This window comes from Dromaius novaehollandiae, chromosome 6 (assembly GCF_036370855.1).
Source record: "Dromaius novaehollandiae isolate bDroNov1 chromosome 6, bDroNov1.hap1, whole genome shotgun sequence".
NCBI classification, from domain to species: Eukaryota; Metazoa; Chordata; class Aves; order Casuariiformes; family Dromaiidae; genus Dromaius; species Dromaius novaehollandiae.
Window position 1 is genome coordinate 30,336,238 of NC_088103.1, and position 117,002 is coordinate 30,453,239.

At 37.6% G+C, this 117,002-nt stretch overlaps 2 protein-coding genes across 7 annotated transcripts; one reads left to right on the top strand and one right to left on the bottom strand.

The window, feature by feature from the left end:
• Window positions 1-9,490: 9,490 nt before the first annotated feature.
• On the bottom strand, window positions 9,491-35,268 carry KIF11 (kinesin family member 11). 4 transcript variants are annotated; one of them, XM_064514055.1, is made up of 25 exons: window positions 35,148-35,268; window positions 32,366-32,474; window positions 30,660-30,737; window positions 27,719-27,828; window positions 23,429-23,561; window positions 23,212-23,309; window positions 23,051-23,129; window positions 22,529-22,714; window positions 22,322-22,446; window positions 21,146-21,236; window positions 20,594-20,836; window positions 20,384-20,479; window positions 19,605-19,693; window positions 19,029-19,116; window positions 17,874-18,062; window positions 16,484-16,691; window positions 16,058-16,230; window positions 15,618-15,740; window positions 14,463-14,621; window positions 13,926-14,065; window positions 12,915-13,194; window positions 11,637-11,859; window positions 11,244-11,398; window positions 10,818-10,934; window positions 9,491-10,105 (listed from the first exon to the last, which is right to left on the bottom strand). In XM_064514055.1, exons 5-25 carry the CDS (start codon window positions 23,429-23,431, stop codon window positions 9,980-9,982), a joined length of 2,991 nt encoding a protein of 996 aa, XP_064370125.1. In that variant the 5' UTR covers window positions 23,432-23,561; window positions 27,719-27,828; window positions 30,660-30,737; window positions 32,366-32,474; window positions 35,148-35,268; the 3' UTR covers window positions 9,491-9,979. The 4 variants fall into 4 exon arrangements, with proteins under 4 accessions (XP_064370125.1, XP_025949940.2, XP_064370123.1 ...); XM_026094155.2 differs by lacking the exons at window positions 27,719-27,828; window positions 30,660-30,737; window positions 32,366-32,474; window positions 35,148-35,268 and adding an exon at window positions 26,760-27,191; XM_064514053.1 differs by lacking the exons at window positions 27,719-27,828; window positions 30,660-30,737; window positions 32,366-32,474; window positions 35,148-35,268 and adding an exon at window positions 25,162-25,199.
• Window positions 35,269-35,538: 270 nt separating this feature from the next.
• Window positions 35,539-110,043, top strand: IDE (insulin degrading enzyme). 3 transcript variants are annotated; one of them, XM_064514059.1, is made up of 26 exons: window positions 35,563-35,665; window positions 36,331-36,424; window positions 45,919-46,103; window positions 47,480-47,687; window positions 48,614-48,783; window positions 51,519-51,641; window positions 56,106-56,218; window positions 56,689-56,851; window positions 57,502-57,594; window positions 58,143-58,234; window positions 60,041-60,121; window positions 62,004-62,107; window positions 72,827-72,929; window positions 73,933-74,055; window positions 76,509-76,591; window positions 81,156-81,300; window positions 83,997-84,107; window positions 86,175-86,295; window positions 88,685-88,776; window positions 95,176-95,287; window positions 96,383-96,550; window positions 99,417-99,689; window positions 102,507-102,568; window positions 104,217-104,289; window positions 106,244-106,311; window positions 107,364-110,043. In XM_064514059.1, the coding sequence occupies exons 3-26, from the start codon at window positions 45,944-45,946 to the stop codon at window positions 107,457-107,459; spliced, it is 2,937 nt and encodes a 978-aa protein (XP_064370129.1). In that variant the 5' UTR covers window positions 35,563-35,665; window positions 36,331-36,424; window positions 45,919-45,943; the 3' UTR covers window positions 107,460-110,043. The 3 variants fall into 3 exon arrangements, with proteins under 3 accessions (XP_064370128.1, XP_064370129.1, XP_064370127.1); XM_064514058.1 differs by lacking the exon at window positions 36,331-36,424 and having other exon boundaries at window positions 35,539-35,665; XM_064514057.1 differs by lacking the exons at window positions 35,563-35,665; window positions 36,331-36,424 and adding an exon at window positions 35,727-35,949.
• The last annotated feature ends 6,959 nt before the right edge of the window (window positions 110,044-117,002 follow it).

The following is a 117,002-nucleotide window of genomic DNA, read 5'->3' on the forward strand; positions in this document are numbered from 1 at the left end:
CCCTGCAGCCGCTGCTCTCGCCGGCTGCGCCGATGCTCCAGCCGGGGAGGGAAAACTGGCCCTTGGTTCTGATGTCAGCATTAGCTGCTCCTATTTCTTGTTCTTGGCCGCAAAATACAGTCTGATTTTATCGCTATTGCTTTGTCATTGAGGTTTCTTTGTGCATCATGCAGAATGACACAATTTCATTTTGGTCACAGCTTTGTTTCCCTACTTTTCCTGCGTTAGCTCAGACCATATGACAACTGCCTTGTTTACGGCAGATTAATTCGCTCAGGAAATGTAATGAATAAGAACCAAGTGATTTATTTCTAGTATGGAGAATGCTTATGTGTTTATCTACGCTATGTTTGTTACAATGCATGCAGTTAAAGGCCAGAAAACGATCTGTTTGTTGGCTAGGAGCCCACCTCACTAGAAAGTTAATGGAAATACAAGAGGATGAAACACAGAGGCTTAATTTTTCCTTTGCAGCCAGAAGCCCCAAAGTACTGGGCATTTCCTTGGATTTTCAAGAATTTTTCAAATCCTTTGCTTGCAGGAGGGAGAAGGCCAGATTATCTGCATAACCTGACTTTGTCAGTTAGCCATCTGCTACTCTAGCTCCATCATGCAGTACCCTTAACATTAGCATCATCAGGGTTATTAACACAGTTTTCCTAAATGTTGAGATAGTTCCTTGCCTTCTATGATGGTAGAGTATGGAAGGAAAACTTGCATTCAGGTCAAGCATTAGGAGCAGCACTGCTTCTCTCTTTTTTCCCTGAGCACGGGCCCTGTTAGAGGGGAGAACGGGCCCTTTTGACAAGGGCCACAGCTGTGAGCACGCAGGACCCTGTTGCCAGACAAAGAGGGGAGAAGAGCATGGTCTGGCCACACTGCACGGGAAGCTGCGACCTGGATTGCAGCCTAACCTCTGCCACAGCGCGCTGCTGGAGCTCGTCGCCTCATCCCTCTGTGCCTGCCACCGGCTGCTGACCGCTCCTTCACGCTAAATTCCTCTATAGGCATGATCCGTGCAGCACCCTGGCTGCTCGGTGGAGACCCCTAGAAATTTTCATAATTTAAAGGACAATAATGATACAAAAGCAGTGATCCAAATGTTCAAGGCATAGTCCTGAAAGGAGCTATCAAAGACCATTTCCTCAGTCCTCTTTCAAGTTAAGATGCCACTGTGAAAAGCAGATCAATCTTCTTTCTATTGATCAGTTATTAGTCTACCGGTCCTCATTTTTTCCAGTGCCAAGCATTCTTGCGTCTCTACAGACTGAAGTGCACTGTTCATGATTTGGGATATTCCCTAGAAATAATAGGCTAAAATAAACAGCCAACTCAAGCCTGAAGGCAAAAGAGTTGGTTGCGGACAGTGGGCAAGATAATCGGGGAATAACTAACACAGATAATCAGCAAATCATTCAAATGAATTGATTTGGCTCTGGCTGGCGTCCCCATTTCTGCCTGAAAGCTTCAGTGAAATCCAAATAAGTGCCAGTTATCTAACTGCCTCTTCCTGTTATCTGACTCTAATGACAGCAGGGGAGAGAGGGGGAAATCGTGTCTTTGAACAGGATCATGGCCTTTCCTTTAAAGTAAATACTACATCGAATTGGAAACTGTCTGAAGAATGAGTCTGCCTTGGCTTAGTCCTGAGCAGATTAAGTAATGTATTAAAACCAGACATATCAGATTCTTGCAATAGCTTCAGCGCTTCTAGTACAAATACCCACAGGGAGAATCAAAAGGTGCTATTTTCAATTATCTGAGGGTGGATAACAATACAGTGTGAGGTAGCTGTGAAGAGTCAGAACTCAGCCAAGGCATCTGTATTTTATGTTTCAATAAATATCCTTTACATTAAAAAAATAATAGGAATATTCAAAGTGAAGGATGCTTATCCATCACTAGAATTAAACTAATTGCAAGGAAGACACCGCATGTCCCAGATTCATCTACCCCCCTGTAACATCCAAGTTATGATCACAATGTTCTTAGGTTCCCTATGTAGCTGATGGAGAGAAACAAGCAAGGCACCTGGCGCTGAATCACCCTCCAAGGTTCCCATCTTTGACTCTAGAGGGAGCAGAGCATGGCTGGGTTCTCACTTGGGTACTTGTGTTTTGGTGCCTAGACAGAGGTAGGGTGAATCCAGGCTACGCTTTGCTTTTGGAGCAGAGCCTGAGCTCAGGCATAGGCCTGAGCATGAGATGACAGCCTCCACTTGAGGCTGCAGGAAGACTGACCATGACCTCTGTCAAAATCACCTGACGCCAATGAAGAGGGGGCGAAGGTGGAAACCCCTTCTTCTGCTGCACCAAGCCTGGCTGAGTTTGTTACCCTCAGCACCACAGTTCCAGCGTAGCGCACACAATGTAAGCCAAAGCAACGGCAAGATACCAACAGCGGTGGCTTAGGAGGAGATATCTGGGCTGTGATCTGAACAGCAGCTTCTGTCCGAGGGGCAGGAAGGCAGCAGTGGTTAGTCAGCCCTCAAAGCATGGCAGTGCAAAGTGCCAGCATCCGTGTTAGCACCCTTCTGCCCACTTGCACTCAGTTCTGACAGGACTTTTGTGGCTGTTCACAGAGGAGCTATGCCATAGAGAAGAGGAATTTATTTGTGATATTTGGATCCTGGAAGGACGAGGTGCACATCTACCTTTAGAGCAAGCAGCAGAGTACTCCGGAATAAGATCATCAGGAATGTCCACGGAAGAACAAGCCTCAAAAACAAAATGGAAACGAAGTGGTCTGTAGCCTTTTTGTTAGAGAAAGCTGCCCTAGGAACGATGCCAAAAGGCAACTGGCCATCCATGGAAGTTACAAGGAATGTCAGTGCTTTTCGCACTGTGCACCAAACTGATTTGTTGCATAAAGAACTGAAGAGAAACGCTAGACTCATCTATGTAGCAGCCCAGCAACTGGCAACATGACATCCTTGGTAAACTGTATTTCTTGAGATGTGTTGGTCACCTCCTCTGTACAAGCCTTCTTGCTAAACCTTCTTTCTACGCAAACTGCAAAACCATGAAAGAACTAATCATAATTAGTTCTCATAATACAGATTACCAGCAGCCAAATGCACTTCATTTTCACAAAATAACTCGTCAAATGTTCATTCTCACTCCACAGGTAAAAGCATTCTTCCTAAAATGCCCCCCACCGCCTTCCTTTAAGGACTGGTCCAAAATGGCAGAGACGGTGACAGGTTTCAAGTCTGTAACGTTATGGCAAATTAGTACTAGAAACCAAAGAGTAATATTATATACTGTTAGTGTTCTGGTAGAATTTACTTTCATATTGGGTAGTTCCCATGCTGTCAAAGCTTGGGACTGTACCATCACTAGGCTTAGAAATACTATTTGAGGTGCTTTTCCAAGGTTTCTAACATTTGTTGTATTCCTCAAGTTCATGCACAGATAGACAGATGGTATTGAGAGGTAGAGATTTATATACCATAAAAACAATTCAATTAAAAAATACTAAATAATTTCTGTGCACTCTGATTTTCGCATGGTCCAAATTCACTTTCCTTAATAACTAAGCTTTTTTAATACTTAAAAAACCTGAAAGTCAGATTCTGTTGTATTCAACATTTTTTTCAACACACTTCTGAAAAACTAAATGACAATTCTGAGAAATCAAAGGACAAAATTCTGTTGCATAATACATTTATAGCTAGTGCTTTATTTTGTTTTTATTTCTGTAACTTTAAAAATAGTTTGATTTTGTTTTATGGGAAAAAAAAATAAATTGAAAGTAAGGCTTCAACACGAACATTTTTTTCACAGCAGTAGATGTAAACCCTGGAAAATGAAATGGAGGCTAGAAGTGTTCGGAGACTATTAAATGTAATGAAAAGGAAGCACCTATCACTTAGTTGAATTTTCGCTGCTAAAGCAGTTTTATGTTTGCTATTCACAGGTACTACTAACATTTATGATAGTAACCTTTATAAAGTCAATTTAATTATCTTTATCTCATTACAAATAACAAATTTAGTTGTCCTACAATGAAAATCAATTGTCAACATAAGCTATGGTTAACATCTAATAAAACAGCCCTCTGTAAATCCATGATTAATAAGATTGGCTTCTGTATTAACTAACAGACATCATAAAATTTCCTTCCTTGCATTAATCCATATATTCAAGGTCCATCATGTTGGACTGAGTTTCCTTAAATAAACTGTTAGAGCATATGAGCAAAATTTTGGCGCCTATCATTATTATAGTATAACCATTCAAATATATGTCTATAGCTGAATGATTGGTTTTGAAATTAATGTGTCTTGTTTTAATTAAGTCATAGAAGATGCTGGCTATAACAAGAGATAAATGATTCACCTCGCTTTTGTTTCCTGTAGTTTCCAAACATAATGATAATACTGCTTATATTTTGTGTTGTATTATTTTGAGGGCTAGCAGAAATTAACTGAAAGATGGAAAAACAATTTCCCCGAACAGTCTTTACATGTGACAGTGGTTACATAAACTATTCTGTGCCAGCAGAAGGAGTAGCGTTTACTACCTGAGAAAGATGTTAAGAAGTTTGCAGTGCTCAAATTCAGCATGAAGTTATAATCCCAAGATAGGGGAAATCTAGTACGTGGACTACTGTGCCATCTTTTGTAGGTTTAATAGGTTACTCTTTCTCTGATACTCACTATGCCAAAGGACTCTGTGGCATGATCCAGTGGCCACCGCAATTAGTACTACTTTCAATAGACATTGGATCGAGTATTTTAACAGCAGAACAATAAAAATCATACCTGTCCTGAAAGATCCCAAAGGCATTTTAGAAGCTAGTGGAAATAGAAATGCTTGAAGTACCTGTGAAATAGCATATACAATTAGGAATGAAAGTAACTCTTCGGATTGCCAAGACAAATCCTCCTAAATGCCATGAAATGGCATTTAATGGCCATAGAGAGCAAACAGGGACCTGGATTTTTTGTGTTCCTTAAATTATTGATATCAAGTTAGTCTGTACTTTGGAAAAGGGATGACCTGATCCTGCACCTTATTATTTTAATATAAATCAAGTGACTGCAGGTGAATTATCCCCAAATATAACTGGACTTCTGCAGTGAGGAAACCAGTTCTCCGAAAAACAGTATTCATCGCTAGGGTTAGAATGGCTACAGGGAAGTAAAAGATAAGTATCTTACCACATATTTCAGACTTTTTCTTTAATATTTGCCAAACAATAAGAGAGATTAGCATATACTATTTCTTGCCAATTTTGTTATGTTTTGCTTTGCAAAATTGCTCTGTAAATTAGGCTAAAGAAGAGAGGTTTTTTTCTTTTAAATGACTTCTCCTAATGAAAATACTTATCGTATGAGAAAAAACCTTCAGGTAGTAGTATTAGTGCTTTGGACATTGTCAGAATAAAATTATAGTCAAAATTATATGTTATCAACAACTGTAGATGATTGCATCTAAAAAGATTTGAAAAAATTGAATGTACTGGTATGTCATATTTCTATTTGTTTAGTTCTTTTTTTTGTCATTTTTAATAAAAAAAGGCACTAGTCAAGTTCAAAGTTTAGTCTTTGTGCCTTATTCTTTGAATTACAGTGTTCAGGTTTTGAACAGACCAAGAGAGTCACAAAAGTGTTTTAGGGGTAACTAAGGAAATCAAGGAAACATTTCTATCAGTTTAATATTTTGGAGAAAAAGGAAACAATCCTCGTTATTTCACAAACCTAATCTCGGGCCATCTGAAAGCTTTGGAAATCATATCTTTGACAGTTTCTGCAACAGAGCAAGCATGCAAAATATAGAATTCTGTTTAGACCTCAGATAAAATAGCAGCTGGTTTCTAACTTTCTCCCTGAAGAGAGAACATGCGACCAAGCATTTCCTCCATTTCATCTGCCTGGAGAGCACTTGTGTATTTAGGATGTGCACTCCTTTGGGTAGTTAGCCCCTTACTAGTAGCTAAGATGATTTTAGAAGTAGTATTCCTGCCGACACCCAGATTTAAACATTGTCAGCTGCACTGTGTTCATACTTACTCGTGGACTTCTGGCATTTTCAAATGGTAAAGCCATTTTTCAGATGGTAAAGCTGCTGTGGACTGAGTTTGCATTAACCTATAGGAACAGCCTACTTTGCTAGGTGGTCCGCACCTCACCTACAATACTATGTCACATAAAGCCTACTAATACAAAGCCTGGCATGATTTAACGTTATTTAACTCTATAAAATAACTGCGTGGGTGGGCAGGCAGTTTATAGAGCATAGCCCTCTAGCATAAAAAGTAGTTTCGAACAGAGAAGGAAAAAATAGAAGTCAAATAGTTGTGAACACTTGATTAAAACTATGTATTTACCAATTATATATTTTAAAATACATATTTTTTTTCCTCTCTCTGTAATGCTCTGGAACGTTAGAATCCCTTTTTTTCCTCTTCAATCTTTTTGGGATGGAAAAAGAATTTTAATCTTTCATTTTATCTTTCCAACTCCTATCTTTAGTCTTTCTTTTATCACCCCAAAGACAGAACGCTTCCTTGTTTCCTCTGCCCATTTAATAGATGCTTGCAACAGTGTCCGATACCTCACAGAAAAGGAGAGGCTGAGTCTAGCAACTACACACCTTCTCTCCTCTTCTCTCCAGCCCCACACAATTACTTCCGATACCTGAAATAAAATCGGCCAACAATAGCAGCCAGCCAGCTACACCTTCGTTCCTCTCCCCAGGTAAACACTGCATCCGCAACAACTTCTCTGACGCAGTGAGCGCCTCAGCTCCCCTATTTCCCAAAGGAAGCAGGAGGTTTCCTTTCCTGTTTCCTAACTGCTCCTTTCTCACTTGAAAAGAAATCTGGTGACTCTGATTATCATGCTTCCTGCGGCCCTTTTATCACTCTCTCTCCATTCCCCCTTTACATGCTCTTAAGCTCTTATTTTCCCTCATTTCGTTATGTCATATTTGACTTACCTCTTTTTTTTTTTGTTAAACCAAGAGCTGTCCAGCTCAGCTGCTAACCTAGAATTAGGAAAAATTCATCTGTTTCATTAGAACATGGTGTAAACCACAGCCCCTGCCACACCACAACTCTCCCTCACACTCAGCAGACTAATTCGGTCAGGGCATGACCTTTCCTGTTATTCTGTTGAAATAGGAGATTATCCTTTATAAAAAGGATAGGAAACAAGACAAATTCGGAGAATCACCTAAAGTGGCCTGGACCATAAGTCATCTTCTCTCTAGGTTAAATGAGACCCATGGGTTAAATTAACCCATGAGTACAGTAGCTGCCTACAGGAAACTACTTTTCCTTTATTTTCTTTACCCTCCTTTTCCCCCAGTTCTATCACACATTGTACAATATACCTAAACAAATGGGCTTTGCTTTCTACTTTGAGGAATGCCCATAGAGTGGGGAACCCAGAGAGGAGGTCAGGACAAGAATTTAGTTACCATGAGCTTCTCTCAGCCCTGTAGCACAGCTCAAGACATAGGTCTGACTATCTTTGCTCAAATACAGCTCTTCATAAAATAATTCCTTGCCCAAGCTTGAATATAGGATTGTCCTCGCTGAAGCATAAGTGTTCATTTGAAAGCTGTTCTTTTAACAGATGCTTGACAAAAAAACTTAGCAAAATTCCTACTTCAAAGTCCTGGTTAGCAGCCGGTACTTGAGCTTTGGGGGAATGGTAAGAAGCATTGGAGCCACCTAGCGGGAGAAGATACACTGATGGGAAAGGCAAGACTGGTTCGGCATCCAAATTTTTCATTCAGCTCAGCTTTATAATGTGACCTGATGAAATGATGAACTGCTACACCATTACCACACACACAACACACCATACACACATCCAGAGAGAGACAGAAAGAGCAGTCTATGAAACTCATACATCTGTTAAGGCTTTCAATTATTGGGAAAGCAGCCTGTGCCTGTACCAGGGCAAACAAAACAGCTGAGGTCAAGGGGAGTTTCAAAGCAGGTAAAACTAGGAAGTGTGGATTCTGGCAGGATTTAATGGATGTGGCCCTTCTCAGGTACTGGCTGTTCCAGTTTGTTTGTTCATACTAATCCTGTGACCTCCGTAGGGAAAAAGTGAGCAGTGGGACAAGAGACAGGCACAAGCCTCTCTGATTTGGCTCAGGTCAAATCTAGAAAGTGGCTGTTCCAACCAGGTCTGCAATCAGATCTTCTGGAGGAAGTTTTAATAATTCCTTGAACAGTTTGGGAAGATTATGCTAAACTCTCGTCAATGTTAAAAGACATCTGGTCAAGGAAAATGGATCCTAAGCTCTAAGGAATACTTAGGTCCATGAAGCTTCTGGTGCCAAAATTTGACAATATGCCAACCATTCTCTGAAGGAGACATTCCTGCAGTGAGAGTTAAAAACCCTTACGGTGCTTGAAGGCCTATACAACAATATAAACATTTGGTATATAAGCCAGGTGCCAGGATATATAGGGAAAAAAAAAAAGAACACCCCCCCCCCCCAAACACACACACAAAGCCCCCACTCTATTTGTGTGGAATGAGGGAGTTAATTCCCTTTCAAATGAATGGGACGTAATTCCTTCCCTTCTCCCAGGCTAAAAACCAAGAAGAAAAAAAAGCAGCTATACACACAGAATTAGTTTTGCCCAGAAAGGCAAAAGAAATATACAAAAGGTAGTGGTCTAACTCATGCAAGAGATGAGAGAACGGGAGTGCAAAGGAATAATTCAAATGATGTCTTTTTGGATCAGCAGGACTGGAATATGCTGTCTAAATGATGTTTAAAGTAGAGTATACCTGAGCACTGTGGCACACTTGCTCAAAGATGAGTAGACATACGGACCATCACCCTGAAGAGAAAGATCAACTTAAGTCTTCAAGCTGTATACAGAAAAGAGAAAAATCACCTAAGCCTTACCTTGGCAATCAGCTAAGAATAGTGCTTCAGTATAAATTGAAATACTTTAGAGCATGTAAGCCACAGGAAGGCAGACCCCTTCATAATCTTACTTATTCACTCCCTATCTCATTCCTTTCTTAATACGTCCTAGCATAAGGTTTTCTTCAAATTCTCAGGTAAGAAGTGTGAAAATAGCGGTAGATCAAATACTACTCTCAAGGACTGAAAATTTACTATTATGCCATATAGGAGCTGCATTCATAATCCAGTTTAAGTTTTAATACCAAGTATCCACATCTTACAAGAAATGCAGCTGGTTTACAACTGGTAAGCTGTGCTTGACAGGATAGCATCCAAACCACCACATCAGAGCTGCACATTAAGATGAGAGCAGAGCACTTCAAAGCCAAAAAAACCAAAAAAACCCAGCATAATGAGACTCACTCATATACTGAAGAGGCACTGAAATAAGCCATTGTCTATTTTGAAACAAGGGAGGGAGCATGAGTCAGCCATCCTTTTCTGTCAGCGCAAGACATAGCTGCTAATGTTACCAAGTTTAATTTTAAGATGGAATTCATGTAAGCTTGTTTTACTCGGAAGAAGGAGGTGCTTATACATTTGCGTTCCAGGTATGAATTGATTTATTTGAAGTATCCCAGTTACAGAAAGACAGCACTTCAACAACTATCTATTTCATAGCAACAGGAGACAGACTAAAGCAGGTATGGAAACAGAACACTTATTTACAGTTAATTAAAATACAAAATGGTAGCTGGCAATGCTGACAAAGCATTTTTCCACATCCATTTCTGCTCTGTTTTATATCTAGTGAAAAGCAGAAAAGGATAGCTTACTTGAAAATCTAAAACTCTTTATTTAACACGTTGAACCATAATCTGATCTTTTTTTAAAAAAAGAAGCCTGATAATACTTTGCAAGCTATAGCGTATAAAAATAGGACAAAGGCAGGACATGTGGCAGGCCAAACTTCTGATCCAACCTTGCATCAATATATCACTATATACAGAGACCGAGAATAACCAAGAAAAGTTATGGCTCAGTAAACAATTAGACATAAGTATTTCAAAACAGTGATCTGCCCTGGATTTATCTTAGTTCAGTGATCTTAAAGGAAGCTTAGATTTTGGAAGAAACTGCTCCATCATATCCTCTGTTTTGGTCTTCTCCCATGCAGCTGTAGATTTGTTCTCTTTATCTTTTTTGTGACTCCTTTTGTGCTGGGGAGTTAAAGAAAAGGTCTAATTACTTCCTTGTATTCTCTTAACATGTAAGAGTAAAGGTTTCTTGCTCCTGTACACAGTATACAGTGTTTTGAGGGGGAAAAAAAAGTTAGCAGAACTCCTGAAAAGTTTCCTAATATTGCATTTACTAAAGAGATTTATTGCAGACAACTGGCCAGCCACCAACTACTTCTAACTGAACCATGAAAAGCAAGTATAAAAAAAGAAAAAGAAAAAAAAAAGATGCCGACACAGGCCTAATATACCAGGGATGGTACCATCTATGGATACCATCTATGTTGGGGAAAGCAGGAGGAAAGGAAGAAAGTACAGTTCAGCCTTGCAAATTTACCAATTACTAGAGAAGAATCAAGAATACTAACATTTTCATCAGGCCTCTGAGAAATTATTTCACACCTAATTTCAGCTTTTTCATTAAAGCAAACGTACCTTTGTGCCTAGTAAATCATGAGAATTTTTTTTTTCCATGGAGCATTATTTGTTCCCAGTCCAGACAGTTGAACATCTGAACTAGAATGCTGTTACTTACCTCAAGGTTAATAAAGCTTATTCTACAGGATTAAAAGTCAGTACACAATAGCACTGAATGCTATTAACAGGTGACTTTAAGACACACAGCACTATTATCGAAAGATAATTTCCTTTCACTCTTAAATACATAGCTGTTTGGAATATCTCTGGAAGTTACCTGGAAAAAGGGAATGCCACCATTTGTGTTGCAGCATATGTTTGTATCCAGCAAGGATTTGTCACTGACAAGACTTTCATTGGATTCCTGCACCACCTCCTCCTCTTCCAGTAAGTCCTAAAACAGAAGTTTTCAGGAAAGTGTATTTATGTCTGAATGCCCAGGCGAATGTACAACTTATGATTAAATCTATGAAAGACACAGCACTTCCACTTTTGTAAAACAGGAAGAAATGCAAGTCTCTAAACAACTATCAGTGACCTCTCATTTTTCAAGGTACTGTTTTCCTCACAAGCTTGGCACACACAGAACACAAAAAGCTGCAACAATTCTGAGGTTCTAGTCAACTTTCTGAAATGTGAGAAGAAAAATCCCAAAGATGTGAAATCAACGTTAAAGAGTGTTATTTACCATGCATATACATACCTGATCTGCATTCTCTCCCACTTCCTTTGGGAAACCATTTAGCATAGCATCAAGCTTCGGTTGCTTTTGCCTTAATTGCTCCAGCAACAGTTCCCGAGGTTCTGTTCTCACAAGTGTGACTGGATAGAAGTAGTCTCTTCTCTGTGGAGTTGTACCTTTAATGAAGATGGTACACTAATGAAGGGAGGTATTTAACACTCCCAGTAATTGCTTTAATTACAGACCCTGTAATGCAGAAATCATCCTTTGTTCAATCGTTATTCTTAGCATGCATTTTAAAAAAGGAGCAAGACTGCCAGCTGCATTTTGTTCCTGTTAATCCTCACTTACAAACTCTGCAGCTTATAAATTGCTTTCTATAAAAACATTCTACCCCTGCCCTATTTTAAATACCTGTTGGAATATCCACTTTAAGATCCTCTTGCAAGAAGCCATTAACCTGAGTCAGTCCATGGTGTGCTTCCTCATCAAGTGCCAGCTTCTGCTCCAGAAGTATCTCCCAATCAACCTTTATCTGATCAAGGAGGCCATTTGCTGCCTTCTCTCCCGCAGCCTTTTGTCTACCAATATGGTCAGCAATTTCAGCAACTGCTCCATCACAGCTCTCTTTGGTTTTCTGAAAAAAAAACAAAAACACCAAGTTAACAGGAAAGGTAAGGTTATGGCCCCTTTTCTAAGATGTGGTGCATGATTAGTGACGTGACCTGAAACGAAACAACTGAGAGACCTCAAACTGAGAGGTTTCAGTGCCAGTTTTACATTCTCATTTTGAGAACTATCTTTAGAAGAGAGTCAGTTTCTTAGAAAGTATGATCATTTCAGAAAGCTACTCATAGGAATAAAGATGATGTCGTCTCATTCAAATCAGACTCCCCAGGCTTCTATGCACAATCTTGTATGGAATTAGGATTTTAAAGTGAAAGCAGAAATAATCCTACTAGGACTAGAAGCTTTATGAATTTCTAGGGAATGAGGAAGAAAGCTTGAATTTTTCATTCTTCCCATCCCAAAGAAACTTTCTAAGCATTCAGCATGCATTACAGATATAGGGCTGTCTTCAGACTACAAATGCTTGGAATACTAAAGTTTTTAATTTCTTCCTGAAAGTTAGTGAAATGTTAGTTTTGCCTATTTCATTACATATTATTACTATAGAACAAGAAGGGTGGGGAGTGAAGTTTATGATGGAAATTAAAGAAAAGGAGAAAGACAGAAATTCTCAGACAAGAAGCCAGAAGTAGTATATACTCAAAAGAAATACTTTCTGCACTAATGCTAAACCAATAAAGTAATTTGAATCCTGCAGAATCTGATCATTCTGCAAATCTCTCAGGGATACAACTGGTAGTTATGGCTTCGGAATAAGAAATACATGATATCAGAAACGATGCAAAAGCCCAAATTACAAATGGAAGTTAGCTACACAGGATTTAATCAAGTCACAATTTCCTTGAGGTTATTTGCACTTAAATTAAGAGCAAGATTTTGAACTTAAAGCTTTTAATTTCCTGTAATTGCATCTATTTAAGTTGCATAACCCGAGTCTGCTCTGATTCAAGAGAACATCATTTTGTTCCAATTATAAGTGATAATAAATTTGTTTCCCAACAAGTTATACTGTAAAAGTTTGCGTCAGAATATTGGCATTAGACTACAAGTAGCTATAGATACCTTTTGTAAACATTGAAGGTGTTGTTTCTCATTGCCAAATGACAATAGCTGCTGATCAGTAAAGCTGACTACTTGAGCAGTTGTAAATTCACACCATTTATCAGTATCCTGAGACATGTTTGTGAGATTGCTGAGAAGCTGCTGGCAGTGGTCAGTGGATTCCTCCAGCATCTTCCTATTTTCACAATTTATATCCCTGAGCTCTTGAGAGAAATTATTCAGAGATGCAGTAAATTTGTTGTGGTTAGAAGTTGTACTGCTGACTAGGTCTGTAGTTTTCCTGCAACAACAGATTCATAACAGTTAAGAGACTTCAAAAGATGGGTTTTAACATGTTCTATATTTAGAAACATTTGTGACCAGCACTAGTGAGGTAGTGCAATTCAATATAGTTCTATTCAAACAGAACATTACAATGCTTTTGCTCTATTTAGTAAACATACTAATTGCAGTATAGCATACTAATTGCACTCTGACTAGCAAGATCGTTCAATCCCCTAAAAATTTTGGCAAGACCTTAGTTTTCTAGGGACAAACTTTTCACAATTAAAAAAAAGATCCTATTAAAAGTATCTCAAATAGGACTTCAGCTAATCCTTTGAAAAAATCTTGACTTCAGAAGTTTAATTCAGTTTGTTTTTCCAGTATTATGCTCCTTAGGATCACAAGTATTTTGCAGTAACTGCAACTGAATAAAAATACGCTGCAATAGTTAGGGGGTTTATACTTCAAGCTAAACCTTCACTATAGGAAACTCTGAAGTCCAGCCACACTGAGGGCTGTTCACCAGCATATTGCTCCTGAAAATAGAGCCTCTTATCTGCAATATCCTTTTACGCTGGGGAAAGCTGAACTAGGATTTATGTTCCGTGGCAGGACTCAGTTTTAATATGCAGTTCTTGTCCAGAAGAATTTGTAAATACATAGAAATACAAAGAGCTTATAGTTTTGTGGCCCTTTTCATATACAGTTTTATCTTGCATCAGTATACACAAACAATCTGTTCCTTACAGGTGAACATTTTCTTGCACAGCAGTGATGGTGGTCTTCAAACTCCCATTTTTTGCCAGTACACCAGTTAAATTCTTCTGAGTCTCCTGAGCAAACAGGTCAAGCTGGCTTTGCAGTGAGGATATTAATTCAGCTGTGCTCTATTAAGAGAAATGTCATAATACATCTTACTGGTATTCTGCACTTTAACATTAATAAAAGTATTCAAAACATACTCTTTAAGAAAGGTATAACCAACGTTAAAGTTCTGTTATTCTAAGGCTAAATTTTGGGCGTAGAGAAGATATTGACGCTTTGCTTTTGGAAGTACGGGTAAAGACCTATCTTTAAGACATGCTAGAAATGAGCGTAATTTTGTTTGTTTCCTTCCCACACAAGCTTCCTAAAGCAGCACAAAGGCTGATAAAAGGAATTGGCATCATCAAGCTACTATCCTAACATTGTTTCTCAAGCAAGTATAACAGTTTACTGCTATAAAAAGTTTAAAACAAAGCAGGCAATCACACTTGTGAGAATTTCTTCTTACTCTAAGGATACCTTTGTATGCGCAATCCTCGTCATTTCCACTTCTTCTTTTAAATTCTCACAATCATTCTGAAGCTGAGAAAAAACACTGGCTGTTTCTTCCTGTAATTTTTTCAGAGCGAGACAGAGATCTCCAAAGAAGGTATTCATTTCCTTTTTATGGCCCTCCATCTTCAGAGAAAGAAGTTTTATTTAAAATTAGATATTTGTGATTAGATAAGAACTGGATACTTTTCTCTGACATGATTTATACAAATACAGACTCTGCCCCATGGAAATTATGAACTAAAGCCACTAGTGAAGTATTGTGGATAAAAGGTGGCAAATAATTCAAAATTACAGAATGGTACCTGGCACAGGCTTTTCCAAACACAAAATTCGGCATGTGAGGAAGGCAAAGTAGGAAGACACAAACAAGATGCTTGGTTAAGACAAGAGCAAGAAGCAAGAGTTGATAAACCATCCACTATTCACAGCAGAAGCTTGAAAACCAGTGAAAAAGCTTCTAGATGAGGAAAGAGAGCCATAAAGAAGGAAAATTCTAACATCATCTTGGGCAAGTTGCAACAAAAGCAGGGAAGTTTAGCAGTCACAGCAGCAAGTCTTCAAGGAACAAAGATTTGTTTTTGACAAAAGGGAGAGAAAGGAATAAAAGGGTGAGGCCACAGTTTTACAAAGGCATACAGCATGAAGGAGACTAAAATTAAGAATTTAAGCAAAGGATTTTTTATTGTTTTCTGCACTTATGGCTATCATTAACAAGACACAGGATTGCATTCCCCAGGAATCAAGATAACTAGTGAAAAAGTTTGGTATGACAGTAGGAAAAATTTAATTTTAATTTCTATAATCCAGGAGAGAAAAATATTAAGGATATCATGTATTTTGATTCTGATTCACAAATAGCTTTGAGCATCTATGCTTTATCATTCTTCTGTGGCATTTAGGCAAGTAGTTGTGCCTATGTAAGTAGCAAATAAATTCACTAAGCTCAGAAACGAAAGAAGTCTGAAAGAGCTAGAAGGCAGAACTCATGGGATAGAATAGGGACAAGAGGCCAGACCAGAAGTGGAAACACTATGACACACAGCAGAAAAGCCACTGAAAGATTATCTGCAAGTCAAATAAAATAGAAGAGCACAAGATAATAGGCAAGATAAACATTACCTCGACAGCCATAGCAGAATATTTTTTCATGTTATTCTGAAACTGACAGTTTAGCCCCAGGACAAATTCTACCATTGGTGTCAAACTATTTAATGCACTTCTTAATCCAGATGTATGCTCCTCCTGGAAAGACCAGAGGTGAAAAAATAAGGAAAAGCAAGAGTAAGGCAGTTCCTTCATCTACATTTGTAAGAAACCATCCATATCTATTTGAATATATCTATAGACCCAGGTGCTCTACAATCGCAGTGTTTACTATCCAGTATATTAAAACTTATGGCAGCACGAGAAGGGAAGTGGGGAGGGACAGTTACAGCATGTGCCAAATCGGGGACAGGTAGAGAGCATCAGAGAATACTAGGTAATATTTATGGCCACCCTTCTGACTGAGAACAGTTTTGTATACTTTGAAGAACACAGCAGTAGGTAAATATACTAACAATCAATCTCAGCAGCTCAGCTTTGCTCTCAAGTGACAGAGTCTCATGTTGTAGTATTTTTTCAGACACACAAGAAACTTCAGTAGATACCCGTTCTTCAACAGAGGCAAAAGATGCCGATACAATGGATACAAGGACATTAGCTGCTGAAGAACTAGTAGATAGGAGGTCACCTACAAAAGAAAAAAAGCTTTACAAAACTTTGAAAAGTTTTACTCAGAGATAGGAACTCTTTCTATCGCACACAACCTTACTACATCTTATTGCACAGAAAAGCAGTATGGCTTTTTGTTAGTTTCCAAGACATATCTTGAAGAGATATTTGAGGTGTACGGTTCAATATAACCACTATTTTTAATTGATCATTCCAGTCGCACAGGATGACAGATGTCAGGATGACAGAGTAGATACAAATATTACACTTACCTAAAACATTTGTGTAAGATGTCAATATGTGTTGCTGCTTCAAACTGTTCTCACTAACTGAATCTTGTATTTTGTTGAATAAAACATTCATTTGTCTTGCAAACGTGTTTTGGACAACAGTATTGTGTTGATCAACAGCCTTCTTACGATCCAGTTTTGCATGGAGACCAGATACGTCTTTTGTAGTTTCTTCAACAGTACTAAGCAACTAAAATTTTTAAAAGTTATTTTAGTCAGCCTTTAAATTAGAAGTCAAGCATAAATTATATAAGGAAGAACAACTGTAGTTCTGAGCTAAAGGACATATTTAAAAGCTTTATCCTTAGAAAATGGGTATTTCTCTTTGCATCATCAATTTAAAATTGTTAGATTCTTAATCCTGGTGTTAAGTCATTGGAATCTTAGAACATAGAAAACATTATCTACTAGAAACCATTTATTATGACCAACTATCATCGATGAATGACACCCTCCATTATCTAAGGAATTAAGAAGTCTTTTTTTTTCCCACAAAATAGTAACTGAAAAAAAATTCTGACTACTTCTCAACTTTTAGTAAGAGATTTGACAGTAAATATATTCTTTATTAGTAATCAAAGAAGTGATTTCCAGTACTACTTCTGTGATAAGTAATTTAGAATTTGAAAGCATAGTTGATTCTTGGTCTTGTAGTCAGTGTAAAGGATTTCTTTACCCATTTCTCTCACATACACACACACTCCACCACCCACATGCAAAACAAAGCACCCCCTTCCCAACCCTAACAGGAATTTGAGTGAAAAGAATCATTCACATTGATTAAAGATATAGGCTTGATCACTTTGCACTTGAAGTAGCAAGATTCTCTCTGCACGAATCCATTTAAAGAATTAAGACTAATATGCAAATATATCAAAAAAATGTACCCTAAACGATAGGGGTAACAGCACAAAAGATTCAAACTATTCACTGGGTGAGTGTTAATTACTGCACACACCTCCATAAAGCTTTCTGGCAGTTCTCCAACCCAGTTTTATGTAAATTATCCTTTTTTAAGGCCAGGGCATAAATTTCCACTAAGGAAAATTACTTATTCTGCAAAACAATTCATGACAACAGATATTGTGAAGCACTGCAACGCTCATACAAATTGGCCTGAAGGAAAGGTCGCTCCAGATGAACCAGTGTGCTTAACAGTCAATTGTTAACATAGTCACAGAGGAAGTCTTGCAATCTTAAGTGGCTTTTCACCATATTACAGTTTATAGAGGGGTTTATTCCTAGTTTTCCATCTTAAATTCAGGTTTTGTCACTATCATGTGTTTTAGCAGCAATAATTTCCTTGAACAGCTCATGAAATTCCTAAGCATGGGAAGTTACAACAGCAGTTAGGTGCCAGAAATGTGACAACCTTGCTAGCTGTGCCGTGAAGCTTTTCTTCCGTATTTTCCAATATGGAAACCACGTATTCTTCCTCAGCCAGATGAGCCTTGGTGTCTTGCAGATCTTTCTGTGTTTCTTCCAGTTCTTTCTCCTTCATTTGCAGATCTGTTTTACATTGTTCAAGTTCATTTTTGTTAACTGTGAATAGCTCGGTGATCTAAAGTGGAAGACAGACATCAATGGGCAACTCTGCTTTCTAGAAGTTCAACAGTCACTCTCACATCTTTCAAAATATGCCTCATTACCAGAAGGCAAGTATCATCTACAAATGAAGCTTTAGCTTTAAGATAAGGAGACCTTAAACTTGGACTAGAGTATTCTCTTTATGTACTAAAATTATCACAAACCAATTCGTTTCACTATGATAATCCCTTGCTTCCCAATTCCAGCCACAAGACCAAACAATTGTTACATCAGAGTAAAAAAGTCCCACTAAGCAAACCTAAGCATATAGAATGAGGAATAGAGCCAGTAAAGTTGATCAAAAGGAAAGTCTGTTTACACAGAATATTTACATATACCAGCAAATTTCTATTTCAATTTCTTCAACAGAGGAAGTTCTTACTTTCTGCATATTTCTAATTTGTTAATGGGAACTCATCACCTTCTCCTTTCTGCCCTCATTCTCTGCCTCTAAGCAGATATCAGCCAGCTGAGATGGTACCATCTCACAGACTGATTTTTGCTGAAAACCCAGCAGAGCACATCAAAGGTAAAGTTCTATGCATTAAAACAGCTTAGCTTTAAGAAACAAATATAATATTGCATACTGAAACTTCATATTTGGTATTCCATCTTCCTAACTTCAAGGATTAGGAATCTTTGACTCTCAACTAATTATTAAGAGGGTTGAAGTTCAATTTTAGTTCCAAACAGGCCTTTAAAACATACCCTAAACAAAGCCCCCCAAGCAACATTATCAGGAAAAACTAGTAAAAGAAGGCATTAAAAGAGGCATAAAGACAGAATTATAAAATGAAGATTTAAGTTATAAGCTTGAAACTTTAAGAATACCACAACCCTTCAAGAATGTTCTTTCCATAAACTGTTTTCCTCCCTCTCCAAATACTTTAGAGGGGATGGGGGGAGCAGATTTAGGCCACAGTTGAGAAATTTGACTCACTCTTTTTACTTCTTCCTCCATAGCACTGATTTTGTCAATATACTCTGCAATTTGTTCTTCCTGAACCGTCAGCTTTCCGTTAAGGGCTCTAAAATAAGGAAAAAAAGAAGTCAGATAAGAGTTGATTTCATCACTACCTATTATTTTTCCATGTTCAGTCATTTCAAGAAGTAAATATTGTTAACTTCCGTATGAAAAGTAGGCAATATTAACTTAATGCAGTATGTAAGACGATTTCTATTTGAAGATTCCTGTGTAAACAAGTTCTCTTACAAAGTGAAATAAGCTATGTCAGGTTTGCTCTCCTATTAGGATTTCCACCTGACAAGCATTTGTGTGCTATAAATCTGCATCCTGACCTATGGGAAAGTCTGTATGTAAACAAAGCCCTCAGTACAGACCCTCTCTTTAGACTTCTGTGTAATAACTAATTTCTAAAGAATGAGTTGACTGGTCAGTTGAATTCTTCTGCCAATCTTCAGTTTTCTGGTGTGAAAACAGTTCTACAGAGTGTTTGTATATGAGGACAGGTACCAGTATTTGAGACCTGTTTTTATAGAAATCTTGAAGACTTACTCATAATTTTCAAGGGAAATATAGACGCCATTTTTCTCTCGTGCAGCAGCAAGGTCTCGTTTCAGACGCTCAATCTCTTCAGTATATTCCTGGGGGTGGGGGTGGGTCAGGGGGAGAGCAGGACAAAAACACAGTGTAGACCTGAAATTTTTCATTTTACTTTCAAGATCTAGCTTAACAGATACTTCACAAAGATAGCACTCTATGGAAGCTTTGCATAAGCACACGGGAATGTTCCAGAATCTAATATTTCACTTCTGCGTCCAAATAAATTAATTACAGCACCATTTAAATTCATACCACTGGATGCATGTACAGCATTGAAGTTTCCCATTTGAATTGGACTTGGTTGCATTTAACAGCTTAGAATGGGTATCTCAGCTATTCATCCATACTTACTGACTGGTTCACTTAAATTCAGGTACTTTATAGGGAATGAAGCTGCTAAAAGAGTAAGTATGGGGCAGTGGCGGGGGGGGGGGGGGGGGCGGATATTGTCATCCAGAGCTGTTTGATGGTTCTCTACTAACTTGTAAACAGGTAACCCATACACAGAGTTGTAGCTAGTAGTGATAGCCATCTCCCTTGAGCTTTGGTCTTAAGGGCAGTTTCAGGTTCTGCGAAGGGCAGCTTAGTCTGGAAGCATCAGTTCAGTGATTAAAAACAGCTCAGAAAAGCACTGTTACTAGTTAGTTTCTGCATAACTTCATAGTGGAAACTACATTAACAGAATCAACCAAGCTTACTGCTGAATTTGTGAAGGTACATGTCTAGCTTACCTTAATAAGAGCTCTTTTTGTCAGCTTCTGATTAACTTCAGGCTTGTTCATTATGTTCTTTGCTCTGTGGGCATATTCCAGTGTACTTAATGTTTCCTGTGATAAACAGGTACAATACTAGGTCAAGCTGAAGAATAGCTCATTTATGTCTTCATATCCTCTGCAGAACATAGTTACTATTTTAGAACAGATGTTCAGAATTAAGTTTACCTCAAGATTTATAGACGCAGGAGAAACTGTGGCAATTATTGACGTTTTTGTTCGTCCCCCAAGAGAGTCCTGAAGGATTCTTGTGAGTTTAGATTCCCTGTATGGAATGTGCGGGGCTCTTTCTACAAGGGCAGTAATAACTCTTCCTAGAGTCAGGAGAGACTGGTTGATATTTCCAGCTTCACGAGCTCTTTTGTCAACTGCCCCAGACCGACCGATGTTTTCACTTCCTGCAAGATCAACCTGAAACACAAGAGGAAGGACATACTTCTGCCACAAATCACCATGAAGAATTCTTGCCTTGTAGTGCTGCAGAACACACATACATGAACCAGCTTACAAGTGTCTGTTCAGGAGAAACTGGGGTGATAACTGGGACAGACATTTCTCAGAGTGGCATAAATATAGTTCACCTCTCGAAGAAAGATCACAATTCAACACTCCCCCACCTCCCATGGAAAAAGCCCACCTTAGATTCGCAACAGAATGAGGTCACAGTATTCTGGTTCATTAACTTCAGGAATGCCAATGAAATTTAGTTCCAATACTTACCAAGTTTAGCTTCCCAATTTTAACAAGCTCTTCTCCATCTATTGTAGTTTCTTTCATATGGATGGTAATTGAAAACACAGAATGGGAACGACTACAAAAAAATTCAGTTTCAGACAGATATCCAAATGAAGCCAAGTTATCTGCTTGCTACAAGACCCTACAAATTAGTTGTCAATGTCAGTGGTCTTTCTGGGAAAGAATTTGGCCCATTAATTGTAATTTAGGGATTTTTAAAACACCAAGTAATTCTACCAGGTAGATTTTTTTTGTGCATATATATAAGGTATTTAAAAATAACAATGAAGGAGTTGGATAAAGTTTGAAAAAGGGGTCTTGTGTCAACCTGTATAAAAACAGATCTTATAACAATACTTGGAAACTCCAATTTCAGTAACAAATCCCAGAACAGCACTTTCTGTTGGTGAGGACAGGACAGGACATTCAAGACTCCTGCACTGAGTTTTTATCTAGTGAGTCAGATTGATGAAAAAAATCCAATATCCCATAATAACTACTCACATCTCTAATACAGGTTTATCAGCTAAACACAACCTTCTAAACTAGCCTTTTTTGAAGGTATACAATATCTACTGCAGAGGATATTTTTCTCATGCTACTGCATACAACACATTTCAGTCACGAATATCTGTCAATCAGACTTAAGTTCTTTTGTTTCTGTAGGCAGGCAAAGCTTTGGAAAAGGTAATGTATTAGTTCCGAGTTATAATTAAATTTCAATACTCGCCATAAAGAACATTCTGCCTCTTATATCTCAGCTTGAGTCAGGTGGAATTCCAGAGCTACTGTCCCAACTAGACACTGCATAGTAACAAGGGATATATTCATGACAGAAAATACAGCCTCTAAACAAGAGGTGAAGCTTAAACAGATGATCGTGCATCTCCTTCAGATAAGGACAGCTTACATAACACCCATCTCTAAGATGGGAGGCTTCCAGACTGTATAATGCTCTTTCATATATGTAATAGAATTCATCATCCCACAGGATGTGAGAAGGGAAGAGTTCTATGTCTTTCTGACCCACATTTGGCAACAAGAATAGCAATATACAGTCACAAGACCAAGCAAGGTTTACTTTAGCTTCAACATCTTTTACTTCTTCAGTAAGATCTTGTTAAAATAAAATAAAATTTCTGAAATGGGGAAAAATTGTACCTGGAATATGCATTCATATAAGTAGCTGCAGTAGTTCTTTTGGCTGCACCCCTTTCCAAGATTTGATATACTTCATTTTTGTTGTGCACAGTTATTTCTTCCAAGCCTTTAATAATTACACCTCTCTGTCAAAATAGAACATTTGTTTTTACCCCCTCAGTAATTCCAAAAGCCTTTAAATAGCAAATCTGGGGAGACAGCATTTACCTTGTTTCGGGGATCATCAAACATCTGCAGTCTTTCTCCAACATCAGGAGTAGGATTCAGAAGATCAAAAAGCTCCTCGTTATAGATTTCCAAAAGAGATACTTTCACAGAAAATTCAGTACCATTCTCTGTGAGTTTTTCAAATATTTGATGCAGTGTACGGGGTATTATACCTGCTAGTGGATCCTATAAATTAAAGTGAGAAGCATTTAATACATAAATGTACTAAAAGGGATTGAGGGGAAAGGGAAGGAACAATTTCAGCATGATTTGATATACACAAGAATACCTTGGACAAAGATCATTTTCTATACAATTACCGTTAAGACTTTTATGTATGCTTTAAGGATGTAAATTTTGATTATTATATAAAATAATGAGAACATTTGTTATTTTAAAACTGGTTAAAGAAAGTCAGTTTCAGTACTCCCAAGATCAACTTTAACATTTTTCATTAGCCTTCTGCTTCTAACTCTGAACTACCATAGGGCTACAAGGGAAACCTCACAAGTGACAGTTTACCTCTTCCCAAGTATATTCTTCATTGGGTGACCGCTCCCCCTCCATTGTGAAGGTCTTTCCAGTACCAGTTTGGCCATAGCTGTGAGAATGAAAAATTAAAATGTAAACAAACCCCTAAAATTAAAAAGAAACTTCTTAATAATCATTATTGGATTACTTACGCAAACACTGTACAGTTGTAGCCCATAATAACTTCATCCAAAATGGGACACACAACACTCCGGTATACATCAATCTGCTTTGCCTGAGCTCCAAAAACCTGTTGAGACAAAAACAACAGGTCCCATTTACCAGCACATCACCCAGTACAATTGGCTGACTGTATCTGAGAAATTCACTAGCTTGTTTCTGGAAGGCCCCAAGGTGACAAACAGTTACCATATCAAATGTGTAAGTCTTTCTTGATGTCTTGTCTGTGACTCCTCCAGTGCGGACACTAACTTCTTTTCTAGCTTGATCGCAGTCTACAACAGCATAGGAGCTTGCTTTACGTTCTGAGGCATTAAAAGGCCTAAGAAGAGAAGTTAAGACTGCTGTATTAATACTATTACTGACAAGAACATGAACTGTCAACACAATAGTATTGCTCAGTTTAAGAATCCACAATAGGATAATTGGATAAAAGGAACATTAAGATTTTAATTAATTTTTTTAAAATAATTTTTCAAGAAAAAAAAAATCACAACTGCTTTTGAGACCTTTGTTCTCCTTCCCCTCTGCGGGACAACTCAAGCATCTATAGCTTTTCATTTGTTTAAACAGTTTTTTTCTTTTTTTAAACAAACCCATAAATGTGTTTACCATAGGTTAGATGCACACATAGCTTAATTTGCACTTTTTTTTAAATGTTGTTTTGACTAGATTTGTCATACCTATTTGGGGAGGGGACAAAGATTAAACACATCAAAGAGCAGTATAAGTAAGCACCTTCAAAAAAGAAAAACTTGTGCAAGGAAGGAAAAGCAATGGTGAATCAAACTAATTCACTTTAAATATTCCTTTTCTCTTTTTTCCACTTGCACAAGCAATGAAGCCTGCCTTTCACACTGATGACACACGAGTAGACAACTTGTCTTTCACCCCTTGTAAAGTACCAGACACGCTAACAGAACTTACTAACAGTGGAACAGCAGACAACCCTACCATAACCTTTATAATGCTACCTCACAAGATTTTAACTGGAATTTCATAAGATAGACAAAACATTTGGGGCGGGGGGAGAAGAGGCTAACCAACTTTTTATGCAGACTGGGTTGTAAGTAAAGTTTAATAGAAATGCAACAAAACATTTAGAAACTTAAGGGTCAGTATTTTGTTTCATAATTTAAATCACCCGTCTATCAGGGTGTTATGTTTAAGTCAAACCTTGTGCATACAGTTTTCCTTAAAGAAGCATTAGCAGTAATTTCCTCCAAAAAGTCAAGAAAATGACCACAGGATGAAACTGGCAGGTGTTAGTTTATTATTCATTCAACGGTGTTACTGCAGTGAATGTCTACACTACCTGTAAAAGGATAGCCAACTTGAAAATAGAATCTTTACAACCTTCTTTAAAATATTTTAACAGCAGAGATATTTCAGATGCTGTATCTTTAAACTGTCAAAAGATGCCACAAGTGTGTGGCATTTTGAGTTTCCTGACTTTTGTGGCTAACATTTCCTCCTTAATACAGCATTGAGACTGAAGTGTCAGATTCTATATAGACCACTAGACATTTTTATGCAAGATTGACAGCAACAATAAAGGCGGTCGAGTCACTACGGTGACAGCTGATGATCACAACAATCTTGCTCATAAGGGCAAGTTACAGCTTCAGCTTTGTGACTTTTAAAAAAGGAGGCTGAACAACAAATAGAGTCTGTTCTGTAGTGATGTAGCAGTGAACCAGTCAAATGCAAGAAACCTAGTGTGTGGTGCATAACAGTAGGACCACAGTGACAGCTCAGGCTAGAGCATACACATACAGGTAGTTACCATCTGTCACTAGGCAAGGAGCAACCTGGTATGCCATGATGACATTTGACCGCGTGTTCATCCCACTAGGTAAGCCAATCAAAGCACATTAACATATGTTAACACACATTTTGAGTTTCCAGATTCAGGTTCTTACTGAAGCACAGTGAGTCCCTGCATGAGAAGGTTTTTGATGAGCTCAGATGCATCAGGTTTTGGAAGCAAACGCACATTAAAAGCAGTATTGAAAAAGATCAGCCCTACAAGAGGCAAGAGCAAGGAGAAACAGGTGAGATTTTTAGGGGTATAGACTAAACAAAGGTTTTGACATAAAACTCAGTCTACAGTATTAATCTCAACATAAGCACTACACCCCTGGCAAGCCTCAAGCAACTGTCATATTGAGCAATACATTTATAATATACACTGATACTTAGTGAGGATTCTCCAGAACAACTAATCAGCTGAAAAATCACTGCTCTTGACAGCATTTCAAACTCAATTGTTTCAAAAATTTTATTCTTCTTTTACAAATCCTTGATTTAAATAAGCTTTTTCACCAATCCCATAACATTTGTTTCAGCAGTTTGTTAGCTGTGTTGCCAGAACAAAAGTGAAAATAGTTTATAATTTCTATTTTCACTGTGCATTTGGAAAAGTAGAGCTTCCAAGCAAGAGAATGTTATTATTCATGCATTTTGCAATCATTACATGTAAACTAGTATTTGCAGTTCTGGTTCAAGAAAACTTCTGAAGGCATTTTTGAACATGAGTCTTAACACATTAGCAGTATTACAGTAAAAACAAAATAAAAAATTTAAGAGCATTTAAGATCTAATATCAGTGAATAAGCCCTCAAAGTCACCTCAAAATTACAGGGAAATTATAATTTTATGGTACACAAGCTTCTCATGCTGATAATTAAATTCATCTCACCCACCAAGAAAAATAGTAATCAGTCATTATTATATTAAAAGTTGACTCCACAACTTTTTGTCTAAATTCAGGGAGTTAACATTGCTGAAGTTATACAAAAGACTGAAAAGTGCATGTATCAAAAATTTAGTAGTTATTAAATTGTAGTGGCTTCTCACAGAAACTTAGAAGATGATATTTCAATCTTCTTGCTTTGAGTACCATCAGACATATCTTTCTTCTAGCTCATCTTTATCTTCCCATATAATTTCACACTGGCTGTGCATTTGAATCAGGTTAGCAAATCGAAACGTTTTGCCTCCTAACGTTTTAAATAAAACTCTTCCATATAGCAACCTTAATTTTAAAGGGGTGTCACATCACCACGCAAACAATTACAGGACACACATTTCGAGGCACAGTAACGAGTGATGTTTGGGCGTAAAGATACGCACTTTAATGGTTACGTACTCAGAGGAACACAACACGGTTCTCTTCCCTCGGAGCCGTTGAGCAGCACCTCTACAGAGCGCCGCGCTACCCGATACGGGCGGCGCCCCGTCAGCCCACCGGCACAGACCAGGTTAAACCGGGACAGCGGTCTGGGCCCGCCGGGGAGGGCCCGGGGCGCCCGAGGGAAAGCGCAGGCGGCGCCTCCCGCCCCGGCAAGAGGACGCGCCAGCCCCAAGTCCCGGAGGGGCTTAAAAGGAGGAAGCTGAACAGCTCCCCGCCAGCCGCTGCGGCGGCGGCCCAGGGCCCGACCTCCAACCGCCGCGAACGGCCGCTCCCGTGGCGCCGGGGGGTGGGGGGTGGGGGGGGGGAGAGGGCCTCCGCGCCTACCTGCACCGCACCACCACCTGGATGTTCTTGCCCTTCTCATCCTTCTTCGCGCCGCCGCCACCGCCGCCCTGGAAGCTCAGGGAAGCCATGTCGGGGCTCAGCGCGGACCCGCCGGGGGAAGACAGGCGAAGCACCGGCCGTCCCGCGTCGCCCTCGCAGCGCCTCGAGCCCGGGCCAACCGCCGCCGCGCGCCGCACTCCGGCCACGGGCGCGCGCTCCGCCGCCGGCTTCGAACCACGCACCGCCCCCCAGCCCAGCCAATCCGCGCGAGCCCGCGGGGCACCATGGGACTCGGTTTGAAATTTCAGGACGAGGCGCCGGCACTCATGACGTGCGGCTCCGCGCTTGCGTACCGACGCACGACGGAAGCCGCCCCGGCACTTGCAAGCACACTGCATGCTGGGGGCTGTAGTGCCCGGCCGAGGCCCCCGGAGGCTCACGTGACCAGCACAGGCGCCGCGGCTCGCGAGCGACAGTTGGGCGGGTCGCGGCGGCCGTTACTGGCCGCCCAGCCAGCGACCTCCGCGGCTCCTCGCTGCCTTCCTGCTGCGCAAAGGCGCTCAGATCTGTTCAGGCAGTCACGCCGTGCTAATCCCGCAGTACGAAGCTCAAGAGAACAGGAAAACAGTAAGAAGACTGGGCGGGTTATTAGATTCAAGACAAGGTGGATCCCGTGATCCAAGACGAGCTGGATTGTATTGGCTTTATTACCGCCAGAGGCGTGTTAAAGTCAGCCCTATAGCGTCCAGCCCTCACGAACCCACGCAGCCCCTCAAGCAACCTGCCGGCGCCCACCGTCTTCACCCCCATAAACTTTTTCCTAGCTCGAGCCTTCAGTGCAGCAGTTTTTACCATTACTACTTTATATGCTCACAAGAGGGCAGCAGAGAAACTCACTGCTGCCTCCTTTACAATTATTGAAATATTTGAAGACATCAAAACTTCTCACCGTCAATTACCTTTTTTTTCTGGATTACATGAATCGACTGACTTTATCTTCCAGCACAGGTCAGGACCTCCAGTCACTCCTTTCCTTTCCCCACAGGCTCTTCAGTTAGTCCACATCTTTCTTTAAATACCATGTTCAAAATTAGACAACAATATTTAGCAAATGCCAGGGAGAGTGGCAGAATTACTTTCCCTATTTTAAAGATCATATCTCTATTTACACAGCTAAGCACGGCATTCACCTTTTCACAACAGCATTTTGCTGTTGATTCATATTCAGCTATGATGCACTGTAACGCCCCACACATTTGCAGCACAAATGCCAACCCAGGCATCTTCTATCCTGCAACTCCACTTCACTGTTCCCACCTGAAGAGCTTTGCACTGCTCCATCTTTGAATTATATATGGTTAATTCAGACTGTTCTCCAGTCCAGTTCATCAGCATCACCTTGAATTCTACACCTAACTTTCAATATGCTTACAGCCTGGTATCGTCTGCATAATTAGTGAGAAAACTCTATTTTATTTTCTGACTTGCTCATGAAAACACAGTTACAGGTTAGGACAAAGCACCATAGATGCACTGTGTCCATCATTTCATTTTGAAACTGATCCCATGAACCACTCTCCAAGCACGAGCTTGCATCCCCTTCCTAGCAGGCTCATCTACGTCACCCTAGCTTGCTTACGGGAGTCTCATTTGAGACAGCGTTAAAAGCTTTCCTAGAGACCTGTAACAGGGTAACACATCTTGTGGGCAGAACGGAAGAAGAGAAAGAGGAAAAAATGGTTTGACATGGTTTGTTCTCAACAAATCCATACTGGCTCCTGCGGATAGTCATACTGTCACTGTCATCAACTTGTTAAGGTCTAGAGTATTGCAATGTTTGTTTGGGTTTTGCTGTTGCTGTTCTAGGGCCTTTGCAGTTGCTGAATTTAGGATTTTGTCTGTACTTCTCAGGCCACCCTAGCCCTTTCTTTTCTTTTTTAAGTTGGCTGTTCCCTTTACTCATGACTTTGAAACACAACTCTCCTCCATGAGTTCTTAAAGGTAGTATTTAATGAATCCTGACCTAGAAAGCTTGCAGTAATTTTTCTGACAGTGCCATGAAGCAGCATCACATTATGCTCCTCTACCATTTATCTCAAAAGTTAAAACAATGTCAGAGCCAATCAGTCTTATACTAGGCACAACAAACAGTATCTGAGAAATATACACATTTTTATAGAAAAGGACATGAAGTCTTGAGTTCCTAGTCTGCTCCGAGGGGAAATCGATTCAGATAACATTAACATTCAAGACACTTGCCTGACATTCTAAAAATAGGCTGATGATGAGACAGAACAAGAGACAGGAAATCTTTACAATGATTAATAACAATTTTCATTTCAAGCCTGCCTGAGCCAGTATTTTCTGTTGGCTTCATGTAAGACCTTACTGCTTGCATGCCACTAAAAGCAATACAATCCTAAAGTATATATAGCTTATAAATATGTTACATAAAAAGAAAATTACTTTGCAAGGACAGATACTTGAAAGTTAGTAACTGCCAGATTAATTATTTAACTTCAGTTCTTAATCTTCTGGCCTCAAATCAAGGAATAAAGCTTTGATTCTATAGCAAAAGCTTGTAACAAAACACTATCATAATTTCTATGCACAGACAACTAAGGAAACTATAATTTCTAACATTCTTAGTGCTTAACTTTCCAACCTAAATGAGTTTGGTGGGTTTGTATTACTAAGGCATATTATTTTTTTCTCTAATGAAACACTAAAATCGCAATAATACATTTTGTCTGGCTTACGGAAAGGTTTAACCAAATGGGAAAATTAATATAATACAAAAGCAATATTAATTGCAAATATATTAAGACCAACCTTATTTTTGCATGTTTATGTATTCTGTATGTGCTAAGTGTAGAAACAATTTGCACACACAGTTGTATAGGAGCCACTACTCAACTGAAGTAGTCAAATGCAGGTATGCCCACATGCTGAATTTGTACCTTTTGCTCCATAATCCTTCACAGGGACCATACAGAAGAAGGCAGGCACTGAAAGACAAATCTTTTCTTCCCACTTCTGCCTGTTTGTTCTTTCCGAGTATGAAAGTATGCCCCGCAAATATGCCCCAAAAGTATGCCAGACTTTGGCTTAGAATATGTCTCTCAAAAACACATTACATAAAAAAGTAAGAGATGATTAAAATCTGCATTTAAACACAGAAATCTATTTCATTATTGATAGTTGAATTTGGCCCATAGTTACCTTTGCGATAGCTCTGTTAAGAGGAAAACTGATATGTTTTATTTTTTTAAAGACAGAAATAGCATTATAAAAAATAAATTATAACACACACAACTGCCACTATGATTTCTCTAGAGACTACTAATCCACATTTATTGATCAAAAAGGACAATTATTTACCAAAGCTTAAAAAAATGAGCATTTCAAAACATTCAACATTTCAAAAAATGAGCATTTTCCTAGGATTTAAATAGGATGACCTGGATAATGATAGGTGTGGAGGCCAGACAAATAGTGGAATTGCTGACCCTGAACATGATTAGCAAAGAATTAAGAAGGGTTATAATAATGGAGACATATAATTAATACAAATTATAAGTGTGGTTGAGATTTTTTCAAGGCTTAGTAATTAAACAGGTATTAACTTGTTTTGATTATCAACACAGTAAACATTAGATGAGCTGAAATGGGGTAGAAAAGGGTCTCTACATGCCATTACCAGTGAAGAATTATCAGCAAGTAAATGTCTTTGTATTGAGTGTTGTAAGAGTTAATTTTGATACTATCCTACTTAATATTCTCAGTGACGTAGGAAAAATTTACTGATTGTGTATTTACATTAGAGAGGAGATGAACTGCACCCGATTTACATAAAAGCATGTAGAAAACACATAAAAAGTTAAACCAGTAAGGACTTACACATGCAGTCCTGGTATATTTTCAGCTAGTTAGAAGACAGGGTTTTCCCTCAATTGCAGTAACAGCATACTTACTTCACTGTTAAAAATTAAAGATAAAATGAAATAAAATAACTACCTCATTGTTAAAAACTAATGATTCAACATATATATAACATGAATAAAAGTAGAGCTGGTTTCAAATACACAGCGAAAATACACAGAACAAAGGGTGTGTGGGGGCGTGCGTGCACACATGCACACACAGGATCACTGTCCATCACACATGCAGAAGGTGAGTCTTTTACAACTTGTTATGGTTATAGTCACCATAATAAAAAATTAACACCACAATTAAGAGTGTGTCCACATGTGTGTAATTACCTGAGAGTAAAGCTATTCACTGTGCACTTACTGATTTTCAATTATGGCATGCAACTGGATGATATCTTGTATATAAAACGACAAGACACAAGGGGAAAATTGCAAACGTAGATTAGACAGAAACCACTGAAGTCATGAGAAAGTTGGCTTCACATTATCTTTTGACTTAAATTAATTCATTATTTTAAACTGAGAGAAGTCATCAGACAAGCAACTTGGAGTGGAATTATATAGCCGCATCCCATTTACTGAACTTGTTATCTCTCAGTGGCTGTATTTCTGTACATATTATACAAAGAGCAAAGAACACTATTTTTTTCCCCTTCGTATTTGAATCTTACGGTAAACCAAGAAGTTCGGGGACATTTTTTCTTATGCTTTCAACATCTTCCTCTTATCATAAACAAAGCAGGATAATATAGCCCCTTAAATTTGTTCACAGCCTGGAAAAGATGCAATTCTTAAGAAGAAGTTGCAAGCATTAGTGGAAAATAAGTGTGAAAGAGATGGTGTCTGCTTCCTCTGTTGATGTTATGGCTGTGTTTTGTCAACAAAATCCCTAATACACATGCAGTTACAGCAGGAGAACATACTGTGTAGGTATAGCTTATTCTGTTCAGGAAAAGGGTTTAAATCCTGCTTCTAAAGACTAAGAGTGGAAAAAGTTTATTTGCATAGTTGTGTTTTCATTAATGGGTGTCTGTCACTAACACTGGTAGGGAAACACTTTTTAATGTACGGAAGTATCTGTGTAATTCATGCTTCATGTTGAGGAAAAGCAGGGAGTACAGCAAATGTTACTTCCATCTTTAAGAATTTTCAGTTTGTCCATTAGTATTACACAACAGGTTTTAATTTATCTTAGTAACACTCAGCCTAGCCCTATGGCCACTGAATGTCCACCAATCTCTCTCCCACCCCTTCATCAGAAGAAGAAAAAAAAAAGGAGAGGAAAAAAATTATTAAGGATTAAGAGTCATATGCTGCTTTCAGTTATACTTATTCAACTCTACATAAAATTCTAAGTTTACACTGATGTAATTAGTAAATCAAAAACCTTTGGGAAACTAACACATATGGAACAAAGACTTAGTTATGGAAATCATGCATTTCTCTAGTTTTTACTTCTAACACACAGGCAGTGGTAGTTCAATCACATATGCAAATACAATACAAGAAGAGGGAAGAGGAAATTACACTCTTGCACCAGAACTTACCAGAACAAGGCTAGGAATCAAACAAGGAGAGAAATAAAATGTCAGGGTGTCTGATGGACACTATTTTAAATAGGAAAGCTATCCTGAAAATACAAATCAGAACAGTATAGCAAGATAGAATACACACCTTTAATGTCAAAACTGGTGAAGTGTCACATCCCATATTAGGCCTCTGCAGGGGTTTTCTTCTGGTGTAATTATTCTACTTAGCTATCTAGTTTGGCGGTTTAGTAAAGCTGTAACAGGGAAAATGAAATCACATTGGCATAAAAATGTCTACTACTACTACTACAAACTTAATTCTCTTCTTACAGTGCCTTCATACACAAAAATGTAGCTTCACAATAGAGGAGATTATGCCACTTCAACTGTAGTGGCATAATTACAAGGGGTTAAATATGTTTGTTATCCAGCCATCAGAGAAGACAGAAACTATTTTTGTATAAAAAAGTGGGAGACTTTTCCTAACCCCAATCTTGATTTTCTAGTAGAATATAGCTCTTTAGTGAATCTGTTCTGTAATGCAATTGTGGTTTATTATCTTATGTTTTATATATGACTTCTCTGATGTATCACAGTTCAGTTAGGGAACTTACAGTTAGACCCCCAGTTGCTGGGACAAAACAGATGACATTACTAGTAATGCTTTTCCATATATTCCTTGTCATGAAATTGCCACTGTTTATCTTGGAGTGGAAGTAACTACTACAGTCTATGCTTTTTTTCAGCCTAAGGCCAAATTTCTGGAATGTCCTTTAATATACAATTACAATTTGAAATTAATCCAGAATTTTAGCAAGGTGGAAAATAAGCTTCAATTAGAAGCACATGAAGCCTGTACTTAGTGTTTTACACTTGCTGCCTCTTAGCTTTCAAGAGGAATATAAAATACTGGTTTTATCCTAAGTGATTGGGAACATGCCCACTTTGAGGATCATTTTTCCTGCACTGCTACATCACAGATCCTGAAGACAGGTCGCCACATTGCTACTCACAGGCAGAATGCTTAAAGTTGAGGCTTCTTTGTGAAAATTTTTGAATAATTTCCATGTTTACTCTGAATCATTCCTATGTTCGTCTGATCCTTCAGACGAGGCCTACTTTTCACAAGGTCAGATGGGGAAGGCAAGACTGAAAGCAGCAACTGTCTATGGGCAATGAGAGTTTCAGTACAAAAAATTCTTAGCTACTGGATTATATTAGGAAGAAATTTTACAAAAAGCTTAATTTTGCTGATGGTGTTGTATTAAAAAAAATTTCTAAAAACATGTAAAAGATACCCAAAATAGTGGATAAGGCTAATTTTGGCTAGTAGAAACTGAAACAGAGAGGGGCTAGATCATAAGAACATGATCTGCTCTGAATAAACATAAGTGCCACTGCATGGCTGCTAAACAAGCTTAGGAGGAAGTAAAACAGGTAAAAGATGTGTAAAGTTCAGTGGGAATGACTCCTATTGTACACTTCTGCTGCAATAATTGTATTAGACCAATGCATGAGGATGTGTAATCCTTCACGGTCACAGCTATATGAGCAGAAGCCCCTGCTCTAGAAGCAACTACTCCTACGACAGCACAGTTTTTGCTGCTACAGTCTATTGCTTTCCCAAAATTGCCCACATGTATACCCTAGGCAACATCTGCAGGGAAAGACAGGATTTATTGGACCAGCTGAAAAAATACACATTGGGCTTGCAAGCTCTCTGTCAGAATCTGAAAAAGGAATAATCTGCTTGAAACCTTATATACTTGTATAGGTCACACCCCCTAGATGATAACCAATGCAACACTCCTGCAACTTGCGTTAAAAACAAAGGCCAAAGCATTTCTGCTGTAGATACGATTTAAGAGAGTGACTCCAAATCACAATCGACCTCTTAATCCACTGGTTGCTTCAGGAAGGGAGTAAATAAGAGGCACTCATCTAGCAGAGCGTACTTTCTGCCAGACACAACAGCACTATTACCCCTCTCTGATGCACTGCCAATGGTGATGGGACAGAATTAAGATTTAAGATCTCACTATTTATCCTGTCCCCTTTCCCTCCAGTTTTGTCTTGCCTCTTACCTATATTAGGAGAGGCCAAAAAGTTTCACTCAAGCTGGAATCCTATGAAGACAAAGACATCCCCCATTTTCACATGAATTAACACGCTGTGTTAAAATTAGGCTCCCACACAGTTCTAAATCCAACCAGTTTATTTAGGTGAAAACTACCAACTGCCTTGCTCTGACGAGGATTAGTTAACTTGAGAAATAGTCCTGTGCCTAAACTGAGGCCAGAAGTGTGGGTGTACTTGATGTAGACATGACTGTTTTAAATTGGGCAACTCAGGTGCTGGTAAGAGCATCTCTATAGCAGCACAGACCTCAGCGGAAACCGGCAGCTGAATGTCTACCCAAATTCCCTGACAGATTTTGCTGACCATATGGAGTAGTGTAGTTTGACCTAAGCTGAGTAGCTTAAAACTACCTCAGATACGTCTTCAGTCCCACGTCTGGGTACAGACATAACCTGAGCTAACTCAAATGATCTCATCTTTTTATCTTTCTGAAGATAGGAGGAAAGTTTTGTGAAGTCAACTCCCAGCAGTGAAACGCCACCTGTAATAAAGGCAAGCAGTGAAGAGGCATAAGATGGTATGCCCCTGAACTAAAACCAGATATCAAACGTAGCATATTAAGATTTTAATATTTTCAGTATTTTTAAGTTTTGAGAAGACATTGGAAAATAGATATATCCGAATAAAGTCCACTACTAGAACTGCAAAAAAAATGTCTTTAGCCTAAGAAGGAGTTAAAGCATCCGGCCACAACCACAACCTTCCCACGGGGAAGTTCACCAAAACCCGACAAAATTCCTCCCCCAGAAAACCACAGCAGCGGAGCCGTAACGGAGCGGCCACCTCACCCCGCGCTCCCGCCGGTGCGGCTCTGCTCCGCCAGGCGAGCGGCCGCCGCACGGGAGCCCCGGAGGCACCGTCTCTCCCTGGGGGAGGGAAGGCTGTGGCAGCCGCTGCGTGAAGGGATTCGCCACCCCCGACGCCACCGCCCGAGCTCCGGTTACCGGCTGCCTCATGACCTCGGGGCTGCCCCTCGCCGGCGGGGACGCGGGGCCCGGCCGCGGGCGCTGAGGCGGGCGGGGGGCCGCCTCCGGCAGGCAGCGCCGGGCCGCAGCCGCCGCCGGGCCGCAGCGGGGACCCGGCGGGCGCGGCGCGGCCCCGCTGCTCTTCGCTCCGCGGCGCGGCCCCGCCGCCGCCGCCTCCGCCGGGCGCGGCCGCCGGCCCCCCCGCCGCGACGAGTGTCGCCCCGGCTCCCCGCCCAGCCACCCACCCCCTCCGCCGCCTCCGCCTCCTCCCAGAGGCCCGCGGCCCCCTCCCCAGCCGCAGCCGCTCTCCCGGCCGCAGAGGCAGGCTCCGGCGCCGACAGGTACGGGCCCCGCCAGGCGCCCCGGCGGCGGCGGGCGCGGAGGGCGGACGGGACCCCGCGGGCGCCGGGGAGGGATTGGCCAGGCGGCGAGGGGAGGCGGGCGGAGAAGATGGCGTCGCCGGCGGCCGCGGCGCTGAGGCGCGGCGCGTGCTGAGCCGGGCCGGGCCGGGCCGGGCTATGCGGCAGCGGCTGGGGGCCGTGCTGCGGCGGGCCCTGCTCGGCGTGCCGCGGCCCTGCGCCGCCTCCCGGCTGCCCGCTCAGCGCCGCCGGGGCTGCTTCCTCGGGTACGGCGGGCGCGGCGGGGAGGGCAGGGCGGGCGGCCGGGCCCCCTGGCCTCGCCGGGGAGCCGCGGGAGGCCGCTGCCTGCGGGCGGGCCCGGCCGAGCGGAGCGGAGCGGGGCGGGGCGGACGGCGGGGCCCTGCCCGTGGGGCCGCCCGGGCTGCGGCGGCGGCAAGGCCCGGGCCGCCCTGGAGCCGGTGCTCGGCGGGGCTGAAACAGCGGCGCTGCCGCGGCCGGTGCTGTTGCCGCCGCTCATCGCCCCGGGGGGCCTGTGGGGTTATTTTTTTGTGTAAAAGCGGCGTTTTCGCGTTGCCGGACTTGCCGTGTCTCCCTGTGCTATACTTACGTAAATGTTTAAATTGCTTTAAAAAAAATATCGCTATCAGTGTTAGCCAGAGCTGGTGGGAGCGATCTCTTGGGTTGCGACGAGCTGCCTGGTGCCGGTCAGCACTGCGCGGATCTTGTTTCTGCAAGTGCAACGTAAGTCATGGGGGAAGCAAAACTACCCTCCCTGATTGAGGGAGTCCGGGGGCCCCGTCGATGTTCGGGGCCAATTAAAGTGTGTAGCCACTTGGCGAAGTTGTTTCAGAAAAGGAGCTGGGTGAGGGGACTGAGTTGTTTTCTTTCTTCTTTCGGTGCTGCGTGTGTCATCTTAATAGCAAAGCCCGTGTTTGTCACTGCAAAAGTGAGAGATGTCAAAAACAACTTTTTTTTTTTAGCTAAAGAAGGGAGTTACAATGACTCATGCTGCAAATTCTGGTGCGTCAAAATCTGGATGCACCGTTATTGTTCATAATTACTACGTATGCTGTGCCATGAATATGCAATGTATGCTTTGCTGTTGTAAAGGTCGTCCACAGTGTATATTCAGAGCCAGTGCTCTTCCGAGCCTGTAGTTTCTCCTCCTAAGTTACTGCTTCTCTTGTAGCATGTGCACAGATCCAGTATGGGGACTTAACTTTATTTACCTGGGTGGGCCTGGTGTATTTTCATACTGCCTACTTAATCATCTGTTTAACTGTGAATTAGGATCTACATAAATAATAATGAAATGAGAATAGGCCTAATGCTTTCACATGGGGATTTTTTTTAAGATGGAAAATATGTAAAAACTAAGAATTTGCTTTTCAGTTGCATGTTCCCTCTTTCTGTCTCCGAATTTTGTCCGTATTTGCACTTTTTCAGCCATAACTTGTGCTTATCATCTTATTCTTAACCTTCATCTGCACATCGAGTAGCTAAGATTGCTCCTTTGTTAGACCTTCTTATCTCCTCCTTTCATCTCTCATACAGCAGTGACATTATCTATTCTGATTTCAACAAAAATAATCTAATGGTGTTGATGTTGGGAAGTCCCTAAAAGAGTTCATAGTCACATGTGTGCATGCTTTCTTGCTCCCTTTCTCTGCTCTGTCTGCAATCACTTGTCATGGCAGTGGCTTAATTCTTTAGATGAAATGGTAGCTTTAGGACTTGATCAAAGGGTCAAAGATGTAACTCATTTTGCCTGTGAATACAGAAGTAACTCCCTACCCTGTTAAGTGCAGAAAAAGAAAGGAGGAAGGGGCAAAAAGTCCATTATCCCCAGTACGGCTCCTGTTTCATTGAGCTGGAACATGTTAGGCACATAGCTAGGGGTCATGGCAGGTTACTGTGTAAGTCATCTACTAAAAATACTGTCAGACTCTTTGGGAAATCACATGTTGGGTCGATATTTCTGATACATTAAGTGTATTGTATTAGATGCTTTCATAATAAACAATTTTGATACATGAGTCTTTTAACAAAATAGACATTAAAAGGACATTTTTGTAGTAAGAAGTGGCTGGAGAGAAATCAATTTAGTTGATACTTGTGTCTACAGTTACATATTTGTACATGACAAGTTGCTGTCAGTGAGTGTCTTTATGTTCTCAGCTTTATGTCCAGAAGTTGATAAAATAGTCTCATGAGACAGCACTGTATGTATGTAAAAAGGTGATTTTGGATAGAGCTTGTTCAAAAGTCAATTCACTGTAGCTTTCTATTTAGAAGATCTCACCTTCTGCAACTTGATTTTTTTCAGAATGAGTCAGAACTATAGCTTGCCTGAACTATTGAAACAGAAGAAAATGCTGTAGAATTGAAAGTTTACTTACAGTGTTGTAACAGTACTATTTGATCTGAATTGTCCAAAAGCATAAAAAGTAAGACACAAAATGGGTAAACAGTTGCAGATACCTTTGTTAAAACACACCACTGACTGACTTTGGTAAATGTTCGTTGTTATAGATCTGTTCATTCTGTCAAGCTCTAGTGTTAAATAAGCAATTGTTTTTAATAGGGGATTACATTGAATAAAATACAGTTGTTGTCCTTTAGTGTTAGACTAACTAAAGAGGATCGTTCTGGACAGTGCTTTTCATGACCCACAATTTCGTTATGTATTTTGTAGCTAGATCAGATTTTCTTACCAGTTCTCATGTCTGCCTGTATATTTTTTGTTGTTGTTCGGTCCAACTAAAGTTTTAGTCTGGTCTTTTTTTTCTTTTATTTTTATTCAGAGCTCACAAGTTTTTCTTTTTGAGAATATGAGACAGATGGTGACACAAAGTGTAAAGTGAGTTGGCTTTACAAAGAGTCTTGGGCAATCTGATGTGCTACTTGCTGATAAAATATACGAAATACACATCAAAATGGGTATTCTAGAATAAAGCACAGAGGTGTCTTCTGTGGCATCCAGTCTTATAAATATCCTGGCATCTGCAAGGCTATGCGCTGGGCACCCCTGCTGCACTGTGGTTGTGGTCAAGCCGTGCAGCTGTAGGGTAGTGGGGGAAAAAGGCTGGGAGGAGGAAGGGAGAATAAGAAACACTGGCTTGCAAGTATTTTATATATAAAGCAATTAATTGAATACACAAATACATTTCTGAAGAGAGTGACTAAAATGCACTTTTAAAGAGCTAATCATGTAACACAGAAACTAGTCTAATCAGTCTTATGATTAGCATGTGACTTCACTCTCTGATGAAAATAATGATACAAACTAAAATTCTGTACCAGATTTATGAAATCATTCTGAAGATCTTATATCGTCATATTGTCTAAAAATTAAAATCAATAATTTTACTTAAATTTAAAAAATAGCCAGCCTTTCTAATAATGAAAGGCTTTAAAACCCTTTTGGAATTTGCCTCGTTTTCAGCAATCTGATAAAAAAGTGAGACCATGAAATGCTGGGGAAAAGTTAATTTTGCTCTTTTACTAGTTTTGGTGAACTTGGATAAAGCTTGTTTACCCTGGAGGATGTGTTTTGCTGAATTGTTTGGGGCAGTTTTAAAAGAGATATGGAAAGAAGGATGAATTGATGTAGCAATTTTAAAAAAACGTGTTATCCTTTAATGCTGTGTCTGAAATTAGATCATGCAAAACCCTGCCTTTTTATATTATGTTGTTATCCAGTGCTTTGGAAATTGCGAAATAGTCAGGTTCAGGATGATAGTTTTAGGACAGTAAGTTCGCTTTTTGGTTTCTTGTTCGTACATCCTGTCTTGTTTGACCAACTCAGGACTGCTGAAACACTCATCGTTTTACTATTCAGGCCAGTTGGCCTCAATACTTGGGCTCTGATCTTATATGTGAAACTCCTACGGCCCTTGTTTTTGCCAGGTTCACACATGGTATCTTCTGAGTAATCCTGCTGGCAGTTCACATGCACTGATGTGCAAAACCAGCGTTTCTGCTGTCGGGTTAGTTCAGCCTGGTGCAAACCAAGTTTTACGGCTGTGATCTGGGATCCCCAGAAGCTGGATGCTTTCAGGGGCGAGAGCAAAGCGTCTGCCCTGGCCGCGGTCATTAGGAGGGAATCGTCCAAGTCGGTAAAAGACTTGGCAGAAAGCTGCAGACTGAGGTTCTGAAAATGCTCTAGTTGTAGCACGACTTCAGAATTTCTTCATAACGATCTATATAACAAGACCTCGAAGATATTCATTATCCCCAACTTGCGTGATCAGTTGTTCCTGATAACTTTGTAGCTTTGATTAATTCAGTGTGGATCTTTGTAGTTGGATTTTTTGTGTGTGGTGTAAAATTGTGTGCTGAACTCCTGCTGAGTCTAAAAACATTATAAAAGCGTTAAATTTTTGAACAGTTTGTCTGCTTATGCAGCCTGTTTGCTTATGTATGCAATCAGATTTATTTAATTCAGCAGCCAGGAATATGTTGGGATCTTAGATGCATTCTCTATATTCTTGACAGCTAAATTTACATAGGATCGTTACTGTGGATTATGGATGTTGAAGAATGTGAGCTGTTTTAATTTCCATATGTTTAAAGGTGGGCTTACTGGCTTTCTCTGCTTGAGAACCTGCAACCTAAAAATACTAGGAGTATCCCTTATAGTACTGATCACTCGAGTTGATTTAACCTTATTTGTTGAGATTACTCTAGTTCTGTTCCAACTTTTTGTGACATTCTTGGTAACAAAGCCTAATAAGAACATTGGTCTTATTTTTGGGAAGTCCTTAATTGTATAGGATAAAATTTAGTTTTAATTATAGTACAGAAGTGAATCAAGAAGTTGAGAGCAGGTAGATTACTGGTTGAGTTACCAGTACCATCACTGTTACACATATAAGGATGTCACAATGCCATCAAATGGTGTTGCCGTCATGAGGAGCAATAGATGTGAGAGGAGAAGAGGAGGAGTAAAGACATGTAGAAGAATGGAGATTTATTTTATTATTGCAAAGCCACCAACTTGTAACTGAAGAAGCTCATGAAATCCTCCCGAGTGCTCGATTCAGTGCTATCTTTCCTGTAGAAGAGGTGAGAAAACTTGCTCCGGTTTCCCTTGGCTGGTAGCTCTGCAGCCCCAGGCGTCCTGCTGAAGCATAGATCGCTTCCTTCCCTCCAGGCACCGGCAGCTGAAGAACTCCTTCGTGCAGGTTTTTAAGAGCCATAAACCAAAATGGATTTGTAAGTAATACAGAAAACATAGATCTCTTACAGGTCAGAGCAGAGAGAGGTTTTGGCTCAACAGAAGTTTCAGTCTCTCGTAAGTGGTAGGCAATGAAGTTTGGAATTAAAAAGAACTAAATGGCTGTAAAGAAAATACAGAACTTGAAGCAGGTGCAAGACATGAGATTGAACATTATGATGGCCTCTGCAGAGTTTCAAAGATGCAGTTAGAAGTTGAATAACAGTGGTATTACGTACATATGGATGTAATACATATCAAGTGTATGCAAAAGACAGAGATGAGAGGTGAGTTGAAAACCAGGAACAACACAGTTCCCAGTATGTACAATTGAGCATGTTGCAGCACCCTCAGGTGAGTGCAAAAAATAATTTGGGGTCAGTTGCATAAACACTTCAGGAAAACCCAAATTTTAAGATAACAGAGATCAATTGGAATCAAAAACTGCGCAGCTGGGAACTGTTGTCATTCATCTGGTTACTTCTGGGTGATCATTGTTTATAGACTGATCTGACTCAGACCCATGTCCTAGCATGTGACTTAAACACGTACAGCCTGTTTTGCCAATGAATCTGGGGAAAAACCCTTTGGAGTTTGTGATTTTGGGGGCCACGTTTTTTATTAGCTACTTAACGTTCTTTCATTGAAGACAACTCTCAGGAGTTTCTGTTAATTGGGTTTCAAATATGGTCCTTTAATTGTTCAAACATTGAACTTAGGTTTGACTATGCTGGCTAATTTTTAATTAGAATAAGCTTACTAAAATAACTGTGAAAGATTAAAATTGTTAGACAGAATCATATACCTCTTAATCCCACTCCTGCTCTGTAATATTCTTTCCACAGCTGGAAGCTGAATCCCCAAAGAGCCTCACTGATTCCAAGGGACCAGTTGCCTGGAACTCATTACAGAAATGAGGCCTTATGAGTAGGATGTAATTTTACTTTAAAGTGCTATAGGTTAAAATTCAACATCCGTTTTAACTGATTTTTTTTTTCTTGTATGGATTAAGTCTTTTAGGTGAGAATGAAAAATCATTTAATATTTCCTATATTGGATAGGGATGCTGCTTGTCATTCAAACATCCCCATTCTTTCCCTTTTCCTTCTAGTTCAGTCACCTTGCCACCTGCACTTTTTGAGCCAGAGGAACAATTCCCACAATGCCATAGTAATGCTTTATATTTGTTCCTGCTGTCTTTGCTTCACTGGGTCTTTCTCTGTCGTTTCTGTTTTGTAAAAGTAGTATGAATATCTTTCTTTTAATGGCATCTTTCTTAGTGTATTGGCTCTATTGCATCTAGTTTGTGGATTAATTTCATAGCTACTGAACATCACCATCCTGTGCTTACTGTAATGATAGTATAGCAACATACATATATACACAACACTGGTACTTCAGGGCAGGTTTTGAACATTGCTCTAGGAATTATGCTACTTAAAAAGCTACAAGAAGAAATACAGAATTCTTTTTGTTCCCTTTTTTTCTATTGTCAAAAGCAGTTTTATTGTCAAAAGGTGGTTTGTAGTGATATGCAATCCTGGTGTGAAAGGGTGGGACAGTGGTATTGTTATAAAGCTGTTTCACTAAGAGAACTTTGAAGTTGCACAGAAAAGCAGTGATACGAGGGAATGTTGATACTATGTCTTGCAATTTACTGCTTAAGAAAATGTCATTGCATAAATATTCTATCTTATATGAAATTGTCTTTCCTTACTATTGCATTATAATAACATAGCACCAGGAAGAACAGTACTCTAGCTGGAAGGCATTGGTCTTGTATATTTAATTTGTTCTTTTGACACATTGCCTTCCGAGAATATTGCATAGTTGATCTGCTCTTGCTTTTGTATGAATTTGCTGGTGGGACAATTTATTTTGCAGGGAAATAGCGGTGGGTTAATCATTCAGACACATTTGAAGTTGAAGAGAATGTTATATTCATAATTCCCATTGAAATAACAATCAAGAAAGAGATAATGAGGTTAAGTCCTTGGTTTGAAGGCTTAATTACTGACTTTGAACTTTTGAAAATTATAATTTTTCCTATATTGAAATTTGACTACCAAATTTGAGGTAACCTTTGAAGGAGGCAGAAAATAGGGAATGATAGTAAAATGAAATGGAGGTGTGCAGCTTCAGAAAATATCAGCTGAAATCTCATAAGATTTCACAGAAGCTACATAATTTGATGAATCATTTTGGAAAGATGAATCATTTGAACAAACAGTAAAGTTTTGTGACTTAACGATGTGGCTTAGAAATAGCAAGGAGATGCCAGATCACAAAGAAATTGTATAACGTTACCAGAAAAACTTGAAAAGCTAATTGTATGTATGCATCCTACAGTAAGCAACTAGTATAATAATGAGAGGGAATGTTTTAACTAAAAACTGAGTGATAAGTGTTCATTAGCAGAGTGAAATCTGTAGATTCAAAGACCTCCCTGCTCTCCTACATACTTGGCATTTGTCTGGAAGAGACAGTGAAACAGATAATGAAGACCGGTTTATTTATTGATTTCCATCCTTGAAAAGCTGAACCTATTCTCACTTCAGAAATTTTTTTCAGTACCTAGGTGTAGTGGAGTATTTCTACTTAGCACTCTGAACAAGGCAGTCTGTAATCATGAGCACGTATTGTATCTGTGCTGTTGATGCAGAGAAACATAGATCTTGCCATACTTGGAGCAGTATTCTGTGCAGTTCAGTATCCTCCGTTTTCGGATGCTCCCTGCCTTGCTTCAGGGCAGGGAAGCCCATAGCATGTTCCAGGCAGAATTAGCCTGGGTACAGGGTTAAACTAGTGGATAAAGGGCAGGTTTAAACAAGAGTTGCAGGCATTTAAATTGGAATTCAGCATCTCGGTTTTTGTTTAATGTTACGTTTGACTGCATCCATGATATTTGATTTTTCTTTTTTTTTGAAGTAATTTGCAGTGTGAGAAGGATGTCTTAGTAATAGAAGTATTTCCTCCTGAAAAGCTTTCAGCTATACGTTTGCAAAAATTACATCATATTGTTTGCAGCTCTGGCTTAGAAGCGTTCAGATTCTGCTTATTCCTTGATGCTTTCTGTATTCAGTGCTTCTCCCTTTTAGTTGGAGTATAATTCCTGTTTGTTTGTAATTTTGCTTTCCTATGAGGGAGCTTTGTAACTTTAGGTACACTTAAAAATTCCAAAGTAATTTTATGATTTCTTTCAAAAGTATTCAGAGATCTAATACTTACTTGACTGCTTTTCTTTGTAATAATATCTTCTCTTTCTTCAGTTTACATTTATATCTCCTCCTTCCAAGCATAAATCCCATCTCATACAAGTTTTCACTCTACCAGAAGTAAAACTCTTGATTTTTCTGTTTGCGAAACAGTGTTTTTCACTGATTCTGCTGAGGTGTTGTGTTCACCAACTTTCTGTCCTGAGGGTGTTAATAACAATCAGCTGTGCTATGACGTAGCCGCGTAACGCTGCCCATCTGCTGGCCCCAAGCTGGCCAGTTTCTGTACCGTGAATAAACGGGAAGGAGGTGAAGGCGATCCAGAGGGTCCCAGAACTGCTCCTTGTTTTAAGAATGATACGGTATTTTAAGAAGGAGATTTTATTAGCTGATTCCCTTTTATATTTGTAATTTTAAACTTTCAAAAGAACATCATTAGATTTTCATTGCTAGCATTTTTCTTTGCCTATCCAGAAATATTTAGTATGCAGTTGATTTGGTTGCTAGAGAGTTAGCTAAAATGTCCTGACTGAAGACACAGAGCAGTAAGTAAGTAGAAAACTGTGCAGTTCTTTGTGTGCTATATTCTGTACAGTCTTAAAAATGACAAACTTCTATCAAAGTCCTTGAACCATATGACCTGAACATGGGAGAATAAATACAGTGAAACTCTTTGTTGCATAAGTGATATTGGTAGAACTGTGCAAAATTTTCTTGTGCCAGTGTGTGTGCGCTGTGGAGACTTAGGCTTGGATCCGGTTTTGCTCATAAGTGAAATTAATTCAGCAGTTACTAACCCAAATTCATGCAGTGATTTACTTGGCAATATAAAAGGTGACGTTTTCACCACAAAAAAGGTCAGTTTAGTTGGTAGCGTATGCTCATGTCAGGCCCCTTGTTAAAGCCCTTCTTGTAAAACAGGGTTAAAATTTATTGGCGGTTACGTACAGGAATAAGCCACGTGAATGTACCGCGCTTGGCGCTAAGCGTTACTCTCGCGTTTACTGCTTCTGGGACGGGCTCACGTTGCTTTGTCTGTCTCAACATGCAGTCAAGTGGTTGCTTTCCCCCTCTCCATTCATCCAGGATTGAACATCTCACCTTTTAACTTGGCAATAAATTAAATAGCGAGAGACAATAATTTCAGAATCACACTTACTTTGTTAGTGTTTAAAATATTGTTGTTAAACAAATATGTCTCATAGCATCTTTGTTACACGAATAGTGGAAGTTTCAACATGTGAAGCAGTGTTTTTTCTATTTTATTCTGGCAGTTTTTTGGTGTGAGTGGAGTGTGTGTATGTGGGTATGTTTAATGGCAACAGGGTAGACGATATGACTCTTTCTTGCCCGAGTGTCTAGTGTCTTACTAGTAAAATTCTTGTATATCTGAGATGATGGCAAAGTTATAGCATTTATAATATAACCACCAATACAAAGATTTAAAATGCTTTCCTGAATCTGGAAAGTACACTCAAGACAGCAATATAGACTTCTGTTCATTTCATTTCATCATAATAAGGGGATGATATTTCTTTACTAAGTTGCTTTTTAAATTGCTGTAAGTGTGAAAGGCAAAATTGATTCAATTGTGCAATCTGCAGTTTTATTATATCGCTTTGTTATGTCTTTAACATCACTGTTTCTCAGGATCTGAACCATAACTTTACATTTAGTCCAGTTTCACGAGTTTTATACGGAACTCAGTTTCTTGCTCTCTGTATCACTCACAGCTTGTTCTCTAACATACTTATTCATGTATTAGCAGTGCTTAAATAAAAATAAAATTTCTTTTATTTAAGGCTTCAGAAGGAGACAAATAACAAAATGAACCATCTAGCTATTAAGAGAATAACAAATGAAATTATCAAATCACCTGAGGATAAGCGAGAATATCGTGGACTGGAATTGGCAAATGGCATTAAAGCACTTCTCATCAGCGACCCCACCACAGATAAGTCTTCAGCAGCGCTTGATGTACACATAGGTATTTAATATGTTTTCTTTTCATTAGATCATTAATAAAAACTGCTTTAAGTTTTGATATTTTAATTGCAAATGAACTGATGGAACTATACAGCAAAAATTCAGTAACCTTTACAGTAGCATCTAGCTGGCAGCCTGGCCTTTTACTGTAATTTAGAGTTTATTTAATTTTTTGACGTATCAAGTAGGAAATTGTTAGAGCCCATTAAATTCACTAGATGTATTCTGTGTTTACTCAAGTGTAGCTCAGTCTGCAGAGAAACTTTTTTAACCGTTAAGTTTCAAGTTATGGAAAATCTTTTATAGGCAGAAAAGGGGAGAGTATGAGTGCAATTATTTCAGATAGCTCCATCTCTCATGTCAGATGTCTTTTCATGTTAAGTAACTGGCGTGTAGAGGTAAGAAAATGTTGCCGTGCTGGAGGAAGCGGAGGAGGCACCCCCTAATGTCTGTGATGCCTATTTGTGAAAACAGAAATATTGGGATTAGAAGGCAAAGGCAGGTACTTTGTGTCTTTAAAATCACTAAAGTATTTCTCTACTTAGGTTTCGCAGTTGCCTTCAAAATGTGATGCACCCACACATTACTTGCACATCCTTACTCTTCCTCTTTCTGTCTTTGTAGTTGGGAGCTCTTGCTGCCAGTGGTGTTAGGACAGATGTAGAGTAATCTTGAAAACTTCTGGCCCCTCTTGTAGTGGAGATGGCTGTCACAAGTCATTATTTAGTTCACAGGGTCCTAAATAGTTTTGTTGGATACCATGGCAGTAATAGCCGACTGCTGTGTCCAGTTCCTGCAGATGTCTCCGTTGCTTGCACCTCTGCTCTCCCGTTGCACACTGCAAAGCAGGACTGCCGGACTCAAATTTCCACGTTTCTGGCTTCCATTCCTACACACCATTGTCATTTTTCAATCTGTGTGCCTTCAAACCTACTAGCTGATCATCAGTAGTTGCTTGTTTTCAAGCAATTATAGCTTATCCCTAGTCCTGTAAACCACAGGATAAATACCTCCTTAATTACATCTGGCAATTGCTACCTTTTAATGTAGTGCAGTTACTGAAATCAAGGTGTAGAAGTCAGAACATTGTGATCTGCGATCTTTATGAGTCATGGACTTCAATTTAGAAATTGTCTCTGTATAAGCCAATGCAGGCTGATTTGGTGAGGCAATTTGAGATACTAATTGGTTCAGTTACTCATTTGAAATTTTGTTTTCTTGAGTTTGGTTGACTATAACTGCCCAAGTGTCTACTTGCAACTACAGAAGTGGTATAATTGACTGAGGCAACAAGCCATAGTATAAAACATGTTAAAAAAACTTAATGTTTAAACATCACTTTTTATGAATGGTTATATGAATTTTTTCCTTCTGCAGGATCCTTGTCTGATCCCCCCAACATTGCTGGACTTAGTCATTTTTGTGAGCATATGCTGTTCTTGGGAACGAAGAAATACCCAAAAGAGAACGAGTATAGCCAGTTTCTTAGCGAGCACGCGGGGAGCTCAAATGCTTTCACCAGCGGAGAGCACACCAACTATTACTTTGATGTGTCACATGAACATCTAGAAGGTGCACTGGACAGGTAAACACAGTCTTGTTTACTTTTAATTTGTTAATATTTGTGCTATTTGAAATTGCGTAAAAGTTTTTGCTGATAGTTTTACCTTTGCGGTAATAAAGAAAAGGCTGAGAGCACTGTGTTTAGTTAAAACTGACACTAGATGATCAGTACAAAAAGGTTTTGCTCAGACTTTTGCAGCTGTCAGACTTATTCATCAAGGCAGATTTTCAAAGTCCAAGGATTGTATTTACAATGAATATTTTTGAAAATATTTGGGGTGCAGAATGTGATCACAAACTTTTATATTGTATAAATACTCTGATTATATGATCAAATATTATGCTTGCCACAGGATCCTTACATCATTCATAGCATAAGAAGGATGAAGTCTAGAAATGAAATAGGATTTCTTTAGTAGAAGGAGCTGACTGAAATCTCTGCCTTTTGTGGGAGGGGGGCGGATATTGAAAGGTGTGTAGTCAGTGAGGCAAAGCGAGAGGATTTTCTCATGGGTGAGAAATGTTGTGGGAAAACTTTTTTTTTTTCCCTCACCTATGCCGTAGAATTCTTATGTATGTTTTCTGGGTGTCTGACAAAAGATTGATTTGATTTGCAAGATGAAGAGCCTCTTGCAGCTGAACTTCAACGCCATGGAAGTGTTGAATGTATGAAGTATGATGTAAGATTGATCCCTGTAATATTTTGTATGATGGATCTGTTATTGTCTGCATTTATAGATAAAGAAGTTGAGGAATAAAGATAGTGAATGCAAGTCAAAACTGTTCTTGGGTTAGGAACTCTGCATTTCTTTCTTTTTTTTTTCTTTTTTGAACAAATTAGTGTGTTCAGCTGTTTTCAGGAAGGAGTTTAAGCTTTATACTTTCCTGTTAACTACTTTTTATGTACAGTAATCTTGACTTGAAAAAAATTGAAAATTTTCTGTTTAGATTTGCCCAGTTTTTCCTGTGCCCTTTGTTTGATGAGAGCTGCAAAGACAGGGAAGTGAATGCAGTTGATTCTGAGCATGAGAAGAATCTAATGAATGATGCCTGGAGGTTGTTTCAGTTGGAGAAGGCTACTGGAAACCCCAATCATCCCTTCAGTAAATTTGGAACAGGTTTGTCAGAATATAATTATCCATCCATTTTCCACATCATAGACCAAACAGAGCTGGACAAAAACATAGGAAACAGAGTGATACAAGATTTTCAGTACAGTGATGATGCACCCTTTATGATTGTAATAATTGCTGCAGTGGATGCTATTTTCCAGTGACTGGACTGAGTTGTCATAATTTGGGACTGTAAGTCTTTGTGCACAACAAAGCGAACAACAAGTGTTTGAATTGCTGTTAGCCACATGCTATTTTGCTAACAAGTATTGCCATAGGAGAAGGTAGTGACCAGAAAGGTAAGCAAAGTAGTATGACAATCATTGAATGAGAACATGAAAACAAAATCTTAAGCATAAAACACAACAGCAGTAGATGGCCAGGAAAATTAGTCTTGGACAAACTCTGATTTTATGACTATAGGGTTTTTTTAAGGCTTTATTATTCACAGAATGCTCTGTAACAATTAAAAAAAAAGCCCCAAAACCTCAATTTAAAAAACATTAGATATCATGGTTATGAATAAAACCACAAATTTTTGACATCTTGGCAAAGTTTAATTGGAGTTGTTTGCACTGCAGTTATTTTCTACATTAATTGCAAGTTTATTTGTGAAACTGTCAAAGTAATAGGGCCATTAATTCATGTATTGTACTGTTTAGTCCTTGAGCATCAGTGTTATTTGTGGCTGGGTCAGTTAGCTGGAAGAAGTTGATGCAAATACTTGGTACTGTAAGATGATGGGAAGGCAGAGAATGGGCTTTAAGTCTGGCTTCTTCCTCTGTCTCAAGAATGAGAAGAATATTTTTGTGTTTGATGATGTGAGAGGCTGTTAGCCAGCAGCTGCAAGAGCCTGTGTTGACTTTTTTCTAATAAATAGAGGCTCTCTGAAATGGGAAAATTATAACTGTATTCCCCAAAAAGGTTAATTCAGAAAGATAGTGTTAGGAATTACATACTGATACGCAGGCAAGTATCCAGAGTACATTCTGTAATCTCAGGGGGGTGGAATTTGGCCTTCCTGAATTCTCGAAGAAAATTTTTGCTGTTGCTGAAGAGATTATTTTTAAATTTCCCCATAGCATTCAGAATACATCAGTGAGAACTGCAGAAACAGTTTTCTACAATTTAGGAAGGTTTTACAGCTGGCAAAGGTGAAACGTTCTCATGGGGAGAACACCTAAAGTGTGCTGGAATTCAACAGCGAGAGTAATATTCAACTCTTATTAGTTTAGGCTCTCATTCTGAAATTGAAGTGTAGCATGTAGCCTAACTTTGGCTTTTATTCACTCAGAGTTGCCAACTGTGGTATGGTTTTCATGACGAATGCGGTTGACAAATTGACAAAAGTTGACGTTGACAAATGCAGGCTTAAAATTGTATCATCTGATAAGCTGCTGTAGCTTATAGGCTGGGAAGGAACATCAGCAAAATATTTTAAATATGCTACCTGAATGATCCTTTTTAAGCTTCCTTAGGAATCTTTGCTTTTATTCACTTCCATGTGAAGCTTTAAAATGAAAGAAATGTATTGCTTCAGTTAGCCTCTCTGCATAATATATTGTTGGCTGTTGCAGTTGTAATGAGACGTGTCTCTAATCACCAAACATGTGGACATTATACTTGTTGACAATTTTGCCTTGTTGGTTTGTGTTAACTCTTTATTTGTGGTAGTAGGATTTGTGCACTGGCACGTACCAGGAATGCTCTCACAGTGTTTTCTCTCATTCATGCTGTTTTTCCTTTAAACATACAGATTTACTTTGCTTCTACATTTTCTTGCCTTATTCCTCCTTGGCATCCCTTGCTCTCTTCTGTAAATGATCTGTGTTTGGCTTCAGCAGGTTACTGGTTTCACAGGTGGCAGATAGAGTTTGCTGTTTTGGTCTGTGGAGTCTATGGATGTTTTTGTGTGTCCATGTAGTAAAGGGAAGTGGAGTTGATTCAAATGCAGTTCATTGTGTTCTTTGTGGATTCTAATTGTTCTGCTGTTTCAAGTTCCTGCCCTTGTACTAAACAAAAATTCTGCTTTGACTGTAAATGTAGACTGTTTCCTTATAGTAAATTATTGAAAGCTTGATATTGATGTAAAGTTTGCACCAATTAAAAGGAAATGACTCAATGAGGAAAGCTATGTCCCTCCTGCAAATATGGGCTTATTTAGGGACAATTGTCATGGTTCTGCTGCCTTCTAGTCCTGTTCCTCTATGTAGCACCAGCTCAGCTGTTTGTGAAGCAGGAGCTGAACAGTCACAATTTACAAACCATGTGTTGAAATTAGTAATTATTTATTTCAGTTTGTCTTAGCCTACCAGGCTATAATTTGTGGCAGTTCAGCACACAATGATTCCTGTGACACGTATGTGTACATGGGAGTAAAAACCTGCTGCGGATATGCCAAAGAAAAAGCTTTTCCTTCTTCTGATTTCGTGCCTGGGTTTAATTATATTGCTTAGAAATAACCCATTTAAATTAAAGGATTGATTTAGAAGACTGAAACTTCCTAGGTTCTTGAGGAGGATGCAGCTTGAGAACGGAAGTATTTATTGGCTCTGGTAAGCTGAGATGATATTGATCCAATTTGCTTATTATTATGTATGCTAATCCTTTTTAAAATGACTGTCCATCTGGAGCGGAGCAGATTCATTCATTCATGTTTTTCTTTTTGATTTGTAAATTCATAAACATAGTTATATATGTCATCAACAAGCTATATCATTAAATTTTATTTTATGTTACAGGGAACAAACTCACTCTGGAAACTAGACCAACCAAAGAAGGAATAGATGTAAGACAAGAGCTATTGAAGTTCCATTCTACTTATTATTCATCAAATCTAATGGCTATTTGTGTTTTAGGAAGAGGTGAGAACCCAGAATTTTATTCTGTTGGTTGAGTAATACTTTTAAATGTTATTTATGTTCTTAAAAAAAATAAAATGAAGAATATGCAAGTCTCTGAAAATCTAATGAAGGAAAAAAGGTAAAAACTGTTCAAACTGTACAAGCTGATCAAACATAATTCTATGGTTAGTGAAGTCTCCAACTTGCAATGTATAAATTTAAATGTTTATAAAGTCACTATAGAAAAAGAAATGAGCTAAAAATTTTAAATACATTATCAAATCACCAGTTACTGTCATTGTATACGTTTGTCTTATGAAGACTAACACCTCTCTGGTTTCAGATGTTAGAAGGACTCTTGTTATTGTTTTTATATTTTAAACCTATAATTCAGCTACAAATATTCCTCTGTATTGTTGAAGGATAAGGGAAATGTTGAAATAATTAGGAAAATTATTACTATTATTAACTAATTTTATTTTGGAGATTTGTGAGCCTTTTAGCAGACCTACTCTCAAAATACCTTGCAGAACTTATTCTAGAATGACTTTAGCCAAAACCTCCAAGATAGAAGTACTAAAGCTTAAGCTGTTTATTTTATAGTAACTTCGTGTTTAGCAAGGAGCCTTTGCTTCAGTTTCTGAATTAAGTTCCAATTGCTTAACACCTTCTACAATCAAGATGATATTTTATGTGAGTTTGCCAAAAGCTTAATAACAGTGTGTTGAAAACTGTTTGCTTATTGAAGAAAATACTCTGGCAGAGCAGTGTTTATATGATGTTTTACGATAACACTTCAGTGAATATGAACAGAATAAAATTAATTAGCAAAGGAAAGCCTTCTTTACAGCTCTTTCTGATAACAGAAAGCTGAGTATGGAGGTCATTGATGAAGCATGCCTGTGTAATTTTAATCATACAGTATAAATGAATATTTTTTTCTTGTAGCTTTTAAGACCAGCAAACATGGTGAGGATGATAGTTCTTACTTAAATGAAGTTTTGTACGTATATTCATTGCTGGATCAGCTCCAGGATCCCTGATTCCCCTCAGTTAGATTTATTATTACAGCACATCTACTGTAACCTCACTTTTTTTTCTTACAGTTGCAAACTGAAGAGTAAAATATATATATATTTTAAAGCTGCAGTTTCAGGTGTCTCTTATGTGTAGGGATACATTTAACACAAATAGGGTTAGATTAATGTCACGTGAAAAAATGCTTTACATGTTCTGCTGATAGTATTTACTTGCAGAAATTTCCCCTTGCTATAATATTGATGAAGATAATCTGCAGATATTTTTCAATATTGTGAATTTATTCCTATTTGAAACAGGTATTTCCTTTTTCTCTTACATTTTTTTTCTTTTGCTTATTTTACCACAGCAAAATAAAAAAAGTCTTTTTTTTTTCCTAGAGAGTTTCCTAAGAAACTTAGAAAGAATGTATGCAAAGCTGTTTCCTCATTGAGGAAGCAAGCATGTTGTTTACAGAGACATTTATTTTCTCTAGAATATTCATTTATTAATTGAAGGTAAATAGATATTGATGAGAGGTTAAAACTATTGAAGTAAAATTCTTTTCCCCATTGAACAGTTCTGTTTTCAAGATGTCCAGACATTATAGGGCTTTTTACTAGCTATTTGCTGGCATGCAGTATGCCAGGACAGATGAAATCTGAATTTCTAGTATCAATAAAATGCAGAAAATAGCCTTAAATCTTTTGAGTATGTTTGAAATTTGGATGTATACATATATATATATTTTTATATATAAAAAATCACAAAATAGAAAAATATCCTTGTTAAGATCTTGAATTTAGATATTTTCACTAGTGATCTTCTGCAGTATGATTCCTTCAGTGTGAGTTGCCCTCCTAAATACTTTGATATTTAGCAAAAAAAATTAAAAGCTTTTGAAAGATAGATCTATGGGATTTTTTTCTTTCAGTTTTATAAAAACAAACAAACAAAACCTTTCTATTGGACTTTTTTGGTCAGTTTGCTTATATACAAAATGCCATGCAACTGCCCTTATTAGTCATGTTTAATTAAGCAGTTGTCACTGTAATAGTGAAGTGCGATTTGGGCAGAAGTTGCATCTTATTTTCCCTGCACTTTTATGTACTTTTTTTCACTCTGTTCTTTTTTTCTAGCAGAAAAAATAGACAATTACTTTCCAGCAGGATATATGTTAATGACTTACTTGGGGGCTTATATGCACGTGGCTCTATCAGCGGAATTGAAGTTCCAGGTTCTTCCTGATGTTTGATTATAAGAAATTCCCCACGTAAAGGCAAGCTGCAGAAAATAAACCTTGTTAGCATGATTCTGTAAATTCTCTGCTGAAATACCTTGTCATCAATTTAGCAGTACTGCTAATTAATACCAAAAAAGTTACAAATGATATAACATAAAAATATGTTGAGTTGCACTTTGCAAGTCCTGCATGAATTTCTGACTGTTGTGCATTCTGAAATAAATGGGTTTCTAAAGCTATGCTCAGTCAGGTTGTTTTCAGATATTCTGATTCTTCTACCCTCTTTTTGCTTGTATTTAATATGGAATAAGTAAAAAATATATATAAATAAAAAGAGGGTGGGGAAATTAGAATATGATTTCTTTAATAAATAGTAAATAATAAATATTCAAAGCAAAAGTTTGCTACAATTAAATCATGAAATTCAAATCAAAAGATCAAAGGTCAATTTGTTTTAATAGTCTCAGCAAAAATAAAATCTAATCAAAAGCAAAATTCACTGAATAATCATGGAACAGCTTTAGTACTCAGTTCACATATAGAATTCTAAATAGAAACTTTTTCAGTAAGAATCCCCCTGGCAACTGGAAATCAGTCCTAGAAATAAAAACCTCACAGTAGCTGTAAAGCTTGAAAGACTGTGCACTTTGCCCATATTGAGATGGTGTTTTTGTTTAGCTTTACAGAAACTTGAGCAGGAAAACTTGAGTTCAGACTTCTCGTGTTTGAATGTAACTGAACTGTGTATTCATTGATGTACAAAGAAACTACTCCATTAACCAGAAACACTATTGGGATCTTGTTTGTTGGTTAAAAAGGAAAAAGTGGTTTTATGTTTAGAATTATTACCCTCGCAACATAAATTTGACAAAGATTTGAAGATTTGCCAGGAAGAATTGGATGCAATAATGTATACCTTATTTTTTACTAAGAAGCAGCTGCGTAAACTAAAAAAAGAAGGAAAAAAGGCATGAAGAAAATTTGGAAAGAGTTTTTTGAAGCTGATTGTTCAGCGCATCGCAGTCTTTTCCTCTATCAGGCTGTGTTAGAGAGAGTAACAGGATGAATAGAAAACAACTGGTTTTGGTTTTAGCAGTAGAAAAACGTAACCTTCAGCCTTGACTGAATTTCTACTAAAGTAAGCCTGTACCTTTTAGCAGTAATTTTAGTGTTACTGGCTAGGACTGAGCCTGAAAAAGTGTTAGTGTTACCTGTCTATCCTGATGTTCAAGTCTTTCTTGGTAGGCAGGAAGGATTCCACCTTCTCCATTTAGGGGAGATTATTGTCCTGACTAGCGAGGTAGCCACTCTTTGAGGTCTTTCAATGGTTGAAGTTGTACTTTGAGACATCCAAGAAACCCCAAATTTTTTTCTTCAGCTCCTGCCATGAAAGGTGTGGGTTAAAATGAGTTGAAGGAGAAGTCTCTCTTATCTTATTCTTACTTTTAGAAATGCTCCAAAATGCCTCTGTTTCGGCCGATAGCTATTTTGAAGGCAGTATTTCAACAGAGTCGATGTTGGTGCCTTTTAGCTGAATTGGTGCACAACATTAGGTTCTTTCTGCAAATGTTCTTCATTTCATTTTTGGCGAGTTCTAGAATCACACACTGAAGCTAGAATAGATATAAAAGTAGACCTGCTTACAGAGGTCACAGATGTGTGGATGAAATTATGGGGCACTGAGGACAGATGACTCTGGCTCATGGGTTATATGAAGTATTGGAGGTGGGCTGAGGCTGACTAAAATTGAGTTTTGACAAAGACGCTTTCACTCTGGAAAAATGTGGATTGCACACAGCGCTGTGGAGCACTTCTAACTGTATTTCCATGTCCCTTATGCTTTTTGTGTAATGTTTATTTTTGTAAATGTTCAATATCTGATGCGCCTTCTCTTCAGTTCCAGCTTAGATTCATCGGTGCAGTTCAAAGACTTTTGTTTTTTCCCCTGTTTTGGAGTTTTATTTTAATCATAGTTGAAACCTTCCCTTAATAAGCACAGTGCTTTTGTTATAGTTCAGAAGTTAAGTATTAAAAAGTTAAGTATTAAAATAGATGTCCTTTCTGAAATTAATAATTATCATACCTTTATAACAACTTTTCTGTATAATCCCTGTCTCTGAAAAATATATCCCAAATCTAAATTTCCTGGAGTCTTCAGATAACGGTTATGCTTTTTCTAATGTCTCTCTTTTTTTTTTTTTTTTTTTTTTTTTTTTTTCCCCTAGAATCCTTGGATGAGCTGACTAGCTTAGTGGTGAAGTTATTTTCAGAAGTAGAGAACAAAAACGTCCCTATACCAGAGTTTCCTGAACATCCTTTTCAAGAAGAACATCTCCGGGTAGGTATAGAGATGTATCTTCCGTCAGGAGTGTATAACTTAAGTGATGTTTTTCATGTTACAGTAACATGCTGCACTTCACTACTTTTGTATCAGTGTCCCTGATAAATTCCGTATTTCTTTCTCCATCTTTCTACCCACCTCTCCATACTGATTATAATTCATATGATTATAGTAAAGATTGCACATTTGGTTGCAGCTGTAAGTAGCTGAGAAATAATTAATTCTGTAATTAATAAACAATTAATGTTTGCAGCATGTTAAAGCTTGTGAAATGGAAACAGTGGTTTACGTGTTGCCCTAATTTTTACATACCTTCACTTTCAGCTGGATTTTTTTGATGTTTATGTTGGTAATAAAATGTGTGGGCATAAAGGGGAAATGATATGTGCTCCTGAAGAGAATGAAATAATGAGATTGGTTGAGTTTCTGTTTGTATTATGGATTTCCTCATTTATTTTTATTTTCAGCAACTTTACAAAGTGGTACCTATTAAGGACATTAGAAATCTTTATGTCACATTTCCTATACCAGACCTTCAGAAATACTACAAATCAAACCCTGGTCATTACCTTGGTCATCTGATTGGGCATGAAGGCCCAGGGAGTCTTTTATCAGAGCTTAAAGCCAAAGGTAAGTCCTATGAAGGCAAAGAATTAAAAATTACTGTATTGCATGTGTTGTGAAAACTCAGAACAATATTTCACGTAAAATCCATCTCTATATGTTAAATTTAAAATTCCAGTTATTTGAGTAATTTGAATTCTAAGTCATTTCACACTTTATTCTTGTTTCTCTGACAGGTAAAGATGAATAAATAAAAAGAGCCCTGAGTATTGAAGCTATTATTTCTCGCACTTTCCTTCTTCATTCACCCCTATTTAGAGGCACACAAACTTTGATGTACTGATCTTGCTTCTAGTCTTTTACTGACTTAAGAGACTATTGTCAGCTCCCTTAATTGACTGGAAGACCTCAAGAGCGTATCTTTGGCTATTGTTCTTTGTATTACAGTGTTTCAGATAGAAGTAAATTGCCTGGTAACCAAATGGTCTTAAGTTCTTTATAACATTCCATCACTGAGTGCTGAGCACAAAATCAAATAGGTCTGACTTCTGTAATGTTTAACTTACACTGTTGCTATAAGTGTTAAGGAAGAGAAGGGGAAATGTGTAAAGTAATCAAAATGTCAAAAGTAGTTTAAAGTTACCAAAGCATACAAATCAGTGACGTAAGACTTTACAAATTTGTTTATGTAATATTTTTTCTCTTTGATGTCATAGGCTGGGTAAATACTCTAGTTGGAGGACAGAAGGAAGGTGCTAGAGGTTTCATGTTTTTCATCATTAATGTGGACTTGACAGAGGAAGGACTTTGTAAGTGAAGTGCTATATCTGTATTCCATGTTATTTCTGATCTGATGGGTTTTGTGTTTGTATTCAAGGAGACTAATTTTGTTTATTACTTGAAAGCCAATGTATTTTAATTAACTGGCTGTTATTCTGGGTTTGCATCCCCCCCCATACATTAATGCGCTTCATCTAATGTAAGAAATGAACTTATTTGAATTGTATTAAATTAAACCATTTTATTACATAAATATTTTAAAATAAATTTATTTTAAAGAAAAGCTGTTAATACCTGTATGTGCTGCTTATTTGAACTGTTTAAACGTGAGTTTAATTATATTAATCATCACTATTGGACATGTTCAAAGCAGTTTTCTGAGCTAGCTGGGAACCTAAACACTTAGTTAAAGTCTATGAATGATCACATAACTTTGTTGGTGGAATTGCATACATACTTAAATATCTTGATGTGTCAGGATCCAGTTAAAAATGCAAACTTTCATACTTGCTTTCATCAGAATTTTTTCTGCTTGCAAAATTGAGTGAATTATTAAGCTAGCATCTTTTCTTTTCAGTGCACGTTGAAGATATTATTTTGCACATGTTTCAATATATTCAAAAACTACGTACAGAAGGACCTCAAGAATGGGTTTTCCAAGAGTGCAAGGTATAGTGATTGATATTTGAAATGTTCTGTGGTTATAACTTTATAAATTTTTGTGTTATAACTAGAACCAAATTCCTTGGCTATGGAGATAACTTTTAATAATTGCATGGGAGTTAAGTTTCTTAATTTTAAAGATTCATTTTCTGTGACATTATCACACAAATGACTGGTACAGTGAGTATGCATTGTCTTAATGTAAGCATGAAATGCTTTTACAGAGCAATGAGTCGACATTGCATGGTAACACAATGAAGGTGGAGGAAGATGTAACTTACCTGGTCCGCAAGGACTTTGCATAACCTTTCTTAGCCTTTATTGAAGGCTTTATTGAAGGCATGGGAGAAAAAAACTTGTTGTGCAGGAGAACGGTGGGTCAGGATTTGAAATGGCTCCTGTTCTACCCTTCTCTTCCTTCATGTGCCAAACTGTAGAGTTGAGATTGTAAAGGCAGTAGGACGTTAATAACCTGCTGTCTGACCTTTTTGAGAGGTGAACATGTTGCTTTCTAAAACGTTTTGTGGAGTACTTCAGCTGCATGCTTCAGTGTTTGCTGAACGGTTAAAGTGTCTTACAAGTCTGAATGGCTCTGTGTGCACAGAGCAAAAATTGAAGTGTCATATTAGAATTAAATAATACTGAACTATATTCAGTTAGTTATATAATATTATATATAATTATAATAGTTCAGTGCTGTACTGACAACTGCTGCTGTACTAACTTCAGTGCAGTACTGACAGTGTGCAATAAAAACAATTCTTTTTATACATATATACATATATATATACAGTCATTGGTTCACTAGAAATACTTACGTAAAGATTTCTTGTGCGTATGGTTTCTTGTGTCTAAAATTAGAAATTCTGTCGATGCAAGTTTATTCCTTACGTTTTGATGCTGTGTACCTGTGGAAGAAGTCTCTTTACTCTCTGCTAAGAGAGTCCCAATGGAATTGTTTCACTGTCACCATCAGCAAATCTAAGATTGTGTTGTCACTGAAAGAGGTAGTTCCATCCTCCACCTCATAGCTGTGTCTTTTCCTTGCTCCTCTTGTGTCAGTCCTAGCACTCTTCAGGCTGTGGAGTGAGTTAGAAAAGCTGGCAAACTGAAAACTAATCTTCTTTTCAGTTAATTTTCAGCTGAATTGTTGAATTGACCAGACTTGCTGCATGATTTTACAGGAGGAGAGGACTGTCCCTTTCATTGGCCTTGTAGCCTTTTATCTCTTTTAGTCACCCTTGCAGCTGTATTTTAAGAAAGATGTATTCTATTTCTGTGGCTAAAGACAGCAAAAAGAAACATACTTTTTCTGTCTCTAAGCTTACTTTTTGGCTGGCTGAACAAAAGGAACAAAAAGGCAAAAGGGAGAGGCATCAGTTCTTTAACAGTCTTCCAGTGCAGCGTTCATTGTCTATCTGTTGGTGATATCAAGGTTGCTGTGTTTTCAGATTACCAAGAATTTAAATGTACAAGCTATGGGACAGATCTTGTACTATGAACATGACTTGAAAGACAGTCATTTGTATTTTTCAACATAGAACTTTAGCATGCTTAATGCTTCGCATTGTGAGACTGTCTCAAGTTGCTCATGAGCTTTGCGCAACTTCAGTATTACTGATGAAATCTCTTGTGTTAGGTGTCTGTCTCAGACTGAGTACTGCTATAAAATGCGTAAAACACAATTCCCTCCTCTTCTTACATCATAAAAAGGAAATAAGTAGCCTTAAGTGTTACTAAGTATTATTATTAGTAAGTAGCCTTAAGCATTAAATATGTATTTTTTTCACCCTTTGCTCTGTTGTTTCCCAGGATCTAAATGCTGTGGCTTTCAGATTTAAAGATAAAGAACGACCACGAGGTTATACATCAAAGCTTGGAGGAATGTTGCATGTAAGTGATTTTTTGGACAATGTATTAATCATTTGGCAGTATGTTTAAGTTCTTTAATTGCACCGTCAATAAATATGGGTATTTACAAAGATTCTTTGCACTTCCTGAGCTTCGGAAGCTAATGTCATGTTTTGTGAGCTATTAACACTGGCAGTCAGCAGGTCGTATTTCCTTCACTCTCTACTATTTTATAATTCCATGCTTGGTAGAACTGATTTTGCAGTAACTGAAGTTGCTCTTTCATCTGGTTATTTCAGTGTTGCTTAAGACAGATTAGAAATGAACAGATTCTTAAAATCTCCCCTTCAAATTGCGTAGTCTGCTTAGCCTTTTATGTTCAGAATGGAGTTAAGCAAGCATTCTTTGGTGTATTGTGAATCTTTCAGACTAGACTTTTCAAATTCTATTCTGTCTGATCTATCTGACAGACCTTTAACATTCACATTTGAATTTTTTTATAACACAGGTTTGGCTTATTGTCCTTGGTCACATTTTTTTCTCTTTCTCCTTTCCAAAAATGCTTTATGTCAGCTACCGTGTCTTCTGGGATTCGTTCCGTTGCAGTTTTACATATAACGTCTGTAATTCAAAAAAACCCTTTAGAATAATTTTGGTTAAAAAAGTGCAGTTGTGTGGCACAGTGCTGGTACTCTGTGCTTAGGCTACCTGATGTTTTCCCTTCATATAAAAGGGTCTCCAAAGTCATTCATACTAATCATTTTCAGATTGTATATATATATTATATATATATATACATATATATATATATATTTTCAGATATATAGTAACTAGCTCACTGACACCTCTATATGCACGTAACTCTTTCTAAATAATCCAAACACTTCTCTTAGTGAATGGTAGAACATGTTCCTAGAAATAACAGTTGCTATACGAGAGTACAATAGAGTCATAAATGCAACTAGATGGAAAAGAAGTGTGTTCTATGTATTTGAAGTTAAATCTGATTTGACATTTTATAATTTGACTGCCATTCTAGAGATGGGGTGTAACTCAACAACTGTTTTCTTCCAATTTGATGAAATGTACTGTTTGGGTCTCTTGCAAATAAAAGTGCATGAAAAATAAGAGGCATGAACCATTTCAAAGAGAAGCTGTAAGGATGGTCCAGGGCTGCCTGGCACAGTGAGACTTTGGGAACACCTGTTCTGGGAGGCAAGAAGTCAGTAGTTGGGCTCTCCATTAATAGTTCTTACAAGCAGTTTTTGTCATTGCTGTATGCTGGTGATAGCGAAAGCATGCAGCTGACATGATTTACTGAAAACCCTTAGATCACTCTCTTTCCTACCTTAAATCTTAGTTCCAGCATGGCTGTTTGCACCTTCTACCCAGAAACTTCTGCCCTATGTGCACACATTGAAGATTTGCTAGAAAATCTTAGAGATTTTCACAATTGGAGCCCTAAATAAATATGTTAGAATTGTCTGAATCTATATTATGCTTTCACATAAGTGAAGTGTATTTTGCTTTAAAATACTGTAAAAGAGGTTGAATTTTTAGTGAATCCTGAAAAAATTTAGCTATTGAAGGTATTTTGTTCTGTTTTGTTTTTTCCCCAGATGCACTGTGGTGACCACCTGGCCTTCTTTTTATCTTTAAAATGTCCTCCAGGGGTCAGCATTTACCATGTCATTTTTACTTTCGTTACTGTGAAACAGTATTTAGAGGTCTATGACTTTTTATATTGAAACATGCAATACTTCAAGACAAAAGAATGCTGATATATAGAAGTACCAAAAACTGGAGAAATATAATCTGTATAATCAGAGTGCTACTTCATCTTGTTTAGTTTAATTTAGTATTTTTTTCCTGTTTAGTTTTTGTTATTTAATTCATCTACATATTTCTGCATTTTGTGTTTTAGTATTATCCTATAGAAGAAGTATTGGCTGCTGAATATTTGCTTGAAGAATTCAGGCCCGATTTAATAGAGATGGTACTGGATAAACTGAGACCAGAAAATGTTCGGTAAGTTGAATTGCAGTAACTTATGTTTTAACCTAAATTCTGTAAGGAAGGAGAAGAACTAATAGGAGTACAGATTCTTAGATGTCTTTTACAACTCCAAAGTAAATGTTACTGAAAAAGAGCTGGTTGTTCTGTATGTTAATGAGATTTCTTTGTACTCCCCATTGAAAATAAGCCATCTCTTGTATTTTCAAGGGCATGTAATTTTTCCTGTTTGGACTGAAACTTTTTATGTAGGATGTCTTCCTCAGGCTGAATTTCTTTTTAAGATAATATTTATTCAGAACGGTTCAACTATAACTGAGAAAAAGCCTAGTAAAAGTTATCCTGCTTTGCTTAAATCCTTGGGATATTTTAAATGAAATGCTTGAATGCTTATAATTTGGTGCTAGGTCTGAAAATCTGTTAAGAGGATGGCTTTTATCCACTGTATGTATTTTTTTTTTCCCTATGGAGAAATATCAAAATTTGTGCAGATCAGCAGAGCCCCTGAAAAATATCAATTTGTGTGGGTAGAAATGTCTGCATTTCTAGCTGCTAAAATCTCCCAGGCTTCCAGAGCGTCTCTTTGATGTGAGTGTGACCAAACTGTGCGTTCTTCACAGTGTGCGCTGCAGTACGGATTTCAGGGCTCAGTAGCCCCTGTGCTTTTGAGGATCCTCTGTTGTCACCCAAGTAGAAAGGGGAGCCCTAAAGAACAAATATACCTAGTATTTATTTGAATACGTAAAGAACAATGTTCTGACCAAGATGGGGGAAATGAGTGCACTGAAACAAATAATCTGCTAGGATTAAGAGACACAAGTGGAGGAATCTGGAAGTTGGAGAGAAGAAAACTGGGGCAGGCTGGCAAGGAGAGTAGTAACTGAGGAGGAGGAAGGGGCTGGGGCAAAGGATTAATGAAGAGAGGAGCAGCCTGGGACAGAGCTGGTGAAGGAGATGGTGGGGGTGATTTAAGGAGGAATACTGGTAGCTGTGGGGAAGTGATGATAAAATCAAATAACTCACAATAAAATATCAAATAACTGCTTCTCAATTGTCTGTTCTGTGCCCTGAACAGGCAAAATGGACAAAATTACACTTAAAATGTAAACTTGTGCATATGTGTATATCTATGCACACATATATGTGTGTGTGTGTGTATAATAAGATACAGTCTGATTACAAGAAGGGGAGGGAGCAAATCAAGGTTGCATGGGCAACGGTTATTCCAGTACTTTGAAACTTAAATTTTGGTTCTTTGCAATTTAATTATTTTAATATAGCTTGTGTGTGTGTCTATTGTAATAAATATTAAATCCAGGTAGTGTAGAGGTATTACTAAAATGTACAAAAACACAGAAATGAGTTGTTGCTTATGTTTCTGCGTATTAATCTTAACATGTTTGAGCACCTGTTTATCAAAGTGTTTTGGAAGCCAGGTAGTGCAAAAATAATACATTTTTGGCTGTTTCTGAATGTATTCCGCACTGGAATTTTTAGACAGTGTTTGATACAGAAAGTATCATGCAGATGGACAGTGAGGCATACGTTCATATATATTTTTGAAGTGTATGTATTTCAGCCTTGTGAAATTACTTCGAAGACCTAAAAATTTGGGCATGAATCTTCCTTCTATTTGTCTGTGTGAAAAAATCTCATTTGTATATTCATTTAGCTTAAACTGCATCATTATTGGATACATTAGAATAAAATTGGATTATGATCTGCATTTGCAAATGTCATGGGGTTTACAGGAGTGTACTGGTAATGGTAAAATAAATGAAACTACATATGTCAGTGACTAGTTGCCATAGTAATTAGTGCCCTTTAAAGAAGGGCCTATATCTTCATGTGTGGGTGTGTATCTATGTGTAATGTGTGTGGGATACTGCAACTGAAGCCTGACTATTTGGAGAGAACATATTTTGAACAAGCAGTACTGAGTATTTCCAGGTTCTCTTTCCTATTGTAGTAAATACTTCTGTTTTGAATATATTTTCCACGTTGATCTACTGCTGAAGTTTTGAAATTTGATACAAGAGCTTACCTTTAATATAAAGACTGTTATTAGTAATTAAAAGAGAGAATATGTAATTACTAATTCCCTTAAGAAAGCTTAACCAGAAGTTTCAAATGGATTTGAACTTTAAACTGATTTTAGAACAGTTTGGAAGCAATAGGTAAACTTTTTTTTAAACTGATTTAGTAAACAAGCTGCGGGTGCTGAATTGGGTCTGACATTAATTATAGCTTTAAAATGCAACTCTTGGGATTTTTAGAAAACAGAAATATTTCCTTAGGGAAGGATACCTTCTGTAATGTAATGGGTCTTTATGCTGTCAGCCAGAGAACTACCAAGTTGTCTACTTGCTGAAACTTCTAAAAATTGCCATGGGAGGTTAACATTTAAATAAATTCATAGATGCTTTGAGCTTGTGATGTGAAATGCGGATACTGCTGGACACCACAGGCCACTCATCAGTTTTCTTTGTTCCTGCTGTCACTGGTTAAGCCGGCCTTTGTCGCTCCCATCCAGTTGACAGTGCTCCAACATCGAATAGCCAAAACTAACATTGTTCAAGGGTTATTAGTGTGAGAAAGCAAAGTGCAGAGAATGTAGCTAGAGGGAGAAAAATTAAGTTTGTAGCATGTGGTCTGAAGAGTAATAGTGGTAACAATTTTTACAGGAATTTGGAGTGTTAGGTGGTGTGCTTTGCAAGTTTTGGCTTTTGTCAGATGTATAGTAAACATAACTGTTTTACAGCATTCTTTTCTTTTTGTTAGTATAAGCCCTTGTTTGCGCTTGCAGTTGCAATATGGCATTTTTCTCTGTCCTCTGTATTTCAAAAAAAGAAAAGCAAGAAAAGAGCAAGATGAAAAAGAGGACTGTGTGCTATTAGAGCGATTAAAAAATACATCTGAAAAAGGTTTGGAATGTAGTCTTTAAAAAGGATACTAGCCACAACAGACTGGGGAGGAAAATAAGGAAAACTGTAAGAAAAGTAATCTCAATGTGCCTGGTCCCCCCGTCTTAAAAGAATTCCATGGTTCTTAATGAAATTGAACATCAGTACATTTTAATAAAAGAAGGTTTTAAAATGTGTATGTTCATTCTTTTATGTGCAGGTGTATACACACACGTGTGTGTGTGTATGTATATATGTATGTATATACATATGTATGTATAAAAGGCCTGTGGAGTCCGCTGTCATCAGTTCTAATGTACATGGAAGCTCGTGAGAATCTGTATTTTACCATCCCCAAAAGCAAGGAAATGAGGCAGTGCCAGAGGGTGCTCATAGTGTAGCAACTGAAACAGCAGCTCTACAAATCACACTTGAAACAACTTCTAAGAATTTTTGAGGAAAGGGTTGGTTTGTCATGACTGACCTCTGCAAAGGACCTTGTGACTGACAGTGCAAAGCTGGAAAAGGATTGAACATTTCTATGGATAAAGAGAACATGCGGCATTACTTGACATAGAATGGGTAAATAATAAGACATACACCATTAGACATACACTGTTATCTTTGAGGGTACAAACCAACGGTTAGCTAAATGAGTAAGAAGCAAATTACATTATGACAGGTTATGCCACAGTTGTTTGTAGTTTTTTTTAATTTTTATTTTATTTTATTTTTTAATATAGTTTTCTCTAAAGTATCTGATACTGGCTTCTGACACATTCAGTACAGGACTGCACAGAGTGGTTTTCTAATCTGTTGTGGTAATTTCTACATTGTATAGACAGAGAAGTAGAAATTTCAGTGACGTGCAGTGTTTGCATGGTAGTGGTGTGAATGCTGTCACATATTCTGGACGTACTTGGTAAGCTGCACAGTTCTTTAGGTGTAGTAAACTCTGTAACCTTCCATGAATCACGTAATTGAAAATATTTGTTTACTGTGTTATATATACCTTTTATTTATAGTAATATTGTAAGGTTACATTGTTGCTCTTTCACAGTCTTCTCACATTTGGTGAAGTGACTTGCTGGAGGTGTGAATATCCTCTAGCATTGCACTTGGTAATTGTGGATTAATTTTAAACAAAGTAAGTATTTTTTTTCTAAGTGGAACGTATCTTGCCCAGAGAAAATATCAGCTCAAGGTGATCAGCTTTAGTATTTGAAGCAGCATGAGGCTGGGAACCATTGCTCCTTCAGACAGTGGGAATAACTTGTATCTCAGCTTTCTGAATGGAGCCTGTTGGTAAGTTTGATCAGGCGTTTCTGGAATCGTGCATGTGTGACTCTTTTCCAAGTAGTAAAGTATAGTATGTTAATCCTGGAGAGGCATGGTGCCAGGGCTGTTTAGGGCACTAACAGACTTGCCAGAATAGGTATGCTTTTATGCGCAGGAAAGTCTGTTTTCTTAATGGAAGAGAGGTGGTGGCATACTGACCGAGTCAAGAAAGCCTGTGCTGAGAAAGGTGGTCATCTAGTGACTTCTGTATATCTGGGTCGCTGTGCCATCTTAGGCTTCGCATAGCTTAGGTCTCATTCTGCATTCTTCTAGTATGTTACTGTTTTCTCTTCGGATGCTGAAAGGAATATGTTTTATTAGTCTTCCCTGAGGACTAACCACATTGTCTCTTCATTTTACCTGGCTTAAGAAATAGATTATAATGATGATGTAATTTTAGTCACTTGAATTAAAGCAAGTTTTGGGAGATAAAGAACTTTAAAAATTGGAACCTGAGCTACATTTATGGCCTCTTTGGTTTCTGTATAGGTGAATACATGATGTATATATTCTTTTTGTTGCAGAAATTTCTTGTTGCAAAATAGAAGCTTAAACACCTACAGCTATTCTGTTAAGGCTTAAATATAAACACGTACAAACTAGAGAGTGACCAAAAACTGGATAAATCCAGTCTGAACAGCAGAATTCAACAAAGCAGTGATACTCTAACATGGGTCTAACGATGTCAGCAGGAAGGCAGTAATGCTACAGCAGCAGCCCTGCTTTGTATTGAATTTGAATGGTAGATGGTCTCAGGAATGATAAATATATTGCTTGTTGTATGTAAACTAAAACATGCTAGTGTTGATTTGCTATTACCATAACAACTGTACGTTCCCATCTTAGTTCTCTTTCTGCTCAGACTGACATTTGTATTAAACTGTTTGTCTTTTCTAAAACCACAAATTCAAGCTCATCTGGCATGAGTTGACACCAGAACCTCAAAAAGCAGTAGAATGCTCCTCACCCCAAACACTTAATTCAAAGTGTCATGTTGCTTTTTCCTGCTTACGTAAATTTTACAATTTTTCAGTGTAGAATAAAAAACTATAATTGCACTTTTATGTAGCTTATTATTATATGTAGCTGATTTTTCTCAGAGGTAAAAGTATAACTCCTTTTAATAGGAATTAAATACTTGTATTAGGGAATCAACTGCTTAAAGTTCTGAGCCAAGTAGATTTTCCTGTTTTCATGTAATTGAAGCAAAATATCAACTTGTATGTAGTAATATACTCCTCTTAGACATGTTTCAAACTATTATCTTTAGAAATAAAGATTATAATGAAAATAACTAGCAGTTTTTCCATCTTTTATTTACCTAAGATGCTTTAAAATGTAGTAAAATATAAGAACATCACTTTGTAGTAACTTTTATTTTAAATTACTGGCAAGATAAAGTCTCTGGAAAAAAATAGCTTAGTTAAATATTACTGAAACTGATTTCATAATATATTACAAAGATTCAAGGAAGCCACTGTGAATTTGCATTTTTAGGAAGCTGATATTGCCCTCATAAGAGAATGTGTAGTGAGATTATAGATGCTAATGAAAGGATCTCCTTATGTTTTTCATTTTTTGATTACCTCTGTGTCTACATGCCTGTGATAAACCATCAATCCAGTAGCCTATTTCCTCCTCCTTCACTTGAGCAAATTGTGTGTACTAATAAAAGAAAAAATATGGACATGTGCTTTTAAACATTTGGTTATCAGCCATTTCGCTGATATTTATGCTAATGTTTATCTTTCTGTTCTACTTTTTTATGGAAGAATTAATACATGCCACATCATCCATGATCACTGGTATCATAGAAGTTGCACTGGAAGATGTTGTATTATGATGAGCAGAAGAAAATTTGTGTTGTGTATTTTTTTAATTGGATGACCAATCTTTACTGTATTTATTTTGCCTACTGTCAAGTAGGAAAGTTCCATTTTATGGAAAGAAAATGATGATATATTAAGAGCTATATTTAAGGACCTGGATCCCATTGAAATCTCTATAGTGCTGATTTCAATGGAAGCTACTTGCGGAGATATAGATCTGGGCCTAAATAATATTCCCAGCATATGTCAGAGCCTGTAACAGGCAAGAAAACTGAATGCAAGTCCAGAGTTAAAGTCCTAACTTTGCCTGTTTTTTTTTTTCCTTTCTTTCTTTCTTTCTTTCGTGCCTTGCATAAATTGTGGCATGCAATGGTGTAGTTTCCCTCAGTTTGAAAAACTATTTTCTACAGTGGTTTTGTTTATCGATTCGTTTTTCTAACACTGCTGAAACTCACCTTCATTAAGGACTTTTCTTGGCTTTTCTATATTGGCATAGCTATATTCACTGTTAAAAGACTGCTGTTCAGTGTCTTTTAAAGTTTAGTTCAACTATGTTATTTTCTTAACAAATTTTGTTTTTAAAGAGTATGGAAAAATATCCATACTCACAGATGGTAGCAAGTATCCATATGCTCTTCTATTTGACTGAACCATAACAGGAAGTTTTTATCTCCCCCCCCCTTCCTTCCTGCCCCCGCATACTACTTGTTGCGTTTGGTAGCTTAATTTCCCTAAGAGAGAAACCTCCTTAAGATGCGAGCATCATTTTCACTTGTTTAAGCTGCATTGGGTTTTGCCAGCCATCTGTGGAGATAAGGGAGAAGACTTGGCAAGTGTTGCAATTTCAGCTGAAAAAAAGTAATTTTGCCATCATTTCCCATACACTTTTTTCTTATCATCTGCAGAATAAATGCTATTAAAATTTGAGAAGTTAGTGACTCATCAGATTGAGCAACTAAAGAACATTTTTCCCTGGATAGTTAATGGTTTTTTTCCTCCTCTTTCCTGATATCTGAAGTGCAGCCTTAGTATTATCCTAGTTGGAAGAAAAATACAGTGAAGGACAAAAATGTTGATACAGAAACTCCTAGAGGCCTGAATTTCAGAGATACTGAGCAAACAGTGATTTCTGTGCAGTCGTTGGTGTCCATTCCTGACAAGAAACTTTACAAATACAGTATATGTGTTTATTTCTTCTTTTATTACATCGTCTTTAAGTAAACATTTTGAAAATCACAATTTGCTCGTTTGTTCCTTGTCTCAAAGTACTGTATTTGTAGAGACTGGCTTAGTGATTTTACTGAAACCTAGCAAGTAACTCTCGCGCCTGCAGAATCACTCGAGTGCTGCACTCCAGCTATGTTTCTCTGTGCATGGTTCTTCTTTTTCTTTCATTGCATTTTGGAAGGAGGTATTGTGGAAGTGGCTTTCAATAGGCTCTATTGCCTCTCATCAGTTTTGCTGGGGTTTTGTTGTTGTTGTTGAAGTTATAAACAAATCTAGGTTTTTGCGTTCGTTTTGTCTCTGTCATGACATTTTTATACATTTTGAACAAGCTACATAAAACTTCTTCCATTGTTTATTGGAGAGTATCATCATTTGTAAGGCAAAGCTTAAGTTAGCTCCTAAAACGGTGATTGTTCTTTGCTGAATATAAAATCATTTTTTGCAAAAAAATTGCATTGACCTGTCTGTTACTAAGATCACAAATATTATGGTCTCAAGTATATTATTTTTTACCCTTAGAAGCTTGGGGGGTTTTATTATGTAATCTGTAATGTAATAGTTGATATTCTTATTTGGAAATACTTTTATTTTAAAGTGCATTTATTCCCTTCCCAAGTAACGTTATTCTGTGGCTCTGCTGCTTTGTCTATATAGCGCACCACAGGAGTGAAAAGCAGAAGTAATGTTACATAATTGGTAACTTTAAAGATGCACCTTGACACATTTAAATTACTGCATAACATTGTGTTTCTGCTTGTGGTGTTCATTTTTTCCCCTTTCCTTTTCCTGTCCTGCTGTTTGTTGCTCCTGGTGGTCATCTCTTGTCTTCGGTTGCAAGTCTCAGGCAGATGAAATGCCTTTTGGTTTGTTGTACGTAGTAGTGAGTGTTACTCTGAGAGTACAAAATATAATTATTGCAGTGGTGACTCGATGGTAGGGAGGGCAGGGGGATCCCTTAGAGCAGAATTACAAACAGCATTGCAATGCTAATTTCCACAATTTCATTTTCTGTACATTGAGCAGTGGAATTATTTTTAGCTCTTTCATTCTAGTGTGTCCCTATAGCAAACACATGGATGCTTGGGTTGCCACCGCTGCTTTGGGCATCGATGCCTGTGGCGGGAGAAGGACAGGAGGAAGGAAGGGAGAATAACAGATCTCTATGTGTTATGGAGTAAAACACCTTTGTGTTGTTGCTCAGACTGCGTGATTATGGGAATTTTGCATGATTATGGGAATTTTACGAGGCTAATCTTAGATTGGCTAACGTTTAGGAAAAAATACAGGAGGGGAGGAGGAAGGCTGGATAGATTTCTCTAAAATTCTAATAGACTCTATGGTTTTTATAGTCTCTTAGCAACTTCATTTGTAAACAGTAGAGCTTCTGCTCACCAGCTGTCCAAGTTAAAATGCAAAACATGGTAGAATATTCCTGTGGCTCATTTTTATGTAAACAACAATCTTTTTAATAGATTTCACTGTGTTGACTGAGCTAGTGTCTGCGTGTTGCAAGAACAAATGTTCTCCAAGATTAAAATGCTTGGGTCTTTGAATGTTTATGTAGTATTGGTCCTTTTTGTATAAAAAATGGAATAGATGTAACATGCAGACAGACATGAAAACACTTGATGTGAAGTCGCAATAAAAATATTAGGTCACCTCTTGTCATTTGCAATGAGAGATCAAATATAAGGCTCTTAGAGATGAATATTCTCATTCTGGTTTGGGCATTGCATAGCTGTTGCCGAAGAGCAAGTGTGTGCATGCTCATGCGCGCTCATGTTGATCATGTGCTTCTTCCAAAGGTGGGGAGTAAAAATAACTCCCTTGGTGAACTGGGAGGCAATCATCTGTATCTCTGAAACGTGAGATTGGATTACTCCTCTTTAGTGTGTATGATTTAAAGTACTGTCTCATAATCAGACAGTCTGCGGTACAAATCCTGCTTCGATCTTTTAATCTAATGCTAGAGAATGTGACTTTACAATCCTGTGTAATTCTTTGAGATATATTTTTCGTTTATGTTAATGTATCTAGTGGTAGCTATTGTCAAGTGATCTTTTACCCCACTGCCCTCCTGCTGCTTGAGCTGCAAAGCACAGATTAAATTATGGTGATTTGAAAATCTTGATAATAGGGGAATCTAGAACTAGATGCAGTAGAACCCTGGTTTTTTCAACCTTCTTGGATCATTTATTCATTTATGTGTAAATCGTTAAAGAAAAAGGAGGGATGAGGACAGAATCACGTAGATTATTAGTAGTCTGTGTATTTAAACTTTTCTGTTTTGCAAAATTCGTCCTGAGGGTATTCTCCAATAACATGTTTGTAAAATAAAATTCTGTAGTATGAGGCACATCCATATGTGCATTTTGATTTCAACATCACTTTGCTGTAGGCATTAGAAATACACAGCAGAATGTTACTAGCCTGAAGATATTGTGATATGAAAGAACACTCATATTGCATATATTTAGATGTTGCACTGTGCATTTTGGCCATCTGTACAAGATTTGATACAGTTCAATATTGTGCTATTCAGTATCTAGGGATTGTTAGATGTGTGTGGGAGGTAACTGCATGACCTTTTCTGACTGCTTCAGAATTCTTATAAGCATTTATATACTTTTAAAGCTAGCTCCTTATTTCTGTTGAATATTCCTTCATGTGGTAGGCTGTTAAGCAGAATTAAGGGAGTTTTCTTAATACATATTGCGAAGACTACTGAGGAAAAAAGAATCTATGAATTTGTAATTTTCTTTATGGCAAATTTCCCTCCCTTTAGCTGTGTTCTGTAGGTTTCTAATTGAGTGTAATTCTGTTGTATTGACTATAAGATGTATTAACTTCCCCCACCCCCAAAAAACCCCCCAGATGTCAGTCCAAAATGAGAATGACCCAAAATGAAGAAACTTGCTTACCATTAACCAGATTATGAATGGAAGAGTGAAATTGCAGTAATATAATCTAAATCCCTAGGTCTGGAACAAAATTTCACTGCAATAGAAAAAGATTATATAGTTAGTATTTTCACTTATCTGAGTTTTGATATAGGTAATATGAAAATTGTTAGTTACTTCAGTAATTTCTTAGGTCTTGAGGACTGCTTTCTCTGTTTTCTAAAACAAGGATAAGTCTGAGAAATAGAAATTGCATCACCAGTTTTGCATAACCCCAAACTCTTAACACTTTACAAAAACAGTAAAATTAAATTATGATAGTAGTCTGATTTCATGCTTAACTTTAGTGAGTGGTTCAATATACATGTATTTGCTATCTAAATGTACTCTATAATTGTCCAACACCTTCAGAGGCCATTTACCGTTTCCAGGAACGAATGCTTTCTAGTGATGGAACAGAAACAATGCTCTGGGTATTTTTGTACAATCTTTTCTGAAGCACATTGATACCAAAGTGCTTTGTCTCTTTGTTTTCAGAGTTGCGATAGTTTCGAAGTCTTTTGAAGGGAAAACTGATCGAACAGAAGACTGGTATGGAACCCAATACAAGCAAGAAGCAATTTCTGATGAAGTCATTAAGGCATGTTAAAGCACTTAATATATTTCCAATATCCTCAAGTGAAAGTCAGTGGTAAATTCTTACTTAATTCTCCCTTTAACAGAAGAGAGAACTTAAATCTGTTGTTCTACATTGCATGGAAATTGTACAATGAGTCTGTTTAATATTATGAGAACTAAGGATCTTATGTTAGCCTTTAATTTTCATATTTTTATTACATAAAACACTTTAATGGTTTTAAACCATGTTAAGGTTAAATACAGGGAATATTATACAATGTTGTAAAAGGTAAATAGTATGCAATGGCTACTTAAAAGTATAAGCATCAACTTCTTTGAAATTTAAAGTCTCCATTAAATGTTAGTGAACTACTTTGTTATTTAAAAAGGAATATTTTTATGACTGCTGTATGTTTAATTGTGTTTCTGAAATTGATTTTTGCAGCTTATATAATGAATATATTTTGCAAATTAAATGAGTTTCTGAAAATCAATACTCCAAAAGAGGAAGTGGGTAAAACGTTGTTGAATCTAGTTATTCATCTGTTCTTTGAAAAAGAGATGGCTGTCAAATATGCCCTGGTGCTCTATTGGACCCACCCAGAATGTTTTGGGCAGACGTTGCATAGGAACACGTTGCTTCATTTAGCTTGCCTGTAGCTGTGTTCTTGATTAGAGTTTCTGCTTATGTATTTTGTGTAAACACCTTCACTTAGCAGTAGGAGAATTGGTGAGATGCGGAACCACTTTCCACTGTACTGTGAACTTTCCAAAATTATAGTTCATCTTTTGTTTTCCTTCTTCTGAACACTGCATCCTCTTAATGGCCTACTCCAACTTAGATTACAGACTTTTTTTTTTCTTTTCCTGTTATCTTGCTATCACTTACATGCAAGCAATTGCAACACATTTTTGTATTATCTTTTAGAGCATAAAAGAAGTAAGTATTGTTACAGCATAAAAGAATAATTATATTAATTAAGCAGAAATTCCACTCACCTTCATCGTTTTCCCTATTTATCTAGAAATGGCAAAATGCTGACCTGAATGGGAAATTCAAGCTTCCGATGAGGAATGAGTTCATTCCTACTAACTTTGAGATTTTGCCATTGGAAAAAGATGCAACACAGTACCCAGCCCTTGTCAAAGTAAGTTATCTGTATTTGTTCTGTTTGCTAGCTAACCTTTTGGGGATTTAGCAGTTGCTCCTTTGTACGTTTTTAAAATAGAGATAATTTCTTATTCCAAAGTGTAAATTGTTAAACTTCTTCTTAAACCAAAAGAATGACTCTTGGGTTATCACTAGGAAGACAGTAGAAAGTCCATTCTTGCTGACCTTTGGATATGATTATTTGGGTTCCTATGAAAATGATTCTACAAATAACTCACATTCTTCTGGCCCCTTTAAAAGCGTGTGAACAATTGATAGAAATAATATTGAAACTTCTTGTTTGCTCAGCAGGACTGCCACTTACACATTTTTTGAGCAGTGCTCAGTAAGTCCAGGGAGTAGCCAAGGCTGTTTTTTGCAGCTGTGCATGGAAGAAGCTTGCATTTGCATGTGGAGACATGTACACACATAGATACACATCACTTTCCGCTATCCTGGAAGTTCATTTAATGATCCTCAATATGTTAAGCAAAACTCAGTATTTCTGAGTACCTAAATACTACTTCTCACTACTAAAATGTAGTTGTCTGCTAATGCTCGTTTCTGTTTTAGGCTTAGCTGGAGGATAAACAGGAAAAGTCTTCTGCCGCTCTGTGTTCTAGTTCTACTTGAATAATAAATTAATTCCAACATACTCTTTGCATACTAGATTAATCTGAGTCTATCTTAGTGCACAAACACATCCTTCAGAAGAACATATCTGTTCTGCATAGGGCACTTCAGGCATATGCTTGAAGCAATGTTATTAACAGAGGAGGACTTTGAGTGTATGTTTATGTTCATCCTGAACGGAGGCCCAAGCCTCAGCAGGGACAAATACTGCAGCTTCAGTAAGTAACACTGTTTGCTGCAGAAACTTGGAGGTCCTTTGGTGTTTCTGTAGCAACTACACAACTGATCCACATAAAAGCTTGGCTTAAGGCATCACTGCTTTGGAAATGCATTTGCCTATAGTTTTTCTTTTTACGCGTGTTTTTTGAGGGAAATGATCTTATTCTTCTCACTTGATGAAATAGACGTCATCTGTTCTGCCACCATCTCTGTTATCTCCTCCCCAGCTGTATGTCTGTACCCTTTTCCTTGTGTTGGCCCTGGCATTTGTTTGACCCTGTAGCAACCAGCAGAGACTAAACTTAAAAAGAAAACAATTTTCCTGGTGGTTCATATGCCTAAGTGAGCTCATTACGGACTGGACCACTGTTGTAGGAGATGCCAGTGTTAGGCAGGGGACAGGAACATGGATGCAGGAGCAGGATGGCCCTTTTCACTGACAGCTTGTCACTAGGTCAGCTCTGCTGTAAGGGCACATCATGCCCTGAAGAGCCCTCAGGACAGAGGACAGGGTGCGAGCTTTCGCCCGAGAGCCGAATTACTGCTGTGCGCTGGAGATCTCCAGCTGTTGGATTAGGTTCCCAGCACTAGGGGCAGGCTCTGCTCTTTATCGTTCTGTCTCTATTGCAAGAAGATGTATTCTAAACTGTGTAGCAGCAATTAAAAAAAAATTGTCACAGAGAGAAGCTGTAATTTGGCTTATTAGTGTAAATAGAGTATTGTATAGGGGAAGGTGTGCCATAAGGGACAAGACTAAGTTCTTTTATGTAAAAAGGAGGAGGAAAATACCATTCTAGATCCCTGAGAAGCAAAGAGCATCTGCTTAAAAATATGAGAAATATTTTTACATAAAAAGTTATCTCTTATTATGTATTGCAATTTTTAAAAAAGGTGTTGGGGAGATGAAATTAACTAGTGTTGGAACAGAGGAGTATGTATTTTAGTTTTTGTGGGAGGAAAAAGGAATAGGGGAGATTGTTTAGAGTCTTTACTGTACTAGGAGATTATTCAAAAAAATTTGCTGATGGATCTTTTAAATAATTTTCAACTAGTTTTATTACTTTTTTCTAGATGTATGTGGGTTTTTATTATCAATGTTATTTTAAAACAACATAATATCTATTCATCATTTTTAATAACAATTATAAAAAATTATATTCTTGGTCTAAAATATATAGCTGTGATGGTACTGTAATCACCTCCGTGCTGCCCCCATCATGGCACCTCCCTTAATGCCAGCACTAACAGGAATTTCCTTGAAGCTAACTTTATAGTTATCTTTGTCCATTTTTCCTCTAGAGAAATTAATGCCATGTTGATCATGTACTCATTCACACAGCTGCAGCCATTTAACCGCTTGTTCAGATGAGATATAACTATGAGTAATATATGAGAAGAATATGAATAATGAGAAGACAGTCTCATTAAGGATCGATGGATGTATACACAAATGTATATAGCAAAAATATGAATTTAAGGGGACAACATTAAACTGAGATTAGAAGTAACTAAGTGAAGTTTTTTAAAAACAGTGTAATCAAACATATTACAATTAGAAGTTAGGTGATTTAATTAAAAAAACCTCTTTTCTTGACACAGGACACTGCTATGAGCAAACTATGGTTCAAGCAAGATGACAAATTTTTTTTGCCAAAAGCTTGTCTCAACTTTGAGTTTTTCAGGTATGCAATATGTTAAGTATATCACACACATTGCACTCCAAAAGTTTCTTGTTTGTTGGGAATCTGCATTTATGTGGCAAAAACTTCATTGCATGTATTGAGGCTTTAAAATGGTTATCTTTGCTTTGTAATGTGCAATAAGATACAGATAGCAGGAAGGCTGATATGAATTATGCAGTAGTTGAACGGAAAGCAATTGGTAGTGGTCATCTATATTAACATGAAAAGTTTATTAAAACAATTTTTCTTTTATGCTTTATTTGCTATACCTGAAATATACCTGCCAATAGCACTACTACTTATTGCAATATACCTCTTTAAAAATGAGTGAATATTTTTTGAATTATGGCTAAATAGCAACTATTTTAAGGCAATGTTTTCTTCATAAAATGTTCTTCTAATATAGCTTTAGGTACTTGAATTCTGTTTTAATTTGGGTCATGCAAGCCAGTATAAGATTTTAAGTGTCTAAAATAGTGGGAAATTATTTAACTAGCAGCAATAATTAATTTTTTAGAAGAATGTCCTCTGCGTTACCAATTAATGTGCGATTCTCACCTCAAGATGCGTGATAATATACTGTAATGTTGATTCTGGTCTTGCATTATTTTCATCACGGGAAAGTTACCATTTTTTCAGTGGGCATGGAAATGATGCATCTTCTTGATGCTCCAGATCCTTCCTCTGGAGTAATAATTCCTAGCTTTTGAGTTTTTTAAAAAAACACTGCTGCCCTTAGTGTGCAGTGATTTATATGATGGCAGAAGGTGAAAATAGTTTCAGAAATTCTCCTCCTTTGTACTGATTAAATGTATTAGTGATTTTGCTGGAAAGGCTATTTTATGGGCTCTAATAGACATATATCCTATAGATACGCTGTTGAGTCTCTGTTTTGAGTGATTACATAGAGTTTTCTCTAGATGATCTTGGCAGACTTTTAGTTTGAGGGGTTTTCTGGAGAGTGGAGGGAGAAGCTCAGCATTTTAACATATGTTTACTGGTAAGTATGCCATTCTTGTAATAAAAATAAGATCATATGAGAGCCACTTTGAGAAATAGTGTGAAATATCAATGCAGAATGCTTCCAGACAGTAACAGAGAGAACGGTAAGCTCAGAAGAAAATAGTGTGTTAAGTCCTCTGTAATAACCGACTTAAAGCTTGGGCAGAGAGTGCAGAGTCAGGAGAAAGAGAAAAGTACTCACCTGTCTGAAAATATTTTAAATATAAAGTGCTAAATACCGTATCTGAGGGAACTTATTTTATGGCTGCTATTTAGGGTATCCACGTGACTCAAAGTCGGAACTTGATACTAGTGTTGACCACTGACTGGGAAAAATAGATTGCCTAGATGTTTCCTCTTTCTGTTTGCTCTTTGAAACCACAGGACAAACATTACAACTGTTTCAGCTTTCATGTGTCAGGAAATGGAAGAGCAAAGTGATAACTACCTGTCATAGAATTGCAACTCTTTATTTTTATCTGGTGCAATGGATTTCTACTCTGTTATGTTTGCCAAAATCCCAAATAGGATTTTATTGATTGAGACTGATTTTATGATGTACAGGTATTTTAAATATCTGAGTGAACTATGAGGGATCAATCTGTAAACCAGTTTATGAAAGATTGAAAGATAATAGTACATTTTATGTAGAGCGCAGAAGGTATAAATATATGAATATATGCGCAGTACAGTGACAGTCTTTCACAGTTAGATTTGTACTTTCTTCTCAAGGAGTCCATGTGAAGAGCTAGGAGTACTTGAGCTTCGCTAGCTAATGTAGTGTAATGATTTTGATTTGCCTCTTTACTCCTCGGAATGACTGTAGAGGGAAAGCTGGTTTTGGTTTTGGGCTTTGTGGGTTTTTTCCTTTCCTTTTTTTTTTTTTTGAAAAGGTACATTAATTGTGTATGATTGGATATGAGGAGACTTGATAATATTGTCTACATCATCTCCAAAAGAAGTGGTAAGCAGGTTTGTCAGTTTTTGATATTTTAAATGGATTCTTAGTGTGTCTCTCTTGAGAACAGTCACAGTGATTGTCATAAGAAGAAAAGGTAAAATGTGTATGGTGTTTCCTAATGAGAAATGATGAAATATCCATGGCTTCTGTGGCTGTTTCTTTTGAGTAGAATTCCAGATATCTTTTCTATTCAGGATATTTGTGAATAATCTCACTTTAATAACATACCTTCCTTGAAAAGTTTTAGCCATCATCTTTTGATCTAGAGTGAGCCTATGCTGCATTATAGCAAATCCCAAGAATTTGTTCACACTGAAAGCTGCTTCAATAAGCTAGAAAAAAGCAGGAGGATTTCTGCTGCTTGCAGCCCTAACCATCATGGATCTTTGGAAGGAGACCCAGAGATTGTAGCAGCACCTGCTGTTTAGGTGGATCGAGGTGAAGTCGATGAGGGTCAGGAAATACTCTCCCTCAAACATGGAAACCCTAGGACATTGCCATGGTGTGAGACGTGTATTAAAGAAACCCTGCATTAAACACCTCTGACACGAGATTCACCATCTAGCTTATAGGATGATACAAAGCTTTTGCTTTTGTATGAATTATGACTTAAGAACTCAGCAAGTATCCTTTTTTAAAAGGAAGTAAAATAATTCAATGCCATACTGTTTTGAAAACTTTCTGAAGGTAGTTATAAACTCTACACTTCAAGTTCCTCAGGGGTTTAGAGAGATGGATGTTAAAATACAATGCTAATTATTTTTATCTGGATGTGTGTTTAAGAAACTCATAAGCTCATAAGGTAGTCCAAATATCAACACTTAACCGTTGAGTCCAGCAATGTAATTTATGACTCTGAAGGGGGGAAAAGACTAGACTAAGATTTTTTCAAAGACACTATCAGTAATTGACTTGCTCTGTTTACTCAAATTTAGTTTTAAAAAAGGGTAGATGAGAAATAAGCATTTATTTACAAAGTTGTCAGGGATAGGCGATGACTCCCAGAACAGTATTATAATAATAGTTTTCTGTTATTTTTCACTCAACAATTGCAAAATGATTTAGTAGTTGTCTGTATTTTCAAAATTCTCTGTTGGCCTGTCCCAGCTAAATGAGTACACGAAATTTATAATGGATACAGATGCGGTAGCCACTCGGATTAAGTCTCTATTTTGGTGTCAAAATGAAAAAGAATTTAGTGAGTTTGGAGGGAGATTTAAGATAACGTAGGATTGACCTACATCTTGCTTTGAATTCAGTGTTAATTAAAAAATTAAGTATTAATTGGATTTGCATCATTGGGCATACTAAAATTGCTCAGTTGGGGAAATGTTCATTGTAGAGAGAGCTGTAAATAGCAGAATCTTATTTCTACTGCTCTGTTTGCGTAAGTTGATACGTGTTTGAATACAAGCCCAAGCCCCGAATAACTACACAGTAGTAGTAAGCATTTCCTGGGCAAAGATTTCAGACTAGCAGGCTTTGCTTCTTTAACAGAAAATGTTGTATCACTTCCTTTCCTTAATCTAGATGGAAGGGGAAGTCACAGCCTTATTGAAAACTGCTAGGAGCTTTCTTTGAAATAGCTTTGGAATGTATTTTTCAGTTATCAGTGTAAGTGTATTGGTGATGTGATCCGTTTTTGTTTTACTATGTTAATGTTAGTATACACTATGAAATACCATGGTGGATCAACCTAAATACATCTAACGTGGTAGCTTGTCTCTGAATGTGACCATTAGTGGTTGCTTAGGGGAAAAAAAAGAAAATGGCATGTTTTTGAATGGTAAGCAGTATCTTGACAGCAGATTGTTTTAGAAACTGCTGATTGTATCTGTGAAATTGGTTTTAAATGTACATGTACTTCAGAAATAAATATCTGGTCATAGTAGAAATAAGTTGTCTTGACCCTACGAATCTTTAAGATATACACATGTTTAACAACATCGATACTGTCGAAACATGGCTTGAGTCTTTGAGTTGCATTTCTCCTTTTGAGAGATTTGCAGTGATATTGTATGTGATGTGATAATACTAACATAACAGTAGAACAAGTATAGTTGTTGCCATTAAAAAGATAGCACACAAAATTACCAGGATATGAAAATGGGTATGCCAGGCTTCTTTCCTGAGCTGAGCTTAGGATGTACTGCTTATTTTTCCTACCACAAATTGCTAATTTCGTAATTTTTTAATAGCAACTACTTTGTTTTCTAATAGCGTAAAAGTATTAATTTAATGGTTAGTATCTAGGCTTTCTTTTTAGTCAATTAAATAATGTTTATGATTGTATATTTAGCTCATTTTATACTTCATGTGTTCAGACTTTTGCAGCAAAGTAAATATAACATGGTTTGAATATCCAGCATAAATAAAAGAATATCTCTGGAGTCTTCCATGTACTTAGGCAACACCCAGCTATAAGCAAGCTAAATAATTATTTTCAGGTTATCTTCATATTTGGTTTTGAAATAGGAATCCTTCATAATGGGATCCATCAGCATCTTTGCAGTAAATATTGTTTCTTTCAAACTGAAAAGGCCAAAAGAAACTGAGAAATAATTTTAAACTGCATATTTTACTTTCAACATTTTCTTCCAGCCCATTTGCTTACGTGGATCCCTTGCATTGTAACATGGCCTATTTGTACCTTGAACTACTCAAAGACTCCCTCAACGAGTATGCATATGCAGCAGAACTAGCTGGCTTGAACTATGATCTCCAAAATACCATCTATGGGATGTATGTAAGTACCCAAATCAAGGAAAAGCTTCGAGCCTTGAAACTACTTCCACTCATCAGCATTTTTATATTGATTTGATGGAAGCATTTTTATTTAAAAAATGGCTTTTTCCATTGTGGGTCTAAGACTGTTATTCCTTTTGATCTTGGTTATTAGCCATCCTTTCTTTAATTTGAATTTTAAGTTGAATTTTGTTCAAAGTCTTCAACAATCTTTCCATTCATATTAAGCAAAATTCTTCTTTCTTTTTATACATTCATGAAATTAATTAGCTGTAAGATTTGTTCCTCCTTTAAAGAAAACCTAATCCAAGCTTAGCTTTTATTTCAGTTTGTCAGATACCTACTAAAAACTTTCTGACTAAGGGGGAAAGAAAAACCCCTTTCACTGCTGTTAAATAAATGGTTCGCTTCAACTTTCCTTTCCAAGAACTACTGATCATGAGGCTGCATATACATACTCTTCAGTCATGTTTCTTCATCCATTACTTTGTCACTGCTTGAGGTATCAAAGCATTTCTTTTGTTTTTCTTTTTGTTAGTCGCTACATTTATGCTGATCCTCTCCATTGCAACATGACATACCTGTTTATCAGGTTGTTGAAGGATGATTTAAAAGAGTATACATATGCAGCACGCCTCTCAGGTTTGATCTATGGCATTGCATCAGGAATGAATGCAATACTTGTAAGTAAGAAAAAAATACAGGAGGAAATGAGACAGCTTGGGAGTTGTTGAGCTTGGAGAGAACATTTGACTTCTGCATTTCTAAAAATCTCTTTTTCTTTGCATATACCTCATGAATTAAAGGCAAAGCAAAACAATGTGTTTTAATGAGTAGTGAATGACTTGTTTAAGATCGCAGTGTCTTGTGAACATGTGTGCTGTGTGATTGTTGCATTGTAATTCACACTTTTATCTGCTTGCATAGTAATCTCGAAAGTGATATTGTTGGTTTCTATATAAAACGTTAACTTCTCTGTTGAATGACACAACTTTACAGATTTTGTTTTAATTCTCTAATTCTGCAGTAGTGAGCTGTGGAAATGGCTTGTGCATGTGTTCACTAGAATGCAATGCTGGATATTTATGGCTTTCCTTAGTAGTTTTTGTTATGTGTTTTGAAGTGCTGACACTATTTACTTGGTAAATATTGATATTATGATAAATGGTTATTTCTGTGAGATAGATCTCAGGATATTTTAATAATGTCTCTTGACATTTTGCTAAAAGCTTTTGTCAATCATCATTTTATAGCAAAATTTGTTTTGAAATTTCCTGTAAGAGTATTATTTTCAAGATAATCTTAGTAGGAGACTGTACTGCATATTGTCTTTACATTTCTTGTAAGAAAAAGAGTGCTGTCTTTTTATCCCTGCGTTTTTTTTTTGCCTCCAAGAAAAATCTAATATTGCATTTCCTGATAGCATCCACTTACTGAAAACATGGCTATCTATTTTCAGTCTCAAAGCTTGCTGACATTCCCAAGGTCAGAATTCATTCAGAAAAACAGAAAAAAAAGTTCATTTTTAGCCACAGTTTAGAGGGTTTTTTTTTTACTGTTTTTGTGGGGACTATTCTTGTACCATAAAGATTCTATTTGCGAATACTAAAATCAGTTTATGCCATACTAATATCTAGAAATTTCTAAGAATCTTTTCTATATCATGAGATGTATTATAGTCAATATAATGTTGGTATCTTAAGCAAGGATAGATGCTACACTAAAAACAATCACCCATGTTTTTATAATACTGTTTGTGTTCTCACACTAATTTAGGATATTGGCCTTTGTCATATATGCATTTATGATACCCTTTTCTTCAAATTCATAGTTTAGATATAATTATGTTTCGGTAACTATAGAGGAAAAAATCCATGTTTTCAGTCCTAAAATATAATTAATATATTAAGCTTCAGGCATCTATTTGAATTCCTGTTTCCAGATATCAAATTTTGAAGTTTTTTCCCCAAAAAAACTCCTAATACCTTTTTTTTTTTCCACTAGACAAACTTTCTATAGCTTGATGGAATCATACAGTCTTTTTTTATTTTTTTATTTATTTATTTTTTTTTTTTGGCCTATTTCATGTATGCCTTCCAAAAACTTTGTATGATCAGAGTCGTATTAAAATTGTAGGCCAACTTCCTGTTTTTTCAGCCCAGCACCAACCTTAGTATGAATAGTGCAGCTGTTGACAGCACCCCACTTTTCTTAATATTGCTTACTTCCACTTCTGTGAATTGTATTTTTGAATAAAAAGACAAACATGGAACAGGGCTAAAAGTAAGTTGGAGGAAATATTTAAGAGGGCTGTGAGCCTCATTTTCACTACTAAGATGAGAAACCTAGAGTAAAACCATTTCAGTACTCTGAACATACGGTTTACTGACTGCACCCAAACTTCTAAACAATAAAAATCTATATTCAGAATTATAGCTTAGTTACATCAAAGTGAATTTATATTTGTTCTCTGAATTCATAACTCCTGGGCAAATGTGCAATATTATATTCATCATTTAGTTATCATCTTTTGATGGGTAAAGTGATTTTACTTAGAAAGAGTTAATTTTGAATAGTCTTGAGTTTAGATTAAGTGTTGAGAAGTTTATTGTTCTTTGAATTATATGAAACTTGGTAGTTGTTTTATTCTTTTTTTTACCTTCCACATTTAAAACAAATTATGCACTTTTTCCGTAGCTTTCTGTAAAAGGTTATAATGACAAGCAACATATCTTGCTCAAGAAGATCATTGAGAAAATGGCTACTTTTGAGATTGATGAGAAAAGATTTGAAATTATCAAGGAAGCGGTAAGCTACCCGAGGAGTTTTGAATGCATTGACTTGAAGTGAAATCTGAGGGCTAGTTATCCATAGAGGTACAAAGTGAAGTTCTGTCTCACCAGGTCTGTGGAAACTTTTTTCTTCTGTCTTTTTTGTGGCCACAAGTTGGCCAGAGTCTCTCTGTTACATTTTTTCATCAAAAATAACTGGCCCTGGAGTCTTCTGTTAGTTGATTTTTCTTATGATTGACTAAGGGAATGCAACTTGCTTTGACAGGAGTAGAAATGTAAGAAGGGGGAAAAAGAATCTAAACTATCCCAGTTTGTGATTTGGAAAGGCCCCAAGGGATCTAGGCATGAAAGAAAGGGAAAATAAGAGAAGGGGTAAGGAGGTGTTGAGAAGAGTTAATACATTTCTTCTCCCCAGATGTGAAAGAGCTCTGCTCCTAGGCTGAGATTCTTTTGTGCAAAAATAGCTAGTTTGCAGAGTACATACTGACTTCTGGCAGTTTGACTTCCTAAATATAATGATCTATGCATATTTATGAAATAAAATTTTAAAAGACTATTTAGCTCATGAAGTAAATTTGTAACATTGGTTATGTTTGCTAAGCCGGACAAGAAATGTAAATACTTGGTCTTCAGCTGTTTTCCCGAGAGGAAGAGAGAGTTAAAATAAAGGAAGTAACTTTTTACAGAATATAGCAATTAGATGTTGGAACTCATTGCTGTGAGTTGTTGTGGAGATATAAATGATTTCAGAAAACCGATTAGACAGATGTTGGGGGGCAGGCTTATTTTTGGCCCAGAAAGTTTGTACATAGTCTGCAGTAGACGAGAGAGCTGTGATTTTGGGGAAGATCACTCCGTATTTGCTGTAGTCTTAACCATAATCCTCTGCTATTGATGACTGTTAAACAGCTCACTGGTCCGGACAAACACCAGGGCCATCTTTAGTTCATTACCATGTAATAAGAAATAGTAGCAGATGTACATCAAACATGAGGCGGATTTATTACAACAGCGCTTTGTTCAGGGTTCTGTGCATCTCAAAGATATTAAGCGCCTGGAGTTCAACTGGATGTGACAAAAACCCCATGGTCTGTGAATAATCTGTTTTGTGTGATTTTCTTTTAGTTTGTGGTGCTTCCCTATTCATCTTTACAGCTTACTTGAGTTTTGTCTCTGTATTATGCATATTTTGTCATTTTATAAAATTTTAGTACATAGACCACTTTGGTATTTTGTCCTTATTTTGCATATCCAAAAGTCAAATCAGCTGGAGAGATTGCAGTTTTCCCCCTCATGTTTACATCTACAGATTAGAGAGGTATCAGCTTTTTTCTGCTATTTGGAACAGGTAGAAGGAGGATGCCTCCTCAGCAACTTCATGCTCTTTCTAGCCCACATCTTCTGAAATAAGTTATTTTTCTCCTGTAGGGTAAATGATGTGCTTATTTGTGTCTCTGTAGACGCAGGAGATCTGAGCTTGCCAAAATGATTAGTTTGCATTTGTTCGAGGAAAGAGTTTTTCGCTTACCTTGCAAAGGTGCGAAATGGACTGGAGGAGTTTCTGCAGAGAAGCTCACTGATTCTTCTCTCACACCTCCTTTATCTAGGCCAAGAGTGCAAAGAATTTCCCAGTTGCTCCTGTACTTTTCTAATCATTTCAGCCTTGGGAACTGGGAGAAAAATACATTTCTTATTAGCCCCTTTTTCCCCTTGCAGTCACTATAGAATGCCTATTTCTGGAAGAAAGCAGCTTGATCTAAATACTTACTTAGGATCTACCTACCATAATTCTGATGTCATCATTAATTTTATGTTTGGATTTAAGTATGGTTTCATTCTCATTTAAACTATCTTAATGGTTACTGCTTAATCCATTGCCTCATAGGCCCTCGTTATTACTGAGATGATTTAGCACAGTTGTTGAACAGATCTAACAGGCAGGAGAATGTTGCTGACATTTGAAATGTATGTATTTGATGGTACACAGAGTACAGGGTTACTGTACAAGAGTACAGGGTTACCATTTTATGTTTAGAAATGGAGTTCTATAATTTAAACTTAATTGATTTAACTTTTGTTTTAGTACATGAGATCACTTAACAACTTCAGGGCAGAACAGCCTCATCAACATGCAATGTATTATCTCCGACTCCTGATGACGGAAGTTGCTTGGACCAAAGATGAGTTAAAAGAAGCTCTAGATGGTAATGTTCTGCCAATTTTAAACTTTACTCTTTTATTTTTTCTGATGGAGTATGTCTTATTACCAAACTGATGAAGGTACCTATTTTGAACTCTACCCATTATTTAAAGTGAGCTCCTGCAGTGCCAGACCTGAGCTGATGCTCTTGGGAGTTGATGCATCTGCACCTGTCCTCCAATTTCTAGAGAGTTTATTAGTTGAGACAAAGGGCCGTACAAAGGTACGGACTCAGCTCGATCTGGCCCTGCTGTCAGCCTGATCCAGCTTCTTGCCAGCACTGGGGAAGCATGTTGCTGAAAACTTGAATGGCTTTGTGGGCATGAGCCTGCGTATGATGAATCCAGTGCTTACCGGACACTACTAAATTCATTTGGGCTCTAGCTGACATCTTGCAGACACGCTGGAGTGTACTTTCCAATGTCTGTAGTGATTTTTTTTTTTTTTCATTATCCAGGGATCCTAACTCCCATTTCTGTAGATAATAAAAAAATTGATTGTAGTCCTTAACGAAGAGCAGGCCCCTTGCTATATTTGGGAGGAAGAAGAAATTTCAAACTAAGAGATTTAATCAATTTTAGTAATAGCTGAAGAACTCTTCCCTACGTGTATCTTACTCTGTTATGACAAAAGCCTATTATTGGGACATATCCCAGTATTGGGATAGTTTGCAAAATACCTTGCAATATCTCTTTGGAATATACTGAGATATTCTTTCCAAGAATAATGTCTTGCTTTTGTTTTTGTTTGGGTGGGATGGGAGTGGATTGAAAATGCCTATCCCTAATGGTCAAAAGCTATCCTTGTACCCCATTGTTTGAACTTGTGATGCTGAAATAAAACCGCTGCATTCAGACAGATTCACCAGATGCCCAGAGTGGGCTGCACAGAGGTTTTTGATTTTTTTCCATAGAATTGCTCCAGGATAGAAATACAAATGTTTAATTATGTAGTATCTTGAACGATTGCAGGTATCTCTGAGACTAGCAGTTGTGCCAGTGCTGCCCATGAAATCAGTGATGAAACTAATGCTGATTTTCATGGCAGTTCAGCTGTATTTATATCATTCCTTTTTTAATGACTACAGAATTTGGAAAAAATAACAGATTTTCTGTTGCCTATGTAAATCCTCTTTTTAAGTTTAATGCTGTTGTATTCAGCATAAGAATGGTTAAAAATGGGATGTTTTAGGGTTATAAGTCTCCTTGATATTGCTGGAAATCTGCTTGAAATACAGACAATTTATGCATGATTTTTTTCCCTCCTTTCATGCTCTCCCACACTCAGAACAACCCTAATCTTTTGCACTATTAACAAGCAGTTCTAGAGACAGAATTAAGATTATGATTACACAACAATAAAAGGACTGTTGCCTGTCGTGTTGGAAATGCAAATTTAAGATAAAAGAAGCAAGGAAAGCAAAAGTAGGTGATTTGGAATCAGGAAAGAAGAAAGATGTAGAAATAGTGTTTTTATTGGTGGTCAGTTACCTCTTTTAAGAGAGGGAAAGCAAGATAAGCATTGAGTAGCTTTTCCTAAGAGAAATCACCCATCTGTGTTAGATATTTATGCATCCCCCGCTGAATAACTGTGTGACCTCGTTACCTTGAATGCGTTTGCCTTTTGAAAACTTCTTTGAAATACAAAAGTACTGTAGCTTTTATAGTAGTCAAGAAAATGATGAATTGGGAAACTAATGGATTTGGTAAAGTAGTGCAGGGATTCTTGCAGAGTCAGGGACTTAAGAGCAGCTCTGTTGACTTTAGTGTGAGCACCCCATCCATTCACCATACCTCCCGCTCTTATTCCACTGGCTGTGTATGTTAATCTATATTTGCCTTACATATGAACACTGCTTTACAAAGGTACTAGCATAGAGTGTGTGTGTGTATAGCCTAGTATATGTTTTAAAATAAACATTTCTTGTGTGTAGTTTGTTGCAAAGATGTTATCAAAACACCATATTTGAGTCGAGGGGATTTATTTTTATTTTTTTTTAGTCTAGCTGGAAAATGTACTGTGTTTCTCAAGCATTATAAACTACATGTTTAGTTAATGGCTAAAGCTTTATCTTGGAACAGCACCTGAATGATTGTAACTGTTTTCTCTTGAGAGAGAATGTGTGTTCAGCATGATTGGAGAGAAGGCTTTTTTTCTTTTCCTTGGAATCTGGGTCAGACGATATGTGAATTCTAAGCAAAGCAAACTATACGATGAGTACTGCTATTTAGATGTGGAAACTTTCCAGTGCTGCATTTTTAAGAAGAGATCCACTTTTTTATGATGACGAGTTTCTGTTTCTCTAAGAAATACACCATATATAATGATAAGTTAGATACTTCTTAATGTAAAAATACATGTAATTGATTTAACTGTCTAAATATCTATTCTAGATGTCACTCTTCCCCGCCTCAAGGCCTTTATATCTCAGCTGTTGTCACGGTTACACATTGAGGCTCTGCTCCATGGCAATATAACAAAACAGGTTGGTGTGATGCTTCTTTAATAAAACAATTTTTATTTAAAAGCAGCATTAGATATGAAGGGCTAGTTTAATCTCAGATTTTAAAACAATTTCACCAAATGTGATTGTATAATTGGACTTTGTATTTCTTTATGGGAGTACCATAGTGTCATCTTTTCCATTTTAAATTTCTTGGGCTAAGTGCTGCCCTTGTATTGCTCTTGAAGATTTAATAGAAAACAGCTTATGATCTTAATATTTTAAAGTCTATTTTGCCTCCCATTACTGTAATGTGATCAAGCTGCATAAGGAACCATGTGCTGCAGATCTTGCTTTTCCATTTACAAGTTTCAGGCCAACTAACAAAGACTTAAGAAACCAGAATCCTGCCAAGTGCTTTATACAAAGCTAGACAGGAATGGTGATCCATAAAACATAAAGTTCAGCTCTCAGTTCTGTCTTTTGGGGAGTAAAAATGAAAAAATTTGTTCTGTCTTGCATTAAAATAGTAATGGTTTGCACTGATATAGGAAATTTAACCAAAGATCTGAATATATGTACAAATAAAAAGTGTAATGTCTTTCTTATAGTAAAAGTGAGAACATTTCTGCATTCTTTCTTTCTTTTCTATCAAGATGTTATACCAGCTCTATGATACTTTACTAGCAGGAGATGTTCTAAAGTATTGTCAATGACTGCTGAATGTACGGAGAATAAAGTACCTAGTAAGGAGGGAGAAAACAAGAAGGAGCTGGTAGAACTGGGTGTAAAAAAAAAATAATAATAAAATTAAAAAAATTGTTCTTTCTGGAACATCTCCAGATTACTTGGCTTTTTTTTAATTTTGTAGAGTATTTTTCATTTTCATTTCATTTTCATTTCATTTCATTTTCAAATTTGATGTCATCTTCACTTCCCCTAATTTCTTGCTTTTTTATATCATATCAAATTCAGTTCTTTCTAAAACATCACTGAATGACCAGGGTGATCTTAGATTTTCATGATGATTCAATCATAACAAACAAATGTATTCTTTAGCTGGCATAATGGGTGCCTACTCAATGGGTCAAAGTCCTATAGCTAGAGAACTAGGAAGGATCAGTTGTTAAACCTGTAACTATGTAATAATTAGAAGTGATCTGCGATCCTCCTCTGAATAGATGTGAGTAGGAAAACTTACCTGTCCTTCATCGCCCGTATTGTGATCATCAGTTTCATGGCTATGCTGCACTGACCACCTCTTTTCAAAACAAAGCAACCAAGAAATTGTAGCCTAGATCTGAGCAATGTTTCCATCTAAAATTTAATCAAAATTGACATACTCTTGTGACAGGTTTTGGTACTGAAAAAGATTAAAAGCTTAAAATTGTCTTGTTTCCTCTTGAATTAATTTCATTCTGATATATGTTCTTTGACTGTTCGTCACATTCATTTGCCACAAGTGGGTGGATAGTAAATTAATCAAGTTCAAACCCTCATGGTCTTGCTCTAAATATTCTGTTGTAATTTGGTGTGCTGATTGGCAGAATACGTAGTATTTTCCTCTAACCTTTCAAACTGTTTTATTAGATCTTGCTCTTAGTCTTTGGTTTGGGATATTTTTGTTTTGCTTGTTTTTTAAGTTTCCCAGCATGTTTTTATGAGATCACTTTTATGTTGTAAGTTCACGTGCCAGCACAGACTAAGATTTTCCTGTTCAGTATATTTTCCAGTGTTTTTTAAAATGTTCATTTCCTATTTAGTGTAAGGGGTGTTGGTTGGATGTTTTTGTAGACTGAAATGAAGATTTTAAGAAAAATGCAGATCTTCCTGTAAATCCCATTAAAAGGTCTGCATTTCACAAAAATCATCTTTTTTTTTCTTTCTTTTCTTTTTTTTTAAACAAAGTATGTGCCATTGCATGTGAACTGCTTCAACTGGAGCAAGTAATTTCCTGAAAACAGCAGTAACTGTAGAACTGCTTAAAATCAACACTGAATTGTACATTTGTTCAAAAAAAAAAAACCCCTAAGTGTATTTAAGGCATTAAAGAAAAAAACTTCAAATAATGAGTAAGGATTCATTAAAATATTAGGGAATAATACAGGGTATTAAACAGAATAAGAATTATGAACTCTGTGGGTATAGTCAGAGTTTAACTTAAATGAAGTTCCAAAATGGATTTGTGAAATCCATCACATTGGATTTGTGATCATATTCAGGTGCTTAGTGTGAGTTTCAAAAACGGGTAAGACCTGTAAAGGACTAATGCTGTTGTACTCTGCTCATTAATGCATGAGTTAATCAGCAATTCTGAGTTACCTACCTTAGACTATCTACAGTAGAAATACTCAAGTGTATTCTGTAGGATTAGTTAGAACACTGTATGTGGCCTATATGTAGGTATGTGTTCTGGGCAAGCTGTCTAATATCCTTCCTTGCGTTATGTTTTGCCTCCTGGTCATCTGCTGATCTTGTTCCGTTCTGGTAATAGTTATTGATAGTTCCTGCAGTGGACCAGCTCTCTGTTGCTGAGATCAGCCAGGCTTAGGGCTCTGAGGCTGCCAGTTGTCTGAGCGCTACAAGATCCTCGTGCCAGTTTGCCTTTCTCGCTCGTGTCCACAAGCCGCAGCAGCATGGGTTGGAGTTTGGCAACAGCCCTGCAAATGGGGGTGCAGGTGTATGCATAGATTGTGAATCAGAAGCCCTGTCTCTTGTTCAGCATAGCCAGCAAAAAATGAGAATTAGGCTACCAGTGGACCAGTAGGTGGAACTGGCAGTACCGTATGTGCAGCTGGCTGCACTGTTAGACATTCTGTCTGAGGAAAAGGAGAAAAGTGCCGACGGCTTTTCTGCATAGGGTCAGTCTTTGAGAAGAGTAATGACCGTCAGCAGAAGGTTGTTCTGCATATGCAAGAGGATCAGCTATAAAGAGGCAACTTTGAAATGAAGAGGGTAGCATTCATGTGAATCTGTGCTTCACTCATGAGGAAGAGCACTAATGGAAAGGTGACATTCAGCATTGAAAAAAGTGTTGCCATAATCACTGTGGGGTTGGGAACCTCTGACTGTCCCTGAATTTAGGTGACAACAAGCAAGTGCCATCTGCCACTCAGAAGTTTCTTTTCCTGTGGTTCCCAAGGGTAAGAGATGCAGAGGTTGAAGCAGGCTTCACTTGCATGGGCTTTTCTAGTGCTGTTGGGGCCACTGATGAGAGACATCCGTTTATCTCTTTTTATTCCTCATCGGTAGAAGGGACTTCATTATGCTGCTGTCTGCTGTTGACCACCAAGGATGTTATACTTTTCTAGCCAGATGTATGATGCCAGGGTTTCTTTGTTTTGTTTTGTTTTTCCCCAGCATGGCAAAGTCACGCAAGCAGCCTCTTGCTGAGCCTGCTGAGATCAAAAGAGTTGCCATGATTCTCTTGCTCCCTCATGACTTCGCCTATATTCTCATCCTGTCGCTTATGAAATCACTCAACAGCAGTTTCCACCATCATGAAGAGTTTTCTAGTTTTTGTTCCTGGAGCAGTTGAATGGCAATGAAGCATGTGTTTGGTGATCCGATAAGGAATATGAAAGCCCCTGTGTCAGGTGTGAGGAGGACACCCGTTTCCTTACCAGGGGTCTCTTTGCAAGTTGTGGACTGTAAGATATGAGAGAGAGAGTGCAAAAGTTTGTAGCAGGAAGTCTCTGAAAACAATAGGCCATCATTAGTTGTGCTTCTTGATTCTGGACTCTTTCTGCAACTTGTCACTGCAGCTTGTTTTAACTCAGCAGGTACATGAAAGTATGGGCTGGGTATCCAGAGCCAGGTCCTGTGAGGACTAGAGGTCAAGCAGGAGCTTTGCCATGACCTTCTGCTTCCTGCAGTCTGCTGCTAGCCCACTAGAGAGCATTCTTGAGCAGCTTTGGAGCATGTAAGCAGTTTCCTTTGATAAGCAAGGGAGTCCAAGTGTGGAAAATGGGCTGGAAAGGCCTGGGGTGGGGGGGGGTGAGGAAGTTGTGGCTGGTGTAGATTGACAGCTCCTGCTAACTTCCTCACCACCTGCAGTAGCTTCTGCCCCTCACTCATTTCCTTTTACTAGAAGTAGGCATCTCTCACTTGCAGCAAAGCATCCAGTGCCTCACTGTGCTCCAGTCTTGGCTTGGCTTGCTCCACGTGTATGAAGACTTGTATGTTTGCTGAACTCTCTTTCATTGCAGCACCCTCCCTCTTCCTGCTCCAGCATGTTTACCGTCCTCTAAGGTGTCAGATGTGGCTGTGCGGTCTGGCTTCACCACAAGTACTCAGTGTCCTTTCAGTAGGAAAATGAGTGTATTTCATTTTTTACTCTCCCTGTGCAAATAAAGCACCTTTCTTCCCTTTTATTTTAAGGATTTGTCTCTGTCCCCTCTGTAGAATTGTGTTGGTTAGGACAGGTCCTCACTACTCCTGCTTGGCCTCCTGCTCAGGGAACAGGAGTCCTCTGCTGTAGGAAGGGATTGAGCCTGCGCTGATTCATGTGCCTGGGAAATATGGACTTAAAATGTGTCTGAACAGGGGTAGGCCTAGCTGATGAGTGCAAGTTGCCTGTGTGACCCCTGTAGTAAGTGAGCTCTGGTTAGGGAGGATTTGTCTCTGACACAATCTCAGGGGGCGAAAACAGGTTCTCTTTTTGGAAAGAGAGGTTGGGAGGAGAGAGGAGCTGCAGGCAAATATTCCTTGGTACTGATAGCTACGTCACTGATCTGTGTCCCTCGCTGTCGGCAAAGATGCCCCTTTGCCCAAGCAAAGGTGAGCTGGAGTCAAACGTGCCTTGATAATAGCAGTGCCTGTGGAGCCTGGGGAGGTGCTGAGCAGTGAGGGAATGCTGCTTCACACTTGCGTTCAACTGCATGATCTGTGATGCTCTCGGCTGAGGTTTGAGTTACGGTGGATGATTGCAAGTTTGGTGGAAAGAACACGTCCAGATGCATTTTACTGCGTGAAATTGTTTGTAATAAGAATCACAACTTTAATGTCTGTGCAGCTGCCAGGCTTGGGTGCGCTGATCCCAGGAGCCCTGCGACAGGACGAGGGCTGCCCGGCGTAACCCTGGGGTGCAGAGGGTGGGTGGTACGGCTGGGTGCTTACACGGCACTGCGATGCGTAGGCAGAGCCGGCCAGGCAAACCAGTGGCGTGGTGACAGGTGTGCTTGGTGGGGGCTGCACCTTTTTTTCCTAACGATGTGGTTTATGGTTTGCAGATGATAAAATGTTACAGGTATGGCTCGTCTACACTTCAAGCTTACTAACGTGTAAACGAGCACATTTTACATAGGCTTTTTAATTGTTGATGCAGAAATTATGGGTGAAAAAGAACAAATTCTGAAAATACTTAAATCATCTGTGTGTTCCAGTCTCTTTTTAATAATTTGCATGACTAAATTCTGGCAATTTCAGTAAGAATTAAAATTTTGCTCAAATGTTTTAAAAATATGGACAGACTGCTTGTTTTCTTAAAGTACCTGTTTAAGTCCTTTGCAAACTTGGGATCTGGAATCTTCATTCTTCAGTGTCAGTTTGTACCAAACACATTGGGAATAAGAAAAAGAACTTGAGCAGACTGAGACCTCTGCTTTGGTTCCTAACAAAGCAATATATTGTTTTTCTATCTTTGTTTTCCCAAAGTTTTCTTATTTTAAGCATGCCCTGTCTTTGGAGAAGAAACCAAAATATTTAGAATTTTAGTATGATACTTAAGGCCATGAAATATTCTTTTTGCATTTGTTTTTGTTATATCTGGTGAGGTTGACACCATTATGCTGTTTTGGAAGCTCTCTGCAATAAACTTTAGGCAACAGCCTATTTAAAAAATAAAAACAAAATTTACTTTTTTGGACATGGCTTCTTTAAGGTGCCTGGTAACTAGGCAGAAATATTTTTTTTTCTAGTTTGTTAACTGGCAGGTGCAGACAAGAAAAAAAATTTTAATGCATCAAATAAAAGAAAATGGCTGGCCAATGAGTCCTAATAATACCAGCACTTCAATAGAATGCATATTTGAACTTAACTGTTACTTTATTTTCTTAAAATTCCACCTGAAACGTCATTTGTTTTGCAAACATACCTTGTAGATGTTTAGATTTCAAATTTTGGTACATGAGTACATCAAACTGGTGAAGGGGGGGATAAAAGAAGCTGACTGAACATCAATTTCAAAAGTGTTGAGGGAGATGGAAAGTAGCTTAGCATGTAATGAAAATAAATTAAAAAAAAAACCTTCCTCCCATCTGTTTATTTTTAACTTCTATTGTAATTTTATTAAATTACAATATCCCTTCTTTCTATTCCTGTTTTCTTGGTTTGGGTTCTTTTTTCCTTTCACATCACCATCAATAATTAGAAAGTTTCAGCTTGCAGGTAGGTACAGAATAACTGATGATCGTTAAAATCCTCTCATATATTCTCTTTCAGGCTGCATTAGGAATTATGCAGATGGTTGAGGACACTCTCATTGAGCATGCTCATACAAAGCCACTTCTTCCCAGTCAGCTAGTGAGATACAGAGAAGTGCAACTTCCTGACAGTGAGTTAAATCATTTATAAATAAATTTCTAAAGCCCATTAAATTGAGATTGTCTGTCTGCTAACAGCATTTTAAATGAATGGTATTTTGTTGCTGGGTTTTGTTTGGAAATCAGCTTTACTCCAAATTACTTTAAATTGTAAATTTAACAATATAGTTAGGGTATGTTTTTGCTATGTTGCTAAAATAATGCGTAAGAATAGAATCTTTTTTGTATACTTGAAAATGAATTCAGTTTTATTTTTTATCTGTGTATGTAAGTTGGATCTCAGTCCTAATTCACTCTGTATGATTTATGGAAATAAGAGCGCTGTCCCATTCTGTGCAACACTACTATACACACTTGAATAACTGTTATTCTCTAAGACCAAATTTCAGTATTAATCAAGCATTCAGTGAAAGGTTGTCCAAAACAACTTTTGCTTATTATGTAAAATACAAAGCTATTACCCAAATAACTTTAATGTTTGTAATATCAGTTCTTTTGGTCTCATAGTGTTTTTATATTATTTTACTTCTATTGTGCAAAAGATGTTATATTTAAGGAATGAGGCTTGGGGAATCCCTGGGAGTTGCATAGGAATGATGACACACACAGCCAAAATCAATTACCCTTTGATGATCATTAGCCTGTGGAGATTACCATAGAAGCTACTGATACTAAATGCTGAACTGTCCTTAATGTTCATAAGGATTTCTGACAAATTATCTTTGTCAGGCATGCAGATTTTTAGTCCAGTTCCAAAAATATTTACTTGAAGAGAATCAGCCAATTTAGACTCCATATCCAGTGAGTGCAGATGCTTGAGTTCATTATACCTGAGAAGGGGTATCTGGCATGACTTTTTGTGAGGACCCTTTCGTTTGTAATTCACTTGCTCATATGTGCAAGCTCTGACGTATTTTGACATGCTAAAATAGTCTTTTATTTGTTCCATGAAAAGCGTGCTTGATCTATTAGTGGAAATTGTGCTTTAAGGGTCCTAAGCCAGTTATTATAATTCCACTCTACCTGTGATAGACCATTATCTTTCTAACACTGGATAATGAGTATGTATTTTTTTTAACTTAGGTTGATTTAACTTTGCTTTTTAGGAGGTTGGTTTGTCTATCAACAGAGAAATGAAGTTCATAACAATTGTGGAATTGAAATATATTACCAGACAGACATGCAGAGCACCTCTGAGAATATGTTTTTGGAGCTCTTTTGTCAAATTATCTCAGAACCATGCTTCAATACGCTGCGCACCAAGGAACAATTAGGTAAGTTTTCCCATAATTGGTGGTGTTCGTGTGTGTGTGTATACACAAGTGCACACATACTCAGACACTTACATGGGTCGACATGATGAGGTATTCTTTCCCTGCTTAGTGAATGCCATTTAAAGGACGCTTGGTAAATACAAATTTTAACTGCTGATGACTCAAAAGAATGTTACTGTTCGCATATGCTAAATTGAGAAGAAGCAAGCATAATTTTTAAGATCATATGTGAAGTATCTGAAGTCAACTCTACTTTAAAAGAAAATGTGATCACTGTGCAGAAAATTTCATATCTGCAGTTGTAAAAAGGCCATAAAAAGCTGTAAAAAGATTAGGTCAGTTTCCTAAATTTTAGGAAATCTTCTGAAAGAATCAGTAACAGTTAAGTCTTTTCTGCTCACAGTCCTACTTTCGGCTGCACTAGGGAGTTCACTAAGCCCTTGTTTAGGAGTACTCTTGTATGGGTAACAGTAAGCTGCAATGTTGACCAAGTCCTAAATACACTTTGGGCTTATTAAGAATACAGCTGTTCACCATAAAGTACAAATAATCATTACCTGAACCAGTAAGACCGACGACTAGCGAGGTTATTCCAAATAGGATACCAGGAGAGACAGAGACTTGTGTGACAATTTGCATGATTGAGATATTAAGGAATACAATTTTTTAAAGGATGAGAGGCAGGAGAATAAGAAAGGAGATTGCCTTGTAAATCTAGATTGTATATACCCTAATATCCAGGAGTCCTATTTAAATTCTCAGTAAGATGACCAAAAGGAAAAAAGAACTTGGGTACCATTATGGTGTTATGAACTACCAGAAAAATCAGGCAGATTTGTCTTTTTGTGAGCAACAAGCAGAGTGAGCCACACCATATTGAGCATAGGGATCTCTAGATACCCGTTGAAAATAGGGCAGGACCCAGGTTATTTAGCAGGTTTTTGGAATGTGTTGGTGGCAGATTTCGTACAGAAGCTGGACATAGCAACTACAGTGTGGGAGAGTCAGGAGAGAAGACAGCAATAATACAAGCCGCCTTCAATAAACTTAATGGAACTGTTATTAAGATCTGCAAGAAAGCTAAGGAAAACAGGAGTTCAAGAGTTAGCAGTCTATTAAGTGGCAGAGGAAGTAACAAAGACTCATTCAATAAATACTTCAGCAGTAAGGGAAAGACCAAGGAAAAGAAAAGTTGTCAAGGGTGTGAAAAGGTCAAAATATTTCAGGACAGTTTTGTTAGTTTTCACTTAAAATGTCAACAGTGACAGGGTGGTTTCCAAAATAAATACCAGTGATCAAAGTCCAGGGGCTCACCTTTGGCCAGGAAAAGAACAAATCAAAAATTATTCTGGTAAGTTAAAAGATTTTAAATAGTTTAGGCATGATGAACTCTATATTTGAATGACGAAATACTGGAACCAGAACTGTTAAAACTGAGAATTTGCAGAGGATAGGTGAGGTACTGAAAGACTAAAGCAGGTTAACTGCTGTGCTTATCCTTAAAAAATGAAAGAGAGAAAAGAACAGGGAGCTGAAGATCAGTCAGCTTGATTCTGATCCTAGAAAAATGTGGAACAAACTATGAAACCTGTTCTAAATACATAGGAGATAACTGAAAAATGGTTTCTGGACAAAACAGGTCAAACTAACTTCATTTTTTTTATACAGAGTTTGGCTGTATGGGTGGAAGTGGTAATGTCATATGTCTAGTTTTTAATAGCATGACAGTCGCATAACGTTCTCAAACAAGCTAGAGGAAGATAGTCCAGATGGAGCTGCTACGTGTTTGGATAAAAGACTGGTTGCAAAGTTATGACTGGAGAGTTGTTAAGAATAGTTCATTAGAAAAATCGTGTTCTACAGAGCTGTATTGCAGTCCAATACTATTGAGTATTTTCTTAAAAAAAAAAAAAAATCTGGATGATAGATGTGAATATACTTACTAAATCTTCCGATAGTACTAAGCTAGGAGAGACTGCAAGTGTGTGGGAAGGCAGAATTAGAATTCGAAATTGGTTTGACATTTTGGAGACATGACTTGAATGCAGAAAAGGTGCTGTTCAGGAGGAACAATTTTGCAGGAATAATCAACTGCACAGACACAAGATGAGGAGGAGCAAGTGGCTAGATAGCACTTATGTTGAAAACAATCTATAGGGTACAGTGGATCAGATGCATAACATGAATCAGCAGTGTCATGCTGCTGTGGAAAAGGCGTGCTGGGATGTATAAAAGGGAGCTTACAAGGATGCACAAAATAATCTTTCTATACTATTCAGGTAAGGCTTTTGAACACGAGCATCAAGGGATGATCAGAGCACTATAAAACATCATTCAGAAGACTGAAATATGGTGGTTTTGTTCTTGAAGGGGGAAAGAAGATTGAAGAAAGGCTCAAGTATTCATATATGCAAAATTTGCAACAAAAAGGAAGAATACTGTCTTTATATCTATTTGATAAAATGAGAAATAGTGGTCTTATAGCAGCAAAGAATATTCAGATTAAACATTATGGAAAATAATAGTAAGTTTCTAATGCTGAGGGTAGTGGAGCACTAGAATATAGCCTAATTTTTGGTTGTTTAATACTGATGACAAACTTCCTTTTGTTCTTCCTTAGTCTACCTCATCTCCTCACCCCTCCCCTCAACTGATAATTTACTTCAAAGAAATAGAGGAAAGAAGTTTTTTAAAAATAAACTGGCATATTTTGAAAACACTGCATTATTTCATTCATAATGCAGGATTATATCTAGTATAAAATTGCATTCCTAACAAACATGCCATTCTTGCAAAGTCAGTGCTGAAACAAGGGTGGTGGTGGTGGTGGTTGTTTTTAATCTGTGACTATTTTTGTTTTGCCAAGGTTACATTGTGTTCAGTGGTCCACGTCGGGCAAATGGCATACAAGGACTGCGATTTATTATCCAATCTGAAAAGCCACCACACTATTTAGAAAGCAGAGTTGAAGCATTCTTAAAAACTATGGAAAAGGGCATAGAAGATATGACAGAAGAGGCCTTCCAGAAACACATCCAAGCTTTAGCAATTCGTCGTCTAGACAAACCAAAGAAGTTGTCTGCAGAATGTGCTAAATACTGGGGAGAAATAATTTCCCAGCAGTATAACTTTGATAGAGGTAAGAAAAATTATAATTATTTTAAAGCTGGGAGTACAAAACTGCAAAACCAAGTGCTAAAATATGCTACTGACTCCTTTTTGACAGAAATGTTTATTTAAAATTTAACAACTAAAATTTTGTGCGTTTTGCTAAATCACTCAGTGCTGAAAATTGCACAGAAATATTTCCAAGATTATTTCTAGGGCACAGTGCATAATTTGAAAGTCTATAGGAAAAAACAAAAGCACCTGATTTTTGTTTTAAATAAAAATAATAGTGACATTTAAGCTATATTTCTGTTAACTTCAGTCAGGGTAAGATTTCATGCTGTATGTTACGAGCTACATATAGAAAATGCTTAAAATATTTTACAATTCTTAGGGCATGTCTGCTGCAGTCTGACTGTGCTGGGGGCTGTGCTGAGCGTGAGCGCGGCCCCTGGGAACAACTGAAACTTTGCTTGCTCCGTTTCTATGTGCCGCCTGTGATTTGCGTTCTCTTAGCGCCAACTCTTCCTTCTGCCTGGAGAAATTACCCCACTTGTGGAGCCTGTGCTCCCTGTGTGGCAGGGGCCGTTAGTACCAGCGGATAACGCTGTTCCCTGGCACCTGCTCTATCATAGGGGGTAGCGGGTGCTTCCTTGACCTTCTGTTGTTTCCCTTAAGGCTTAGTGAGACATGGAGGAGTAGGTCAAGGACTGAAAGTGGTTTGGATGTGAGTGGCTTTTAAGTGTCCATGTTGCTCAGGTTTGTTCCATGGTGTTCGGACACTTGTATTATACATGTGCCTAAAACCTGGCTGAGATGCATTTGAATGTACTTCGTCATTCCTGAGGGTGCACCAGAAATAGGAACCCCGCTCACCTCCCCGCTGCGCCGTCTGTCGTGGCAGCGGAAGGGGAACCGCAGCAGAGGCAACAGCGGGCGCCTGCACTAGCACGTGATCTGTCTCAGCTGACAGCAGGCCTAGAAGAAACATTAATTTTTAAAACCTCGATACTTTAAAGATTATAAGCTCGTAAAGACTAATTAGGATCCAGCTTGTAGAGTTCTTCGTGAAAATGGATTGAAAATTTTTTACATTGATAGCATGATACTGTGATCTTACATACCATTTAAGTTGTATTTTTCCCCTTTTCACCAATGTTTGGAGATTTTTAAACCAAAATATTGAGGTATATAAGAAATATTCTCAGCAAGGCTTTATTTTGTATTACTAAATAATACATTTTGAAGCAAAACTAATTTGATTCTTACCATAAAGATAGGTTTTTCCTGAAAGGTAATGAGTAAGACTTTGAAATCTAATTTTTATTTTGTTCACTATTTGCTTAGTGAAAAAGTTTTCCAAAAGAAAGAAGAAAACAATTTGATACTTTATAAATGAATTTTCGTTTGTAACACAAAAAAATTCCCACTTCTGTTTTAGGTATAGATCAGCTTTGCATCACGTTTTCATGTCTCAGCTCTTAATCACAGCTGTAATTTTCAATCTCCCATGCATAATAAGCTTCCTACGTAAAATTCAGTCTGTGTCCTATAACTTCTCTTTTGCTTTCCATGCACTGTATTGGCCTTTCACAATAGCAAACACAGTCTTTTTTGTAGGCAGTGACTAACTGTGAACTGCTTTAATAATGAAGAATTTTGAATTGTCATCTCGCTTGGTCTCAGGAGAATGAGAGCTACTGACAAGAAGATTTCATGCCTGAGTATGAGAGGTGGTGTGAAAACTCTTACCCCTCGAGTACTTTTTTGTTTCTGATGAAACAGTTTTATTTCTCTCTGCCTTAAGTGTTTCTTTTTTTACCATACCAGATCTCTATCTTATCTCTCCAGAATTTCTTACTGCTAGCTGAAGCCAGATCTTTCTTATGTAAATCCACCCAACTTACTATTTCCCTTGACTTTTATAACTTTAATTCCCATCGACCTACTAGTAATTTTATTCCATTAAATGGTTCTGATATGTCTAGAATTGTCAGAATCAGAAATTCATATCCTGGCCTTAGGAAGTGAAGGGGAGAATTTGTTTGCATGTTTTTGCATTTTTTTTTAATTATTATTATTACTGTTTTACCTCACATATCTTAAAATATTCTTCCAAATGTCATCTTCTGTTCCAGTCTTTTTGCCAATTTTTTGCATTTCCTTTCTGTAGAACTTTATATGAATTTATTTCAGCCTGCCTCACTGACCTATTAGCTGCATATTTGTTCTCTTGACATGTTTCTTTCTTGCTCTTCCTGTTAACTCTTTGAGAGGCAAGCATGGCCAGAATAAAAATGTTCCCACTTAGCAAGTCATGTTATATGCTTAGTTTTATTGCTGTGTAATTTATATACTGTGATGTAGATACGGAGACACATTGTTCCCAGATATCTTAAAGGTGATTCTTCCTTATCATGTATGCCATAGCCAGTTACTTTTCCTTACATTTATCGTTTAAAAATCTTCATGCCATCGTCCTAACTGTGAAGGAAAGCTATCTATCATCAGTTTGCATGATAAAGATGTAACATGGATTTGAAGTTAATATACAGAAGTGGGCGTATTTTTTGTATCTACTAAATAGTGTACAGTCCGATCAGTATTCTTTAAACATATATTTTTTAGTTAAGTCCAATCAGATGGACCTATTTTGTGTAATTTTTTCCCAAGCTTCCAATGACTTTCAGTGATACAAGTAGTAGTATATAAGTTAAGAATGAAAAGCATATCATTTGCAGTCAATTGCAGCATCTGGATTTGGAAGAAAAATGCTTTCAAATAAGTAGTGTGCTAATAACCAGCTATGATTTACAGACTTGTTTTAATTTTTACTATTGTTGTGCAGATAACATTGAAGTGGCTTATCTAAAGACCCTGACCAAGGATGATATCATACAGTTCTACAAGGTGAGTTAGTCATGTAAGGTATTATTCAGAAAGAAATGTATATGTACTAGGTATTACTGGTGTGAACTATGAGAGCATATGCTTGTGCTTGTTGTAGGTAGGTAATACGATTGATGAACGTACCTTAATAATCATATTGTTTACTGAATCTTTCTTAGTTTAATGGGAGCTAGCATACTGCAAGAGTGGTGGAAAAGGATTTTTTTTTCTTCTTACCAGCTGTTGTTCTCTTCTTGTCTCATTTGTCTTTCCTTTGTGAATAGAAATTATGTTTCTGTATGACTTTCTGACCCAGTTTAGCCAAGGTTGCAAATTTATTCTTTTTTTCCCTGAACCAGTAGATGATTGAGCATATTTTGTCTGCATGAACTGTGAATGAAAAAGATATTTTTAAAGCTTTCCACAGTGTAAATCAATACATGTCTTGTTCCTCTTATGCAGAACAAAGGAACAACATAATGATGCAATAATCATATATTGCAGCTCAGCATGAAATTGTTAGATAGAAGTCTAATATGAGCAGTTCAAATACTGGGGCAGGCGGGGGAAGTGGTTCACTAAAAAAAAATTAATTGGGCCTCATTCTTTCTGTTTTGCACCAAATTTCAAATGCAGTGATAATTCAGTGTTGCAAAGTGTGTATGTTGTTTTACTACTTCTGGAGCAGCTAATAGTTCAGGGGAATACTGTGGAAAAATACTGTGGCTGCCTTTGGAACTTATTATGGAAAAATTTCTACCCATGAAGAAGCATGAGGGGGATATATGTGTGTACATACAGTATATGTGTGTGTGTGTGTTATATACACACACATATAGTAATGATGTGTATATATATACATATAGTTATATGTATGTGTATATATATAGTCGCGTGTGAATGTCTTCAGAATTGTTTCTCTTTCCTACTCTGTCTTTGTTTGTCCTTTTCACTAGCCAGAGTCATTCTCATATAACCTATTTTAGTCTGAAATTTAATCTTCCTGTGAAGACTGGTTACTACATAAATGGCACAGTGAACACTAATGTTTTTCAGAGTATGATAGCATGGGGGAAGATGTGCTGCAGATAGAAACTTAGTAAACGGAATTTCAGTAGATGATGTTTAATAACTGATAATTTGAACAGGTATCCACATTCAGTTTCTGCAGGAATCTACTCTTACTGTTTTGTTTTATATATATATGTATATATATGTATGTATATATATATGCTAATGCAAAATACATGATTATCCAGCATTGCAGAGCAGAAATAGCAGAAATAATTGGCTGGATGAGTGAACTGGTCCAGCTGTATTTAATATTTGTGTTCAGGGTGATGTGCTTCCAGAAGGCTAGTGGCATTTGGAAACTGCAGACATTTTGGTTGCATACCTGATATTGCAACAGTTAATGGCTTCATTTGTGTTATTTCTGTTTTTTTTGTGTACCAAATGCTGCATGAATTTCTTAGGCAACTTAGTTCTAAAATGATTCAAATAGCTGTATGGGTGACCTTTAATAATATTTTAAGGGACATTCCAAAATTCACCCTCATTTTAAAACTTTAATTAAAATTTAATTGCTGTCATCCTTTTACTGTTTTATAAACATAATCTATGAGTGTTACCACACACCTGAAAGAATTGATAATGTTGTTTACTATAGGTGCTGTTAGCAATAGATGCTCCCAGAAGACACAAGGTATCAGTACATGTCCTTGCAAGGGAAATGGATTCCTGTAAGTATTGTACTGAATATAATATTTAATCAATTCCTGTTCAAGCAGTCATAGTTAAAGACAGCCATGTTATATGGTATAAAGACAATGCACTGCATATATACCTTCTAGATGAAAAAATACTTCTTTATAGGTTTTCTTCACGTAGGTGCTTCAAAATTTTTGATTGACATTTGTGGCCAAGTTTTTCAGCCTTCCTGAAATATACTGATATTAAAATGATGTATCTTAAAATGTAGTGCTTCTTTTCTCGAGAGGATATTTTAAAATAAACATAAAACTCTATAACATTCCTGCTGGGGAAAAACAAAATTAAGATTTGCAGTTATCAATATAATGGGTTTTTTTTTCATGACAAACAGTAAATGTCTGCAAGTTATTATTCAAGCACTTTCAAAAAAAACCAAAAAACCTAAGACTATCAAATATATTTAAACTTGAGAAAGTCAAAGTTTATTTAAGCTTTATTTTCACGTAATCTAGATTAGCTGTGCATTGTAAACCACGTTACTCCATTCTAAAGTTCAAGAACAAAAACGTTAAAAATGTTTACATTTTAATGTAAATAAACTAAGAGGAAAAACTTCTATGCTGTTTTGTGCAGATTTTTCACCAGTTTATAATGGACATATATTCCAATGTGTAACTTGTTGTAAAATCAAGAATGGTAAAGGTTTGTCTGTAGAATAGAAAGAAGCAGATACTTGTGTGCCTGTCATGAGACTCCCTCCAGTCTCAGAATGACTGATTTTATGGTACCATGGAAGTCATAATTCTGCAGCTGTGTAAGGAGGACTTATTTTATATCTGACCAATTTTCATGACTGATTATAGCTGAGCAGAAATAGCTCTAATACTTTGTCTAACTAGAGGAAAACATTTTAAAATGTAAAAACTAAATTCCCAGAATGGCTTGTGCTTGGAATGATAATATCCTGAGATGAGAGTGAGTATGGGAGACAGCCTAACAACCAGTAACTCTACAAATGTTATAGCAAGGTGTTCTGTCCTGCTCTCTCCACACATTCCCCAACCCCAAAGCATTTAATCTGGTGTATGGCCTCTTTCCTGCCATCACAAGGAAATGGGTATTTTCATGCGTTTCCAGTGAATCCTAATAAGCATTCTTGGGAACAAGTGCAGGTGCTCAGCCTCTAAAGAATAACACACAGGAGGAAGTCTAAAAATCTCCTGTAGAAGAACCCTTCTTCATGGAGGCAGATGTACCATTTCCCCTAAGAGGGGAAGAAGAGCGGAAGCAGGAGAGTGGAGAACGGGAATTTAGGAAGGAGAAACACTTGAACTCTCTGTGTGAGTGTCAGGGATGAAATTTGAGGATGGAAGTAAAAGGGAGGCTTAAGGAATTTAAGAGTAGGAGTTGTGTGGGACAGCTGGACTGAATGCAAGGAAAAGTTCAGGGTGGTCTGGAGTTAGGGATGCATGGGGACAGGCAGGGAAGGTTTGAGGTTGCTAAAGAGGGTTTGGTGCTTGGAGTATCCCACCCTGCCTTCATAGGTGTGTCCTACTAGAAAATTCTAGTATAATTCTAGAAAATGTTGGGAATATGGATGTGCTATTGTTGCATTGCCATTGTTGCATATACCATGGACATTTACTACTGTTCACCTAATTTGTTCTGAAAAATGGTTCAAGTATTCATTGCTCAGTGAATTAGCAGTTTTTTATTTCTACGTTCTCTTTGTGTGCAAGTAAAATGAATAAAAGCCACTACTGCTCGACACGTGGTCTCAAGTCAAATCTTGGATTAGTCTATTGGAGTTTCTGAAAACTGTGGAGGTCAAAGTCAAAATCTTCAGAAAATGTTATTTATAGATACTATAAAATGAATAATCTGTGCTTTTCTGTACATATCTGTCTTATAAGAGAAAGAGTTCATATGTATAAGGTAGTAATTAAATTATGGTCCTAAATTAATTTTGATAATGTTAAATAGGCCCTGTTGTTGGAGAGTTTCCATGCCAAAATGATGTGAACCTGGCACCAGCACCACCACTACCACAGGTAAAATTGCAGTAGCATTGAAGGAACTGTAGTAGCATTAAAGAAAAGGTTATAGGGAGAAAGTACAAACCTCTTGAAATTCATACTGGTGCAGGCTGATGTTTCAGCACTCTTACACATGCATTGTTATCCTCAATAATAGCAGGTTTTTTCCTGACTTTTTTTTTTCTTTTTAACTTGAATAGTCTCTCCTGTTGCCTTTGTTCCTATTATCCCATTGAAATAAAAGCTAATGGAAGTAGGTAACTCTACTGAGTATCTACACTGTGGAATAAAGTGCAGATAATTATTGTATGAAAATACTGAGTGTATATGATAGGATGTGTTACGTGCCAAGAGAAGGCTGCATATGCATCAATAAATTTATCAACTTTGATGAAAAAAAAAAAAAAAGTTGGTCTTCATCCTAAGGCCTGAAATACTAATGCAAATTCCTGTCATTGTGTTACCTGTGGAGGAAGCAATTTGCCAACTTCTGTTCATGCAAGTATTGCAGATTTCACTGTGATGCTTTTTGTGTGAGTAGAGATAATAGCACTGGGCCCTTACTGAACCTTAAATGAATTTGTTGAGGAAGGATGGTAACATTTGTCCCAGTAGGTAATTACCTACTTTCTTCTTCCTTTTTTTAAAAATGTTATTTTGTAATAATAACAGTGGAAGTAAAATAACTTACCAAATTGCTGCTGTTTTTATGATCTTAACTCTGGCATTCAAAGGATAGCTGATATGTTCTGAAATAGAATTCATAAAATGAAAAGACAAAGTAGTTGAGCTCTGTATTTACTGAATATTTGCCATTATTAATAATGCAATTACTGCATTATAGATACTGTTTTAAATTATCCAGATACAAAACCGTGTACTTCATAAGCAATAAAACTATATTTTAGAAGATTCCATGATAATGAATGTGAACCACTTATATTGCGGAAAAGAGAACAAGAAAGATGTGTTTATGTGTGGCTGTAGCAAAATTTGAAGTGAGGATTTTCCCACTTTTCTGATTCAAGATATTGAGCAGACTTTTTCTTGCATACGCTTCTTTGCAGCCAAGTGTGATTGAAAATATGACAGAATTCAAGCGCAGTCTGCCACTCTTTCCACTGGTGAAACCACATATCAATTTCATGGCTGCAAAACTGTGAAGAACCCCAATGGATGAAGAAATGCAAATGATCAGTACTGACATGGTTTTAAGGGATTTCATGATGAACAAAATTATTAAAGATTATTAGGATAAATGGTTCTGTCCATTATGAAAATCCCGAATATGTTCTTGGTTCATTGAACATTAACTGTGTGTTAGGGATAGAGAGTATAGAAAAATCAGTTGTGGTCATGTGTCATTTATATTACAGAAAGCCTGTTGAAAACCAAAATCAACTGAAACAATAAAAAACTTGTAGATGCAGTATATTTTTAAAATAGTATATCCCTTTAAATTTTCATTTTGATAAAAGAAGCCTCCAGAATAAACAAATTTTGCTTGTAATATCCATATCATTCCTGAAAAACACCATTTAGTAGCCCAATAATAATCTTATTGGGGGCCGAAAGGGGGAGAAAAGTAGGTCCTTTGGGATCTGGGGTCAACAATTTTTCTTAAAAAGAGACTTTCACATTTTTGAAAAGTGACGTGCTGAATGATACTTTTTTAATTGATCCTTAATGCAGCCAACATATTTTCTATTTAAGTTTTATGAAGACCAACGGGGAAAAAAGGAAATTTGACAACAGAGTAATAAGTGAGGGAATTGTCTTAACAAGAGTAACTGAAGATGCTGGCATGATTTTAATCTTTCTATACAAACTTTGGGACATTTTATATTCAAACTAGTAAAATGCTGGAAACGCTTTGTTAGTCCATCTTATTTCTGTTACCAGAAGTGTTGTCCTAGTCTCTTGATATTGTAACGATCCTGTTCAGTTTGTCAGGGTTACTCTGAACCGTTGCCATTTGGTATATAAAATATTTTATTTGATGTCATTCTTGTTTTCCGTTGCTCATACATTATGAAAGTTCTCCATCAGTACATTTTGGCTTATTTGTTATATTAGGTCTCAGTCCAGCAAAGCACTTACTAGTGCAAATAACTTTAAGTGTGCATTAGTTGACTTAGTAACACGTGAAGTCAGATACGGGGCCCTTTAAGTAATCAGTGGAGTTTTTGCAGTACGTCTGTACGGGTCCCATTTGTCCCCGCAGCAGGCGTTGGAGGCAGTGCAGTACCTGGCTGGCAGCACTGCTACAGCACGGTCCTTGCTTCAGGTTACATCACAAGATGTTGGTTCCCAGTTCTTTTAGGAAGGCTGCGCAAAACTGAGGATCAAGAATTATGTTGAAATATTATATGTATATATTTCACAATTAAGTAAAAATGGTAAAACAATGTATTGTGTCTAGTCTTTGCTGAGTTGCTCGCTCCTGCAGGTTATTGTTCTGCTTGAGACAGCAGATCAGGATAAAGTCTTCAAACAGAAAAAGGTAAGGGAGCGTCTTAGTAATTACTAACCTCTTTTACATTTTAATGCATATAATTAACTGTCATTATTCAGACAGGATAGAGTATGCAAAGCACTGAAGTTATAAAACCTGCTCATGTGAGCCCTTACTCTCAGGGGCGTTGCTGAGAGTTTGCTTCCTATTGAAAGAACCTGAAGCTAAGGGCGCTGATCTCCCATGCGTGTTGTCTTTCCTCAGCATCCTGGTATCTTCGATAGGGCTGTTTTTGTCAGTGAAATCAGTATGCTCATTTACATTGATCCTGAAGCCAGTTTTAAGGGGCACTTGACAGGATCAGGGCTTTACTTTGTGTTTCTATGAGAGTCTGTTTTAACTGAGTAAATACAGTGCATTTAAAAGTTGTTTCAAAAGTTAACAGTACATATGTTTCAACATCTTTTTAATAAACTTGATGCTAGTTTGTGATGTAACCTGTTGCCAGTGAAGGCCACTAACATTTTTGTAGCCTAAGGAAAAATTTTAGGCATAGTATAAACAAAAACAGTATTGGGGTCTCTGTTCACCACATTTTTCATGGATCCTTCACATGTAATGGGCTTTTTACCCTCTTGCATTTGCTTTTGTTTATAATTTTCTTTTACTAAAAGTATTTGTATTATAGATATTAAAAGTTTTGACAACATATTATAAAAATATATATTTTGGGACTTAGTATTTAAACATACCACTCTTATGGTGAATAAAATGAAATTGCTTCTGTCATATGTAAAAATAAATATATATATATTCATGAAAGTACGATGAACTCTAATTTTTAACAAATTATATGAATAAATTGGAATGACAGTGTATTTAACACAAACTCACAAATCGTGTTTTCCAGAGGAAAAATGTTGAATTTTAAAATTCTGTGAGGGGATGTGGAAATCCATGTTTTAATTGCTTTTCAGTGTTCTCCAGCATTTTACAGTTTCTGAGTTTGATATAGCAGTAAATTTTGATAAACTCAGGCATACTAATGGGTTCATTTTGATGGATCCAAAGCTGCAGTGTCTACAAGCAATAAAAAACTACCTAGAATACACTGTAATTCAGTTTTAGTGCTTGTTAATTAGTTTATGTAAGAAACCATAAATTATTATTACATAACTGTAACTTTTGCAAGTGCTATTTTGAGCAGTTTATGTGGAATTGGGTGCATGTGACACAGCCAGTATGACAGAGTGCTAGAGTTATTCTGTTTACAATAAACAATCTGAATTTAACCTTTGGAGTTCTTAATTTGTTTTGTTTTAACTTTTTGCATACTGGTAATGTTACATCTGTCAGCCTGTGCATTTTTTTATTATTATTTTTATATAGTAATGATGAATTGCTAAGATGCAGTTGCTTGGACTAGGTAGGCTGGCTAGAACTGCTGTATAGTGTTTCTGTTCGCTTCTCGGGAAGTTTCAGAGGACAGTTGCTTCCCCGTGTGACATCCCACATCTTGTGGACAGATCAGCTTTGTTGCCGAGTGTACGAGATTTTTATAAAATAAAGGTAGACAGGATTTTTTTTTTAATTATCAAATCTGAAATTGTAAATTCAGAGCATCCCTGCAGCCTGTCTTAAACTTAGTGCATCTTTACAGTGTTTGCTTTTCAGAAATGATTTTCTCTGGTAGTTTTCTTTGTTTTATGCACGCCACGAGATTACTTTCAGAAAGCTTAAAAATAAACATGATTGTTAGGACGGTCGATAGTGTGAACTCTGGCAGTTATAAATCTGAAGTTATAAATCAACCTGCACTTCTGCTCCTTGAAGTAGCATCTTACTTTTGGCAAGGTAAAAAGAGAATGGTTTTGTCCCTGGCGTCGGGAAGAGTGGTTGGAAATCTCAGCAGAGGAATAAAATGCCTGGCATACGCAACTAGGAGATGATGTGTCCCTAATATTAGGGCTCTCTTCCCCCCCCCCCCCCCCCCGCCCCCGATTGTTAGGGATGGTATAAATCTTGAAACATTGGCTTTATTACCTTTTGCAAAAAATCAAGCTACCCAGATTTACTTAGTCAGATTGTCACTGTTAGCCATAGAGATAGCTGAGCTTTTTCAGGATGTTGTTTAAGTGCTTAGACTTGAACAGTTCTTGCTGATAATGTGTTCCACAGTGTAATTACATGTCGTGTGGAAAAAGCATTACCTACCTTTTAAAATTCATTTATTATTTTCTAGCTCTTGTTATAACACAAGATTTGGTTTTCTTTCTCTCTACCATTTAACTGTTCAATATACTTTTGTTATAGCTCCATTGCAAAGTGCAAAATCCTAATCTTCTGTATCTTTCTTCATATGTTTTTGCACTGTGTTTTCAATAGCTGACCATTGAACTGATACTATTGTCAACAGTGATGCCTGGGTCCTTTCCTTCAGCTGATAGTAATTTGTTATCCAACAAATCCAGAATCCAACTCTGAAATATTTATTTTCAAGTCAGTTTATTATTGTTACTGCATGCCACAAAACACACGGCACCTCCTATGCTATTTTGAAGGAAGGAAGAGATCAGGGACTCAGGCACCTTTCTTAACTTTCATGTAATTTTTTAAGAAGCCTTGCCTTTGCAGATTCTGCTGAAAGGCTTTTGTCTGAAACATCTCAGAGTGCACATACTATTCAAAGAAGATGCTCATGAGTTAGAGCATGTGTTGTTGGTAGAATATAATACCAATAGTATGTGAAATCTGAATTGCAAGTCATAAGAAGAAAGTATGTATAAGGCCAAGGGCCCAGCAGAATTGGAAAATGTCACAGTGAAACCAACTTACTGAGTTCAAGCATCTAAATAGAATTAAATATTTAAAATATTTACAGCTTTTTAAATTAATACTTTTAAGCCTCTCCAAGGCTGTTAACTGAAAGCAAAACACGTTAAAGGATGTAGACACCCCAGTGCTGAGCATTTACTGCTCTTATCTTTTAGGAATCCCTCTTTTGTGATGCAATGCAAAATCCTGAACTAGAGCCCTTGACTGTTTGTGCAATGCATGATCAAAGGTAGACACCTCTGAGTTGGTATGTTGAGCTTCAGATTTCCATTACAGCTTTTCCCTACCTGCTGGGCTTCCCATTCAAGAAGGGAGCTAGGACCTGTGGTACTCTTCTAGTGACTGCCAAAAATATGTAGATTTTTCACTGACGCAGCAGCTGGAACTGAGGACCCTCTCCCAACACACACACACGCACACAACTGGATGTCCCGTGGTACATCCAGGCTCATATATGCATGTGTTCTGGTACTGAACACTTACTGCGTGAAATTAGGACAAGAGGAGGGAACGAGGGGGTCCCCAGCCTCCGTTACTGCTCTCCTGGGAGGTGGGGAACGTGGCCTGGAGAAATTCTAACAGAAGAAGGAGCTGAATCCATTTTTTTCTGTAACTTGCACTAACCATTGAGCTGTGATATAGAAGAATGTGCTTTTTATGTGAAATCTGATGTAAAGGATGAGCTCCTGTGAGGAGAGAGGTAGAAGGAGACACTAACATTCAGCATTGTTAAGGCCGAGTCATTTCAGGGCATGCGCAAAAATGGTATTCAGGGAAATCTAATATAGCCAATGTGGGTGCATACAAGTGTTAGTGACAGCTGAGTGTGGGCTTTGAGGATCTAAATTTTCAGTGCAATGCCTTTTAGTGGACACAGCTCTTAAAATGTGCTTTCTAGCTATTAAAGTGATGTGCTTGACAAGGAAATGCTGGAGCTGGTTTAAAACATCAGGAACTTGTAAACATTTCACAGCAGTATTGCTCAGAAATGGCTCAACTGGTATTTTTCAAACTTTCCAGCTTGCTTTGGAATGAAATAAATTTAGCTTGATAGAGGTTTCAACCCAAGTGAATATTTGCACACAAGTGTAAAAGCCAGGAAGGGTCACAATAGATTAATACCTGCAAGTTGGAGTCAGTGGGCTGTCGAACAGTTCAGCATTTCCCTATTTTATCTCTTTGTCATTACAGTAACTTTTAGCCTGCTAATACTTGTGCATTTCAAGCCTTCTGCAGTCCTGGAAAAAAGTTTTTTTTCAAGAACACTTAATCCAAATGACATTTTGTGTTTCAGTGGTGAGATAGCAGTGTCATTTACTGGTGTTAAGGCTGAAACTTAAGGAATCCAAAAAAATCTGTGCCGATAATAATCCCCCAGTTTGCAGATTTGATTAATATTCATTTCCAGATAAAGTTTTAGGAGAAAAAGTAATTGTTACAATTTTGCAGCATTGAATGTATTTTAGGAACACAGGGATCTGTACTTATAACTGGATCAGGCATCTCCACAAGCTGATTACTTATTTTTAATACTGCTTGTGTCATCTTCAAAGGCAGAGACAAGTGCTGTTCATCTCTCTGGGTGCAGGTCTCTGTGACCAAGGAGAGATGAGCAGGGTGCTCCTATTGTCACACCAGCTAAAAGCGTCACTGACGTTGTCCCTTTAGCACATGGACCAGGTGTGGGCTGCATGCATGTTCTAGGATATTTTTTCCATGATTGGAATTTATCTGGATGGAGCCTGGTAAGTTTTATCCATAAAATTATACAAAGATGACACCTAGAATATGTCTGAGCATGGAGAGCCACACTGGACTGGCACTGAAGCTCAGCAAAGTGGGTGATTTAAGCAAGTAGAGCTATTTTGGAAAGAATCTGAAAACTGGTGCTACTCAGCCACAACAGGAGACTGAACTGATCTGCTGTTGTATGTGCAATATGACTTACATTGCTGTGAATAACCTAATAAATATGTACATTATGCAGCCTTTTCCTGGAAATAGGCGTATTTAAGAGTGGAATAGCTTGTAGGCTCTGCATAGCTTGAAGGATGCATATACAGAGAATGCTTGTAGTTTGGATTCGCCACTTGAACTTAAATGTCAATGATCATTAAAGTGTTATGAATGTTAAAATACAGAAGATTGTACTAAGCTCAATGTGTACAAAATGTAGAGTGAGCTGGGGTGCTTGCCTGCACCATGAGCCGCTTAATGAAAATAATTTTGAAATGGAAGATAATGCATATAAGTTGAAAGCAACTAGTTGCATGACATTTTGCACTTCTTGTCTGATACCATGTCTGTCAGTCACGTCATTATGTATAAATTCCTGTGAAAAGGGGTCATGCGTTACGTTTGTAAGCTATCAATGCACAACTGCGGCACTGTATAGCTAATAAATTTTCTTAGGCTGTTTAAAAGTTGGTTTTGGCATAAGCTGTGACTAATCATATTTAAAATAATTTGAAATGCTTTTGGAACAGCTTAATAATCCTGGTACTCTTGTAACATATTCAGGTATTTTTGTTTTTTGTTTTTTGTTTGTTTTTTGTTTTGTTTTGTTTTCCAAATTGAGATCCAGATTAGTATCTGTCATGCACAGAAAGGACATTAAATCCAGGCAAAATCCTACTGGTTTCAGACTTTGCTGGATTGAGATTTAATTTAGCATTGGTATCACAGAGATCTTGGTCACAAAGATCCCAAAGGAGCTGCCTTGCTATTCCACAGGAGTCGCCGTACACCGTGAGGGCAAAAAGAAATACTTAAAGCACATGATAATGTGTACCTAAATTTGTAAAGTATAAATTTACAATATAATTAACACTTCTTTCTTAAGCTAAAGTAGATAATACACCTTCTCAAAGCTGCATGGAAAGATTTAATGTGTGTGATTGCCCAGCAACTCAGGAAGGGTAGTTTAGAAAATTAACTGCAATACAAAATTAAAGCTGTGTAGATTTATGCATACAATTAAATAAGGCTGTAAGGGAGAGTACAGTCAGGAAGCTTGAACTGCTTTACTTATTCTGCTGGCAATTTCTGGTTCACTGAAGATGCTGAGGTGCCTTCACATGTGATGCCAGAAATGTCCTGGCAACAGTGTGCACAGTCCTGGGCGCGCGACTTGGAGAGACATCGTGAGAACCGATAGCACTACGGTATCCACAGAGTGGGAGCGGCTCTTCCAAATAAAAAGAGCTGAATTTGTAATATTTCTTCCTGGTTCTCAAAGTAAAGGAATGGCTAAAGGGAGCTGGAGAGAAGGGTTATCCCATTTTCGCTGGCCCCTTGTAATCTCAGGTGCATTGGCGAAGTAGTAAATTTCTACTCCAAGCAGCAGCTACAAATCAACAGTTCTTCCCTTTTGTTCAGTTTAGGATTAAGCATTGCTACTTTTTCCCTGTTAGAAAGGAAGTTTAAGTATGTCTTATCTTTTACAGTATTTATAGTGCTGTTTCTAACCAGTTACCTGTGCATACGGATATGGATGTGCCTATGTATTTGAAAATTACATGCCACATCTAGCCCCTAATCTTTGGATTGAACCAAATCACAGAATTGGGCATTATATTGGTGGTGGTGCAAGAGAATAAAAGACGGCAAGTTTGGTTTTTGGTCCCATGCTGAGTCTTTAGAGCTGGCACTTTCCAAACTATTTTTGACCTAGAAAGACGAGTAGAAGTGATTTATTTAACAGTAAATATTGAGCTTTATTGTGCCGATTTTACAGTAATTTTAAAGAGTAGGCTTGTATGTTTAATTTGCAGAGGAGTGTTCAGATTCATGATGTAGTCATGAATATTAAATAATTAGTTCTTACTGTTTGACCAGGTTGGGTAAGGGAAGACCAGGAAAGGAAGAATTAATTTTTAAGTTTTATTTGCTATTTCAAAGTTGAAAGAAAATTTGCTATGCAAGAAATCAAATTTCATAGCTTGATTTATAGAAAGTGTCAAATTTTTTAACAGCTATATTTTAATTTCTTTTAAATGTAAAGCTTAATTTTTGTTGCTTGGAAAACAGTGTATATATCAGAATAAAAATGTCAGCTTAAAAGATTCACCATGAAACAAGACCCTTTCATGGTATCTTTTCTTCACACTGTAATTAAAATTCTTCTTGGTGCTATATGATACAACATTTGCTGTTCTTCCCGATAACAATGTGAAGAGTTGTGCATCTCATCTTTGTGCATGAAGATGATTTTCTTCATTCTGGTGAGGAAAATCATGTTTGTATGATTCTAAGGACAGAACGTAAAGAGAACTTTAAATGCTTAATCTGAGATAATAAATCACTTTTAAATCACACAAATTGTCCAGATGTCTATTTTATAAGGAGCGAGACTACATAAACTCTTCATCTTCACAGTTTTACCCTCTTGTTGTGTGTCCTGTGTCCTAACCTGACTGCTTTTCCCAGGCCAGTCCTGTGTGTTACCTGTGCTGTCCTAACGCTCAGCTACGTCAGCACTTGGTTACATTCACGTGGAAATGTTTTTTATAAAAATGTTGTCTAGGTGTCTTGCTAAAGCGTTCCGTACAACATGCACTTGCTGAAGATTTTCAGGAATGTTCATGTTTAATTCATTCTATGTCTGTTTTGGCACCGGAGCTGGGTTTATGGCTAGAAGTTTGTAAATTATTTAACTGCAGCTCAGCGTACGCACGGGATGGCGTGGCAGCCCGCACCGCAGGCGCCGGGTTTTGCTCAGCAGCGTCGGGGGCATTTCACGTAGCACGAGCGTAAGAAAATCCGAATCGCCGCATTGACGGACGGGGGTGATGGGGCCGCAGCTCCCGCGGTGGGGCCAAACGGCCGGGCCCAGCTCTGCCGGCTGCCCCCAGCCCCGCAGCCGCGTTAGGGAGAGGAAGAGCAGCCTGAGCCTTCATCAGGGACTGCAGGAGGAGAAGGCGCTGCGGCAGCGCTCTGGGCTCACCGGGCGCTGCGGCTTCCCGGTTCCTGCGCAGAAGAGCTGCCTGGTTTGCGCGTTGAAAGGCCAAACTGCTTAGCCTGTTTTCTCTAATTCCGTCACAGAGAGCAAAAGCTCTGGTTTAACTTCAGGGTAAATGCCAGGCAGCATGGTTGAAACAGATAGCAAATGGAGAAGGGGCTCTGAATCAGCTGATTTGTATTTAAGGGCTTTATTCAGCTGGCTCTGCCTTTCTAAAAATACAAATATTTATTTCCTGGTTTGGAGAAATAAGATATAAATGATACTCTGGCAAGAAGTGCATGAAATGAGGCAGATGCATAAATTCTGCTCTTCAGGCCCGTAAGCTTGAGACGAACGTTGCAGAAATAACGCATGCTCTTGGCTGGAGAGAAATCTTGTGCATTAAAAACACATCCCTCTGAAGGCTGAGCTGAACTTTTGAGCTTTCAATTGAATAATTGCTCTGTGAGATCT

What these genes read in the sequence shown, in the direction of transcription:
- KIF11 (XM_026094155.2), bottom strand. Translation starts at nt 27,157, where the DNA reads ATGCAGTGTGCTTGCAAGTGCCGGGGCGGCTTCCGTCGTGCGTCGGTA. An exon ending in TTCACGGCACAGCTAGCAAG is followed by an intron (nt 16,692 to 17,873) that starts GTTGTCACATTT and finishes TAAAAATTTTAG; the next exon opens with TTGCTTAGTACTGTTGAAGA. An exon ending in CGAGGATTGCGCATACAAAG is followed by an intron (nt 14,066 to 14,462) that starts GTATCCTTAGAG and finishes TTCTCTTAATAG; the next exon opens with AGCACAGCTGAATTAATATC.
- IDE (XM_064514057.1), top strand. Translation starts at nt 35,843, where the DNA reads ATGCGGCAGCGGCTGGGGGCCGTGCTGCGGCGGGCCCTGCTCGGCGTG. An exon ending in GGGTTTTCCAAGAGTGCAAG is followed by an intron (nt 58,235 to 60,040) that starts GTATAGTGATTG and finishes GTTGTTTCCCAG; the next exon opens with GATCTAAATGCTGTGGCTTT. An exon ending in AGAAGTGCAACTTCCTGACA is followed by an intron (nt 95,288 to 96,382) that starts GTGAGTTAAATC and finishes TTTGCTTTTTAG; the next exon opens with GAGGTTGGTTTGTCTATCAA.